Source organism: Salvelinus sp. IW2-2015, linkage group LG13 (genome assembly GCF_002910315.2).
Source record: "Salvelinus sp. IW2-2015 linkage group LG13, ASM291031v2, whole genome shotgun sequence".
Lineage (NCBI taxonomy): Eukaryota > Metazoa > Chordata > Actinopteri > Salmoniformes > Salmonidae > Salvelinus > Salvelinus sp. IW2-2015.
This window is the reverse complement of record NC_036853.1, coordinates 14,647,302-14,769,197: the sequence shown is the minus strand read 5'-3', so window position 1 is coordinate 14,769,197 and position 121,896 is coordinate 14,647,302. Positions and strand designations below refer to the sequence as shown.

Here is a 121,896-nt window from a genome sequence, read left to right as displayed (position 1 = left end):
GATTGCTGAACAACTAATCAAATGGCCACCCCACCTCCTTTGTTTTTACTCTGCTGCTACTCACTGTTTATTATCTATCCATAGTCAATTTGACAAATGGATAGATAATAATCCCCACCAGCTGCAACCTGTTCCATAATTAAGACCTCTACAAATACTCAGCCCTGCCACTTCCACGCTGCCGGATCATAATCTCTGCTCAGTCAGTCCACGTTCTAGCCGTTTGTTACTATTCAGATCCTGCTATCATGTTGTGCCTGTTTTCTTTGCCTGTTCTTTGCCTGAGCTGTTTTCCTCTCTGCTACAATTCTCTGACTCTGGTCCCTGTCTCCTGTCCCATGTCTTGTTATCCTGCTCCTCTGGTCCTGCTCCTCTGTCCTGGATTCTCCACTCTACTACTCCCTTGGATTCCCCTCCGGACCTGCTAACCCTGTCTCAACCACTCTCACTCCAGCCTCAGCCTCAGCCTCCGTTTCCAGCAACACACCCGAGCTTCCCCTGACCTGCACACCATCTCCCCCTGGGGTTCAATAAATACCTTGGTTACTTCATCCCAGTCTCCTCTTCTGAGTCTGCTCTTGGGTTCCTCTGTTCCACCCCGCATAACACTGAGGAACCATGCCAAATCATTTCAGTCTCCTGAGGGGGAATAGGCTTTGTCATGCCCTCTTCACGACTGTCTTGGTGTACTTGTACCATGATAGTTTGTTGTTGATGTGGACACCAAGGAACTTGAAGCTCTCAACCTGCTCCACTACAGCCCTGTCGATGTGAATGGGGGGCGTGCTCGGTCCTCCATTTCCTGTAGTCCACAATTATCTCCTTTGTCTTGATCACGTTGAGGGATATGTTTTTGTCCTGGCCCCACACAGCCAGGTCTCTGACCTTCTCTTTTCCGGCTGTCTCATCGTGGTCAGTGATCAGGCCTACCACTGTTGTGTCATTGGCAAATTTAATGATGGTGTTGGAGTCATGCCTGGCCATGCAGTCATGAGTGAACAGGGAGTACAGGAGGGGACTGAGCACACACCCCTGAGGGGCCTCCATGTTGAGGATCAGCGTGGAGGATGTGTCGTTACCAACCCTTACCACCTGGGAGTGGCCTGTCAGGAAGTCAAGGATCCAGTTGCAGAGGGAGGTGCTTAGTCCCAGGGTCCTTAGCTTAGTGATGAGCTTTGAGGGCACTATGGTGTTGAATGCTGAGCTGTAGTCAATAAATAGCATTCTCACATAGGGGTTCCTTTTGTCCAGGTGGGAAAGGGCAGTGTGGAGTGTGATTGAGATTGCATCATCTGTCGATTTATGCAAATTGGAGTGGGTCTCTGGGATAATGGTGTTGATGTGAGCCATGACCAGCCCTTCAAAACACTTCATGGCTACAGATGTGAGTGCTACCGGTCGGTAGTCATTTAGGCAGGTTACCTTAGTGTTAGTGGGCACAGGGACTATGGTAGTCTGCTTGAAACATGTTGGTATTACAGACTCAGTCAGGGACAGGTTGAAAATGTCAGTGAAGACACTTGCCAGTTGGTCAGCGCATACTCGGAGTACACGTCCTGGTAATCCGTCTGGCCCTGCGGCCTTGTGAATGTTGACCTGTTTAAAGGTCTTTCTCACATCGGCTACAGAGAGTGAGAATGCTTATAACAGAGCAACCTATAGGCCAATCGGTGCCATTCTTTTTGACCAAGTTACTCATAGCCTCTACTTTCTGTGTGCCAAAAGAGAAAAAAGTTTAACAATAGGTTTCACATTTCCCTGATTACAGTATGAAAGGGAATGCAAGGCACATACACAAATGTAAGAATTTTTACACTTCCATTTTCTTCTTAGATGATAAGTTCCCTATTTAGGGGATTTTGAATGGTTCTGGACCGGTTCCAGGGTCCAGTGCCTTGTGCTGGGCATACACTAGATGCCTTCTAAAATCTTATCTTGGACATGCTCACACTTCCCGATTTCCTTGTCCCAAATCTTTCATTCCATCCATCATCAACCCCAGGACGTGGGTGCCCACACTACACGATGATTCCCTAGTTGATCCTGCCCTGTGTTTCTTGGTTGTCGTAGGAAAAGAATGCTGACATTCAAACAGCTAGCTGCTTTATTAGTGTGCACATTATTATGTGCAGAAACATACAAAATATGGAGGTGCAGAATATGGACCCGCAAATGGTTGGACAGATGTGGACAATATGAACTTTCTATTCTACAGAGGGAATTGGAGGTAATATAACACTTTTTTAAAAAGTTATAGCCTATAGTTAGCATGCTAGATACTTGGCTTTATCAACAGGCTAGTTAACCATCTTGTCTACAGTATTTTACTCACAAACCCAATATTTATTCCATGTCTATGATGACATCCACTTTACTTACCAGGTTGCTGAAGGGCAGAGGGTATTTCATTCCAGCCTTTATCTTTTTGGTTCCTGTCATGGTGGGACACAGAGGTAATATTGAAAAGGCTGCTGCATTCTCTCCACAGCTCCACCAATCTGTCTTCCATCACATTGGTCCGTACGGTGCGTGTTGATGTTGCTTTCCTCTTCGCCCTCATTGTTTTGGGTCTCACATGCTGAATGCTCATTGGCTATTGGCAGTAGTCCTTGCCCAATTGCGTCGTAGCACTGCTCATACTACAAGATGAACGACCAACCCTTCTGACATGCCAGAAAATTATCGGGACAACCGACAAGGGTCTGGAGAAGAGAACAGCCATCATCGGTTTCGTCCTTTCCCAGCTCAAACTACGCGAGTCCCATTGCACTGCTCCTAGCCCAAGTTCATAGGATTTCACCCCGATCACGAAACTTTGTCTGGGATGACAAAAACGGTTCTAATTCATGGCAAAATCATGTAGTATATGCCCGGCATTATAGTCTGTCTGCTTTCCGTTACCACTTTGTCAGCAGAGCTCGCACCGTACATTTACATAGGGAGTGACGTGTCACATTTTCTGGCCTATCCAGATTTTTTTTTGTTTTCCTCTGCTTCGGAGCCACGGAGCCCAGCCTCATCTCGCTGTGATATTCATAGCTGGATTTAGAGCACTCAGCATGAAAAAAATACAAAATAATTTTGTAGAATTGCTCCCGAGTGGCACAGCGGTCTAAGGCACTGCATCTTAGTGCAAGAGACGTCACTACAGTCACTGGTTTGAATCCAGGCTGAAACACATCCGGCCGTGATTGGGAGTCCCATAGAGCAGCACACAATTGGCCCAGTGTTGTCCGGGGTAGGCCGTTATTGTAAATAAGAATTTGTTCTTAAAACCTCTACAGGATAGGTGGGTCCCTTGCGGGATGGTTGAGCTAACATAGGCTAATGTGATTCGCATGAGGTTGTATGTAACAAGAATATTTCCCAGGAAATAGACATATTTGATATTGGCAACAAGCTTACATTCTTGTTAATCTAACTGCTCTGTCCAATTTACAGTTGCTATTACAGTGAAATAATTACATGCTATTGTTTGAGGAGAGTGCACAGTTATGAACTTGAAAATATATTAATAAACCAATTTGGCACATTTGGGCAGTCTTGATACAGAATGTGGAACCAAAATGCAATGGTTCATTGGATCAGTCTAAAACGTTGTACGTACACTGCTGCCATCTAGTGGCCAAAATCGAAATTGTGCCTGGGCTGGCATAATACATTATGGCCTTTCTCTTGCATTTCAAAGATGATGGTACAAAAAAAACACAAAAAAAAACATGTTTTTTTCTTTGTATTGTCTTTTACCAGATCTAATGTGTTACATTCTCCTATATTACTTTAAAAAATTCAACAAACATCAAAGTGTTTCCTTTCAAATGGTATCAAGAATATGCATATCCTTCTTCAGGTCCATAACTACAGGCAGTTCGATTTGGGTATGTCATTTTAGGCGAGAAAAAAATAGAAAAAAAGGGGCGGATCCTTAAGAGGTTTTAACTGATTTTCCTAGTTAAATATAATAAATAAATAAAAACATTTAATCCAACCACTTTCTCTTGGTAACAGAGAGACGACATCACTTTGTGTGTAAAGCTGAAATTGTAATGAGCCTGCAGACATTCGAATGGTGTCTCTGCTCGAGAGGAAGGTTAGCAAAAGATGCTCTGTCGTCAGTTATGTGAAATATGGCCAAATTTGTACTGTCACTAAATATGATCATATTTATTTTACAGTTATAAGAAAGGTAAAATCTTAGATAAGTCGTTTTTAATTTGATTGTTACTATATTTAGAAAGCATTTCAGTCATTTCAAGCCCTATTCCCCCACTTTTGTTGAATAGGAATATATAAATTTTTATATTTTCATAATATTTGTACTATGTACTTGATCTTGTGTCCTCAAAAGTGAGTACACCTCAGCAATTTTTAACTATTTCTTTACCAGAAAAGTGAGTTCCAGACTTTTCTAGAACTATGCAGCATTACTAGTTATTGTTTATGGCCATCTCAAGAAAAAGTATTACTTTTAGGTATATCTATTTAGGCAGAAATCTACATTTTGCCATAACGTTCAATTACAGTATGAAAGGGAATGCAAGGCACATATACTATTTTAAGTATTTTTACACGTCCATTTGGGGTATGTTTCCTGAGCTACAGCTTAGCAACGTTGAGGCAAATAATGGGACAAAATGCTTCTCTGGCACACGCACTGGGACAGTGATGTAAGGGGTGCGTAACTGGTGGCAGGGAAGTCAGACACAGGAGAGCAGCACTAGGTAATAGCCGGAGCAGTTTAATTGCAAAACCAACGGCATAAATAAATAACTAACATGGGTACAAAACCCGACGTGCACCAGTAAACATGTGCACAAGCACTTACAACAAACAATTCCACACAAAGACATGGGGGGAACAGAGGGTTAAATACACAACAATAAATGAGGGAAATCAAAACCAGGTGTGTAGGAAAACAAGACAAAACAAATGGAAAATGAAAAGTGGATCGACGATGGCTAGAAGACCGGGTACGGTGACCGCCGAACGCCACCCGAACAAGGAGAGGAACCGACTTCGGTGGAAGTCGTGACAAGTGACAAATGTTGAAATGCTGTTAACAACAAAATAAAAATAATGTGACCTAGTGATTAATGGGCTTTCTTTTCACTAAGGTTTATCCATATTTTTACAACAAGTTATTTAAAAAAAAATATATATAAAAATCTAATTAGATGGAAGACTCAGAAAAGGAGTACATGTCACAAAGTGGTGAGTCAACATATCTACATACTTTCCTCCAACTTGGGATGGCCATCTCTACGTCATCCAAACTGTGACTTCTACTGTGTTGCTCCATGAACCAATCTGAACCCTCCCTCTTCTATCATTCCAATAAAATTATAGCTTCAGAGAGGATATTGTATCATAGGAGTAAAATGTGTGGGTGGAAAGACAGTGTTGAAGAGCCTTTGACTGCTGCATTGATGTACCTGACTGTAGCACTGATCAAAAGCATCCTTCAGTTTTTCCACCTTCTATAGGCAGTTTGGAGGAGAGAGAACAAAGAGATCCTCGGCTTCCTCCTGACAGGATCAACGGACCTCGAGGGCTAATCTTTCATACTTGAGACTTCAGAACCTTTTCAGTCCCACAGCCTACATCTTACCCCTTAGACCACATCCACATCTGGAAGTTGAGGTGAGTTTTTTAACCTTGTAAATAATGTTTCTCTGATATTCTTGCTGCCTATCATCCATTGGCAACTGATGACCTAGTCACTCTTACCAGATACACACAGAGCTGTATCAGTGGAATATAACCTTGCCTTTCCTCCTCTGATCATCTCAAAGGGTGGCCCATTTCTTTAATTTAACTTCTCTAGGATAGGGGGCAGCATTTTCACGTTTGGATGAAAAGCATATTGTTAGTATATTTGGATAGAAAACACTCTGAAGTTTCTAAAACTGTTTGAATCATGTCTGTGAGTATAACATAACTTAGTTAGCAGGCGAAACCCAGAGGACAAACCATTCAGAATTTTTTGTTGTTGTTGAGGTCACTCTCTTTTCAATGGATTTTCATTGGGAATACAGATTTCTAATTGACCTTCTTGCAGTTCCTACCGCTTCCACTGGATGTCAACAGTCTTTAGAAATTGTTTGAGGGTTTTTCCTTTGTGTAATGAAGAAGTACGGCCATTTTGAATCAGGGTCACTTGTTGTGTCCTGTTTTTAGAGGCGCATGACCAGAAGGCTAGCTACAGTTTTTTTTATCCTGTATTGAACACAGATCATCCCGTCTTCAATTTTATCGATTATTTACGTAAAAAAATACCTAAAGTTGTATTACAAAAGTAGTTTGAAATGTTTTGGCAARGTTTACAGGTAACTTTTGAGATATTTTGTAGTCAAGTTTCACAAGTTGGAACCAGTGTTTTTCTGGATCAAACGCGCCAAATAAATGGACATTTTGGATATATATCAACGGAATTAATCGAACAAAAGGACCATTTGTGATGTTTATGGGACATATTGGAGTGCCAACAACAGAAGCTTTTCAAAGGTAAGGCATGAATTATATTTTTATTTCTGTGTTTTGTGTCGCGCCTGCAGGGTTGAAATATGCTTCTCTCTCTTTGTTACTATGGTGCTAACTCAGATAATAGCATTGTTTGCTTTCGCCGAAAAGCCTATTTGAATTCTGACATGTTGGCTGGATTCACAACCAGTGTAGCTTTAATTTGGCATCTTTCATGTGTGATTTAATGAAAGTTTGATTTTTATAGTAATTTATTTGAATWTGGCGCTCTGCATTTTCTCTGGCTTTTGGCCRAGTGAGACARYAGCGTCCCGCCTAAACTCAGATTTTTGGATATAAATATGAACTTTACCGAACAAAACATACATGTATTGTGTAACATGAAGTCCTATGAGTGTCACCTGAAGGTTAGTGATTAATTTTATCTCTATTTCTGCTTTTTGTTACTCCTCGCTTTGGCTGGAGAAATGTCTGTGTTTTTCTGTGGCTATGTACTGACCTAACATAATCGTTTGGTGTGCTTTCGCCGTAAATCCTTTTTGAAATCAGACATGTTGGCTGGATTCACAACAAGTGTAGCTTTAATGTGGTGTCTTTCATGTGTGATTCCATGAAAGTTTGATTTTTATAGTAATTATTTTGAATTTAGCGCTCTGCATTTTTACTGGCTTTTGGCCAGGTGGGACGCTAACATCCCACATAAGTTAACAAGGCAAGTCAGTTAAGAACAAATTCTTATTTTCAATGATGGCCTAGGAACAGTGGGTTAACTGCCTTGTTCAGGGGCAGAACAACAGATTTTTACCTTGTCAGCTCGGGGGATTCGATCTTGCAACCTTACGGTTACTAGTCCAATTCTCTAACCACTAGGCTACCTGCCGCCCCATATAAGGTCAGTGTTTTGACTGTGCACACAAAAGGCCATGGTAGCGAGTGCAACAAAAGCTCTTTCCGAGTTGTAAGGAATAAATGAATGAAGAGCGAGGTTCCCGTCAGCCTGAAATGGGTATGTGTGATCGAGAACCATGGAGTTAATGATGAAGGCAGGCTTCAAAGTGATGTTAGAATCCATTATACCCTGACTTCCTTTTCTTCAACTGTCATTTCCACTTGAACCTGTGAGTATGAAATGGGGAAATTTAGATGAAAAAAGGAATATTGACTTGACAGCACTTATATGCATTGCCTGCATTGTATAAAATATGGAGATTTGGAACCCTGTCTTATTGAAATAAGTGCAGAAAGGCTCCTTCACTAACATGGGCATACACATGCGCGCACACACACATGCACTGCATCTACATAGACTTTACTACCATTTTCACTTTCACCTGTAGGATCTGTCTTTCCATCTTGTAGAAGTATTTCATGTTACCTCTGTGTCCAGGCGAAGACATTGCAATGCATGGTTTTAGCTGACGTTAATTGAAGAGATGGTCCCGTTTGGCTCAGTTGGTAGAGCATGGTGCTTGCAACGCCAAGGTTGTGGGTGTAATTCTCATGGGGGACCAGTATGGAGAAAATGTATGCACGCACTACTGTAAGTCACTTGGGATAGCAGTGTCTGCTAAATTATGTAAATGTCCCAGGTTGCATAAAGTTCTAGAAAAGCAGCATCGGTCTTAGTATTGCAGCTTCTACTTGATTTGTTTGCATAACATTTGTTTATCACTGACCAGTTGCCCATTCTGCTGTTGTCTCCCTGATACTTTGGGATTATGATGAACCTTTACTGATGAACTTGTTCCGGTAAACTCAACTTCAACAGTTGAAATTATTCACCATGCTCAGTGCATTGAATAGGTACGCTTTCAAGTGAAACATTTCTTCATTTTATGTACATCTGCCTTAAATGATGTTGATGTTTCCTGCAACATGGCACGGCATTCTATATCCCTGTGGGGGCTTTCTGCATAACTAATCAACAGCATTAGCATCTGGATGCACAGTTTGGCAGCTTTGATGTAGCAGGTGTGTCATTCATTACACCATGGGCGGATGTCCCCACATACAAACCTAAGCTTGTATGTGGGGCTAGAACAAAAAACACAACAATACATTTGGTTTTCAAGGGCATGGTTTTCACAACTTAGCATAGTCATAATCAATTTCATTACAGCAGAGAGTTGTGTTTTGATATACAGTACCAGTCAAAAGGTTGGACACAACTACTCATTCAAGGGTTTTTCCTTAGTTTTGACTATTTTCTACATTGTAGAATAATAGTGAAGACATCAAAACTATGAAATAACACATATGGAATCATGTAGTAACTAAAAAGTGTTAAAACAAATCAAAATGTATTTTATATTTGAGATTTTTCAAAGTAGCCACCCTTTGCCTTGATGACAGCTTTGCACACACTTGGCATTCTCTCAACCAGCTTCATGAGGTAGTCACCTGGAATGCATTTCAATTAACATGTGTGCCTTGTTAAAAGTTAATTTGTGGAATTTCTTTCCTTCTTAAGGTGTTGGAGCCAATCAGTTGTGTTGTGACAAGGTATGGGTGGTATACAGAAGATAGCCCTATTTGGTCTTTTCAAGAACATTGAACATTTCTTCAAGTACAGTCGCAAAAAACATCAAGAGGTATGATGAAACTGTCTCTCATGAGGACTGCCTGTCACGTTTCTGACCTTATTTCCTTTATTTTGCCTTTGTTTAGTATGGTCAGGGCGTGAGTTGGGGTGGGCATTCTATGTTATGTGTTTCTATGTTGGGTTCAATGTATTAGCCTGATATGGTTCTCAATTAGGGGCAGGTGTTTTACGTTTCCTCTGATTGAGAACCATATTAAGGTAGGCTGTTCTCACTGTTTGTTTGTGGGTGATTGTTCCTGTGTCAGTGTTTGTACCACACGGGACTGTTTCGTTTCGTTCGTTCGTTCGTGTGTTCCGTCCTGTTCGTGCGTTCATGTGTTTTGTTCTCAAGTTCAGGTCTGTTCACGTCGTTTGTTATTTTGTAGTTTGTTCAAGTGTTTTTCGTCTTCGTTTAAATAAACGTAATTATGTCTTTAAACTACGCTGCATATTGGTCCAATCCTTGCTCCTCTTCAGATGAGGAGAAAGACGAGCGTTACACTGCCACAAGAAAGGAAGACCTAGAGTTACTTCTGCTGCAGAGGATAAGTTAATTATAGTTAACTGCACCTCAGATTGCAGCTCAAATAAATGCTTCACAGTGTTCAAGTAACAGACACATCTCAACATCAACTGTTCAGAGGAGACTGTGTGAATCAGGCCTTCATGGTCGAATTGCTGCAAAGAAACCACTACTAAAGGACACCAATAATAAGAAGAGACTTGCTTGGGCCAAGAAACACGAGCAATGGACGTTACACTGGTGGAAATCTGTCCTTTGGTCTGATGAGTCCAAATTTGAGATTTTTGATTCCAACCACCGTGTCTTTGTGAGATGCAGATTAGGTGAACGGATGATCTCCGCATGTGTGGTTCCCACAGTGAAGCATGGAGGAGGAGGTGTGATGTTGTGGGGCTGCTTTGCTGGTGACACTGTCTGTGATTTATTTAGAATTCAATGCACACTTAACCAGCATGTCTACCACAGCATTCTGCAGTGATATTCCATCCCATCTGGTTTGCATTTAGTGGGACTATCATTTATTTTTCAACAGGACAATGACCGAAAACACACCTCCAGGCTGTGTAAGGGCTATTTGACCGAGAAGGAGAGTGATGGTGTTGTATCAGATGACCTGGCCTCCACAATCACCCATCCTCAACCCAATTGAGATGGTTTGGGATGAGTTGGACCGCAGAGTGAAGGAAAAGCAGCCAACAAGTGCTCAGCATATGTTGGAACTTCTTCAAGACTGTTGGAAAAGCATTCCTCATGAATCTGGTTGAGTAAATGACAAGAGTGTGCAAAGCTGTCATCAAGGCAAAGGGTGGCTACTTTGAAGAATCAAAAATATATTTAGATTTTTTTAAACACTTTTTTGGATACTACATAATTCCATATGTGTTATTTCATAGTTTTAAAGTCTTTACTATTGTTCTACAATGTAGAAAATAGTATAAATAAAGAAAAACCCTTGAATGAGTAGTTGTGTCCAAACTTTTGACCGGTACTGTATCAATGAAAGAGGTGAAGTATTTTATCTTGGCTATAATTCATGTTGACAAGTCAAATATAGTTTCTCAGATTCAATTTGAGTTCTGGCTATAGGGGAAATTGCATACATTTAGCATACATTTTTTCTGTGTTGAGTAGCACCTCAATTGGAGCTTGGGCCACGAACACCATATAATTTGAACACCTTTTTTACATCTGCAACCAAAGGACATTGCATTGCTGTTGGTTTGAGGGTAAGGTCAGGCTACATCTGAGCACAACAAAATCATTTATTTCCCCTCTGTAACTGACACGAAAGAAGTCCTCGAGCGGCGGTCAGAAGTGATTGTCCTCTAAACCAGAGATCATTACTGCAGAGAGGCTATTTGACTGAGACCAAATATCCATGACCGCAATCATACATGGAGCATTTATTTTATAAACAATTTATGAGAAAAAGCTTTCAAAAGAAAGACACTGTTACCTCCACATAGAATATTGTGACCGAGATTAGAGAGTAAATGTTCTCCTTAAGAATAAATGAAGGGTTTAGTCATGAAAGAATATGCAGCTCTTTTCATGTCAATACAGTATTCACAAGCTATAAATCACTGCTTAAACATGTGACTTTTTGATGTAGCACAAGTCCATTTTCAATAGTTAGACATGGAGAAAAAGAAAAAGATGTCAGAAAACAGTTTTGTATTTTCATCATCTTTCACCTAAAAAGCAGGCAATGAAAAACACTTAAATTAAGAGAAGTAAGAGATAAAGGATAATAAGGAGAAACAGGTTTATGCGGGGTGTTCTGTTCATGATGTGTTAAATGAAAAGCTGAGTCTATTAAGCAGATCAAAACAGCTGGTGGCCTACCACAGGGCAAGGACAAAATGCCTCTGCCAGTGTGGCGTTATATTACTGCATATAAAAACCCATCCGCTGTAGCAAAGTCAAATTATTATTACTACTCTCATACTTGGAATGGGAACTTTGAGGATAAATATTGTAATGTGTGGAGTGAGACTGACTGTAAGCACTACATTATACAGGTAATGTATTTTGGCTCCCTGGTGTTCTAGGTCAAATCAAATCAAATTGTATTAGTCACATGCGCCGAATACAACAGGTGTAGACCTTACAGTGAAATGCTTACTTACGAGCCCCTTTCCAGCAATGCAGTTTAAAAAAAATATGCATAAGAATAAGAGATAAAAGTAACAAGTAATTAAAGAGCAGCAGTAAAATAACAATAGCGAGACTATATACAGGGGGGTACTGAAACAGAGTCAATGTGCGGGGCACCGGTTAGTTGAGGTAGTATGTATATGTGGGTAGAGTTACTAAAGTGACTATGCATAGACGACAGCAGAGAGTAACAGTGGTGTAAAGGGGGGGGGGGGCAATGCAAATAGTCTGGGTAGCCACTTGACTAGATGTTCAGGAGTCTTATGGCTTGGGGGTAGAAGCTGTTTAGAAGCCACTTGGACCTAGACTTGGCGTTCCGGTACCGCTTGTCGTGCAGTAGCAGAGAGAACAGTCTATGACTAGGGTGGCTGGAGTCTTTGACATTTTTAGGGCCTTCCTCTGACACTGCCTGGTATAGAGGTCCTGGATCCAGGTCCAGGAAGATTGGCCCCAGTGATGTATTGGGCCGTACGCACTACCCTCTGTAGTGCCTTGCGGTCGGAGGCGGAGCAGTTGCCATACCCGGCAGTGATGTAACCAGTCAGGATGCTCTCGATGGTGCAGCTGTAGAACCTTTTGAGGATCTGAGGACCCATGCCAAATCTTTTCAGTCTCCAGAGGGGGAATAGGTTTTGTCGTGCCCTCTTCATGACTGTCTTAGTGTGCTTGGACCATGACAGTTTGTTGGTGATGTGGACACCAAGGAACTTGAAGCTCTCAACCTGCTCCACTGCAGCCCCTTCAATGAGAATGGGGGTGTGCTCGCTCCTCTTTTTCCTGTAGTCCACGATCATCTCCTTTATCTTGATCACGTTGAGGGAGAGGTTGTTGTCCTGGCACCACACAGTCAGGTCTCTGACCACCTCCCTATAGGGTGTCTCGTCGTTGTCGGTGATTAGGCCTACCACTGTTGTGTCATCAGCAAACTTAATGAAGGTGTTGGAGTCGTGCCTGGCCGTGCAGTCATGAGTGAACAGGGAGTACAGGAGTGGACTGAGCACGCACCCCTGAAGGGCCCCTGTGTTGAGGATCAGCATGGCGGATGTGTTGTTACCTACCCTTACCACCTGGGGTGGCCTGTCAGGAAGTCCAGGATCCAGTTGCAGAGGGAGGTGTTCAGTTCCAGGGTCCTTACCTTATTGATGAGCTTTGAGGGCACTATGGTGTTGAATGCTGAGCTGCAGTCAATGAATAGCATTCTCATATAGGGGTTCCTTTTGTCCAGGTGGGAAAGGGCAGTGTGGAGTGCAATAGAGATTGTATCATCTGTGGTTCTGTTGGGCCGGTATGAAATTTGGAGTGGGTCCATGGTTTCTGGGATGATGGTGTTGATGTGAGCTATGACCAGTCTTTCAAAGCATTTCATGGCTACAGATGTGAGTACTACGGGTCAGTAGTCATTTAGGCAGGTTCCCTTAGTGTTCTTTGGCAGAGACACTATGATGGTCTGCTTAAAACCTGTTGGTATTACAGACTCGGACAGGGAGAGGTTGAAATGTCAGTGAAGACACTTGCCAGTTGATCAGCGCATGGTCGCAGTATACGTCCTGGTAATCCGTCTGGCCCTCCGGCCTTGTGAATGTTGACCTGTTTAAAGGTCTTACTCACATCGGCTGCGGAGAGCGTGATCACACAGTCTTCCTATCACGGCTGTTGAAGGATGAGGACCAAGGTGCAGCGTTGTGAGCGTACATTTTACTTTATTTAAAAATGACGCCGACAAAAAACAATAAACCATACAAAACAAACCGTGAAGCTAAAGGCAATAGTGCCAACAAACAAAGACAACTTCCCACCAAGAACGGTGGGGAAAAAAGCTACCTAAGTATGGTTCCCAATCAGAGACAACGATATACAGCTGTCCCTAATTGAGAACCATACCCGGCCAAAACATAGCAATAGAAAATCATAGAAACACAAAACATAGAATGCCCACCCCAACTCACGCCCTGACCAAACCAAAATAGAGACATAAAAAGGATCTCTAAGGTCAGGGCGTGACACTTCCGAACAGCTGGTGCTCTTATTTATGTTTCAGTCTTATTTGCCTCGAAGCAAACATTGAAGTAGTTTAGCTCGTCTGGTAGGCTCATGTCACTGGGCAGCTCTCGGCTGTGCTTCACTTTGTAGTCTGTAATGGTTTGCAAGCCCTGCCACATCCGACGAGCGCCATAGACTGTGTATTACGATTTGATCTTAGTCCTGTATTAACGCTTTGCCAGTTTGATGGTTCGTCAGAGGGCAGAGTGGGATTTCTTGTAAGCTTCCTGGTTAGAGTCCCACTCCTTGGAAGCGGCAGCTCTAGCCTTTGGCTCAGTGCAGATGCTGCCTGTAATCCATGGCTTCTGGTTGGGGTATGTACGTACGGTCACTGTGGGGCTGACGTCATCGATGTACTTATTGATGAAGCCAATGATTGATGTGGTGTACTCCTCAATGCCATCGGAGGAATCCCGGAACATATTCCAGTCTGTGCTAGCAAAACAGCCCTGTAGCTTAGCAACTGCTTCATCTGACCACTTTTTTATTGATCTAGTCACTGGTGCTTCCTGCTTTAATTTTTGCTTGTAATCAGGGATCAAGAGGATAGAATTATGGTCAGATTTGCCAAATGGAGGGCAAGGGAGAGCTTTGTATGCATCTCTGTGTGTGGAGTATAGGTGGCCCAGAGTTCTTTTTCCTCTGGTTGCACATTTAACATGCTGATAGAAATTTGGTAAAATGGATTTAAGTTTCCCTGCATTAAAGTCCCCAGCAACTAGGAGCGCTGCCTCTGGGTGAACATTTTCTTGTTTGCTTATGGGGGAATACAGCTCATTCAATGCTGTCTTAGTGCCAGCCTCTGACTGTGGTGGTATGTAAACAGCTACGAAGAATACAGATGAAAACTCTCTCGGTAGGTAGTGTGGTCTACAGCTTATCATGAGATACTCTACCTCAGGCGAGCAATAACTCAAGACTTCCTTAGATATAGTGCACCAGCTGTTATTTACAGAATTATATAGTCCGCCGCCCCTTGTCTTACCAGACGCCGCTATTCTATCCTGCCTCTACATCGTATAACCAGACAGCTGTATGTTGATATTGTCGTCTCAGCCACGACCCCGTGAAACATAAGATGTTACAGTTTTTAATATCCCGTTGGTAGTTTAATCTTCCGCGTAACTTGTCGATTTTATTCTCCAAGGATTGCATGTTTGCTAGCAAAATGGAGGGACGTGGGGGTTTATTCGATCGCCTACGAATTCTCAGAAGGCAGCCAGACCTTCGCCCCCTCTTTCTCTTTCTCCGCCTCCTCTTCACGCAGATCATAGGGATTGGGGCCTATTCCCGAGGAAGCAGTGTATCCTTCGCATCGGGCACGTCAGAGTCGTGAAAGGAAAAAAAGGATTCTGCTAATCCGTGGTGAGTAATCGCAGTCCTGATGTTTAGAAGGTCATAAGAGACAGTAGCGACAACATTATGAACAAAATCAGTTTAAAAAAATAAGTTACAACCAACACAAATAAATGAACAAAAAACACAATCGACTGGGGGCATGTAAAATGTCTGCCTTATTCTCTAGCACCATCTTAGTTTAGGTAGAATGTCTTGACTTCTTTGTCCCCAAAGTGGCTTCATCCCTTCAAATCATGTTCCTCATCCTTGTTGATGTGAAATGACTGGATTGGTGACAGAAAATGGCAAAAGATTAAGGACAAGCTAGTAGGACATAATGTTGTTAGTTACATGGTCAAGTGATTGGGCGCTGGATATTTTGTGTACTGATACCACAAGAGGGCACTGTGTGACTTGAATCTCTCCCTCCCACCATACTACAATCTTCGCCTGGGTGATGAAAATCAAATGGATTAGTGGATACAGGATCAGAAGGGAACCCATTTCTTCTGTTTCTGTGAATCTATCCTCTTAACTCCACACATTCGTCTTTGTCCTGCCTTAAATAACTGTAAATATAAGAAAATATGCAGAGAGAGAGCGAGATAACAATCCACACAGTAAAATGACGATCACCATGATCAGATCAATATTTGCCCAAGTAACCTAAGAACAGAATTGTAATTTGGAGGCACTTAAAGTGGAACTGACAGCATTGTCTCTACTTTGCAGAAATGAAACAAACAGACAATCATAATATCAGTAAAAAATGTCAAATTCCCAGTTGATGCTACAAAACTACCTTTACAAGAGGTTTTAAAAATAGATTATATTTGACTCAACACTCCATGATGTAAACTAAAGCATTGTTGGCAGAATAGACGGATGCAGTTCAATGCATGATTTATATAATTCCCAAATACATTTCTTGGCAGTCCCAAAAATATTTCTATCAGGTTGTACATTACAGCTAGCCTGGTACATTGTTTGCTGCCTTCATTCAGGATGCATTGTTTCAGTTTCAGTATTTTGGACAAAAATGGAAAGTATTCAGACCCCTTAAATTTTTCCACATTTTGTTACATTACAGCCTTATTCTAAAATGGATGAAATTATATTTTTTTCTCATCAATCTACACACAATACACCATAATGTCAAAGCAAAAACAGGTTTTTAGACATTTTTGCGAATGTATAAAAAAAAATGTATATATACCTTATTTACATAAGTATTCAAAACCCTTTGCTATGAGACTTAAAATTGAGCTCAGGTGCATCCTATTTCCATTGATCATCCTTGAGGTATGAGGTATCTACAACTTGATTGGAGTCCACCTGTGGTAAATTCCATTGATTGGACATGATTTGGAAAGGCACACACCTGTCTATATAAAGGTCAAACAGTTGACAGTGCATGTCATAGCAAAAACCAAGCAATGAGGTCAAAGGAATTGTCTGTAGAGCTCCGAGACAGGATTGTGTCGAGGCACAGATCTGAGGAATGGTACCAGAAGACTGAAGGTCCCCAAGAAAACAGTGGCGTCTATCATTCTTAAATGGAAGAAGTTTGGTACCTCCAAGACTCTTCCTAGAGCTTGCCGCCCGGCCAAACTGAGAGACCAGGGGATAAAAGCCTAGGTCAGGGAGGTGACCAAGAACCAGCTGGTCACTTTGACAGAGCTCCAGAGAGTTCCACTGTGGAGATGGGAGAACCTTCCAGAAGGACAACCATCTCTGCAGCACTCCACCAATCAGGCCTTTATGGTAGAGTGGCCAGACGGAAGCCACTCCTCGGTAAAAGGCATATGACAGCCCACTTGGAGTTTGCCAAAAGGCACTTAAAGGACTCTCACACCATGAGAAACAAGATTCTCTGGTCTGATGAAACCAAGATTGAACTCTTTGGCCTGAATGCCAAGCGTCACGTCTGGAGGAAACCTGGCGCCATCCCTATGGTGAAGCATGGTGGTGGCAGCATCATGCTGTGGGGATGTTTTTCAGCGGCAGGGACTGGGAGACTAGTCGGGATTGAGGAAAAGATGAACAGAGCAAAGTACAGAGAGATCCTTGATGAAAACCTGCTCCAGACCTCAGACTGGGGCGAAGGTTCACCTTCCAACAGGACAACGACCCTTAGCACACAGCCAAGATAATGCAGGAGTAGCTTGGGGACAAGTGTCTGAATGTCCTTGAGTGTCCCAGCAAGAGCCCGGACTTGAAACCGATCGAACATCTCTGGAGAGACCTGAAAATAGCTGTGCAGCGATACTCCCCATCCAACCTGACAGAGCTTAAAAGGACCCGCAGAGAAGAATGGGAGAAACTACCCAAATATAGGTGTACCAAGCTTGTAGCGTCATACCCAAGAAAACTTGAGGCTGTAATTGCTGCCAAATTTGCAAACATTTCTTATAACCTGTTTTTGCTTTGTCATTATGGGGTATTGTGTGTAGATTGATGAGAATTTTTTTAAATCCATTTTAGATAAAGCCGTAACGTAACAAAATGTGGAAAATGTAAAGGGGTCTGATTATTTTTTTCGAATGCACTGTAACTGAGGCTGGGAATGTCAATACAATCAAACTACCAAGGGCAATGATCACAAGTCAGTCATAATGTGGCTAATAGACTAGTGTATTTATTTATGTAGCAAGCTAAAAACACAGAGCCTAATGTTAGCTAGCTAGCTAGCTGCTAGGAGGATGTCATGTCACTGGAGGAGTGGCTGACTTTTTCCCCTCATATTGGTTTTCGGTGGCTATACATGCAGGTGTCATTTGATTAGCTAGCAAGAACTTGAACAACTGTTATCCAGTTAGCATATCTCTTGCATTCGCAAATTCACTCTGGCTATCTACTCTGATTTCAAAGCACTCTTGTCTGAGTGTGCCAGAGCGCAGAATCACTAATGCATTTATGAACGCAACACCCGCTGAATATGACCGGTGTCAGTAAAAGTAGGCAAAAAAAGTAATAGCTAGTCACGAGTGCTCTTGATAACATGTAAACAGCCTAGCTAACCAGCTCTGCTAGGGCGAGTAAAATGCTCAGAGTGAGGTGTTCTCTCATTTGTGTCTTGAAGTAGCTAGCTAGCTAGCTAGAAAAATGTTGCCAGTTAGCTTGGGTACTTGGTTGAAGGCAAGCTGCAGAAGGCCGAGTAGGCTACAATACCCCATTGTTTATGAAACAGTTTGGGAGGGTTTATCTAATGTTCCTTCATTAGATTTTAGCTCATCCTGCTCTGCCTAGCATTAGTTGTTGATCTTGCTGTTGTCGATGTGCATAACTGAGGGAGAGAGAGCCTACCTTCCTACCTTTTCATGGTTGTTTGATCAATAGTTTGATCAATAGTTCCCAAATGTAAGAGAACTCCTGTGGTATTGACATATTTGCAGAAATCCATTCAGGTGTATTTTGTGGCTTTTGGCGAATGCATTCTAATGATCTAAAGTTTTTTGAAATGCCATATTCTTTCTGGGGGTGTATATGAACAGATTTTAATAAGATTTCATGTTGCTAAAATTTTGTCAGTTCCACTTTAACTCTGTGTATAAATCATAATCTTATTACTCCAGAGCACTGTCCTTTGATCGTGTCTTAGTTCATGCTCTACTTCCATGTACCCCACTTTCAGCTTGCGTTGTACTCTAACTCCTGATGCATGTGGGAAGATTACAGAGAGCTTTTCCACCTATTGTACTGCACAATGGATAATTCACACACACAAGTGCGTTCCTCGCTATTTTAACACCCTTGTTCTGGCTCTCTCTCCATTCTAGCTTTACTTTGATCCTCCAACATCAGTACTTTTATTTTGTTTGTGTATTTTTTAAAATTATTATTTACTATGTGGTTTTCATGCAGCCGGGCTATCCGCCAGGACTCATACCTTTCTTTTCTCCCCGTCTTACTCTGCCATCCCAGAGGCATAATGTACATTATTCTGGCATAGGCAGTATGCAAGTACTTCAATGGGTTTCAGGGGACTTTGTGGAGGTTGTTCAAAGAGTAATGCTTTGGAGTGTTTTTCATAGCACCCATTGTTCATTTTTCACCACACAGAGATACACCTATAAGATAATGTTCCAGGTTCATGACTATTTTATAATTGTATTATCAAACGTTAGCCCTTTTGTAAATGCTGCAATACAGACACTAGAGCAGATATATACAAAAAAGAAAGGTGTGTGTGTGTGTGTGTGTGTGTTTGTGTGTGTGTGTACATATGTTTATGTGTTTGTATCACTGATAAGACTGATGCTCTGCTCTGATGACGGTCTTTGAATTCTAAAGCTGCTTACATTAATTAGAAGGCTTACCATCTCCATAATTACCCTGCTCTTGCTAAACAAGCAGCTGAAAGGAATAGCAGTTGCTCAGGATAGTGGATCATCAAAAAAAACATCAATTTCTCACAATTTCTCATCCTGTTTTTCTGCATCCGTTCTATCTATATGACCTTTGCTAGAGAGCCATGGACAAGGTTACTCAGAGATACAGAGATGGTCTCAGAGGAAATGATAGGAGTCTTTAAAGGGCACATAGATTCACCCCTATAGTACAGCAGTTGAGCATTCATGTTTTCCACAAAGGTCAAGAAATCCCCAGCCTTTAGAGATTGAGTCATAACTCACTTGGCACAAACTGGTTGGAACAACGTTGTTTCAATGTAATTTCAATATAATGTGACATTGAATCTATGTTTGAAACACATTTGTATTTGAAAAAGTATTCAACCACTACTGTTTTCATATAATTCCACCAGCGTTGCAAACATTAAAATTAGGGTAAAACTTAACAAATATTACTTAACCTGTCTAACAGGTTAACATCAATCTAATTTCAACATAATCATCAACACTATGTACAGTGGGGAGAACAAGTATTTGATACACTGCCGATTTTGCCTATTGTCCTGTAGCCCATCCCAGCCTTGTGCAGGTCTACAATTTTATCCCTGATGTCCTTACACAGCTCTCTGGTCTTGGCCATTGTGGAGAGGTTGGAGTCTGTTTGATTGAGTGTGTGGACAGGTGTCTTTTATACAGGTAACGAGTTCAAACAGGTGCAGTTAATACAGGTAATGAGTGGAGAACAGGAGGGCTTCTTAAAGAAAAACTAACAGGTCTGTGAGAGCCGGAATTCTTACTGGTTGGTAGGTGATCAAATACTTATGTCATGCAATAAAATGCAAATGAATTACTTAAAAATCATACAATGTGATTTTCTGGATTTTTGTTTTAGATTCCGTCTCTCACAGTTGAAGTGTACCTATGATAAAAATTACAGACCTCTACATGCTTTGTAAGTAGGAAAACCTGCAAAATCGGCAGTGTATCAAATACTTGTTCTCCCCACTGTATATGTGAAAATTGCTTTGAAAATTCCATGTAGAATGGTTAAAAATCTCACGTAGAATCTACATGGAAAATGCAACACAATTCATGTTGTGTTGTAAATATGTTGAACATGCAACATCAGATAAACGTAACATTTTCAGCATATTTTAGATGTTGATATTTTTGCATATTCTCTCTGTTAAATCAATCTGTTTTTCATCCTATATTCAATATATTGGGTGATTGAAATTATGTTGAATTTCATATTTGTTTAGACATTTTATTTGACCTTGTTTCAATGTTGATAGTAAAATTGTATGTTTAAAACAAAGTCACACCATCAACCTAAAAGAATGCATACTTGTCTGAACAGTACCCCTCATATACCAGTAAGAGTCAATGTACTTCAGTGAGGACAAGCCTGCCATCCAGATGCTTATCTCTAAGCACACCATTTAGCTTCAGAAACAAACAGTGTTCATTTCTGCTGAGCTATTACGTCAACACGTATGGATACTGATCAGCTTCCATACTCATTTGCGTAGCTCCTCTACCTTAACACTGAATAGTTGAAAGTAACTCATCTAACTTGTTTAACACAAGATATGTGAAAGTACATTTGAAGTGAGGTTGAATTTTTGTGGTCTACATTCAATGTAGTAAATTGACATCTGATTTTCCCAAAGGACGCCATCATTTCAACATGTAGCTAGGTGTACTATCATTCATTCATGATTGATCTTCAGAAGTTTAGAAGTAGTTACCATTAATCCTATAAATAAACTTTTACCTTTGGATATTGTCTCTTATAAATATGTTATTCCTAATATATATGGATAAGACAATATTCACATGTAAATATGATGTTTTGTGATTTCCATTGCATGAGGTGTTGCCACTAGTGAAAAAGGTGTCTTGTCGATGTGTTCATGACGTCTTCTGACAGCTGCACCCGATTGACTTGATTGCCTTATTAGTATGAGTAGCCTATAATAATTAACACAGAACACAACCAATTGCAAGCTAATTAAGCCGTGTGGAGAAGAAGACAATCACTGACAATAATTTTGTCACCTATAATTGCAAATGGGACTTGGTTTGGTTGTTTGGACTACTGCAATTTAGCTATGGCTTATCATAAACAATGGAGTAAATTCCATGCAGATGTTTTAGCTCAGGCAGAGTCTAGAAATAATGTAACATCTGATATTTCTACTGAAACTAGTGTTGATAGTAATTTGATGTACACCTTCTCCCATGTTAAAACCAGTGATCGTACTGAAAGATTGTTTGATACTGATGAGATTGAGAGGTCGTCTGATAGTGTACTGCGTGTGAACCATGATCTTCTCAAACTGCAAGAAAGGGTGGTATGTGTAAAGCTGGCATCTTGGGCTAATGAAAACAACCTCACCAGGGGTGCATTAAGTGGTTTATTGGTAATTCTTAGAGAAGAGGGGCTTACTGTTTCAAAAGATGCATGCACACTTATGCATACACCCAGAGAGTACAACACTATTGAGAAATGTGAGGGTAATTATACATATTTTTGGTGTTGAGCAGGGTATGGTGAATGAAGACTTTGGTTGAGCAACCAGATTTCATCAACGATTTGAAAATCAATGTTGGTGTTCCTCTTTTCAAATCATCCATCTGCCAACTTTGACCTATTTTATGCAGTTTTAATTAGTTCCATTTGTTGCCTTATTCTCTAGAGAGGCAAAGCCAGTACCTGTGAATGATGTCCTGAGTTGAAAGTGCTCATGGTGCTCTCCCTCAACGTGATCAAGACAAAGGAGCTGATCGTGGACTAAAGGAAAACAGCCCAGTACATCACTGGGGCCAAGCTCCCTGCCATCCAGGACCTCTATACCAAGCAGTGTCAGAGGAAGGCCCTAAAAATTGTCAAAGACTCCAGCCACCCTAGTCATAGACTGTTCTTTCTGCTACTGCAGGGCAAGCGGTACCGGGGCGCCAAGTCTAGGTCCAAGAGGCTTCTAAACAGCTTCTACCCCCAAGCCATAAGACTCCTGAAAACCTAAACAAATGGCTACCCAGACTATTTGCATTAACTCCCCGCCCCCCCCCCCTTACACCGTTGCTACTCTCTGTTATCATCGATGCATAGTCACTTTTATAACTCTACCCACATGTACATATTACCTCAACTAACCGGTTCCCCCGCACATTGACTCTATATCTGTACCCCCCCCCCCCCTCCCTGTATATAGTCTCGCTATTGTTATTTTACTGCTGCTCTTTATTTACTTGTTACTTTTATTTCTTATTCTGATCCACTTTTTTTAACTGCATTGTTGGTTAGGGGCTCGTAAGTAAGCATTTCACTGTAAGGTCTTCACCTGTTGTATTCGGCTCATGTGACTAATACAAATTGATTTGAAGTTCCCCAAAAACAGTGGCATTCATCATTCTTAAATGGAAGAATTTGGAACCACCGAGACTCTTCCTAGAGCTGGCTGCCCGGCCAAACTGAACAATCGGGGGAGAAGGGCCTTGGTCAGGGAGGTGACCAAGAACCAGATGGTCACTCTGACTGAGCACCAGCATTCTCTGCAGCACTCCACCAATAAGGCATTTATGGTAGAGTGGTCAGACGTAAGCCACTCCCCAGTAAAAGGCACATGACAGCCCTCTTGGCGTTTGCCTAAAGGACTCTGACCATGAGAAACAAGATTCTCTGGTCTGATGAAACCAAGCTTGAACTCTTTGGCCTGAATGTCAAGCATCACGTCTGGAGGAAACCTGGCACCATCCTTACCGTAAAGCATGGTGGTGGCAGCATCATGCTGTGGGGATGTTTTTCAGCGGCAGGGACTGGGAGACTAGTCAGGATCGAGGGAAAAATGACCGGTGCAAAGTACAGAGATCCTTGACGAAAACCTGCTCAGGACCTCAGACTAGGGCAAAGGGTCACCTTCCAACAGGACAACGACCCTAAGCACACAGCCAAAACGACATAGGAGGGACTTCGGGACAAGTCTCTGTCTGTCCATGTGTGGTTCAGCCAGAGCCTGGACTTGAACCCAATCGAACATCTCTGGAAAGACCTGAAAATAGCTGTGCAGCGGCGCTCCCATCTTGCCTGACAGAGCCTGGGAGGATCTGCAGAGAAGATTGGGAGAAACTCCCCAAATACAAGTGTACCAAGCTTGTAGCGTCATACCCAAGAAGACTTGTGGCTGTATTCGCTGCCAAAGGTGCTTTAACAAAGTACACCCAGAAAATTAGGGGTTCAACAAGGGTTCTTCTGAGATCCTCAGAGTTCTTCGAAGAACCTTAGGGTTCCTGGCACTGAGAATCTTCCCCAAAAGGTTCTTCCAGGAACCACATAGGAGGTGGGGTTCATCGAAGAACCTCCTTAGTTGGTGGGGGTTCTTGCAGGAACCTAACTGCCCTACTGAAACATTTGGATTTTAATTTGAAAGGACAGCAGGTGCAGGCACTTAAATTGAGGAGACCTTTACATTTTTCAGTTAAGGTAAGGTCTGTCCCTTATGATCAAAATTGATATTATTTTGTGATGATACCATCTAGCTTTTTTTCTAAAAAAGAAAATGGACATAATTCAATGGAAATCAATCAACAAAGAGGTACGAATATGTACTATATGTTGAAGGCTAGCTGTATTGGGTGCAGATGGCTGAACTGCTCAATTTTGTGTCTGTCTGCAGGTATGCAGACAAGGATACATACAAGGGTATGTCAATTGGAATGTTATGCGGATCACATGTACCATCCTCCTCCCATTAAAAAAAAATATAGTTTTTACCCCTTTTTCATTGTATCCAATTGGTAGTTAGTCTTGTCTCATCGCTGCAATTCCCGTATGGACATGGGAGAGGCGAAACATAACCCAACCAAGCCGCACTGCTTCTTGACACAATGACCACTTAACCCGGAAGCCAGCCACACCAATATATCGGAGGAAACACCGTACACCTGGCGACCGTGTCAGCGTGCACTGCGCCCAGCCTGCCACAGGAGTCACTAGTGCTCGATGGGACAAGGACATCCCTGCCGGCCAAACCCTCCCCTAACCCGGACAAAGCTGGGCTAATTGTGTGCCGCGTCATGGGTCTCCCAGTTGCGGCCGGCTGTGACGGAGCGGCACAGCGACGCAGTGCCTTAAACCACTGCGCCACTTGGGATGCCCCTCCCTTACCTTTTCAATTAAAATCCCATAGGCCTCTACATTATGGACAAGGTATGTGTATGAAAACCATTATCAAAACAGTGTTTTTCATTCACATTTACCACAAAAACAAAGGTATGAATACAGTCGTGTGCATGTTTTGTTAGGATTCAGACTTCACCCTCCCTACACCTCTGAATATAAGAGGAAACATGTTCAATCACCATGCACTGCAAAATCATTCTGGCTATTGATACGGAGAACATCAACACGCCAAAGGATATACATTTACATTTAAGTCATTTAGCAGACGCTCTTATCCAGAGCGACTTACAAATTGGAAAGTTCATACATATTCATCACCACTGGTCCCCCCGTGGGGAATGAACCCACAACCCTGGCGTTGCAAGTGCCATGCTCTACCAACTGAGCCACACGGGACCTATACCCATTGGACTTGGGGCTCTGCTGGGAGTTTACCTCATATTTTGATTTGTTTATTCTACTTTGCCACTAAAATCATAATAGACACTGACAACCAAAATATTGTGTTATTGTTATTTGTATTAATCATAATAATAGGGGGATAGCTAAAAGGTCTTCAAAAGGTTCTTAGAGGATCCATTAAAAAAGGTTCTTCGAATAACTTGTAGGGGTTCCCCCACAGTTTAAATTTGAAGATTTTACCTTTTATTTTTAGTGTACTGAGTAAAGGGTCTGAATACTTATATACATTTCTTTTTTTTATATATATTTGTGACCCGATTCAGGAAACTAGGCGTATGTCGCAAGTCACAACTTTACAGGAGAGCCGTTTTGAAAAAAATATTATAATAATTAAAAAATGTTGGGGGGCAGAAATGCCTTCTCGAACATGTGAACTTTCAGGTGCCTTTAATAAACTGGTATGCCATCTAAATACGAATACAATTGTTCAATTATGAGCCTTGTTGGTTAAGCCACAGAAAAAGTCAGTAACCTTCCCACTAGCCATGATTGGCTGAGATAATGAGTGGGGTGGACATACCAAGAGATGAGAATGGATTGGTCTGCCATATAGAAGGCTTCTGTCTATTTGAGCTCGTCAGTCTGTCTTGGTAATCGTGTCGAACGTGGCTTTAAAAAAAAATATATATATTGCATAGTGGAACTGCATAAGTGTTGCTCTCCACTTTCTGGAGGATCAAGTTTTGAAATCAGTGGAATTAGAATATGATAGCTAAAGAGATGGAGAAAACACCTGTTTCCGGATTACATCTTCAAACTAAGGGCAACCGTGGTATATGGCATTCCTGATAGGGAGACACGTCCATCATGCATGATAGTCTAGCGTTGGCTAGCTATATTTTCAGATATTACACGTTTCTAATTTTGACAGGGGTTTCATTTCAAGCTAAAGTGTACTGTTAGCTAGCTAACGTTAGCTGGCTGGCTCCCTAGCTGATATTATTTGTATCCCAGAGCCATTTGCTTTTCTTGTTAGAGCCTAATGTTAGCTAGCTAACATTGAACCTGGCTGTTTATCTCCCAGCACTGTGGCATTGTTGGCACTGTTCATTGTTGTTTAACGAGCTAACGTTAGCTGGCTGGCTCGTTAGCTAACATTATGTGATGTGTGTACAACACCCATTGAATATGGTCGGTGTCAGTAAACGTCTGCAAAAATTTAAATTAAATTATTGCCAGCAGAGCTGGTTAGGCTGTTTTCATGTTATCCATAGGTAAGCAAATCATCGGCCAGAGCGTCAAGTGTGCACTCCGAGAGCAAAACAAGATGGGTGGGGCTAAAGCTTAAGAGGGTGTGAACGATGCTGAATGGTGTCGACAAAGAAGAGCTCTTCACCAGATACCAAAACATTCAAAGGCCGTTTTTCTAAGTGAGTTTACAAGTCGATCAACTTTAAAAGCAGAATTACTTTCCCATTGTTACTCAAATACAGTGTATGACATACCATTTTGTAGTTATGAGTCTCTACTTTTATCCAATGTAAAAAACACAATTTCACATTTTGCCACATAAGAACAAATCCAGGTGGTGAGTCACATTTTGCAAACATTTCTAAAAACCTGTTTTTGCTTTGTCATTATGGGGTATTGTGTAAAGGTTGATGAGAGAGAGAAAAACTACTTCATCCATTTTAGAATAAGGCTGTAACGTAACAAAATATGCAAAAAGTCTGAATACTTTCCGAGCCAGCACGTGGAGACTTGCAAGTTGATGTGATAAAGTCCAGACTGACAGACAGGAGAGAGGCCTGGCACTCAACATAAACATTTTACAGGACAACTTTTACTTGTATTGTCTTTATTATTGAATTGAATGCTATCAGTCAAGATGGGGAAGGAGGAAGCCTGTGTATTCTGCACTAGGATCAGGGAACTCCTATTGTATCCAGGACACTTCACAGGAAGGTATGACCACTGCTTTGTTTGCCAAGGTAGCCCCATTACCACCAGACAACATGCCGTTAGGCACAGTATCTGTATCGGCTGGGAATGACAATGAAAGATAAAAGGTTCACATTGTTATATTAGCAGAACACTGCTTCTATGGTATTATGTAAAGGATGTAAAGGATCTATCATGGACCTGTTACTACATTTGAAAGTTATCAAAACACTTAGTTTAGAATATCTACATAAATTCATCAATTGCATTCTTCTCATGTTACTCTGTAGGCTACTGACCTATTTAAAGCTTCCTCCGGCATCTCACCGTACATCTGCCTGTAGTTATTGAACTCAACCTGCAGGAAGTTTGTTTGTTGTGATTGAGTGGGGGGAAACAGAGAGCTACAAGCATTGTATGATGCTGCATTTGCCTATCTCCACTTAGGCTACTGCTAGTGGATTGAGCATAGTGCTCAACATTGCCTGTGAAAGTGGGTTAAAATAGCTAATATTCAAAAATCTTAAACAATAAGACATGATCACTTAAAGTAGGTAATCAAAAATATGAAGTAGATGTAACGAAGAATAACAGTTTTGGAATTGATAAATTAAGTTGGATCCAAGCCATTTTTTTTAGATGCAGGACTTATAGTGTTTGTGAAACATCAAAAGTTAAGTGTATTGTACATAAGAATACATCATGTTGGAATACTCAAAAGCTGATGCAAATAATTGCCAATTTTAAGTACAACTAACACAATATTTTTTTATAGTGCACTCTGCAGCGCTGCCTCCAGGGCATGATTCATGACAATAAATGCAAACCTGCAAATGAATGAGACCCCCCTTCACAGGTATGCTAGGCCTCACTCCAACGACCACGGGACCAGAAACAAGATAAGACTTGAGTTCCATATTATACAAAGGAACTTCAATGCAGTCCATCTCTATGCCTTGAACTAACACTAACCAGCTGCTGAAGTGTCAGGCATTGGCAAAACACCTTCCAAAATGAGGGACTGGGCTGCCCCAGTGTCCCGCAGTATCTTCACAGGCTGTTTAACAGCATCACCACTCTGCAGAGACACAATCCCGTCTGAAACAAAGGGGTTCATACAAATCTTATCCAAAATCTTGTTCAGAAGATAAACCAGTCCCAAACAGAGATGTAACACTTAAACTGCTGGGCCTCGCTAACCCCCCCGCCCCCCCCCCCCCTTACTACGCCAATGAGCAGCCATTTAGACTGCAACATTCTAGCTGTCTAATAATGTCACCACTTCCGCCGAAGTCGGCTCCTCTCCTTGTTCGGGCGGCGTTCGGGGATCGACGTCACCGGCATTCTAGCCATCGCCGCTCCATTTTTCATATATCCATTTGTCTTGTTTTGTTTCCATACACACCTGGTTTTCATTTCCCCTATCAATCTACTTGTATTTAACCCTCTGTTTCCCATCATGTTTTGTGTGTAATTGTTTCATGTTATTGTGCTGTTTTATTACGCACTTTACTTTTGTTATGTTCCGTGTTTTGAGCGCATTTGATTTACGTAGTGCTCTCGTTTTGGAACTAAAATAAAAGTGTGCCTGTTTACATCACGCTACTCTCCTGCACCTGACTTTGCCTCTTATACACCCGATGACAAATAAGTATATTTCATATGCTACCAAAACAATTATCCTTTGATTGCATTTATGAAGGTCTTGGATAACAGAATAGGAAGAGAAAAAAAATATTTAAAAGAACACAATAGCATTTTCATTAGTTTGTTACTGTAGGTCATCTGCCACATGCTCACCTGTGGAGTGCAAAGGAATAGTGGTTATTCTTGGAAAAATAGATATTTTGAAATGGAGTTCTCTTCAATTTTGTGCCGCGTCATCTCTTCAATTTTGAGAGTTATTTGGTAAAGGTAAGTGTTTTGGAAACCTCAGAATCTGCTCTTTCTGATACTATATAAAACATAGAAACGTCTTACCTGCATGTGACTGTAGGAGGATTTGAAAAAGTCTGTTTTTGGCACTTCGAGAAAGAAAATGACATGTCCTCTTAACTGCTTAAAACACACATTCTGTTTGTGATATCAAAATTCTAACAACACACGTGTGTTAAATGCACTTATTTAGGAAAAGTTAAGGACGGAAGAGGGCATGGCTGATTTATTAACATTTTTAATTCAGTCAATTTTAAATTCAGTCAAAATGACTGCCTCCCACAAGAATAACCAGCTTTTTCTAAAATATTTCTGTTCCAATTTATGACAGACAATATGGCCTTTCTCACAGCAGTAATGACAAACTGGCAGATACGAAGAATCAGCCCACCCCTTTCTTTGGGCACTGTGGAAAAAAGAGTGAAATCTTGTAGTCTTCTCTGGATTGCTTTTTGTGTAGAGATAACTACTTGGGGCCTTGATTGTGAAGGTAGTTTTACTATATGTGTCAACACAAATTAATCTGCAAGGACTGCAGCTTTCTCAGGAGTGAGATCCTTGTGCTTGTTAATGAAGGCCACTCTTGAACTGTTCGAGTAGCATGAGTGTCTTTAAACCCTCAAGGTCCTTGCGAAGAACACCACCAATCAAAAAGACATGGTTGTTCCCTTGTGTGTATGCCTCTGGACCTACTCCTAAGCCCGAAAAATAGCAGCTTCAACAATGTCATAATTTGAACTCTGTTCAAGAGATAAAGTGCCGTACACATTCTGAGCTTTTCCCACAAGAACACTTGAGGGGCAGTGACCAGATTTAGCGTCAACATTTTAGGGACGTGGCAATCCGCTCAAACAGATTATTTTTTATTTGAACCTTTATTTAACTAGGCAAGTCAGTTTAGAACAAATTCGTATTTACAATGACGGCCTACCCTGGCCAAACCTTAATCCAGATGACGCTGGTCCAATTGTGCGCCGCCCTATGGGACTCCCATTCACGGCCGGTTGTGATACAGCCTGGAATCAAACCAGGGTCTGTAGTGACACCTCTAGCACTGAGATGCAGTGCCTTATTCCCGAGTGACACAGCGGTCTAGAAGTCCAGCTCTTTTTTTGTTGAAAGACAGTACAAGGACATGTCAAACACTTTTGAGGGTGCAGGATTGCATGACTGGATCTGGAGTACTTCCAGATCTATCTCTTTGGCATGCTACCACCTCTTAATTGAATGGCATGGAATGCTTTTGTTCTTAGTGTTTGGCTGCATGTTCTTCTTGTTATAGTCTGTACTGAAACTCAAATTTCTGTTGCTCCAATTTTGCCTTTTGTTCTAACTCCTACAGTTGCATATCATAGCGGTTTACCCTACTACCGGTAGGACCCTCTTCATCAAACTCTCCCTCTGGGAGGACTTCCTTTTCATCAGTCTTTCTCTCCGGGACAATTTTCCTCTCCACCAAAGCAGCATCGAGCAGCTCTTTGACTTCTGATTTTGGATGGGCAGCTGTCATACTGATATCATAATGCTTTGTAATGATGATGATTAAATTCACCTTTGTCCATTCATCGAATATTTCCCAAGTAGGTTTTCCCCCAAATGCTTGCAATCAAAGTATTTTTTCCCCAAACTGATTTCACCCAATCTTATAAACCCTTATGTTGGTTGTCAGTGACAGATATAGCTTCAGAGTAGGTGATTAGAGCGACTACCATACTAATGGGAAATAGGATCCTGGACGAGCCCACATTTTGTTATGTTGTTACGTTGTGCCTACTGGGTGCGGGCCAAGCAACTCGAGTAAGGTCTTAAAAGACACCCACCATGGACACCCACTGAATTTTTCTTACAACATACAAAATAACAAATTAAAAGAAAAACCCACACTACCTTAGGATAGGGAGTACACCAGTGATGGACTAAAAGTTTTTGCATCAGGGTTTCTGGTCCTCCATAAATGTTCCATACATACAGCATAGAAAAAGGTTGTCATTACATGGATTTCAATGACTGTTAAATACTGATGAAAAAGCCCTTAAACGGAGTAGGAGCTGCTCAAGAATGCTTTCCATGTTTTTTTTGACAGTGTGCCACATTTTCATTGTTAATAGCAATTCTATCAATATAAATTGTCTGAACTGCCTAAAACATTTTGCCATCAAAAGTGATTTTAATGTGAAATGATTTCAGGCCAAAACTTAATTCGTCAAAATATTACATAAACAGTTGCATACATGAGTTTTATTGACTCATGTCAATAAAGAAAATATGGTCCGCCAAGCAAAAACCTGATAAAAATGCATTTATAAGAATGCTGTAATTACAGAAATGGTTTGCTCAGTGGGAAATGAATATCCAACTGGTCAGTGACAACTGTGTGGAGTTTGTGACAGCAAATATGTGAGCTTATTACAGTATTAGAGACAATATGTCCTGGGATTTCCGATGATCTTCTCTGTAGAAAAGGTCTCCAACCTTTTGTAGCATCAGAGCTAACATTTTAACATATCGCAAGCTACTCATTATTTTCTAACTTTCAAATAGGCACATTCTTCTTTTCTCCTCTCCCCTGAAACTCTTCCCCGGTCCCTAGTGTACAAGAGAAAGTAGTACACCATGTTTTCTGTCAATATACCTGGTAAGATAATGGTTATAAAATCAGTGATTTGTTTTTGCAAAATTCTGTTTTATGTTTTCTCAGTTTTATTTTTCCTAGTTTTAGATTTCTTAATTTTTTTACTCAAAATTACAATTGTTCATAAAGAAACAATGAAATTGGATGTTCTGAGTCCATGTCAGTGATTAAATCAAATACTTTTTAGGTCTGGAAGAAAACCAACACATTTTGATTTCTGAGAATAATTCCCCTTTAATTGGGCATCTGGCCCTTTAACAGGTCGATGTCGGCACCCCCGGGGAAATCGAATTAGCATAATAAAAAAATCCCCATAAAAATCAGTAAATTTAAGCTACAGATATCTGCATTGGATGCATTTCAATCCACCGCATCCAGAGCTAGAGTGATGTTTGTCAGACCATGAAACATCGCAAAAATCGTTCTTCTCACAAAATCGTCTGTAGCATCCAAATGGTTTGCCCTACAAACCCCTCTGGAAAGAGGAGACTCTCGCGAACATGATGGTCTGTGTTTTGCTCTACGACCCCCACAAGCGTCTTGGGACTCATCTGAAGTCGGTACACCCTATATGCCAACTTCTGTCTGTAGCGTCCGAACCATTTGGGCTACATACTAATATGACCCCTCTGTGTAAAGATGAGACTCTCACGAACATGTGCATGTGTTGTTTTGCTCTAGGACGCCCACAGGCCTTACAAGACTCATTTGAAGATTCCCTGGTACCAGTTTAAAAAGTTATGGAAGTACAGTAAACAGTTCATTGGGAAAATATTGACCCCTTGACTTTTTCTACATTTTGTTACATTACAGCGTTATTCTAACACACAATAACCCATAATGACCTAGCAAAAACAGTAAAATAAAATAAAAATAAAAATAATAAAATGAAATATTACATTTACATACCGTAAGTACTCTGACCTTTACTCAGTACTTTGTTGAAATACTTTGGCAGAGATTACAGCCTTGAGTCTTGTTGGGTATGACACTACAAGCTTGGCACGTGTCAAGTGACGCTTGGCATTCAGACCAAAGATTTCAATCTTGGTTTCATCAGACCAGATAATCTTGTTTCTCATGGTCTGAAAGTCTTTAGGTGCCTTTTGGCAAACTCCAAGAGGGCTGTCATGTGCCTTTTACTGAGGAGTGGCTTCTGTCTGGCCACTCTACCATAAAGGCCTGATTGGTGGAGTGCTGCAGAGATGGTTGTCCTTCTGGAAGGTTCTCCCATCTCCACAGAGGAACTCTGGAGCTCTGTCAGTGTGACCATCGGGTTCTTGGTCACCTCCCTTACCAAGGCCCCTTTCCCCTGATTGCTCAGCTCTAGGAAGAGTCTTGGTGGTTCCAAACTTCTTCCATTTAAGAATGATGGATGCCGCTGTGTTCTTGGGGACCTTCAATGCTTCAGAAATGTTTTGGTACGCTTCACCAGATATGGACAATTCCTTCGACCTCATAGCTAGGTTTTTGCTCTGATATGCGCATTCAACTGTGGGACCTTATATAGACAGTTGTGTGCCTTTCCAAATCATGTCCAATCAATTGAAAATACCACAAGTGGACTCCAATCAAGTTGTAGAAACATCTCAAGGATGATCAATGGAAACTGGATGCACCTGAGTTCAATTTCGAGTCTCATAGAGAAGAGTCTGAATACTCATGTAAATAATGTATTTCTATTTTTATTTTCATACATTTGCTACAATTTCTAAAACCCTTTTTTTGCTTTGTTATTATGCAGTATTGTGCTTAGATTTGTGAGGAAAATGTTTTATTTCATCCATTTCAGAATAAGGCTGTAATGTAACAAAATGTGGAAAAAATGGAAGGGGTCTGAATTCTTTCTGAATGCACTGTACATCAATTCAGCAATTGCATTCTTCTCATATTACTCTGTAGGCTACTGACCTATTCAAAACTTCTTCCGGCATCTGCCTATAGTTATTTAACTCAACCTTCAGGATGTGTGTTTGCTGTGATTGAGTGGGGGCAAGGTTCTGACAGATCAAAACCACACCCAAAAGCCAATGTGCGTTTGACTTCTGTTATTGGCTGCCAGACTTTCTTGAGGAGCAAGCCAAGAAACAAGGCCAAATCAGAAGGTGCAGTTCCCCTTTAAAACCTGTCCCTTGCTAATGTCACAGTCCCGTCATCCACTGGTAACACTGGTCTCCCAGCCAGCTTCCTGGCTATATTAAGATCTCCTTCTCAGATGATGTGACCAAGGTTTAATATCACATCTAGCTATCATACTGTACACATTCATTATTTATGCCTCCTTGAAATAACAGGTTATTGGTGAACAATAATGGTTTCCCTGCTGCTGCAGTTTAGCTATTCATTTCTATTTGAAACCTCTGACACTCTACAAACATCGCACATCCTCCTTTGACCTATATCTTGTCCTAAGGAGATTATTCTGCTGTGTCGATCAAGTAGATATATAAGGCCTTACATATTTTAACTGAGAAATCATTGGATGAAAACTCCCATTCATAGTTCCTATGGAGTTATGTATTGGAAGCTTACTTGGAAACCTGCTCTCAGGTAGGTTTTGTTTTGTTATCTCACGCTGCATGCTGTCAGTTGTGCCAAAGTCACAACATTTGTCTAATTCCTTGCCCATGCTGGATGGAGTAGTTAGTTCGGACGCACACTTCTGTTGGGACTCATGATGGACTTCCTGATGAAGCTACTGTCCAAGTACCGGTGGAAGCCAGTCGCCAATTCCTCTTCTCTCTACGCTCTTACTCCCACCCATGTGTGTCCTTCCTAGTCAGTGGGGGTCATTCCAAATGCTACCATCACCCCTCTTCCTTAGTCCTTCCTTAGTCCATCTCCTCCCATGTGTATGATACTTGTTGATGAAGGATGACGTCAGATGACAGCAGGTTGTCATGTGAGTGAGGAGAAAATACATATTTACCAGAAATGAGATGATGAATTCATGCATGCACCACTGGTATTCAAAATACTGCCTGCCTGACTTAACACCATTTGCATTCCACACATCTTTCAGCAACAACCACTACCCCTCTTCTCCTGTCTCCTTGTTACTTCTATCTTATTTTACATTCACTCTTCAAAGAGTTGAAACTCAATTCTGACACAAACGGGTTGTAGAATTTAACTATAATGTCTTATTTAAGCTGAATGCCTTGTGGATAACTTCAACCAATTTTCTCATTACAAAGTTGACATTTAAATCCAATTTCATCTGCAGCTTCTAAAGCATTCTATGTACTGTGTCTCATTAAACTATCCTAATGGCTTTTAGGAGTCAGCTGCAAATATACAGTACCTCAGAGAGAGAGAGCGAGAGAGAGAGATGCATTATTCTCTTGAATATATTGTACAACTTTTCTAGCAAATGGGACTGAATATGCCATTTACAAAATTGTATAATAGGCTCAAGCATCAAATAGCATCCATTATTGTGTTTAATAAGAATAAAATAAACAATGTTAAAATGTATTTCATTCTTGATCTTCTACTACATTAGAAAAATAAACTATATATGGCATTGCCAATTCTCATCCCAGATGAGCTACTGACCGAGTACAGAGTTATGTAGAGTGGGAGAGGGGGGCTCTTCCTGGGCAGTCAGAGAGCGCATTCACAGTCATTCTAATGGGAAACAGCATGTGGGCCTGATTAGTCTGTAGCTACAGGTCCACTCAAATCACATTTAGCTAAATCAGGGAGTGCTGATTGCTGTTTCTCACCCTGACAGGCAAACAAGGCTGCCAGGGGCCCCGGTTAACACAAGGTCACACATGATGCCGCAGGAGACAGACTAAGAACACTTCACTGGTAATTACTCATCTATATACCTCATTAACATTATGCTGAAAGCTGTATAATAATTGTTTGTATTCAGATTTGATATGAATTTAAATATTTTGCAATGTTAGAAAGAGCCCTCCCATTTTGTTAGAATACGTTCTGTTCTGTACAATATAGCCTACTTTATTTTTCAAATGACAATTCATTACACATACAGTATTTAATACAGCAGACACTGATTAAATTGACAATGCTATTCAGTTGTTTTCTGAAAATTCACTTTGTACCCTGTTCACTTGTCCTTCCTCTATGCCCTTGTATTGTCCATGTTTCACATTTGTTCAGAGTTTTTGTGATTGTTATATTGTGTCACTATGTAAGTGTGTAGTCTGTCCCTCTCTCCCCCTCATCGGCTGGCAGCCACATCTGGCACAGTAGACTTGCTGCGGCAGGTGCTGATTATTCGTCATCGCATTAGCGCTAGAGCAGTTCAATTAGTGAGCCGCTCTCCTCATTTCAATTAGCACTCAGGTGTGTAGCAGACAGTCATGGCTGAGACGCACTCAAACCATGTGGAAAATGCAGAACTCAGAGGGCCTCAGCGGAGACACAGACAGCCTGCATCAGTGCACAAAACAACACAAACAACCAAAACAACTCTAAGCATTCCTAAACATAATGTGTAAGGGAATCTTTTTTGGTCATGAGCAGAATTTAAATTAGATAGCAGCATTCCTTGATTAAATTGAGAAGTGAGGCAAGAGTGTCGTGAATGGGAGTAAATAAAACAGGGCTCTGTTTTGTTCAGTGGGAAGTATCTTTAGAGAGAGATAATAACCCTTACCTACTGACGGAGATTAATAAAGCATGAACACGAGCTGATTTGGACTGGGAGATTTACAAAAACAGCTGAAGTGCTGGAACAACAACTAACAGGTTGAAGTCACTTTTATGAATTTGAAGGAAGATAATAATGATGATGGTGATGGCGATGACCATAATGATGACAATAACAATACCTATGACAACAATGATGTCTTTTATTACCTTAGCTAACCTCTTCATTTCATACTTATCACACACCATCATCATTATTAGGAATCTCATCATCCATACTACTGACATAATATCTGTCAGATGTTCAATTTTGGGAGAGAGGAAACTTTCAGAGCAGAAGTTTTGCTGCAAAACAGAGGGATGATGTAGGCTGCTGGAAGCAGGCAGCTGTCAGTGGTTACCCTGGGGACTTCCAGTTTCAGCCTGAATATCTCAGCAGCAAGACAGGCAATGTGCTGCGGACGCCTCACCCAGAGCAGAGCAGAGCGAAGGGTGAACTGGCAGAGGGAGAGGTGCCTGGCAATAAGACACATCTATGCCAATTAAGAAGAAAGGGAGTGAGCCATGCTTGAAATTCACAACACGTCTCCCACAACTCCGTACTTTCTGAGGGCTCTGTGTACCTTAAAAACATTTGTTACCCACAAACCCCAAGGTATGCAAAATTATGCTGAGCTCTGCTCATTTGATCTGTTCTAATTGGGAATGGAGGCATCTTTAGCTGACATCCCAATTAGCATGTGAACATGTGGCTAAATTAAGGGCTCACTACACTGCAATAGAAATGTAAAGGCAATGGTCCTGCGTTGGCGGAGATTGCGTTCACTGTAAACACTGCATACGTCGGTTCAATCTGAAATGACCTTTCAATTTAAATCGCGCCCTAACGTTTAACTTCAGCGATACAGATTGAATCAAGCCCTAAATACCATTGAACAATGAGCGTATGGAGGTAATAAGTCAATGTCTTCCTCGGAATGCATTTAATGAGGTGATTTTCATTTAGGGAGATCCATTTTGAATTAAAATATTTTTCTTGTCTTTTCCTTCTAGTATACCGTTGCACTCTGTCTGTGTTCTCACCCAAATAGTTTTGTATGTCTCCCTCTATTCTTAATGATGTTGCTGAGTGACCCATTTCATACTGCACTAAAAGCCATCAGTTCCACTACGCAGGTATGTAATCAAATGAGCTTTTCTGTGCCCCCCGTAACTATTGATTCATGGAGCCTTAAACAGTGAGCTTGGTAACAACTCAACACACTGACATGAAATTAAATCAAATTTTATTAGTTACATGCACAGAATACAACATGAGTAGACCTTACAGTGAAATGCTTACTTACAAGCCCCTAACCAACAATGCAGTTAAAAAAATATGAATAAGAATAAGAAATAAGTAGTTAAAGAGCAGCAGTAAAATAACAATAGCGAGACCAGTACTGGTTAGTCAAGGTAATTGAGGTAATATGTACATGTGGTAGAGTTATTAAAGTGAATATGCACAGATAATAACAGAGAGTAGCAGTGGCATAAAAGAGAGGGGTGGGCAATGCAAATAGTCTGGGTAGCAATTTGATTAGATGTTCAAGAGTCTTATGGCTTGGTGGTAGAGCTGTTTAGAAGCCTCTTGGACCTAGACTTGGCGCTCCGGTACTTCTTGCAGTGCGGTAGCAGAGAGAACAGTCTATGACTAGGGTGGCTGAACTCTTTGACAATTTTTAGGGCATTCCTCTGACACCGCCTGGTATAGAGGTCCTGGATGGTAGGATCCTTGGCCCCAGTGATGTACTGGGCCGTACGCACTACCCTCTGTAGTGCCTTGCAGTCGGAGGCAGAGCAGTTGCCATACCAGACAGTGATGCAACCAGTCAGGGTGCTCTCGATGGTGCAGCTGTAGAACCTTTTTAGTATCATGCTGTCTCGTTATTGTTGGTGATCAGGCCTACCACTGTTGTGTCATCGGCAAACTTAATGATGGTGTTGGAGTCATGCCTGGCTGTGCAGTCATGAGTGAACAGGGACTACAGGAGGGAACTGAGCACACACCCCTGAGGGGCCCTTGTGTTGAGGATCAGCGTGGCGGATGTGTTGTTACCTACTCTTACCACCTGGGGGCGGCCCGTCAGGAGGTCCAGGATCCAGTTGCAGAGTGAGGTGTTTAGTCCCAGGGTCCTTAGCCTAGTGATGAGCTTTGAGGGCAATATGGTGTTGAACACTGAGCTGCAGTCAATGAATAGCATTCTCACATAGGTGTTCCTTTTGTCCAGGTGGGAAAGGGCAGTGTGGAGTGCAGGAGAGATTGCATCATCTGTGGATCTGTTAGGGCGGTATGCAAATTGGAGTGGGTCTAGGGTTTCTGGGATAATGGTGTTGATGTGAACCATGACCAGCCTTTCAAAGCACTTCATGGCTACAGATGTGAGTGCTACGGGTCGGTATTCATTGACCACCATAGTCCCTGTTCCCAAGAATATTAAGGTAACCTTAGGCAGGTTACCTTAATGTTCTTGGGAACAGGGACTATGGTGGTCTGCTTAAAACATGTTGGTATTACAGATTCGGACAGGGATAGGTTTAAAATGTCAATGAATACACTTGCCAGTTGGTCAGCGCTTGCTCGCAGTACACATCCTGGTAATCCATCTGGCCCTGCGACCTTGTGAATGTTGACCTGTTTAAAGGTCTTACTCACATCGGCTGCAGAGATCGTGATCATACAGTCGTCCGGAACAGCTGGTGCTCTCATGCATGTTTCAGTGTTTTTGCATATAAGTATTTTAGCTCGTCTGGTAGGCTCGTGTCACTGGGCAGCTCTCGGCTGTGCTTCCCTTTGTAGTCAACAATACCAGATCGATAAGAAAAAGAGACTCATCTGAAGAATATCATCTCAATATACATATCGCAATCTAACATAGGTCTCTAGCTGCAAATTTCATTAATGGAAGGAAAACTGAGGCACGATGTGAAATAAGCTTTCGAAAGCCATAGAGGAACTGTGGCGGGCTCCTGAAATAATTTGTTTAGTCAGATTGATATTTAATCAAACAAAGAAAAACTTAATTTTCAGGTGGCAGAGGATCAATTTGTAGATTGGCCAAGGACAAATTAAAGCATAATTTGATTAAACATCAAGTAGTGTATTGGACACAGTCTCAGTGCAATACCACAGTGACAGGAGACATAATGTAAGCATCCAATATATTTCTCAATCCATTACTGGGCTGTGAAAATAAGTCTGCCTATTTTTGCAAAGTGGTTTTTAGACAAGCAATACATTTCCAAACCTTTTATTTGACATTGAGATCAGCAAAGGAAAAATACTGTTATTACTGTATGTAATGGGAATGTTAGAATACAAACTTATTTTCAATTCAGTTTTGCTTTAGAATTTGCCTTTCAAAAGCATTTTGATGTACTGTGAAAGAATGAATTAGTGACCTGCTATGTTAAATGAACCACTGGATTAGATTTATGGAGAGCAATTAGATCAACTGTATTGTAGCCTACAAAAACGATCAATCAGAGTCCCTTTTTATTCCCATTCCCTATTCAATCTAAATGAGTTAAATGAAAAGGGGTGACTTACAATAGACACAAAGAGGGCTGTACATCTGTCAGATGAATGATGGGTTCTGAGACTACTACTTTCAAATCATCTAGTTCATAAACAAAAGGCTTTGTGATACAAGTGCTGTTTATTCATGATGTTTGATGATTCACCTGCTGATATTCTCACAGATGCTGAAAAGCCCTTAAAACAAATCCTGAGAAGTATCTGATTACATCTTTTTACTTATACTTTTGTTTGTGTGAGTTTTGGGGATTTTAGAGGGCTCCCACTGGGCACAAACTGTTTGAATCAACGTTGTTTCAGCATCATTTGTCAAGATATTGTGACCAGGAATCTAGGTGGAAAATACATTCGATTTTGAAAGTCATCAACTGTTGTTTTGAGAGTTAAATTTCAACTACAGGATTACGTCATCATGGTAACCAAATTTCAACATAGAACAAACCTTGTATAAAATGCGTTGAATTTGTACAAACAACAAAATATATTAAACTTTATATATCCACAATGAGGAAAAAAAACAATACGCTTGGCAGAACCTCCTACTGGAAAATGGATCTACAGTTGGAAGTCGGAAGTTACACCTTAGCCAAATACATTTAAACTCAGTTCTTCTGTCACGCCCTGGCGTTAGTATTATTTGTTTTCTTTATTATTTTAGTTAGGTCAGGGTGTGACATGGCGTATGTGTGTGTTTTGGGTGATTATATGGTATAGTTGGTTGTAGTGTATGGGTTTGTGTTGAGTGTATGTGTCTAGGTATGTCTATGGTTGAGTGTAGGTGTTTAGGAAAGTCTATGGTTGCCTGATTTGGTTCTCAATCAGAGACAGCTGGTTATTGTTGTCTCTGATTGGGAGCCATATTTAAGGTAGCCATAGGCTTTAGGTGTTTGTGGGTAATTGTCTATGTTGAACGTAAGTAGCTTGTGTGTGCACTTTCGTTTGTAGCTTCACGGTCGTTTGTTGTTTTGTATAGTTTGTTTAAGTGTTTCGTTTCGTGTTCATCTTCGTCGTTCTAATAAAAGAAGATGTATTCATATCCCGCTGCGCCTTGGTCCGTCTCTCCTCCACACGATCGTGACATCTTCACAATTCCTGACATTTAATCCAAGTAAAAATTCCCTGTCTTAGGTCAGTTAGGATCAACACAGAGAATTCATTATTTCAGATTTGATTTCTTTCATCACATTCCCAGAGGGTCAGAAGTTTACATACACTCAATTAGTATTTGGTAGCATTGCCTTTAAATTGTTTAACTTGGGTCAAACGTTTCGGGTAGCCTTCCACACTTCCCACAATAAGTTGGGTGAATTTTGGCCCATTCCTCCTGATAGAGCTGGTGTAATAGAGTCAGGTTTGTAGGCCTCCTTGCTCGCACACGCTTTTTCAGTTCTGCCCACAAATGTTCTATAGGATTGAGGTCAGAGCTTTGTGATGGCCACTCCAACACCTTGACTTTGTTGTCCTTAAGCCATTTTGCCACAACTTTGAAAGTATGCTTGGGGTCATTGTCCATTTGGAAGACCCATTTGCGACCAAGCTTTAACTTCCTGACAGATGTCTTGAGATGTTGCTTCAATATATCCACATAATTTCCCTCCCTCCCTCATGATGCATCCTATTTTGTGAAGTGCACCAGTCCCTCCTGCAGCAAAGCACCCAGCACAACATGATGCTGCCACCCCCGTGCTTCACGGTTGGGATGGTGTTCTTCGGCTGCAAGCCTCCCCCTTTTTCCTCCAAACATAACGATGGTCATTATGGCCAAACAGTTCTATTTTGTTTCATCAGACCAGAGGACATCAGACCAAAAAGTACGATCTTTGTCCCCATGTGCAGTTGCAAACCGTAGTCTGGCTTGTTTTACGGAGGATTTGGAGCAGTGGCTTCTTCCTTGCTGAGCCGCCTTTCAGGTTATGTCAATATAGGACTCGTTTTATTGTGGATATAGATACTTTTGTACCTGTTTCCTCCAGCATCTTCACAAGGTCCTGGGATTGATTTGCACTTTTCACACCAAAGTACGTTCATCTCTAGGAGACAGAACGCGTCTCCTTCCTGAGCAGTATGACGGCTGCGTGGTCCCATGGTGTTTATACTTGCATACTATTGTTTGTACAGATGAACGTGGTACCTTCAGGTGTTTGAAAATTGCTCCCAAGGATGAACCAGGCTTGTGGAGGTCTACAATTTTTTTTCTGGGGTCTTGGCTGATTTATTTTGATTTTCCCATGATGTCAAGCAAAGAGGCACTGAGTTTGAAGTTAGGCCTTGAAATACATCCACAGGTACACCTCCAATTGACTCAAATTATGTTAATTAGCCTATTAGAAGCTTCTAAAGCCATGACATAATTTTCTGGAATTTTCCAAACTGTTTAGAGGCACAGTATGTAAACTTCTGACCAACTGGATTTGTGATACAGTGAATTATAAGTGAAATAATCTGTCTCTAAACAATTGTTGGAAAAATTACTTGTGTCATGCACAAGATAGATGTCCGAACCGACTTGCCAAAACTATAGTTTGTTAACAAGAAATTTGTGGAGTGGTTGAAAAATTAGTTTTATTAATGACTCCAACTTAAGTGTATGTAAACTTCCGAATTCAACTGTATCTACAGCTACCCTTTGGTCTCCCATCCAGGTTTTTAAACAAGCCCAGCCCTACTTACCGTCAGAATGATTGTTGAGAGATCTCCACTTAACTAGAAAAACTGTTTCAATTAAAACCAGGATTAAACTAAAATAGACAGTACATACAGTATAGGCCTAGGGTTTCAAGATGGTTGATTTCAAATTGAGTGCTATTGAATTGTGTTTGGTTGTCAACATAACCAAATATCAACATTTGAAGGAGATGTATCTTCTAGTTGGATAGTTTCATCTGTGCCATTAAACTTAGTGCGACTTTAATTCCATTTTTTTTTTTACAAATTAATAATTTATATGTTAAATTTGTCTTCGTCTGAAACAAACATCGAATTTAAAGAATAGGACTAAATCAAAACAAATTTAAAGTGTGATTTCATTTAATTCTGTCCTATGCTTTAAGATTTTTGATTGAGATGGAGAGGTAAGTCCAACCAGCCTGGTGTCGTAGACTAGAAGTACCATTGTAAACGTAAATCTGGGACACTTAAATTAGTATGATATGTTACGTTTGGTTACATAAGACAGAAGGTTACTTAAGGCAAAAACGAAAGGATGGTGATTGGTTAGCTAACCCTAACCCTTTAGTCTAACTTTTTCACCCCCAAAAAATTATTTAACCTTTATTTAATTAGGTAAGTCAGTTTAAGAACAAATTGTTATTTACAATGACGGCCCACACCGGCAAAACCCTAACCAGGAAGACACTGGTTCGAATCCAAGCTGTATCACAACTGGCCATGATTGGTAGTCCCATAGGGCAGCACACAATTGGCCCAGTGTCGCCTGGGTTTGGCCGATGTAGCCCGTCATTGTAAATAAGAATTTATTTTTAAATTACTTGCTTAGTTAAATAAAGGTTAAATGAAATAAAAAATGTTATACCAAAAATATGATTTTTATTTTAGCAATGTTTTAAATAAAATGTTATCTAGAGTAAGAAATTGACAGCATATCAACAATTTCCTTTGGACAAGCCTGGAGAATGTATTTAAATCAAATCAAATAACATGTTATTGGTCACATACACATGGTTAGCAGATGTTACTGCAAGTGTAGCAAAATGCTTGTGCTTCTTGTTCTGACAGTGTAGTAAAATCTAACAGTAATCTAACAATTCCACAACTACCCAATACACACAAATCTAAGTAAAGGGATGGAATAAAAATATGTATATTTAAGTATATGGATGAGCGGCATAGGCAAGACGCAATAGATATAAAATACAGTATATACTGTACATATGAGATGAGTAATGCAAGATATGTAAGCATTATTAAAGTGGCATTATTAAAGTGTCTAGTGATCCATTTATTAAAGTGGCCAATGATTTCAAGTCTCTATGTAGGCAGCAGCCTCTCTGTGTTAGTGATGGCTGTTTAACAGTCTGATGGCCTTGAGATATAAGCTGTTTTTCAGTCTCTCTGTCCCAGCTTTGACGCACCTGTACTCACCTCGCCTTCTGGATTGTAACGGAGTGAACAGGCAGTGGCTCGGGTGGTTGTTGTCCTTGATGATCTTTTTGGCCTTCCTGTGACATCGGGTGCTGGAGGGCAGGTAGTTTGCCCCCGGTGATGCGTTGTGCAGACCGCACCACCCCTGGAGAACCTTGCGGATTGTGGGCGGTGCAGTTGCCGTGCCAGGCGGTGATACAGCCCAACAGGATGCTCTCGATTGTGCATCTGTAAAAGTTGGTGAGGGTTTTAGGTGACAAGACACATTTCTTTAGCCTCTTGAGGTTGAAGAGGCGCTGTTTCACCATCTTCACAACACTGTCTGTGTGGGTGGATCAGTTTGTCCGTGATGTGTATTGCGAGGAAATTAAAACTTTCCACCTTCACTACTGTCCCGTTGATGTGGAAAGGGGGGGTGCTCCCTCTGCTGTTTCCTGAAGTCCACGATAATTTATTTTGTTTTGTTAACATTGAGTGAGAGGTGGTTTTCCTGACACCATAGTCTGAGTGCCCTCACCTCCTCCATGTAGGTTGTCTAGTCGTTGTTGGAAATCAAGCCCACTACTGTTGTGTCATCCGCAAACTTGATGATTGAGCTGGAGGCGTGCATGGCCACGCAGTCATGGGTGAACAGGGAGTACAGGAGGGGGCTGAGCATGCACCCTTGTGGGGTCCCAGTGTTGAGGATCAGCGAAGTGGAGATGTTGTTTCCTACCTTCACCAACTGGGGGCGGCCCCTCTGGAAGTCCAGGACCCAATTGCACAGGGCAGGGTTGAGACCCAGGGCCTCAAGCTTAATGATGAGCTTGGAGGGTACTATGGTGTTGAATACTGAGCTGTAGTCAATGAACAGCATTCTTACATAGGTATTCCTCTTGTCCAGATGGGATAGGGCAGTGTGATGGTGATTGCATCATCTGTGGACTTATTGGAGTGATATGCAAATTGAAGTGGGTCTAGGGTGTAAGGTATGGTGGAGGTGATATTATCCTTGACTAGTCTCTCAAAGCACTTCATGATGACAGAAGTGAGTGCTACAGGGTGATAGTCATTTAGTTCAGTTATCTTTGCCTTCTTGGGTACAGGAACAATAGTGACCATCTTGAAGCATGTGGGGACAGCAGATTGGGATTGGGAGAGATTGAATATGTCCGTAAACACACCAGCCAGCTGGTCTGTGCATGCTCTGAGGACGCGGCTAGGGATGCGGTCTGGGCCGGTATCCTTGCGAGGGTTAACACGTTTAAATGTCTTACGTCGGTCACGGAGAAGGAGAGGGAGGGCCCGCAGTCATTGGTAGCAGGCGCGTTGGTGGCACTGTATTATCCTCAAAGCGGGCAATGGTGTTTAGTTTGTCTGGAAGCAAGACGTCGGTGTCCGTGACCTGGCTGGTTTTCTTTTTGTAGTCCATGATTGCCTGTGGACCCTGCCACACACATCTTGTGTCTGAGCCGTTGAATTGCGACTCCACTTTGTCCCTATACTGACATTTCGCTTGTTTGATTGCCTTGCGGAGGGAATAACTACACTGTTTGTATTCGGCCATATTCCCAGTCGTCTTTCCATGGTTAAATGCGGTGGTTCGCACTTTTGCGCGAATGCCGCCATCTATCCACAGTTTCTGGTTAGGGTAGGTTTTAATAGTCACTGTGGGTACAACATCTCCAGTGCAGTTCCTTATAAACCCACTCACCGAATCAGCATATGAATCAATATTATTTTTTGAGGCTGCCTGGAACATTTCCCAGTCCGCGTGATCAAAACAAAAGACACATTTTCATAAAGTTTTTTTTACATTTTACACTTTTTGAAAATACTAATATTAGTATTAAGACCAAGGTAACAACAAATCTCAAAATTGATAGGTAGATGCAAAAATGTAATTTCAGCCTGTGGTGCCTGGACTTCAAGCCAGACTAAGTCAATGGCACAGATGGTATTAAATCTTAACAACCAAACACAATTCAATATCTCTTCTGAAATACAATAAATATCCTATTAACTTGTCAATAACAAATTATATGTTGGATACACGTCTCCAACTCAACCAGTTAGAGCGGGATTAAGCTAGAGGCTCAGATGGAACTATCCAAGCAGTAAATACAGATCCATTAAATGTTGATATTTGGTTGCGTTGTCAACCAAACACAATTAATTTAATATAAGCTTTTTTATAAACTAATGTAAAATTCAACCTTAAAATTAGTAACACATCCATGGCCACATTTTGAGGTTGCTGTGACTATAAATGTATTATTATGTAATCATATAAAAAGAGCACGTTCAAATCAATCAATAAATACACATATTTAGCAGATGTTATTAAGGGTGTAGCGAAATGCTTGTGCAGAAGTATCTAACAATTCACAACAATACCCAAATATAAAAATAAAATAATGGAATTAAGAAATATGTCAGAGTGGATTTGACTAAAATACAGTATGATAAAATACAGTACATACAGTAGCTTGCGAAAGTATTCACACCTTTGGCATTTTTCCTATTTTGTTGCCTTGCAACCTGGAATTAAAATAGATTTTGGGGGAGTTTGTAACATTTGATTTCCACGACATGCCTATCACTTTGAAGACGCAAATTTTTTTTTATTGTGAAATGTTTTTTATTGAGCATGCATAACTATTCACCCACAAAGTCTATACTTTGTAGAGCCACCTTTTGCAGCAATAACAGCTGCAAGTCTCTTGGGATATGGCTCTATAAGCTTTCCACTGGGATTTTTGCCCATTCTTCAAGGCAAAACTGCTCCAGCTCCTTCAAGTTGGATCGGTTCCGCTGGTGTACAGCAATCTTTAAGTCATACCACAGATTCTCAATTGGATTGAGGTTTGGGCTTTGACTAGGCCATTCCAAGACATTTTAATGTTTCCATTTAAACCACTTGAGTGTTGCTTTAGCAGTATGCTTAGGGCCATTGTCCTGCTGGAAGGTGAACCTCCGTCCCAGTCTCAAATCTCTGGAAGACAGAAACAGGTTTCCCTCAAGAATTTCCCTGTATTTAGCGCCATCCATCATTCCTTCAATTATGACCAGTTTCAAAGTCGCTGCTGAGGAAAAACATCCCCACAGCATGATGCTGCCATCACCATGCTTCACTGTGGGGATGGTGTTCTCAGGGTGATGAGAGGTGTTGGGGTTGCGCCAGACATAACGTTTTCCTTGATGGTCAAAAAGCTCAATTTTAGTCTCATCTGACCAGAGTACCTTCTTCCATATGTTTGGGTAGTCTCCCATATGCCTTTTGGCGAACACCAAACGTGTTTGCTTATTTTTTTCTTTAAACAATGTTTTTTTCTGGCCACTCTTCTGGAAAGGCCAGCTCTGTGGAGTGTTTCGGCTTAAAGTGGTCCTATGGACAGATACTACAATCTCCGCTGTGGAGCTTTGCAGCTCCTCAGGGTTATCTTTGGTCTCTTTGTTGCCTCTCTGATTAATGCCCATGCCTGGTCCGTGAGTTTTGGTGGGCGCCTTCTTTTGGCAGGTTTGTTGTGGTGCCATATTCTTTCCATATTTTACTAATGGATTGAATGGTGCTCCGTGGGATGTTCAAAGTTTCAGTTTTTTTTTTTTATAACCCAAACCCTGATTTATACTTCTCCACAACTTTGTCCCTGACCTGTTTGGAGAGCTCCTTGGTCTTCATGGTGCCGCTTGCTTGGTGGTGCCCCTTGCTTAGTGGTGTTGCAGACTCTGGGGCCTTTCAGGACAGGTGTATATATACTGAGATCATGTGACAGATCATGTAAGACTTGCACACAGGGGGACACAGATTGCACAGATTGCACACAGGTGGACTTTATTTAACTAATTATATGACTTCTGAAGGTAATTGGTTGCACCAGATCTTATTTAGGGGCTTCATAAGCAAAGGGGGTGAATGCATATGCACAAAGCACTTTTTTGTTTTGTTTTCTTCAAATTTTTTGAAAGAAGTTCTTTTTTTCAATTCACTTTACCAGTTTGGGTTATTTTGTGTATGTCCATTACATGAAATCCAAATAAAAATCCATTTAAATTACAGGTTGTAATGCAACAAAATAGGAAAAACGCAAAGGGGATGAATACTTTTGCAAGGCACTGTACATATGAGATGAGTAAAGCAGTATGTAAACATTATTAAAGTGACTAGTGTTCCATTATTAAAGTGGCCAGTGATTCCATGTCTATGTATATAGGGCAGCAGCCTCTAAGGTGCAGGGTTGAGTAACCAGGTGGTAGCCGGCTAGTCAAGGCATAAATAGGTCGTCACAGGTCTGTGGAGATCTTCACAATTGCTGTAATAATCTGTGCAGAATCTCAAAGGCATCACTTACACCATGTACTTTTAATGTAATCTCAACTGTAATCCAGGTCATTTGGTTCTGCTATTAGATGAAGCACAATGATAACACAATCTGTTTTATAAATCCACAATATCTGGCATTGTATTCCCATTTGAACTTGGCTGTACTTTTAAATGATTGAAAGCAGAGTGATAACACATTGGAAATTCAACTAGCTTTTGTCTGTCTTATTGAGTGGAGGTTGCGATCTCATTGATAAACATCTCAACCAAATATTACCCAATTATCCATGTTGAAATGATGTGTACGTGTCCAGTGGGCTTCCTCGAAGGGATTCAGACAAGCAAGTGGACCTCAAACTAATAAGTCCTGAAACGTTCTTAAAAGAAGACACTCCAAAGGATCTCATTAGAATAAATCCATTTTATTTCCCTGCCTCTCTGGAGACAATTAGCCAACCCCCAAAGCCCTGTCTGTCTGCAAGTCAACCAGCGGCCAACCCCACAAGGCGGCCAACCCCACAAGGTGTTTTATTTATCTCCTCTCACTGCTCTCTTTACCAGCTCCTCCTCCTCTGCTCCTTCTCCATCTCTCTCTCTCTCTCTCTGTCTGTCTCTCGCTCGCTCTCTCTCTTTCCTTATAAGAACACTCATTTGTCTTCCTCACTCTCTTTAACTGGCATATTACTGACAAGGAGCTCTCCTGAGCAGCCCAGGATTACTCACTCTCAGACAGTCAGATAGGAGGAGAGAAAGAGAGAGAAAGGGGTAGGGACAATATGTGATTTTGTCTACATGAATTGCAGCCTATGTGATGTTGGTTGAATTTAGTGAGTAATGACAAGACATACTAGATATCATGCTTACAAATATGTCTCTCACTATAATAAATTATTGTCTGTTGAGATCACAGTTTCTCCTTTAATTAATAACAGGTGTACAATACACTGCCATGCATATCATCATAAATAATGTTGGAGATGTGTGACCAATAGATAGACATTTATATTAAATGAAACAGTGGATGCATAGTGTGCTTATTATGTCATTAATCATACAGTGGTGCAACATGGAATTAGGTGTGAGATGTATTATTATGGGATCATTATAATATATATTATATTATCTTTATATTATAAAGATAGTTCATCCTCATATATGATACATGCCGTACAGTTGTATTCAAGTGTTTTGGACATTTTGTATCAGATTTTTATTTTACCATAAAAAGTCTAATTGAAAACAAAAGTTTTGAAATAAGAATAATCATAATGGAATACAGCAATAGCATTAGCCTATGCTTTTGCTCCAAAGACTTTATGTTGAGGATAATGTGAAACCATGCTTTTTCATGTTGCCGTTCTGCGACATTAGTTCTCCAAGGATTTTAAATGTTATAATATTCAAATGTTGGATTTTTATTCAAAGTGCTGCTCCAAATTTGATTCTTCAAACCAGGACTACTGTATGACATGTGTTGCAGGTGGCTTTCTTTGATTGTAGCAGACTATAGTGATATTCAAATGCTTTGAGGGAGGACAATACATTATTCATGATAGCAACAAATAGACACTGTAACCATAGTCACACAGGAAAGGCTGCCTCTACCCCAAGAGTGAACCTCTACGCGTATGGGAATAATATTCACATAAAATAAACTTGTTCTGGGAGATGTGGTGGTTAGGTGTATAATGAGACATTCAGTTCACTGAAAGAACACTCTATCCATGCTTTATTCTTATGTAGATAGAGGGAGGTAGTGTCAGAGCCCCGAAAGAAACATTCTCTGAGCTGTACCACAGCCTCTGAAGCACTGGGGGAAACGCCCCCTCTAGATCAAAGTTACATTCAGAAGAGACTTGTCCCCTGATACACTTTGTACAGCCAAATCCAGACATCGAGCAGCTGCAGTCGGTTATGGCCCAGTGATGTACTGGGCCGTCCGCACCACCATCTGTAGTGCCTTGCGGTCGAGGGTGATGCAGTTACCATACCAAGCGCTGATGCAGCCAGTCAAGGTAGAAAAGGCGCTGTCGCGCATGGCCTCACAGTTGTGGGTGAACAGGGAGTACAAGAGGGGACTAAGCACACACCCCTGAGGGGCCCCTTGAGGGTCAGTGTGGCTGAGGTGTTGTTGTCTGACCTCAACACCTGGGAGAAAACCATCAGGATGTCCAGGATCCAGTTGCAGAGAGAGGTGTTCATTCCCAGGATCCCAAGCTTGGTGATGAGCTTGGATAAGACTGCGGTGTTGAACGCTGAGCTGTAGTCAATGAACATAATTCTCACCTAGGTATTCCTCTTGTCCAGGTGGGAGAGAGCAGTGTGAAGTGCAATTGAGATTGTGTCATCTGTGGATCTGTTGGGGCGGTATGCGTATTGGAGTGGGTCCAGTGTGGCTGGGAAGATGGTGTTGATGTGTGCCCTGACCTGTCTTTCAAAGCACTTTATGATTACAGATGTGATTGCTACGGGATGATAGTCATTTAGGCTAAGTTATAGTTCTTAGGAACAGGAACAACGGTGGTCAGCTTGAAACATGTTGGGATTACCGACTGGGACAAAGAAAGTTTGAAAATGTCAGTGAAGACACTTGCTAGCTAGTCTGCGCATGCTCTGAAAATGAGCCCTGGTATTCAGGTGTTAACTTGTTTAAAAGTCTTACTCACGTTGGCCACAGAGAGCGAGATCACACAGTCATCCAGAACAGCAGAGGCTCCCATGCATGGCTTAGTATTGCTTACCTCGAAGCAAGCGTAGAAGGCATTTTGTTAGTCTGGGAGGGCTGCATCACTGGGCAACTCACGGCTGTGTTTCCCTTTGTAATCCGTAATAGTCTCCAAGCCCTGCCACATCCGACGAGTATCGCAGATGCAGCCTGTAATCCATGGCTTTTGGTTTGGGTACCTACGTACACTCACTGTGGAGATGACATCCTGAATGCACTTATTGATGAAGCCATGACTGATGTTTTAAACTCCAAAATGCCATCAGATGAGTCCTGGTTTTAGCAGCTCTTGTGGTGCAGGAGACATGTTAATAGAAATAGGGTCAAATAGATTTGAGTCTCCCCGTAATAAAGTCTCCAGCTTCAAGGAACGCTGCCTCTGGGTGCATGGTTTCTTGTATGTTTACGGCCCGTACAGTTCGTTGAGTGCCAAAATGGTGTTGGCTTGTAGTGGGATGTAGACAGCGGTGTAATTTAAGATGAAAACTCTCTGGGTAGATAAAAGGGTCTGCAATTTACCATGAGGTTGTCTATGTCGGATGAGCAAAAGCTTGGGACCTCCTTCACCCTGGAAACCGCACAACAGTTGTTGCTTAGAAAAAGGCACACCCCTCCCACTTTTGTTTTTCCCGAGTCCATTGTCCGATCGGGATGAAGCAGGGAGAATTCGCCGAGCAGTATATCCATAGCATTAGTCAGCCAAGTCTCTGTAGCTCATAAAATATTACAGATTTTCAAGTCTCGTTGATAAGATACTCTCAAAAGGAGCTCGTCCATCTTATTCTCAAGTGACGGAACATTTGCCAATAAAATAGAGGAGTGACGGATGATTTCCTCTGCATCTTAATCTAACCAAGATGCCATCCCTTCTCCAGCATCCATGCTTGTGACACTTCTTTGGTAGTCTGAACAATGGAATAGGGTCCGATGTAAACAAGGAGTTCAGAACAAATAAGTCGAAGTTGAAATCGAGGCACGTAACTGTCGATCTGATTTCCAAAAGTGCTTGGCGGTCATAGGTGATAATAGTATGAACTTTCTGTATGACATTTTTTAAGATGAACACTAAAAAGTCACTAAATAACAAAGTCAGGCTGAATGTCATGAGACGCTGACTATGTCCGTCGGCACCATTTTGAATCTATATAAACTCAGCACCCTGTCTTTCAAAGATAATTTGTAAAAATCCAAATTACTTCAAAGATCTTCATTTTAAAGGGTTTAAACACTGTTTCCCATGCTTGTTCAATGAACCATAAACAATTAATGAACATGCACCTATGGAACGGTCATTAAGACACTAACAGCTTACAGACGGTAGGCAATTAAGGTCACAGTTATGAAAACTTAGGATGCTAAAGAGGCCTTTCTACTGACTCTGAAAAACACCAGAAGAAAGATGCCCAGGGTCCCTGCTCACCTACGTAAACGTGCCTTAGGCATGCTGCAAGGAGGCATGAGGACTGCAGATGTGGCAAGGGCAATAAATTGCAATGTCCGAGCTGTGAGATGCCTAAGACAGCGCTACAAGGAGACAGGACGGACAGCTGATCGTCCTTGCAGTGGCAGACCACGTGTAACAACACCTGCACAGGATCGGTACATCCGAACATCAAACCTGGGGACAGGTACAGGATGGCAACAACAACTGCCCGAGTTACACCAGGAACGCACAATCCCTCCATCAGTTCTCAGACTGTCCGCAACAGAATGAGAGAGGCTGGACTGAGGGCTTGTAGGCCTGTTGTAAGGCAGGTCCTCACCAGAAATCACCGGCAACAACCAACGTCACCTGTGGGTACAAACCCACCATTGCTGGACCAGACAGGACTGGCAAAAGTGCTCTTCACTGATGAGTCACGGTTTTGTCTCACCAGGGGTGATGGTCGGATTCGCGTTTATCGTCAAAGGAATGAGCGTTACACCGAGGCCTGTACTCTGGAGTGGGATCGATTTGGAGGTGGAGGGTCCGTCATGGTCTGGGGCGGTGTGTCACAGCATCATCGGACTGAGCTTGTTGTCATTGCAGGCAATCTCAATGCTGTGCGTTACAGGGAAGACATCCTCCTCCCTCACGTGGAACCTTTCCTGCAGGCTCATCCTGACATGACCCTCCAGCATGACAATGCCACCAGCCATACCACTAGTTCTGTGCATGATTTCCTGCAAGACAGGAATGTCAGTGTTCTGCCATGGCCAACGAAGAGCCCGGATGTCAATCCCATTGAGCACGTCTGGGACCTGTTGGATCGGAGGGTGAGGGCTAGGGCCATTCCCCCCAGAAATGTCCGGGAACTTGCAGGTGCCTTGGTGGAAGAGTGGGGTGACATCTCACAGCAAGAACTGGCAAATCTGGTGCAGTCCATGAGGAGGAGATGCACTGCAATACTTAATGCAGCTGGTGGCCACACCAGATACTGACTGTTACTTTTGATTTTGACCCCCCACCTTTGTTCAGGGACACATTATTCCATTTCTGTTAGTCACGTCTGTGGAACTTGTTCAGTTCATGTCTCAGTTGTTGAATCTTGTTATGTTCATACAAATATTTACATGTGTTAAGTTTGCTGAAAATAAACACAGTTGACAGTGAGAGGACGTTTCTTTTTTTGCTGAGTTTACGTACAGTCATTAGGGGATTAGCGGTAATGTATGTAGTACAGTAAAGGAGTTCATTGTACAGTAAAGAGGTTCATTGTAGAGTCCATACAAGTGGAGAGTGGCACACTATATCACACAGCTCAGTCCACACCTCTCCCTCTCTGACTTTTACACCCACTTTCACAAGTCATATTACTTCTCCTCTCCTACTCTGTATTCTGTGGGTGCTCAGCTGATGGGGTTAGCATGTGCTAACATGTACTCACTTTAAGGAGATAAAACATCTATTATGAGTGCAGTAACGTGGGTGCAATTATAGCTGTGCAGAATCAGCCCTATTCATCATGAGGCTCTGGTACTCTAGCAGTGCCATTAAAAACATGCCTGTAACCTTATTCATTAACTCACACATGATGTATACCCATGGAGGGAAGGAAGGTTTTAACACACTGTTCACATGTATAAATATATATCTCAAAACCTTTATTTAGTGACACTGCTAGTGCCTTGTCAGGACGGAGTGGTGGTGTGGAGAGGAGGAAGGGGTGAACGACAGAGTAAATAGGGTTGAGGGAGGGAGGATAGGAAAGGAGAGAGAAGTAGGCCTAGACATAAAGGTTGAAAAATGACATGCTATTTTGTGGAGAGACTAGAGAACGGCAGAGCATGCATGACCTACCTCATGGGAAATGTCTTATAATTTCTCATCAACATTTGTCTTCCTAGGACAAACACTGTTCATGCAGCAAAATAGAGATGGATTGTGGGTAATGGAAAGGTTGCTCTCATGGAAGTATGAATTCAGACGGAACGTTTCATTGTAGCTAATGTTTGACGTTAATTCAGTAAGGTAGTCTAAATTGATTTGGCGCAGAGAATGACACATCTCATATCAAATGTTATTATTTTCGCTAACCCATCTCCCACAAGGAACTGCAGATATATTAATTGCTTTTACAGAGGTGGTATCATACCTTTGGTTTTGGAGTATGATTTTATTTCGAACAGACATTCAATTTCAGTTGAATTAAAATATCCTTAGAGATGATAAATCTCGGAAGCTTAGAAAATAAATGTATCTAATTAGAAAATAGGAGATACTGTTATCATGCAACAGTGACGGGTAAAGGGCAAAATATATGAGCAAATCTCTACTGTATGAAGGCAATTTACAAATTAACTATAGATTATGTCAATCATTATTTATAAACAAATGAAATACATTATTACAGAATAGGGATCATGTCATATATGTAATTTCTGTTCTGCAACTTCCACTTATTTTTAGCACAATAAGTACATACTGTACCTCTTATAGGGAATCTTAACGAGGAAGAGTTGAATTAGTATGACCTTTTGTTCTTTATTCAATTAGTTTAAACAAAGTCAAAACAAATATTTCCAGAATGAACCAATCAAACTCCAGACTTCAATGACAATTTCCCTTGATTGTGCTTGCTCTATCTTCTCAGCTTATTTCAATAAATATAAAGCATAACATTGAGTAGAGATTTTTTGTTGTTGTTAGGCCTCTTCTACATCAATTAGTAAAACAAATACCAGGCCTCAAGCAGGACAAGCTAATCTCTCTCAGTGGTCTGGAAAGCTCTGTAGAACAATGACAATGAGCAAATCAATGGAAGTCTCTGTGACCAGGATTAGCACTCAATGTCAGAGGCAGGAAGTGAAAACCCTGGCATCTGAATAGACATATATTTCTGTCAAGGCATGCCTTTCCATCCTAGTTGCTACACTGTATTTGTGTCCCTCCATCTCTTTCAAAACGTAAGCAGAAAATGTCTGCATTTACACTGCAGCAAGGAAGGGCAATAAGGTTCAAAACTGTTTATATTTGGCTCGGTTGATTGTGGGCAAACCCTTAGTGTTTGTTACTACTACCCAATTTTTGGGAGTAGGCTGAGGTTTTCCCACATCAAGGTGCATGGGTGCTGAGGCTTTGATACAAGTTACAATACCAACTAATGAACCCTATGGACAACTGAATGGCAAAGAGGTGGATGGTGAAGGAGGTAAAAGTGATTACATTTTCTCCTCTCACAGCTCTGTACAGGCCTCTTGAGAATGCAGGATCCAGGACCAGGAAATGCAAAAACATGTTCAAGGAATGAAATGTGCTGTTGTCTTTTTATTTGCTTTTATTTGATAACTTGATTACAGAGAATAAGAATTTGGTAAAGAAAAACGAGAGCCCACTTTGTTATTTTTTAAATAGAGTTGCAGGTTGATGTTTATTGTCATGAATCTTGCCCAGGAGGCAGAATTGAGCAATTTCCGCTAGATGCCTCCAGGGCAAGATTCATGACAATATAACCAATCTGCAGAGTGGTAGTAGTAACAGCAAATAGTGAGTGAGTGAGTGAGTGAGTGAGTGAGTGAGTGAGTGAGTGAGTGAGTGAGTGAGTGAGTGAGTGAGTGAGTGAGTGAGTGAGTGAGTGAGTNTGAGTGAGTGAGTGAGTGAGTGAGTGAGTGAGTGAGTGAGTGAGTGAGTGAGTGAGTGAGTGAGTGAGTGAGTGAGTGAGTGAGTGAGTGAGTGAATGTTTAAGGTCAGTCAGTTTTATCCTCTTTGGTTGATAAAACATGGCAGTGTGGTATAAGCACTCTGAGAAACAACCACTCACAGTCTCTATAATGGTCCTGCTCTGATTTATAACTCTCACTGAATATTCATGTCTGATTTAACAGTCTTAATATAAGACATTGGAGATCAGATGTCATCAACCACATGGCCATCAATCTACTGCATTCTTATAGACCTGCCATGCTTAAAAAACCTAATACAGTTTTTCAACAGATTATTGCATGTCTTTGGATCATCAAACATGACTTATGGTACATTATATGAAAGAGGATTTCCTTTGAGTGGATTATTGAGCGCTATGGAGGAGGTGGTTGTGCTGATATGGCACTATTCCATACTAGCATGTTCTGTAGAAAGTACTGTCGAGGATGAATTGTTTTTTATATATATTGCAGTATTCTAAGAATGTCTCTTAAAAAATGTGATGGATCATGGGTAACCTACTAAAGCCATTTTCAGAAAGCATAAACCTTCCATAAAGAGTTAGTTTCCTTTACTGTATGTGCAGCACATGATTTTGTTGTTGGATCAGTGACAAAGGTAATTGTTTCTGAATTTCTAATTGGATGGAAGGTAAGGTGTCATTTCAAGCAGGTTTTGTTGATTCCACAACTAACACCTTTGAGTGGTACGGTAAATACAGTAGGAACCAATTACCCCTAACCTCACTGATTGTGCAGATTGGCTTCTAATTAGCATGTCATAAGCAAATAAAAAAACATCACTGTTCATAATTACAGGGCCTTCATAAAGTATTAAGTACTACCTGCCCTCCAGGACACCTACATCACCCGATGTCACAGGAAGCCCATTAAGATCATCAAGGACAACAACCATCCGAGCCACTGCCTGTTCACCACGCTATCATCCAGAAGGCGAGGTCAGTACAGGTGCATCAAAGCAGGGACCGAGAGACTGAAAAATAGCTTCTATCTCAAGGCATCATGATGTTAGCCACCACTAACATTGAGTGGCTGCTGCCAACATACTGACTCAACTCCAGCCACTTTAACAATGTAAACCTTTGGGGGGGAGGGGGGGGGGGGGTACTGTCACGTTCTGATCTTAGTTCCTTTGTTATGTCTTTATTTTAGTTTGGTCAGGGCGTGAGTTGGGGTGGGCATTCTATGTTGTTTTTCTATGTTTTGTTCTGTTGGTAGATTTCTATGTGTTGGGCCTAGTATGTTCTCAATCAGAGGCAGGTGTCAGTCGTTGTCTCTGATTGGGAGCCATATTTAGGTAGCCTGTTTTTCATTGTGTTCTGTGGGTGATTATTTTCTATTCTGTGTTTTTGTTTCACCGTACAGGAGTGTTCGTTTGTCGTTTTATTGTTTTGTTCAGTGTTCATTATTTCGTATTAAAACAATATGGACACTTACCACGCTGCGCATTGGTCCTCCTCTTCTTCCAACCACGACAAGCGTTACACAGGGATTTTTTTTGTTGTTTATTTATTATTTTTTTACTGGTGACGTCGAGTCCAAGGGTGGCTGCAGAAGCAACCAGGGATGCCTCAGCTGGCATGACAGGTTCTCAAGCTTCGGTTGGCTCGTCAGGCTTCCATGCCTCAGCTGGCTCATCGGGATCCCATGCCTCAGCTGGCTCTAGAGGGTTCCCGCACTCAGCTGGCTCTACAGTTCCCCGCACCTCAGCTGGCTCTACAGGTTCCCGAGCCTCAACTGGCTCTACAGGTTCCCGCGCCTCAGCTGGCTCTACAGGTTCCCGCGCCTCAGCTGGCTCTACAGGTTCCCGTGCCTCAGCTGGCTCTACAGGTTCCCGTGTCCTTTTGCCATTTTGCCACAACTTCGGAAGTATGCTTGGGGTCATTGTCCATTTGGAAGACTCATTTGCGACCAAGCTTTAACTTCCTGACTGATGTCTTGAGATGTTGCTTCAATATATCCACATAATTTTCCTTCCTCATGAAGCCATCTATTTTGTGAAGTGCACCAGTCCCTCCTGCAGCAAAGCACCCCCACAACATGATGCTGCCGCCCCCATGCTTCACGGTTGGAATGGTGTTCTTCGGCCTGCAAGCATCCCCCTTTTTCCTCCAAACATAACGATGGTCATTATGGCCAAACAGTTCTATTTTTGTTTCATCAGACCAGAGGACATTTCTCTAAAAAGTACGATCTTTGTCCCCATGTGCAGTTGCAAACCGTAGTCTGGCTTTTCTATGGCGGTTTTGGAGCAGTGGCTTCTTCCTTGCTGAGCGGCCTTTCAGGTTATGTTGATATAGGAGTCGTTTTACTGTGGATATAGACACTTTTGTACGTGTTTCCTCCAGCATCTTCACAAGGTCCTTTGCTGTTCTGGGATTGATCTGGACTTTTCGCACCAAAGTAAGTTAATCTCTAGGAGACAGAATGCGTCTCCTTTCTGAGCGGTATGACGGCTGTGTGGTCCCATGGTGTTTATACTTGCAAACTATTGTTTGTACAGATGAACGTGGTACCTTCAGACATTTGGAAATTGCTCCCAATGATGAACCAGACTTGTGGAGGTCTACACATTTTGCTGAGGTCTTGGCTAATTTTTTTAGATTTTCCCATGATGTCAAGCAAAGAGGCACTGAGTTTGAAGGTAGGCCTTGTAATAAATCCACAGGTACACCTCCAATTGACTCAAATGATGTCAATTAGCCTATCAGAAACTTCTAATTTTCTGGAATTTTCCAAGCTGTTTAAAGGCAGTCAACTTAGTTTATGTGAACTTCTGACCCACTGGAATTGTGATACAGTGACTTATAAGTGAAATAATCTGTCTGTTAAAACAATTGTTAGAAGAATTACTTGTCATGCACAAAATAGATGTCCTAACCGACTTGCCAAAACTATAGTTTGTTAACAAGAAATGTATGGCGTGGTTGAAAAACTAGTTTTAATGACTCCAACCTAGTGTATGTAAACTTCCGACTTCAACTGTATATTCTATTTGCCCTCCCTGTACTTGCTTTTCGACTCCCTGTGTACACTTTACAATCCATAATATAAAAGTATTGTTTTAAACATGTTTTTAGTTAATGCAGTGTTTACATTTATTTTGTTTGCAGACATTGGAGTAAATATGGAGTTCTTACATGTGTCACGAATACTACCGAAGGTGACTCCCCTTCCCGTTGGGTGGCGCTCGGCGGTCGTCGTCGCCGGTCTACTAGCTGCCACCGATCCCTTTTTCCTTTTCGTTTATGTCTGTCTAATTGTTTTCACCTGGTTCTTGTTGGGGTTTTGGGAGGTGTACTATTTAGGTTAGTTTCGCCCGCTAGTGTTTGTGCGGGCTTATTGTGTGTTCATGTTACGTCGGGAGTGGATTATTTGATTGTGGGTTTTTCGCTGTCCAGTTTATTTTAAACAGTGGTCTGTGGGTTGTGTTTGCGCCTGTGTTTTGGCGTCACCCCTTTTGTACCTGTTCCTGTTTTCCCTGTGGACATTAAAGCGTTTTGTTCCCGTAAAACTTTTGCTCTCTCTGCGCCTGACTCTACACCCATCATTCACCTGACGTTACAACATCTGAAACTGCAAATCACATTTTCACTTTGGAATTGGAAGTAAAAAATCACATGTAGAAATCACATTTGCAGTTTCATATGTGAAACACTTTCACCTGTGAAAAGCTTACTTTCACATGTGGAATTTCACATTCACACTGCAAATTAGATTTTAATATTATGTTTTTCACATGTGAACGTGACATTTTCACATGTGGAGCTTTCTTAAATGTGAAAATGTGAAAATGTGGAGTTGACATATGAATTCTAAATTCAATACATGTGTGAAATTTAAGCTCAACATGTGAAAACAGCTATTTCACATGTGAAACTGCAAATGTAACATGTTTTTTGTTGTAAGGGCTCACCCCACTGATCTATCAGTCAAAGGCGTTACCTAGGAAATTCCAGCTCTCTATCACTTATTTGAACAAAAACAACACCCATGTGTCTCTTTTTAAAGAAAATACATTAAAAGGGAGATATTGGTGAGCGACATTATTAAACATTTTCTGTGCTCCTTGTCTGTGCATGGAGTCTACAGCGCAGGGGAAAGTAAAGGATAGGCAGAAAATGCAAATCATTCAGAGGAAGAGTGGGGGAATATGGAATTGGTAGAACGAGTGAAAAAAAAATGTGCCCCCAGGCTATCTTTGAGTTACAGTTCTTCCCTTCCTGTTCTCTGCCTTGAAACTCTCATATCTACCTGCGCAGAGAGAGTGCACCGGGGAATATGAGCTGGGAGACATTAAATTGACCTTGGGGTGGAACTTTGAACGCTCAGATACCAGCCTCTCGTGGGCAGCTTATTTTGTTCTGATTGGTTGAAGATGCACCTATTGGGTTTATATCGCTAATGAATACTGAATCACCGTTCAGCTATCCCACAACCCCAACCACCTGTGACCGCTTTAGACTTGTCAAGGTTAGGTTTATCAGATAGAAAGCTGGGACAGAACAGGAGGAGGAAGTGTGCTGAGACATAAAGAGAGAAACACAGACTGGGACAAAGAGATAAATGAAGACGGAATCGTTCAGTACGGGTTGGGAACAGTCTGCGGATGGATGGTTAAATGGGACAGGAGAATGTACAGTATTACTATTTGAAATAGAGAGTGGTATCAGAGGTTAATACTCCTTCAAAGCAGATATTGATTGAGCTGCTTTATTTGCAACAAATACAAATTGAGCTGCTGTAGGATACCAGACCAACATGTCCTGAAGAACCCCCACTCTGCACGGTCAACAACAAGCCCCCAAGGTGGGGACCATCTATGGACTAAGATACAGTACCAGTAAACAAATGTAATTTCAATGAATCACGTGGAAAAGCAGCCTGTCTTAATCTATTAGAATGTATGATTCAATGCTAACTTAAAAGAGTCTATTGACATCTGTGCGTCAATCAAATTAACATAATACACAAATCCCCATCAAAATCCGCCAGTTTAAGCTAGAGATATCAGCCTTTTGCATCTACGGTAGAAAGTGTCAGCGCTACGGTGCTGTTTGTCAGACCAGGAGGCATCCCGAAAATAGGTATTCTCACAAAAACGTACTTTTGGCTGGAATTTCCATTAAAAAGCTCTAAAATAAATTTTATGTCATTATTTCTTAATGCATTTAAGAAATAATCTAACTGAAATTGAAAACCATAATTATTTTTTAATAATCGTACTGAAACCGAACTGACCTCAAAAAGCACTAATCACTCAGCACTAGTGGTCTGACGAAGTGTTTCTCTGTTCTGCCATATTTTCTGACTTCTTGGACTTTTGGTGCAGGTTGTTCTGTGTTGCTCCTCTCCAGCAGCAGCCTGAGCCCCGTGACACAGATGTATAGGTAGCTACAGGCCCAGGTAGATGGATTGCCCTGCTGAGACCACAGGAGAAGGACAGAAGAGAGAGATAAAGACTCCCATATCACTGTGCTACTACAGCCTCCACAGCCCCCAGGAGTCAACAGAACATGGGAGCCAGAATACTGTCTGTCTGTCTGAGTGGGGTGAAGTCAGACCTCTGCCAGAGAAGGGTTTCAGGTATTTGTCTCATTCCAGGCACTGTTCCATGGTATTGTGTTTCTTTAAGGGTGAAGTTTTCAGACACTTTAAAAGTTAGCTTATGAAAATACAATTATTGTTAACTGTTGGGTAAGGGAAAAGGTGTGGCCTACAATATAGAGAGCGTAGCTGTCTATTCAGCACCACCATAAGTCCTAAGTAATCAGCACCTTGGACAGCGCCCAACTCTTTGCTTTCATGTTTCTTGACAACTAAATCAAATATCAACCAAAATCGGATTTTGATCGAACGTTTATGCCCGGTAAGTAGTCTCTATCCACTCTTTGGAATGCATCAAGCTCTCAAAAACTGATGACATTGCTAATAGCCCGCAGTAGATAAGAATTACAGCAACAGTGTTGCCTTGTGCTCATAATTTACAATGATAAAACCTATAATGACATGTCCAGCACAAAGGCAGACAAATCAGTGACAGAGAGACTAACATGGAATATTAATCTGAAGCCACATATAAGAACAAAAAGCAGCATCTCCTTTCCATAATTATGTTTTAAGTGGTTCTCATGCTTTATATACTGAGGAAAAGAGTGAATATCAAAAGTGAAGGCCTACAATGGTTATAGCCCATAAACGACATTTTAATAACTTTTATTCAAGGCAAAATTAACACCCTCGGGGAATATTGATAAAGACTGGCCTCAGATCTGTTGGGACTGGCCTCAGATTTTACTCTGTGCTCCTGTCCTTGAAGAGAGACCGATGAGTTCAGATACAGTACGCAGAAGTGTCAAGGTTGGTCTGGGGGAAATTCTCTGTCCTTACATGAAGTAAAATTATTTAGTTGAGGCAAGTCAAGCTTGTACCTGATACATATTTCAGTAAAAAGCATCATCTTTGTAGGGCCAATATTTTAAGAAGACTGCAATGTTTTCTTTTGAAAAAGGTGACTTTCCCTCCAGACAACCTTTTTTTTCATCAATGAAATATTAATGTTAAAATATGACGTATATGTGTTTATAGTCCTGAGGTTTCAAAGCCATACAGCATGACATTTCCATTTCCTAAAGATGTGGAGAGGTAGATATGATACTATGTAACTTACTGTATCTGACCAAATAGGAATTAGCAGACTGAGGACTGTTTGCACATACAGCAAGTGCTCCTTGGAAAGCAATGTGATCTCATTTACCGCAGACATTACTAATAAGGCACGTTTTTTATATATATATATATATATATATTTAAAATGTATGGCCTGAGATGGGGACTTTTGAAAACGTATGCATTTTTACTAAAGGTGATTATGTCAAATGTATAAGATGTTTAGATTCACAACAGTAATGGCACTTGCATTCTTAATCCACCAATAACAAAGCAGTGTTTGGTGATTGATGTCTTTGCCCATGATCCACATGATATCCTGTGCATTATTATCAATTTCATTAAAATCTGAGAGTTTACTTTGCCAAACTAAATGACGTGCCATGCCATAAAAATAGATAATTAATATTTCAGGAAATGACGGCAAACGTGCCACGGTGCCATCCTATGAAATATATATATGATGTCACATAAAAGAAAAGAGATGTAAAAAAAGACAACATTTCTGTGCACCACAACAAATGAAGACAGCTTCTGAACAATCATTAGCTTCATGACATGCACCACCATTCAACTATGAGGTCTTACTCAGTTCTGTTTACTACATCTGTCACAAATCACACACTTCTGCAAAGTGTAGAGGGAGTACCAACTCAACCAGTCTAAAACAAAAGTACCCAGCCAGTACAATGAGTTGTAACCACCCATCGTGGCATTATTGACTTAAATGGGGATGCCAGTTCTACTCATTCTAGGTCTGTGCTTGTAATGATGTCATTGCAACCAGCTTTGGCCTCTGGGTAATCCCAGTTTTCTTCAGTCTATTGGAATCCAGTGACACTGATGATGAGGAAGCTGTTTAATGAGGTTAACACAGTGTTGTGTGACCCCGATTGATGGAGTGAAATTTAAATCAGAGCAAAACACACAACAAAGCAGCTGGTTGAACACCTCCCTCCAATCAATAACACACCAATCAATAGTTGGTTCGATGATACTGTGCTGAGAGCAATGCTGACCCAACAGCATGGGATTTTAGACTGTCTAAAACAAGGATGGGACAGGGGATCATCTCAGACCATCTAAAATAAACAATCACTCTCTCTCTCTCTCTCTCTCTCTCTCTGAGAAGACTAATACAAGGCCTCATTGTTTTACACTTGACTAGAGGAAATAGGGGATGATGTGTAACGGTGGATATTAGCCAGATAACGGCCAAAGACAACATCTGCTGTGGGCCAATAGTAAAGGTTACCCATTCCTACTGTATCTTCCTTCTTCAGTGGAATACTAATTTACTTGGCCCTTTTCTCTTAAGTATGAAGTTGATTCTATTCACCCTCGACAGAAAAGGGCAACAGAGAGCATGAACATCCATCTACCACAGCGAGAGCTCTTCATGCGCTCAATGAAAATATTGCTTCATTTAGATTTAATGACTTGTGTCTTCTCTTTGCAGCCGATGGCACGGCCCCGTCTCAGTTACAATAACAATAATGGACTGCTTTTATAGGCCGCCCTTCACGTCCAAAAAGCTGGAGAGCTCTTTACCCACTACGTAAAGGAACGAGTGCAAATAAATCTCAGAGCTCATGAAATAAGTTTAATGATCCAATGAGGTACGGGAAGGAAGGGGGTGGGCAACAGTGCCCTTCAAAGTCAACTGATACAATAAAAAGGTTACACAACTGCTATGCAGTGAAACAAGCGTTAAAGTAAAACTCTGCTCAAAAACAATATTTTGGTATTTTTTTCATTAGTCCGCTGTTGATAAAGTCCCAAAAATGTTTGCATGTCAGCAGTCAAGTTTTCAAGATATTGGACTTTCAAGAAGCAAGGTGTCACTGGCCATATCATCATGGTGATGCAAAATGCATCATATGACATAAAATAATTAACCTAGCCTATACCCCCCCCCCCCCCCAGTCTAGCCTAGAGAAAGTCAGTTTGTAGTTGTAACCTTGTCCCCATTGTCACATACAGGTAAGTGAGAAACAACAACAACGTATTTGTAACGGCTTTCCTCCATCTCTTCATCCGAAGAGGAGTAGCAAGGATTGGACCAAAGTGCAGCGCGGCTAGTGTTCAACATGTTTAATAAAGAACAAGTGAAACACTACAAACAACATACAAAATAACAAAATGTGCAAAAACCGAGACAGACCTATCTGGTGCAGACAATCACAGAGACAGGAAACAAACACCCACAAAATCCCAACACAAAACAAGCCTCCTATATATGATTCTCAATCAGGGACAACGATTACCATCTGCCTCTGATTGAGAACCATATTAGGCTGGACATAGAAACAGACAAACTAGACACACAACATAGAATTCCCACCCAGCTCACGTCCTGACCAACTAAACACATACAAAACAACAGAAAACAGGTCAGGAACGTGACAGTATTAGATCCCAATTCCTGTTTCTCATTTTAGTAATTTAGCAGACGCTCTTATCCAAGTAGTTAGTGCGTACATTTTCATACGTTTTTTCTCTCCATACTGGTCCCCCATGGGAATCTAACTCACAACCCTGGCACTGCAAGCGCCATGCTCTACCAACTGAGCTACACAAGAATTCAATACACCTGGGGAGACAGAAGAGAGTTCATAGCCCCTAATCACGTGCCTCCTCAATTCTTTATGACAGATGGTGTTTTCTGCTGTCACACTAGAGTTCCCCTGAACACAACCCAACACTCACTGGCTGTCAACAACACAGTCTGTGTACCTCACCCTTCTTCACGTATCCCCTTGGTCTTCAGCAGAAAGACACAGTAAGGTGAGTGAACGTTGAGGTGACAGGATCAATAGCTCTAGCTCTCAGACAGACGATGAGCAACAAGATGCACGTAACACAGGTCACTCAGCTATCCTACTCAAGTACTAACCCCACTTATTATAAACCCTGAACTTGTATAGAACAGGACTCAAAGAACGATTAATCGAAAACTCAAGTGATTAAGATTGAATAGTTGGAAAACTGTTTCATACCAATTCAATACTTGCCACCCACCCACTAGGCAAAGACATTTGAGCAATAAAATATTGAAATAACGTTTCATACTGCATGTTTTGTTGGCGGGATTAAAGTAATTTCTTGCACAGTAATAAAAAAATAAAACAACACTATCTGTCTGGTATCTGTCTGGTAAGAGATATAGTAAAATGGCTCCTGGTTTAGCGGTCTACCTTAATGAACAGCCTAACTGGGGAGTAAATGAGCATTATCACAGTGGTACAATGCACTTAGGCCGTAGGGTGTGACTGAATAGCTCATCAGATGGAGAGTGACTGATTTTGGGCTGGATTTGAAAGCTCTATAGCTAAAGAGGGACCAGTTAGGACGGGTATGCCTCTATCCATTTGCCCAAATCGGCAGACTATAACAAGCCATTTATGTATATATAGTAACAAAAGTCTACTTCCATGAGCCACTAGGTGTGATCCATCATACCAACACACTGTGCATCTTTTCTTTATCTTTTTCAAAGTCATCACTTCCTCTCTCTCTTCTGTTTCTCTGACAGCAGCTTCAGTTGCTAACCCCAGAGAGCTCTGCCTCATCATCATCATGGCCATTAGGAATCCATTCCCCTCCGCATCCCAGCAGGGAGATGTCATGGACCATGTAATGTTACAAGGAAGCAGAGACACATCACTAACATTGGAGTGGAGCCTACCCTCACTGTGTGACTCTCTAAAACACAGGTTCAGACCACCTTGCATGACACAATTAAAACCAGATAACTCTTTACCCTTGTTTAATTTGTAACAGTTGTCGTGGAAATTACCACTAAGGACTCCAAGTCAAAGTTAAATTAACATATCTTTATTATCATGGCCAGAGAGGTTACAAGAAACGTAATACTCAAAGTACAAGTCTGTCAGAAGCTCTGAAGGGATGCTCTCCCTTCAGCACTCTTTATACTCATGCACAAACTAGGCGTCTCTGCTCTCAGGGTGCAATAAGCTGATCATGACCTTGCACACATAGTTTCTAGACGTTGGACAAAAGTATCAATGTGTTCCTTTCTTTCTGTTCTTCTTCTATCAGTCTCTTCTATGAGAGCAAAGTCACAGAACATCCTAACACAATAACAAGAAACAACACGCTAAATGTAATCACGCATTTGCGGAGACACAGAAGACACAAACATTTCCACTACACAGTTCTACCTGCACGGGGTATAGCTATAATATGTACAATAGTTATTTGATACCTGAAACACACTATGCACGCACACACAGACTCACGCACGCACACACAAGCTCTTTTTACCTCCTTTCTGGTTGGCATCTGCTCATGTCTGCTCATTCGTGTCAAAGTGGCCACTGAAGCCATGTGAGTGATGAGCCTAAACACAGACAATGTCAGGCTATGATTCCTATATCCTAGTTGGCATGGAGAACACAGCAGACATGCCAGAGTAATGGCTAGGGACACATGATGGAGCTCGCCACTGATCCACTGCATCTGGAGAAAAATGAACTTCTGTGGGCGCTAATGAGTCTGTTTTGCAAGATTCCCCGAGTCATTTATGAAACACATCCATATTCATTACAGGGAGACTTTTTTGTCTGTCAATGTTTATATTTTCTGGAGACAAACATGAGTAACTTATGCCTTTAGATCTGTAAAGCAGGGATAAAGTAGGTGTCGTCTGCTGTAACGCAATAAATCAACACAGATTCCACAGAGACAAACTCTGACAGTTAGCCGGTTACATCATCAAAGTGTTATGGATCTCTGACCTTTACTGCATAGTGTGTAAACTGTACTAGCATTTCATGTACTTCCTTAAAAGTACAGTATTTGCAGAATATTATCAATTCAAATTCTCTCATACTGTAACTTTGGCCCCCTAGGCCCATACTAGTTAGCATTTCAAATCATTGAAAACACTGTCCACAGTATTCATAATTTAGTACTGCATCCAATAGAGACTTAGATTCATGTTGGGACCATATTCTGAATCAAACTGGCATTTTATCTCATGCAGTATATTTCATTACTCATTACAGGGGGAAGTTTAAGGTTCTGCAGATTCATTAGTTGACAGATTGTAATTCATCTTGGATGATATTCTCCAAGGCTTGACTTTAATAAATCTGCTTTCCACCACACAGAGGCTGAATCCAATACTTATGGGGCATTCAAGTACCCATTGGAAGTGGAAAACTTCCTAATAAGGAAGTCTTAAAGTGGAACTGACAGCGTTTATATAAGGCCACAAGGCGAGACCCAGATGGTTTGAGTCTTGATATTTATTAAACAATCCAAAAGGGGTAGGCAAGAGAATGGTCATGGATAGGCAAAAGGTCAAAACCAGTTCAGAGTCCAGGAGGTACAGAGTGGCAGGCAGGCTCAAGGTCAGGACAGGCAGAAAGGTCAGGCAGGTGAGTACGGAGTCCAGAAAACAGGCAAGGGTCAAAAACCGGGAGGACTAGCAAAAGAGAATAAAAGCAGGATTACAGGAAAACTGCTATATACACCAGGGATAATAAGCGACACCTGGAGGGGGTGGAGACAATCACAAGGACAGGTGAAACAGATCAGGGTGTGACAGTTTTAGCAACATTACATTTTATTCAAATCTGTTCATTTACACCCCAGGAAGAATATGACACCCCCTTTTTTTCTGACAAGCAATCACTTAGATATGGTAGTTTTCATGTTTTCATAAATTCATAGAATGTTTAGGGATGCATTTGTGAAAATTCTATAGCAACAGAGTGGGAAATTAGATGTCTTGTCCAGGACCGTGTCCACACAGACCGGTGCACCATAGCCAATCATAGCTACAGTAGACCTATATGCAAATAAGCCATTCTCCACACAGGCCTGCCATCATACACTTTGAACTGGACTGTGATTACAGGCAGTAGCAACAGCGTGACTTTAGATCATTAGAACGAATTCGCCCAAAAATACACTTGAATGGATTTCTGCAAATATATAAAGTCCTCTTACAAATGGGAACTTCACAGTCCTATTGATCAAACAACCATGAAAATGTATGCCATCTCTCCCTCGGTTGTCTATGCACATCAATAACACAAAGTTAAACAACTAATGTTAGCCAGAACGAGATGAACTAAAATATAGCGACTGAACATTAGATAAACCCTCTTAAACTTGTTTTAGCTAGTTGGCTGTCACAATTGCTCTGATAAACGATGGGTAATAGTAACCTGCTCGTCCTTCTGCAGCTTGCCTGCCAGTTCAAGCTTGACCCAACCCATGTTTTGACAACTGGAACTTGCCTGCCCACCCATTTGATAGATAACAAATACATTTGATTGACAACTAATAGATGTGAATAACAGCCATTAAAATCCCGCATGGCTAGCTAGCTAGCAAAGTGATTCACTAACCAAATGACACCTGCATCTCTACAGTAGCTTGTCGTGGTAATTTCCTGTATTACTAAATGATGAGAGTTATAAACCACACACAAGTCAGAGTTATACTTAAATTCATCTTTAATTCATATGAGCTTCACCATAGCCCTTTGACTCTCAGATCAATTCAGTGTCTATAAATGAATTCTGAGAGTGCTTACAAAATAATTCTAGTATCTTTTATAGCCAAGATACACCCCTCTCAACTCACATGACGAACCACAGATCTCAGGAACTTCACAAAGGGCCTTTTACTTRAGAGAGGAGTATCCCATAGCCAGATASYATTAGCTATAAATTATYGTTCAGTTYGGTCTCTAAGACRAGGTTCTAATCTCGTTCTTGGTACTTCATAGTRCCAAAACATTACCTCATCCAATGGCATATATCAATTGTCAACTTTAGATACACCCATCTCAAATACACCCCCTCTTCTCCCCACTCCTGGACAAGCTCACTGAGGGGAGTGACTTGTGCACAGACATTGTGGAGCCAAGAGATAATTGGTTCCCCCTTAATCATCCCTTCACATGGTTTAACAGATACATTCACATATGAAGACATTGTTCTATTCTGTTCACATATGAAGACAATGTTCCATTCTGACCTCTTCCTTTCTGATATTCTGCATATTACCAGATATGTAAAAGACAAGCCTGACCTCTCCCCTCTCTGGGCCGCAAGTGACTGAGCCCTAGCTGAGAAGGGAAAAGTGCAACTGTCAACAGTATAGTCCAAAATGAGACATTCTAATGACAAGTATCTCACATAAGCATATTATGTAAATAAAACATCTTATTTATCTATGTTACCTAACTAATTTTGATTCAGCTACGACAAGCTGTAGCTACCGAAAACGATAAGAGGAGGAGGAGTCGGTCACTCCTCCAATTAGATGACATCCTCCCAGCAGCTTGCTAGCTAGCTAACGTTAGGCTCCGGGTTTTTAGATGCTACATAAATAGATACGCTAGCCCAGGGGTGTCGTACTCAATCACGGCAATATTGAAAAAACAAAAGATTTGCGGCCCAGACATAGCGTATTTGTTTTTACCCCCCAAAAATTCCACTGCTCCCCAAAATGGCCATTGTTTTATTTTACATAATTTTTCTTTAGAATGTCCACTTATATACATAGGATACTGTGTATAGCATTTTAACATATTATAACAAAAGATAAAAAGTATTTGTCTAGCCTTTGCTGCTATGCTTGCGTAATATGCTGCGCCCCTAATCAAAAAGTATTTAATAACTCCAAATATCAAAAAGCGTAGCTATAGTTTAAACTGAAAACATGTTTTTCATTTCTTTGAATGCAGCATTGCTGTATGGTGCACTCAAAATGTATTGTAGTTGAGTAACCAGCCGAGACTACTGCTCAAATTTCGCTGTAATAGGCCTACATGTTTCTCCTTTGCATGGTGTTTTGTGGCAGGTTTTGTTTTTTGGTTATTCATTGTCAAGCTTAAAAACTGAAGCCAGACTGCAACATTTTAGTAGTCTAGCTAGGACTGTGGCATGTATATGCACACCTTCCCTCCGCTGCGTGCTGTAAACGGGACACACGAAAGCAGTGCAATTGAAGTTTAATTCACCAATGCGAGCGTATCAGGCTGTAATTTCATAAAGTAGATGGCTCAACTGTTGACTCATTTATACTGGCTTGTGTCTCCTATTCAGCCCCTCTGGCCTTGTGTTTGAAACATGTGCACTAGCCTATTAGACACGTTATGACTGACTTGTGATCATTGCCCTTGCTAGTTTTATTGTATTGACATTCCCAGCCTTAGTTTCAGTCACTCGTTTTTTTCAAAATATTGAGTCAATGAAACTGAAACACTGCACCTCAAATGGGTGGAGGCAGCAAACAATGTACCAGGCCAGCTGTGATTTACAACCTGATACCAATCTTTTTTGACAACCAAGAAATATATTGGTGAATAATATGAATCATGCGTTGAACTGCATTCATCTATTCTACCAAAAATGTACGGCATGGTATTTTGAGTAAAATAGAACCTCATGCCTCCCCAAACCCTCCCTAACCCGGACGACGCTAGGCCAATTGTGCGTCGCCCCACGGACCTCCCAGCCGGCTGCGACAGAGCCTGGGCGCGAACCCAGAGTCTCTGGTGGCGCAGCTAGCGCTGCGATGCAGTGCCCTAGACCACTGCGCCACCAGAGACTCTGGGTTCGCGCCCAGGCTCTGTGTCGCAGCCGGCAGAGGCCGGGAGGTCCGTGGGGCGACGCACAATTGGCCTAGCGTCGTCCGGGTTAGGGAGGTTTGGCTGGTAGGGATATACTTGTCTCATCGTGCTCCAGCGACTCCTGTGGCGGGCCGGGCGCAGTGCGCGCTAACCGAGGGGGCCAGGTGCACGGTGTTTCCTCTGACACATGGTGCGGCTGGCTTCCGGGTTGGAGGCGCGCTGTGTTAAATAAATTGGTTGGGTTGTGCTTCGGAGGACGCATGGCTTTCGACCTTCGTCTCTCCCGAGCCCGTACGGGAGTTGTAGCGATGAGACAAGATAGTAATTACTAGCGATTGGGGAGAAAAGGGGGTAAAATGTAAATAAATAAATAAATAGAACCTCATTTTAAAACCTCTTATGAATGTGGTTTTGAAGTGTAAACTGGGAATCTTATATTTTTGACTGATATTATGACTGTCTGTTTGTTTCATGATTGTGTTCAAGTGCTTTTGAAGTCGGAACAATTCTTATACCAATAAGATTTTAGCTAGCTAAAGAAGCTAGCTAGAGTTGGTTGTAATAAAGTTAGCTAGCTTGCTTAACATTGACAATATGGTCAGAAGAGCTAAATTATCCACTTTGAAAAATGTGTCATTGTTAAAAGCTGATTTGTCGGCAACTCTGTAACAACATTTTATCCGCTTCCCCACTGTTCACTTCAAGCGAAACTTTCCAGTCAGAACTCCGAACTTCCGATAACTCCGACAGCATGAACACGCCAGAAACTAATCTTTCTGAGCAAATGTCCCAGTGACACCATAGCATGAATTAGATGATCTCTGTTTGGATTCGGAACATGTACACTTTAATGGTGATGTTGAGATAGTTTGATCTCTTCACTCACTTCACACAAAGTAAAACAAGCTCCACAGGAAATATTGACAGGTGTGCAGAAAGGAGGATCATCATTAAAATCCAATCACATCAATAACTTGAACAGAAAATAATGAAATATTAAATTATTCAGGTTTCCATCCTCTAAGAGCCAAAAAGGCATTAGTGTCCTCTAAATGATCAATGAGAACATTTTCATTTAAGGAACACGCTGGGAATGAACGTTTTATGAGAGTTGGCTCCGATGATTCCTCCTAATGATATCGTGTTCAGGCTTAGAGATCCTATGAAGCGATAGCTGTGTTGAATGTGTAGAGTTACTGATCAAGTTTTAGTCCTGAACGACTCCAAAGTGGAAACGGGTGGAGAAAACTTTTCCCACTCAAGTCTATTACAAAGTACATTTGAATGTTATGCTCTGGAGAGATTGACTAATGAATGAAACCTTTTCATCTATAAATAAAATAAAATGTTATTGGTCACATACACATGGTTAGCAGATGTTATTGCGAGTGTAGCGAAATGCTTGTATAAAACCTGCAAAGGAATTACTCTTGTTGAAGCTTTACTACAGATTTTTCTATTGTCTTGAATCATCACACAATGTAAAAGTATTTCAAAAGCACTGGATATTTTCTCACAGGAGATCAAATATATCCTATTTAGTACAAAGCCAGTTGACAGTATTGACAGGAATATAGCAGTCTGTGTCGGTTACAGTGTAATGCGTAATGGTGATAGTGTAATGGTGATCTCAGAGCAATGGATCCCTTCCACGGTCATGGAAAACAGCACACACTGTAGCCTACATTAGATTGTCACATTAGCCCTCATAACGAGTTCCAAAACATGACCCCAACACAACGCCTTCTGTAATCATTTGCTGATGTTCAGTACGATGATCCCACAGATAAAAACCAACTGCCATATCACAGTTTGGTACCATGTGCTTTTCTGTTGTTGATATTGTTGTTGTTCTAGTTAGCACTCTACTTATTTGGGCTCCCGAGTGACACAGCAGTCTAAGGCACTGCATCTCACTGCTAGAGGTGTCACTACAGACCCTGGTTCGATTCCAGGCTGTATCACAACCGGCCGTGATTGGGAGTCCCATAGGGCGGCGCACAATTGGCCAGCGTCGTCCAGATAAGGGTTTGGCTGGGTAGGCCGTCATTGTAAATAAGAATTTGTTCTTAACTGACTTGCCTAGTTAAATAAATACTTTTGAATATCAGACTGAGTAAATGTCGTGGGTAATACATTTTGGACAACGTAGTTGGAATGGAATTAACAGCCTAAAGCACTCTACTTTCTACAAATGTTATGTCAAGTTGAAGCTTTTTATTGATTCAGTGCAGGTTTGAGTGCACAAAGAGGCTCAACAAAGTTTGTAACCAAATAAAAAGGCCTGGGAAGATGTTGTTAAAGAAACAATGGTGCTCATCTCATATATATTTTCTAAAGTTCATTAAGGCTGACTATCTATGGCCTAGTCTGTTTGATGCTAACACAGTAAGAACCAGTTCACAGTAACAGTATGTGCATATCTCTGACATATTCCTCATGATGATTAAGTATACCGTGAAATGATAACTAATGGTATGATGAATCCTTTTGAAATTCATGGAAGCACTATACCAGGAAATCAACAAAACAATAAAAAAATAGCAACATCATCGACCAAGGCAGGTCACACAAAGTCATGTGGGTATCTATGCATAATAAGGATCTCTGTTGATGAAGGTTGCATGACGGAGACTGCACTTGATGATCAATGATGACTACTGATTTGTTAATAAAAACCTCCGCGGGATCAGTATCCGTAAACCGGGACGGTTGTTTCTCAATATGCGATAATGTGACTAGGATGACCTTGTAAACAACAGTCAATTCCGGGACATAGACATGTCTTATATGGGCAGAAAGCTTAAATTCTTGTTAATCTAACTGCAGTGTCAAAATTACAGTAGCTATTACAAAAAAAACACGCTATTGTTTGAGGATAGGTCACAACAACAAAAAACACTTTTATCATGGCAACTGGTTTAATACATTCACCACTGAAGGTAAATAATGTACTTACATTCAGTAATCTTGCTCTGATTTGTCATCCTGAGAGTCCCAGAGATAAAATGTAGTGTACAGTAGTTTTGTTTGAAAAAAATATATTTTTATGTTCAGATGTAGGAACTGGGTTCTACAGTTTGACCACACCTCTCTTGCATTTCAAAGATGATGGAACATATTGGAACATACAATCTTTTACCAGGTCTAATGTGTTATATTCTCCTACATTAATTTCACATTTCCACAAACTTCAAAGTGTTTCCTTTCAAATGGTATTAAGAATATGCATATCCTTGCTTCAGGTTCTGTGCTAAAAGCAGTTAGATTTGGGTATGTCATTTAAAGCGAAAATTGAAATAAAGGGTCCGAACCTTAAGAGGCACCTTATAATCAGGGAGGAAATAAACAAGCGATTCATCAAAGGCATAAAAACGAGGGAATATCTCATTCTCAGTCAATTTGAATGACAGCTTTTGGAAACCTCAAATGAGCCCTTGACATAACCCCCCCAGCACTCTTTTCAAATGTGCTTAAGATAAATGAATTCATGCAAATACTTGGCTAATGTTATTAGCTCAGAGTACATATTGTCCAAGAGAGAAATGAGATGGTTTAATGCAGGTCATCTGTAAGTGACAGTATTACATTTTTATTGTTTTCTCAAAATCCCAATTGAAATAGTTGTTTCCTAAATACATTGAAGCATGCACACTTTGGTAATGATAAACATTTTGCTTTAATGTTGACAGTTTAGAGATACAATGTACACTATATATACAAAAGTATGTGGACACCCCTTCAAATTAGTGGATTCGGATATTTCACCCACACCCATTGCTGACAGGTGTATAAACTCGAGCACACAGCCATGGAGATGCCACTTTTCCAAAAAGTGAGTTTGTAAAATTTCTGCCCTGCTAGAACTGACCCGGGCAACTGTAAGTGCTGTTATCGTGAAGTGGAAACATCTAGGAGCAACAACGGCTCAGCCGTGAAGTGGTAGGCCACACAAACTCACAGAATGACACCGCCGAGAACGGGATGTGTCCTCGGTTGCATCACACACTACAGAGTTCCAAACTGCCTCTGGAAGAAAAGTCAGCACAATAACTGTTCATTGGGAGTTTCATGAAATGGGTTTCCATGTCCGAGCAGCTGCACACAAGCCTAAGATCACCATGCACAATGCCAAGCGTTGGCTGGAATGGTGTAAAGCTCGCCACCATTCAACTCTGGAACAGTGTAAACTCGTTCTCTGGGGTGATGAATCGCGCTTCACCATCTACAGTCGTGGCCAAAAGCTTTGAGAATGACACAAATATTAATTTTCACAAAGTCTGCTACCTCAGTTTGTATGATGGCAATTTGCATATACTCCAGAATGTTATGAAGAGTGATCAGATGAATTGCAATTAATTGCAAAGTCCCTCTTTGCCATGAAAATGAACTGAATCCCCAAAAAACATTTCCACTGCATTTCAGCCCTGCCACAAAAGGACCAGCTGACATCATGTCAGTGATTCTCTCGTTAACACAGGTGTGAGTGTTGATGAGGACAAGGCTAGAGATCACTCTGGCATGCTGATTGAGTTCGAATAACAGACTGGAAACTTCAAAAGGAGGGTGGTGCTTGGAATCATTGTTCTTCCTCTGTCAACCATGGTTACCTGCAAGGAAACACGTGCCGTCATCATTGCTTTGCACAAAAAGGGCTTCACAGGCAAGGATATTGCTGCCAGTAAGATTGCACCTAAATCAACCATTTATCGGATCATCAAGAACTTCAAGGAGAGCGGTTCATTTGTTGTGAAGAAGGCTTCACGGCGCCCAAGAAAGTCCAGCAAGTGCCAGGACTGTCTCCTAAAGTTGATTCAGCTGCAGGATCGGGGCACCACCACTACAGAGCTTGCTCAGGAATGGCAGCAGGCAGGTGTGAGTGCATCTGCATGCACAGTGAGACTTTTGGAGGATGGCCTGGTGTCAAGAAGGGCAGCAAAGAAGTCACTTCTCTCCAGGAAAAACATCAGGGACAGACTGATATTCTGCAAAAAGGTACAGGGATTGGACTGCTGAGGACTGGGGTAAAGTCATTTTCTCTGATGAATCCCCTTTCCGATTGTTTGGGGCATCTGGAAAAAAGCTTGTCCGGAGAAGACAAGGTGAGCGCTACCATCAGTCCTGTGTCATGCCAACAGTAATGCATCCTGAGACCATTCATGTGTGGGGTTGCTTCTCAGCCAAGGGAGTGGGCTCACTCACAATTTTGCCTAAGAACACAGCCATGAATAAAGAATGCTACCAACACACCCTCTGAGAGCAACTTCTCCCAACCATCCAGGAACAGTTTGGTGACGAACAATGCCTTTTCTAGCATGACGGAGCACCTTGCCATAAGGCAAAAGTGATAACTAAGTGGCTCGGGGAACAAAACATCGATATTTTGGGTCCATGGCCAGGAAACTCCCCAGACCTTAATCCCATTGAGAACTTGTGGTCAATCCTCAAGAGGCGGGTGGACAAACAAAAACCCACAAATTCTGACAAACTCCAAGGATTGATTATGCAAGAATGGGCTGCCATCAGTCAGGATGTGGCCCAGAAGTTAATTGATAGCATGCCAGGGCGGATTGCAGAGGTCTTGAAAAAGAAGGGTCAACACTGCAAATATTGACTCTTTGCATCAACTTCATGTAATTGTCAATAAAAGCTTTTGACACTTATGAAATGCTTGTAATTATACTTCAGCATTCCATAGTAACATCTCACAAAAAATATCTAAAGACACTGAGGCAGCAGACTTTGTGAAAATGTATATTTGTTTCATTCTCAAAACTTTTGGCCACGACTGTAGTAGTCCGACGGACGAATCTTGGTTTGGCGGATGCCAAGAGATCTCTACCTGGCCCAATGCATAGTGCGAACTAGGAATAATGGAGGAAAAATGGTCTGGGGCTGTTTTTCATGGTTCGGGCTAGGCCCCTTAGTTCCAGTGAAGGGAAATCTTAATGCTACAGCATACAATGGCATTCTAGACGATTCTGTGCTTTCAACTTTGTGGCAACAGTTTGGGGAAGGCCCTTTCATGTTTCAGAATGACAATTCCCCCATGCACAAAGCGAGGTCCATACAGAAATGGTTTGTCGAGATCGGTGTGGAAGAACTTGACTGGCCTGCACAGAGCCCTGATCTCAACCCCATCGAACACCTTTGGGATGAATTGGAATGTCGACTGCGAGCCAGGCCTAATTGCCCAACAGCAGTGCCCAACCTCACTAATGCTCTTGTGGCTGAATAAAAGCAAGAACCCACAGCATCCAACATCTAGTGGAAAGCCTTCCCAGAAGAGTGGAGGCTGTTATAGCAGCAAATTCCATATTAATGCCCATGATTTTGGAGTGAAATGTTCAACAAGCAGGTGTCCACATACACAACATGACAAAGTATCTGTTGTTCATCCAGTGATTTACAGAGCTTCCAATTGCATTTGAATTCTTTCTTTTATCCTTGCATCTGCAAAAAAAATTGTGCATGGCCCGCAAAGAAAAAGTACTCATGGTCTAGTCATTGTTTGTACGAATCAGGTACTCCTATAGTGAAAGTCACCAAAAGTGGTGTGAACACTTTTTTAGGCAAAAGCAACATCTTTGAGTTGCACCTCTTCTGCTGCTTTTCTGGCAGTATAAAGTGAGTCATGTTGCAGCCTCAACCTTCCGCTCATTAAACTAAAACTGGTCATCCATCAAAGTGCTGCTGCTACTTTTTGAATGAACCAGCCAGCACTGCAGATAACTCAGCTCACAGAACACGTTTTATCACAAAGTAAGTCTCAAACCTTGGCATCTAAACGTTTAACTGTACTGAGTTGCGGATGTATCTGAGTGTTGTGATGTTGTCTTTTAGACTATTTCACCCATCCTAATGAAAGAAATACAAGAATGCCATGTCAATATTATCATAGATTCCTATCCAGAATATTTTTGTTGTCTGTAAATTATATTTTAACTTATTATATGATTGGACAGTGTTGATTTGAGAAATAGGCCCAAAGCATAGTGTTAGGGAGAGCAGAGGTAGAGAAAATGTGAGAGGGAGTGTAACGTTCGTTCTCCTCCTCGTCTGAGGAGGAGCAAGGATCGGACCAATATGCAGCGAGGTATGAAGACATAATGATTTATTTAAAGAAAGACGAACACGAAAAAACTCTTAACAAACTACAAAACAATAAACGACGTAAACAGACCTGAACATGAGAACTTACAGACAACGAAGAACGCACGAACAGGAACAAACTCACAAACGAAACAGTCCCGTGTGGCATAAACACTAACACAGGAACAATCACCCACAAACAAACAGTGTGAACAGCCTACCTTAATATGGTTCTCAATCAGAGGAAACGTAAAACACCTGCCCCTGATTGAGAACCATATCAGGCTAATTGAAAAGAACCCAACATAGAAACACATAACATAGAATACCCACCCAGCTCACGTCCTGACCATACTAAACAAAGACAAAATAAAGGAAATAAGGTCAGGAACGTGACAGGGAGCAGGAATTTGCCAGAGAGAAGAGAAAAAGAGAGACAGAAGGAATAAATGAAAATTGCTTCATCCCTGCCATCATGATCATTACCAATCTCTCTCTCCTTCCTGACCACATACACATTCTTCTAGAGCGATACTTTATATACTGCAGTTAAAAAGGATGCTCCAAAAATGCCTCGAGGTCACAGGACATCTGTGTGTGTATTCAATAGCACCACATCTCACAGCAGTGACTTCAACAGCCAACTAAGACCAAGCGCTCTACATTCCTAGAGTGGTCACAGCATTCCTCTGGCTCTTTGATGGTCGAATGTGGAATTATTCTATCATGTCTGCTCTATAGCTGTGTCTAGGCCATTATACTGAAAGGGTATTTTTCAATTTCTCTCATCTTCTCTCACATTCTGTCCACCATGTGAAGCATTCAATGTACAGTGTCTTGCTGCTGTCATGAGTCATTCTTCTCTGTTTCAATATGACAATAGAGTTGAAATTGAAGAGTTTGATGGCCCACCAAAAATGTGACATGTAGGATTCCTTAATAAAAGTATATTTATTCACCTTATGCATGCTCAAAGCAGCATTCTACAATAATAAATATTGGTAAGAAATACAACAGCGAATGTGGCTATTATATTTTGGGAGCAAAAGACTTACCCACTAATATTGTCTTGCAAAGGAAGTAAGAGATAATTATCTTGAAAATGTAGATAATGATCTGTGGAGGGTGATCTTTGTAGGGGGACAGTAGCCCCCTGGGTCTTCATTAGAAGAAGAGATATCTCACCCCAGCCTGGACCCACCTCATTTTTATTCCAAATGAATAAATGTCAGCTTCAAGTAAGAGGGAGATACCTGAGTTTATTGGGATTTAATTCCAGAAGTGGCTGGTCCAGCATAGGAGGAATGTGTGAGTGAGTAGAGCCGACCCAGTTAGTATGGTGATTGTCAATGGAAACATAGTGGTGAGTGCCATCCTTAAAATAATTTAAAGCTCTACACATGCTCTCAGTTAAATATTAAAAAGCCCTGGGACCATGGGGCAAAACATTACCAGTATGCCATTCATAATGAGGTTTTGTTCTGAGAAGAAAACTGAGGGAGCAAGATACAGAATGACAACCTGACAACTGATCATCCCCCAACATCAAACATCAGCATGGCGTAACTGACTGCTTGAGAAGGCATGTCTGCATTAGGCAACTCTAGGTACTCAGCCAAAGACTCATCAGTGCATAAACCCTGCAGGTTTGCGGTTGCCAGTGACAACCAATATTTAAATTGTGCTCCTCAAGTCAGCTTGAGTGATGAGGGCCTCTTTGCCTGAGTGCACCCATATCATAACATCCAAATGTAACATCCAAATGTACAGAGTTAAATCACTTCCTTTGATGTTAAGCATCATCATGCTATGAACACTGTCTGTGACCGTGTGTGGTCCTAGGATAGCAGGTTTTTAGCTGGCCTTAGCCTCAGGCAACCACACACTAAAGTAAGCCTGTGACAGGAGCACGCTTAGCTTGTTAAGGTAAAAACTCGTATCTTCACTCCAGGGATTGACATGACGTCATTTTTCCATTTTCATGGCTCGCAGTGAGCTCTGCTAAACAGTGAGCTCTGCTAAACAGTGAGCTCTACTAAACAGTGAGCTCTACTAAACAGTGAGCTCTACTAAACAGTGAGCTCTGCTAAACAGTGAGCTCTGCTGCATCATGGGAATGACTCACATAGCTGTCTACTAGGGAGCATACAAAACTCAACAACAAAATAAACTGTAAAGGGTGAGGAAGCTCAGTAGAAGACAAGAAGGGTTGGCTGATCATGGAAAGCACATACTTAAGAGGAGTGTTCCTCTTATTTACATCAGCCCTTCGCACTCTTTAATAACCAACTGCATACTCGAGAATGCAGTCCCATGTCGGGTAATTAAATAGATTCAAACAGGAAAAAGAAAATCCCCCCCAAAAATCTCCCCATAAAGCTTTTGTCTCAGTATAGTTCCTCCCTCTCATGCACCATCTCTCAGAGCTCCCAACAGTTTCAGGATGTTAATAATGAGCGACAGCACAATTTGATTTTCACATTGGCAGAGAGAGAGGCAGAGAGAGAGAGGCAGAGAGAAAGAGAGAGAGAGAGAAAGAGAGAGAATTTCTACTGAAATACCCATCACTGAAACTGCAGTTAACTGCCGAAGGTCGACACCATCCTTTAGTACAAATATTAACACACAGCGTCTGATGAAAGACTCCTCCTCAGCCCTGTAGAGTAACAAAAAAACATATCACAAAACCTTTTATTTTGTTTCTGCCTCTTGGGGTTAATTTTGTCAGAGTTCAACAAGCTTCATCGCCCAGTGCCCTGAACCATAATATCTCTTGAAAGATAATAAAGAAGATAAAAGATTTTCTTCTCAGTGGCTGGTTTCCATGGTGACATGGACAGGAATCCAGTCTCTGTCTGGTCTCTGGTACTGAGCAATATCAACATGTGCTGTACATTTAAGTCTTGTTTGAACACATATTGCGATTCTATTCGTTATCCATTACAGAAAAAACACATGATTTCAGATGTAGAAAATCACGATTTCACATGGATTTTACATTTCAAGGTCTCACTTGAAGTGGAAATAGAGTACAATTATAAACAAGCATGATGTGTATAAACTAGTCTACTATTACACAGTTCGCAAAGTTACTATTTTCTTTTACGGGGACACCAGGTTACGGAATAAAATAACGGGGACTGTAAAATATCTGAACAGTATGAAGTTGATATGCACACACACACACTCAATTATACACACGGACGCACACACACACACACTTGATCGCCTTCCTCTTTCTCTCTATTTTGCTCTCTATTGTCAATAACTTTTTATAATTAAATATGTATTTTGTTTGTCTCTTTTGTATGTCTTTGTCTACTTGTCTATTTATGTTTACAACAAGCAATGGGAAGATGTCAGAACAGGAACGTTGGGGAATAACATATTGTACGGGAGACATTTGTACTATAGTGATGCCGTCTCTATAGAAATGCAGTGTCTCTTTCATAATCATGTGGAACGTCAATTACTAGGGAAATGCTGGGATGTGTTTTTCTACGAATATGTTTAATGCAACTATGATGTTGATACTTTATGATTACAATGATCATTTTGAATATTAAGGCCACACTGACTTCATGTTACACACACTCAACCATGCAAATTGTCTGGGTTATTGTCTATTTAGACGTCACACATTATAGTCTTACTCTTATTCAGACATCCTACACACTTTCACTAAATCACATCCAATCACACACATCAACCTACTCAGATTTACTACACACATAATATCCTGACAAAATCTTCTAACATCTGTGGCATTGGCTCAGGCAAACAGGCAATGGAATAAAAAACAAAAAGTGAACAAAAAGAACATGAAAACACCAGTTGCTTTGTGCATATTGCTAGAACCTGTTTCTTGAATTCTAAACATCAAACATTTGAAATCTGTTGTAATGTAATGTAAGTGTTGAGCGGCTTCACTGCGGGTAGATTGTATGTTTTAAAATTCAATAATAAAACATACGAATACAAAACATATTTAGTTTTACACATTTTTGTTTTACCACCACCTCTCTTTTTTGGTTTAATATTCCAATAAGCATGTTGAAATGTGAAATTTAAAATTGGGGTATTACCCAAATTACCCCCCAAGTTACAGTGTGGGTGCCTAATGTCCTGTATATGAACCTTTTGATGAGCAGGAAAATGAGAATCTCAGCTATTTATTTATTCTCCATGCAGACCTGAGCCTTTGAATTCCGGCTTGAAAACTCACCTTGCCACCAGGGTAAAATGCAATTTGCATACTGAGCAGGTGCGCCTAATGGCTGGCAGTGCTCAAAATGGTGGGATAGGTAAACAGATGCTGACACGAACACTGCAAAGTTAAAGACAATCAGAGGAGCAGAGGGAAAGATACAGAGAGCCTGTTGAAGTCCATTTGTGCCTCCTTCCTTCTCTTTTGCTTGTCTCCCTACTAACAGGCATGGGTAATGAGCTCAGTTCACTTATCCCTCTGGCCAGATTGCTTAATCTAGTATTGATGTAACTATTAAAGCCTGTGTTGTTACCTCTCTGTCTTCACACAAAATGACTTCTGATCTCAGGAAGTTAATGAACTCACATTCTATCTGATTGGTTGCTGTGAGTTTGACTGGTTTTTTCAAGTCAAGTGTCAATATAGTCTGCTCCAACAGAGTTCTAAATCATTTAGGCAGTCATGGTGCTACCTTGGCATGCTTAAAGGCTTAGAGCGTCAGACACAAGCAACTCATTTTATTTAGGAGTAGCATACTCAGTTACCTAGTAGGAGCTAATGATAAACAGGACTACTAGAGCTATGCTCAGACCTGTGCCTGTACTTCACAGAATATTATTTACAGTAAATTTGAGGAAGTGCTCTGTGATAGCACTAGCACCATTTGTGACGACAGACACACTCCTTGTCTTGCTTCAGAAAACATTCAATTTCATGTCTAAATAGACCATAGATATACATGGACATTATGGCTGATGGAGTCAGCTACAGTAAATGGAGGATCGTGAGGACTCCTAGGGAGGTGGATAAAGTAGGGAGCAAATTGAGAAAGGCATATTAGAGGAAGGGAGCGTCAGACAACGACTGTCTTGGAGTCTGTCACATCACAGTGTAGATGAAAACATTTAGGAGACCAGGGAGAAACAGTGTGACTCACGCATAGCATACTGAGAGTTACTGTACTTCCACTCAGATACACTGGTAAATTACTTTTTTATTTATTTATTATACATGAGGTGCAATACAGTATGTTAAAGAATCAAATTACACAGGTAGTGAATAGATTTCAATTGTGTTGCGGAATTGAAGGAAGTTGCCCGACATTGTGTGAAGGATAGCAGAGAATTCTCAACACCAGAACAGCTTTTTACCGTATTATTGCTGTCTGTTCAACTACATGATGGAGATTGACTGAAGTAGACTGAAGTCATGGCCTGATATCAAATCAAATCAAATTGTATTTGTCACATGCGCCGAATAAAACAAAATCCTCAACTTTTCTACAGCAAAAAAGGAAATGAAAGAGATGACCAACATCATTAGGAATTTGAGGTATGTACACCTCCAATGTCACACACAGAGAGAGGGGACACTATCAAAGAAAGACTGACAACAGCTTCCTTGAATGTCTGCTTTTTTCTATACACAGCAATGCTCTAAACATAGACGCTGAGGCTTTGAGGGAAAATAAACAATAGCTTTCAGGAAAGAGAGATGAGACAAGCCACTGCTAAAGTCAGATAGGAGGACAAATGGGTGATGGTTAAAGTCTTTGTTCCTTGCTAAGCTCAAAATGTGTAAAAGCTCTTTGTCTGGGCGATGCCATTTTTCCTAAAAGATGGGCAAGAACGTCATAACGTGTTATTTTCTATTTCTGTTGTCAAAAGAATTTCCTTATTTCTCCAAGAGAATACTGCTGTTTCCTGTGAATATCCTCACCCCCCACAATGTGACCTCGACTCTGATACACACGAAGCAGCATGCTTCATCCTCTGGACAAAATGGCATGGTGGGAGGGGGTTGAGGTTAGTTTCCAATCACAGTTTATATTCTCAAACATACGAGACAGTGAAAATTCTCAATTTACCTTTTACTCTAGTTCAATGTAAAATCTGTTGAAATGGTAAATGTTTTAGTTTCGTTGTGTGGGGGTTTTCTATATTGCTTGAGCTCAACATACTGTATGTACATGGTACTGCATTTGCCCCATAGCAATGTCAGGAGGAGAACATCACACAGAATAAAACAAGCAGCCATATAAACAAAGCAATTTGATGCTATGGAGCACACTTGAGTGCGTCTGGCGACAACTAACAGCCAGCCAGCCATATTTCACAATATCATGAGACACAATCCAGTGGATTTACAATGAACTTACTCACACAGTAAAGCAAAAAATAATGCACCCTTCATGTTCTGAGCAATAGCACACTGCACTAGAATAGCATAGATCTTCTACATGCAATATAAAAGTGACATAAGGAAAACCAAAACAAAGCAAAACACTAAACAATAAAGCAAAATCAGAACTTATGCTAAAATATTGATTACATATACAATTCAACTGTATGAGCCAATGAATATTTCCATTTCCATTTCTGTTCAATTTCCCAATGAGGGGATTTTACCCAAGGGCATCAGAGGCACACTAAGCCAATTACAGTGGCTAGCTAGCCCTTAGCTTCCCGCAACCCCTAGTGACTTCACTGTGTCGTTCAGCTCAATGCTCAGTCAGGCTGTCTGTCTGTCTGCTGCAGGACCCTGAGTTATGACGGTACAGTGGCAATGGCAGCTCTTGTAAAATGTCTCTCTCTTTCCCTCTACTTCTCTGTCCTACCTCTGTCCTGATATTAAACAAGAGATTGTTATTGTTGCCAATTATGGTAGCATTCTATGGGAGAGAGGAGCTTTAAACGCCAGTCAGATATACAATGACAGCACATTCTACTATCGTTTCTCTTGAGGTTGACAGACACTGTATAATTTCTCAGCCCAAACTCAATTTCAACATAACTATTTCATAAATTATGAACATATGAAAACGGTCATAATATTTCAATAAGACAAACATTTAACTGACCTTACAGTTATTATGATATAAACCTAATGGATATATATATTTATATATATATATATTTTTTATTACTAGTGAGTGAGAAATATCTGAGTGGGGGGGGCATTTTTGTATGAAATACAGCTGAATACATACACTTACTGTGCAATGAGCCTGCTTGAGCACTCAAAGCTCTATATCAAATGTCCGGTGCCACGTGTCATGAGGAATGTGAAGTGAAATTTGACTATAAGGTTGACAAGTAGCCTTGGGGAGGTGTATGGAAGAATGGTCAACATTGATGATGATGATGATGATGATGATGATGATGATGATGATGATGATAGCAATGATAATGATAATTTAATTTATAAACCACTTAGAAAACATTCTAAAACGATTGACTAGAAACTCCAGAATGACTTACTTCAATGAGTATTCTGCTCAAATGCTGTAGGCACCAATTAGCCACAGTAAAACATATCGGGAGAAATTAATTAAACATATTACTTAAAGTTAATAAATATGTAATGGTAGTGAAGAGCAATTCTTAACACAGAATTAAACCAATGTCCTCTAAGCCCAGTCTTCTATGCACAGGAGGCCTATTTCTGTGTAAAAAGGGGCCACAGCCTACCTCCATAAAGCTGTGGAATAGAGGAGATAAAATATACATGATAATTTCTCCACAAAAGTCCAACATCTGCACCACTGGGTCTTCCTTCCAGGGCTTTTAGTCTTCTATAACACTGGGAAGGAGCGTTTCTACCATCTCCAGGAATTTCGGTATGGAGTGCAAAACGTATTGCACTATTAAATCACTGTCGGGCCACGGCTACTGAATAATGCAAAGCATCACTGGAAAGGATCGAGGAGCTATGTGGCGCAGTTTCCTGAATTCCCAACTCCCTCTCTGGGGATTTCATCTCTGGGGATAATCTTCCCCTCTCCTCCTCCTCTCTCTCTCTCTCTGCACGACATTGCACCTAATTTTATGACATATTAAAGTGGTCCTTTTGTCTTTTTATGTATTTTTGTCTAGGAAAATGATTTTCCTACATATACTCATCTATTTTCTTAGCTCCTTGCTAAAGGTACCTACTCCTGCTGTGTATGTGACCTATAATTATGCTTCACAAATCATGATTATTTTTAAGGAAGTCCATTAACCCTTTTAAGCAGGAGACTTCAGCAACAGGCACAATGTCATACATATCATATAAAGACCATTGGAGCATGTGTTCATATTATTGGCCCATTCTGAAAGGGCTTTACATGTTCTTTTTATAGTATACTCATCTGCTCACAACAACCCACAGGGCAGAAACTGATTGAATCAACGTTGTTTCAACTTAATTTGACAACGTATTGTGACTCGGAATCTACATGGAAAATACATCAGATTTGAAAAAAGTGACCAACGTAATGTGTTGTTTTGAGGGTCAAATTTCAACCACAGGATTATGTCATCATGGCAGCCAAATTTCAACGTCGAAAAACCTTGTATAAAATATGTTGAATTTGTACCATTAAAACAACATCAGATCTCAACTTTATATCCACTAGATCCTAATGGGGAGTGGATGTATCTACAGCTACCCTTTGGTCTCCCATCCAGGGATTTAGCCAGCCCTGCTTAGCTATTACCAATGTGCAATCATGAGAATGATTGTTGAGAGATCTCCACTTAACATGAAATAGAATCACTGTTGCTGTATAGAAGCCATTCTGAAAGGTAGGTTTAACAGAGCAAATGAAATGTGATACTCATAATCAATGTTGCTATTTAGGCCTGTATAGCATTTACAAAGTCAACAGCTTTTGCTTAAATTCAACCCAGAATCAAACAAAAAATAGACAACACAATAGGCCTAGGGTTTCAAGCTCTGGTTGATTTCAAATGTAATGATATTTAGTGATATTGAATTCTGTTTGGTTGTCAACGCAACCAAATATCAACATTTGAAGGAGATCTTCTGCTTGGATAGTTCCATCTGTGCCACTAACTTAGTCTGGCTTTAATTGTACTGTAGTTTGTCTACAAAATAATAGATGTGTTGGATTCACGTCTCCATCTCAACCAAAAATCAAAGTTAAAGAATTTAATGAAATCAAATCAAACTTTATGCATTTAAGGTTTGATTTGATTTAGTCCTGTTCTAAATAAACTTACATTTTTGGTTGAGATGGAGAAGTGAATCAAACACATAAATTATTAACTATTCATTTGTAGACCAACTGGAATTAGGAAGGGGTGGCAGGTACTGTAGCCTAGTGGTTAGAGCATTGGGCCAGTAACGGAAAGGTTGCTGGATCGAGCTGACAAGGTAAAAATCTGTCGTTCTGCCCCTGAACAAGGCAGTTAACCCACTGTCCCCAGGTATGCTGTCATTGTAAGTAAGAATTTGTTCATAACTGACTTGCCTAGTTAATTAAAGGTTACATTTTAAAAAATCTAAAATTCCAGAGTCGGTGTCACAGATGGAACTATCAAGCAGAAGATACATCTCTTACAAATGTTCATATTTGGTTGCGTTGACAACCAAACAAAATTAAATATAACTTTGAAATACAATAAATAGCCTATTAACTTGTTGAGAAGATAAAAAATGATATGTTGGATTCAAGTCTCCAACTCAACCAAAAATAAAAGTTAACGAATGGGATTAAGCCAGTGGCTCAGATGGAAATATACAAGCAGTAGATACATCTCCTTTAAATGTTGATATTTGCATGCATTATCAACCAAACACAATTCAATATGACTTTTGTAATACAGTAAATAGCCTAAAGTTAAGGCTATCTTACAAACTACTGTAGCATTCAAGATTAACATTAAATAAAGGTGAAATAAATAAAATAAATACTTTTAAAAAATGAGTATCACATCCATGGCCACATTGAGTTTACTGTAACTATACATTTCTTCTTATGTAATCATACAAAACGTGCATGTTCAAGATAGCATGCATGCATAGGCCGTCGCAGGTCTGTGGAGATCTTCACAATTGCTATATTAATAAGCACAGTGATAACACACTAACATGTTTGTCACGCCCTGACCTTAGTTATCTTTGTTTTCTTTATTATTCTGGTTAGGTCAGGGTGTGACGAGGGTGGTATGTGTGTTTTGGCTTGTCTAGGGTTTTTTGTATATCTATGGGGTTTTGGTATTGTCTAGGTAAATGTAGGTCTATGGTGGCCTGAATTGGTTCCCAATCAGAGACAGCTGTTTATCGTTGTCTCTGATTGGGGATCCTATTTAGGTTGCCATTTCCATTTTGGTTTTGTGGGTTATTGTCTATGTGATGTTGCATGTCTGCACTCGTTATTATTAGCTTCACGTTCATTTTGTTAGTTTGTTTAGTGTTCTTCGTGTTCTTTCTTTATTAAAAGGAAGATGTATTCAAATCACGCTGCGCCTTGGTCTCCTCTATCCGACGAACGTGACAATGTTGCATAAATAATATCTGACATTGCATTACCATTTTAACTTTTCTGTGCCTTTAAATGGTTGAAAGTGCATTGATAGACATTTGGGTGAAAACTAAACCAAAGTCAGACATAATTTTTCCATTAGAATTTAGTTGTGCTTTTACTGTAGAGGGTCGAAAGCATAGTAATAACACATTGGGAATTCAACTAACTTTGGGCTGTCTTTGTGAATGGGTGAATATAGGTTGTAATCATCTCATTGATTGTCTCGACCAAATATTACCCAATTATCCACGTTGATATGATGCAGTGTGCCCAGTGGAAACTCTCAGTTACTCCACACACCTGGACACCCTCTGTCACCCTCAATTCCAGAGCACCACTGAAACATGAATTACTGTGCTGCAGTTGTCGGACCCAATGTGAAATGCATGGAGATTTCTAATTGCATGTTGGAATATTTTGTATATATCGAAGAACATTTCATATTTACTTTGATTCAGTTTCAGGGGTCCTCAGAGATAAAGCTGATTGATTCATTCTAGCTGCAGACATGACTTTCTTCTACTGCTCCTCTTTCCAGGGAGATCTTATTAGTTCACATTCTAGGAATGACAGCACATAGGAAGACTCAGGGTTGCGTCTACTAGATTTCATGTTCCACGGTTCTGCTGCTTCATTTATATAATTTGTTCATGTTTCTGCTCCGGATCCAAGTGAGCTCGAGTGTAAAAAAAGTAAACAACGCCCAGAACAAGTACATTTAATGGATGGGTAATTCAAACGCAATGTGTCAGATGGACACTTCATGGGTAAACAGAAGCTAATGGCGCATTAACGTAGACTCACCCACTGTGCCAAAATATGTCTTGATTCTGCCTCTCTGTCTCTCCACACCACAACGTTATTCTGTGAGTTGAGTGAACTTAAAAAAGGACAATAATTTGAGCTAATGTGTAAAAGTTTGTTTACTCAACAAACTCTGCTCATAGTGAGCTGAATTTGAACAAGCTTGTTGAGTAAATAGTTAGGTAATGGACAACTGAAAAGTCCTTTTGGATGAAAATAATTCTCAAGGATGTGTCCATCAGTCCATCTCCCTCATTACTTGAACTCACTCTCTGGTTCCTGTTACTGGTAATTACTTTACAAGTATTGATTGTAAAATTAAAAGACAGTAATAAACAGTTGCAATTAAATAGTAATAGCGATGGATTTGTTAATAAACCGTGTGTACTACTAGAATTCCTCCTGGGGGTTCTAAGGACAGGTTAAAGAAACAACCATTTGACACCTTGAATGTTGTTTTACAAGTGGTGACGTAGTTCATGTATAATGGCTCCTTCACCGGAAAATAATAAGCCTGCATTTTCATCTGAGGTTATTAAAGTTTGCATATCAATTCAAATTAAATTGATTTGCTCCACAGAAACTAATTGACAATGGGCGTAGTTGCAGAAATGCAATTACGGTGAAGTGTAACCTCTCTCGGTGGTCCTGACGCTGGAGATTCCATGTGAAATATAACCATGTTGATTAATAATAATAATTGATTGGACTTATATAGCACTTTTCATAGTAAGTGGAAAGCTCACATCATTCACCACCAATATGTAGCACCCACCCACTTAGGTGATGCACAGCAACCAATTTGGACCAGACGGAGAGATGATGAGTGACATACGCCAGGTTGGGAATTTTGCCAGTATATTTAATGACCACATTGAGTCAGGACACCTGATTAACATCCCACCCAAAAGACGGCAGCCTACACAGGGTGATGTCTCCATCACTGCCCTGGGCAATTGATCTTAAGACCAGAGGGAAGAATGTCCCCAAATTGCCCTCCAACAAATTGCCCTGCTTCCAGCAGCATCTGGTCTCCCATCCAGGGACTTACCATGAACAACCCTGGTTAGCTTCAGAGACAAGCCAGCAGTGGGATGCAGGGTGGCATGTTAATGTTGGTGAGTAGGGCAGATATCCCAGCACGCTGTCCTTTATACAGGCGAGTCACTAGAAATACAGGAAATCAAGTTGATATTTTAATGGGATTAGAGGTGTAGGATCTTAATTTGAGCCAGTTTGCTACGGCAGGAAAATAATCCCGCAGCAACAGGAAATTTGAAATGATTATATGGACTATCATTAAAACCCCTACGGTCTATGTCCGCGCCCCTGTGGAATTCGAATTAGCATATTACAAAAATTCCCATAAAAACCCATCAGTTTAAGCTAGAGATATAATTTTTTTTGCATCAAAATCAACCGCATCTGCCTATGTAACACTTCCGCATCTAGGATGAAAGGTGACAGAGCTAGAGCGGTGTTTGTCAGACCATGAGACATCCCAAAAAGCGATCTTCTCACAAAATCGTCTGTAGCGTCTGAACAGATTGGCCTACAAACTGTGACCTCTCTATGGAAAGATGAGACTCCCACGGACACGTGCATGTCGGTTGTTTTGCTCTAGGACGCCCACAGGCCTCACAAGATTTGTCTGAAGGTAATAGCAGTAAGGCCAAATACATTTTTTCATCAAATAATATTTGTATATATGTTTTTTTGTTACTTCAAGGGGTCTTAAAATTCCAAATAAAATAGCAAAATGATCTTTGGCATGATATTCTTAAAACAACTCTATAGCTTAGTAGAACCCGCCTCCCCTGGCGTAGACAGGGTTAAGACTGTTTAGTGGCAAAAAAGGGGCTACACAAATATATACAGTACCAGTCAAAAGTTTGGACACACCTACTCATTCAAGGGTTTTTCTTTATTTTTACTATTTTCTACATAGTAGAATAATAGTGAAGACATCAAAACTATAAAATAACACATATGGAATCATGTAGTAACTAAAAAACAATTCAAAATATATTTCAGATTTTAGACTGTTCAAAGTAGACACCCTTTGCCTTGATGACAGCTTTGAAAAATTGATTGAGTAGGTGTGTACAAACTTTTGACTGGTACTGTATGTTTCCTGGTCTTTCTTATATGGCTCAGATATAGGACAGACACTTCAAAACAAACGTCTTTTTGACTATCTGTTGTTCCATGTACTGAATCTGTTATTCAATGTGTTTGTATGGGCCAAAAATTATTTTTCATTAAATATTTATTTGATAAAAAATCCTTGGTATGACCTTCTTCAAACAATTCCATATGGCTTAGTAATTCGTTTTGTTATATTTCAGTCTTCTGTGATGTGTAAAGTGTAATATTATGATGCAAACTCTAAATTGAATACATTTAAACTCTATATCTTACGTCTTCTTTTTTTATTTTTTAAGCCCATAACCATGTGTGTGAGCTGTATACATTTTTTCAAAGTACATTTGTTTAAGACTACCAAGAATCACTCTGTGTGACCCTGATTTAGCCCACTGCAGTAAAATGTTAATTGAGGTGAGATCATGCCAGCCTGATGTATTTGGTTTAGTATGTTCCAAAAGGTTTTAGTTCAGAATTATATATTATATATAATTATATATTATTGGAACAATGGATAAGCTTTGACAGTTGGTAAAATGTTGTTTGCATCCTGTGTCTTTGTGCTGTTGTTGAAGACACAGAAACATTCAGTCCCATATGAGACAGAGAATATTCCAAACTTGAAATCCTGCCTCTGTTTGTTAAACAGTAAATCAGGCAACATTATATTATACAAGATTACCTCTGTGGGTCCTTGCACTCTCATTCCATCCCCCTCATTCCACAAATGTGTGATATGAAACTTCAAATAATGTGATTTTCTTATTGCACTTGGCCATTGTTTATTACCATATGTTGGATATTGAAGTGTAAAGTCATTTCAGGACCTCTATCTCTCCCACACACTTTATGCTGAGGGTGTCAGCATCAGCTATACTTCACTGAGGGGTTTATTGAAACATAAAAGGCAGAAGTTGTATTCTAACTTCTGAACTTAATGTTTTGTAAGTGCATGTTACACAGGCTTGAATTTTCAACTGCATTCCCTCTGTTTATTTGTTCTCTACAATGTATTATCTCAAGCAGACTGTAGACAATCTTTTAAATAATCCATGGACCAGTTTGATTGATGTCTTTATTGAGTGCATTTTAATACAATATTTATTCTCAGAAAGTTACAACTACAAACTCTGACATACTCATCACAATAAACACATTTGTAACTGTACAATGACACATACACAAATGAAAAAGATCCTTCCTGGTTGTGTCAAATCTTATTTACAGTGGGATGAATACGTGTGTCTGTTGTCATGCTACGATGCTGTTGCTGTCCAGTCTCAGTCCAGAGACATGGCTGGTGAAAACAGCCATTGGCGAGATTTCCTTGAAAGTGAAAAGGGGACATTTCACCATGGTGCACTATGAAAATGTAGGGAAAAGCTGATATTGATCCAAGCTATCTACTTTCTTTGGCACGCTGGAAATCCAACATTCCTCAAAATGTAGATACACACTACATGCAATTTTGAAAACAGAAAAAAAAAATCGGAGAAAAACGTTCTCACAAGACCGTACAAAGCGTCAAAGACTGCAATATCCTGGGAGACTTGTTAGTTTAAGGGGTAGCAGTATAGGACAGCAAGGGAGTGAAAGCCAGAGTTAGGGTTTGGGCTGGCAAGTTTCGTATCTGCTGGTGGATCACAAAGTGGCACAATAACAAGGGGAGGTGAAGTCAATGTGATCTAAACAGTCTAGAACTTCAGCTCTATCATCATAAAGTGTACGTCCAGTTTAATAAGGAATGAGTCCACTTATAAGAATCTCCAAGTTTGCCTCAATGAGTCTGGGAGTGTCTGCATTTGCTGTTGGACCTTGATTTTTAACGAGACTGAATTACAGAAAGGCACTTTGAATGCAGAACACAGATTAGAGACCTCACAATGTTTTCACATGGTGTGCGAGTTATCCAACTTCTCCCGGCTTTCATCTTCACTTGGTAAGAGAGCAAAATAACACTTTTTCCAATTCTACCAGTCTATTACCCGAGTCAGTGGAGTGAAGCTGAACACGCATCTCCAACAGCTAACACATTTATATTATAAAAAGGAAAACTTTAATAGGGCCAGCAACATGTTATGTGTCCTCACATAATGAACAGTCTAATTTAGAAAGACTTAAAAATCCATAATAACACTTTTCTTCAAACAAAGTCTGATAGTTCTCTGTTTGACTGCGAGTGATACAGTACTCTCTGTATTCTGTGATAGTGTTTTTGTAACACTTAATAACCTGATGGGCCCTGACATACAACACAGTCTGCTCTGGTCAATAATAACGTTCTGTTGCCACCAATAACTGTAACCGTGAGGGGTTACCATGACACTGCTGAAGACGGCTCCTACTGTGATAGTAATGAGAGAGACAATGATTTGTAATGGAGATGGCACTTACTCTGTGCATAGCTTCACATGCTGTCTAAGACCTGCTGAGCAAATATGCACACACATGAACAGTAGATACATTTTAAATGGTATTGTGTTAGAAGGCTCAAACTTGTTACCCTGTAATCCGTCATATTTGAGCTGGGTAATTCATTTGATGCTTCATGGGTCCCTGTGAGAACACAGCCACCCACTTCAAGCTATTAACCTGCACTGTTTCAAAAGCCACCCCCCGTCATGACCACACACCATTATGAGCTGATCGCAAACAGATCATTGACTTACAACATGCTTTTTATACATTCTTTAAAACCTGTTAAATGTAATGTCAAAATGTACATTTCCGGCTAAATAGACATATCCAAAAGTAACTATTTATCATGAGAGGGCCATAAACAATACCTAGTAATGCTTATACTGCCAGAATTATTAACATGTCACCTTGCTGATAAAATGTTTATAAATTGCTGAGATGTAGTCACTTTTGAGGACACAAGCTCAGGTACACAGTACAAACATGATACAAATATAAAAATGTGACAAATCAGATATTATTGTTTTTCATATTCAACAAAGGTGGGGGGCTTGAAATTATATTTAAAAAAAATAGTAACAATCAAATTATAAATGACTTACTATAATATTTCACCTTTCTTATAACTGTCAAATAGAATTGGCACCATTTCATATAACTGACAACACGTCTTTTTCTGCCCAGCATGCTCTGAGCGACGGACATACGCCATTCAAATGCCTGCTTACACATTACAACTTAAGATATAAAGCGGCAATCAGCAGTTGAAACAATAACAAAGTTTACTCCCTGCCCCTGTTTTGGTGAAAAGCTTAGGGTTGGGGCTGGAGAAATGCAACCACTCTTAAATTCATATTAGACAGAGCTATGGATGCAAGTACTGACCATCCATGATATCAAAATTATAGTTTTAACTATGTTTTTTGACTATCGTGTTTGTGTTCATTTACTTTTTTTGTTGTTGCAAACAATGGAGTTAAACAAGCTTATATTTTGTGTTTTGATGGGGTACGGCAGTTGAACTAAGCTCATGAGGCATTCAGAATTTATATTCTTCAACAGTCAATGGGTATATATAATTAATTTATAAGTCCAAAAATGGATGTAGTAACTGTAGATAGCCTCTAAAAGCACAAAGTGATTTCGTCCCTTTGTGACCAAGAAAAAGTGTTCTTGTTTGAATTCTACAAAAAAGTTGTCTATTTTGTCATGTTGAAAGCTCTAAATCCATCTGAGAACATCACAGAGAGATGGGTCTCCCGTTTCATATGCTGTATTGTTAGAGTTGCGAGATTCACAGACAGAAGAAATCAATCCTTTGTCTGGATAGGCCGGAAAATGTTAGGTGCCGCTCCCTATGCAAATGAGGTGTCAGATTTCACATCTCAGATGAGAGCAGAGAGCTGCATGTGAAGCAGGACAAGCCGAGCGCTCACGGAGTGCACAGCAATTGATGTTGCTCTGTTCACAGAGTACTCTGTACACAAAAATGTCGGTCGGAACCAGTCCAGAACCGCTCAAAGTCCCCTAAATAAGGGACTTAATGTTTAAGATTATCTTGCCTCGAGTGGCCCAGAATCAACACAGCATGGTCAACACAGAACCTCAAGCTGGGAAAGCTGTTCTGTTGTCAGGTTTGAAAAGCTGCCGAAAATGGTAAATAAAGTTCTAGGGTGGTGGAAACACAAAGCACTTGAGACAGTCAATACAATTTTTAAATGTCATATAACCTTCACTGCACCTGTAACAGTTATTTATTTACCCTCGGTCTTCGATGCACAACACTAGATGCTTTCTGACTCTTGCAGGTGTATGGGTTCAATGTCAATGTGGTCTCTGAAAGTCTAAAACATTACAAAGAGATATCTTGTATGTATATTTAAACAGTGTATCCTTTATACAGAATCAGTCACGTCAGTCTTTACCCCAGTGATCTGCCTCCTATTGAGAAGAACTTTCAAGTGCCTTCATAGAAAATGACTATAAGAATCCTAAACTATTCAGGTGAAACTACACTAGTTGTGATGTTGCCAAAAATGCAAGCAGAAAAATAATATCCATATAGTATTTACAAATCATCTTCAATATGAAGATTCATTTAAATAAGTCATTCATCTATTTTATTTTAATATATACAGTACCAGTCAAAAGTTTGGACACACCTACTCATTCAATAATTATTTAAAAATATATTTTTTTTACATTGTAGAATAACAGTGAAGTCATCAAAACTATGAATTAACACATATGGAATCATGTAGTAACCATTTTTTTTTTAAACAAATCAAATTATATTTTATATTTGAAATTCTTCAAAGTAGCTACCATTTGCCTTGATGACAGCTTTGCACACTCTTGGCATTCTCTCAACAGTTTCACCTGGTATGCTTTTCCAACCGTCTTGAAGGAGTTCCCACATATGCTGAACACTTGTTGGCTGCTTTTCCTTCACTCTGCGGTCCAACTCATTCCAAAATGTCTCAATTGGGTTGAGGTCAGGTGATTGTGGAGGCCAGGTCATCTGATGCAGCAATACATCACTGACCTTCTTGGTCAAATTGCCCTTACAGGTGTGTTGGGTCATTGTCCTGTTGAAAAACAAATGATAGTTCCACTAAGCACAAACCAGATGGGATGGCGTATCGCTGCGGAATGCTGTGGTAGCCATGTTGGTTAAGTGTGCCTTGAATTCTAAATAAATCACTGACAGTGTCAGCAGAAAAGCACCCCCACACCATCACACCTCCTCCTCCATGTTTCACAGTTGGAACCACACATGCGGAGATAATCTGTTCACCTACTCTGCATCTCACAAAGACATGGTGGTTGGAACCAAAAATCTCAAAATGGGACTCATCAGACCAAAGGACAGATTTCCACCGGTCTAATGTCCATTGCTCGTGTTACTTGACGCAAGCAAGTCTCTTCTTCTTATTGGTGTCATTTAGTAGTGGTTTCTTTGCAGCAATTTGACAATGAAGGCCTGATTCACGCAGTCTTCTCTGAACAGTTGATGTTAAGATGTGTCTGTTACTTGAACTCAGTTAAGCATTTATTTGGGCTACAATCTGACGTGCAGTTAACTCTAGTTAACTTATCCTCTGCAGCAGAGGTAACTCTGGGTCTTCCTTTCCTGTGGCGGTCCTCATGAGAGCCAGTTTCATCATAGCACTTGATGGTTTTTGAGACAGCACTTGAAGAAACATTCAAAATTCTTGACATTTTCCGGATTGACTGACCTTCATGTCTTAAAGTAATGATGGACTGTTGTTTCTCTTTGCTTATTTGAGCTGTTCTTGCCATAATATGTACTTGATCTTTTACCAAATAGGGCTATCTTCTGTATACCTTGTCACAACACAACTGATTGGGTTAGACGCATTAAGAAGGAAAGAAATTCCACAAATGAACTTTTAACAAGGCACACCTGTTCATTGAAATGCATTCCAAATACATGCACAACCTCATGAAGCTGGTTGAAAGAATGCCAATCGTTTGCAAAGCTGTCATCAAGGCAAAGGGTGTCTACTTTGAAGAGTCTAAAATCAAAAATATATTTTGATTTGTTTAACACTTTTTTGGTTACTACATGATTCCATATGTGTTATTTTATAGTTTTGATGTCTTCACTATTATTCAACAATGTAGACAATAGTAAAAATAAAGAAAAACCCTTGAATGAGTAGGTGTGTCCAAACCTTTGACTGGTTCTGTACCCTTTTGTTTGTTTTTCCAATCTGGGTGACACTGTTTGATGTTGTCCTTTGGCCAAGTCAACCCATTGATCCTCATAAATTAGCACCGTTTTTTTTAAATATATTTTATTTTAGCATTTTATGACGATCTGTCACAGCAAGCAAACAGACACCCTTGCTCTTCTGCTTGCTCTCTTCTTCAGCAAAAAAGAAGACAACTTTATAGACTACCTTAACTGAACCATTGAAGTTGTCCTGAGGCAGAATTTTATCTTCTACCCCTTTGTATCTTCAGTAAACTCTCTTTACCTGTTGAGAGTGTGTGTTGAGAGTGTGTGTTGGGAGCGTGCATGCTGTTATGTATGTGCCATATGGTCGTTCTTTAAATCAGGTTAGTGTCTCCACCCTGGTGTATTCTTTAGGGTCATCAGGAGCTTTCCTATGGGCTCCCTGGTGGGTTGTCTCTGGGTGGTGGTGGCGCACCCTGTGGTCAGGCCATGGAGCTGGGGGACTGGGCCATCTGGTCCCTCATAGACTGGACACTGCTCAGGATCTTCTTCTGATGGCCGACCAGGGTCACTCCTATCCTCAACAGGTCTCTGACAAACAAGAGGAACAAATAAAATAAAATGTTATTTGTCACATGCGGCGAATACAACAGGTGTTGACCTTACCGTGAAATGCTTACTTACAAGCCCTTAACCAACAATGCAGTTTTAAGGAAATATAGTTAAGAAAATAATTACTAAATAAACTAAAGTAAAACAAGTAACACAATAAAATAACAATAATGATGCTATATACGGTGGGTACCGGTACCGAGTCAATGTACGGGGGTATAGGTTCGTCGAGAACAGTGTCAACAACAAGGCTGAGGGATGGAGGTGTTCACAGTACAGCACCTCATGTCTGTGAGTTTGCTCTTGGATGGAATTATTGGGCTATGGATATTGTGGATGTACAAATACATGCACAAACATTACCACACCATGCACAAAGACAATAGTATAATCATTTCTGCTTGAGGCAGAGCAGAGAGAAACATATAGAGCCTGTTTCCAGCGCAGTATACAATGTGCCAGATATACTCCCTGCTAGAGATAAGCACAATATCTGCTCACTGTTCCCATTCATATGGTAATATAGTTTTCTATTTACAATGGTAAGCGCAGAATGGACATAATTAGTTGAGAGCTGCTGGGGATTGTTGCTGACTTGTACAGTAGCCGTCAAAGGAACATCTATTTGATCAATCTGAACAACCAAAGGAAAGGCGATCCTTTGTCCTTCTAAAAAACCTTTTTAGTTGTGCCACTCTATCAAATCAAAGTGATTAGTAAGACGGAGAGACCTTGCCGATGTAGATCGGTCCACAGCTCAGAATGCCTGGTGGATTTGAAGTATGACAGGCCTGATCTCCTATGGACGTTTACTGAGGGATTATTCCTGTCTGAGCCAGAAGCATGATTTCCATTATTCTGACATCTGAGACAACTTTTTGAAGGTGGATGTGTGACTGCAATGGCCTGCCTTGCTGGTTGGCTGTCTCAATGAACCTGATTGAAAATGTATTCCAGCCTGCCCCATTACGCTACATCTACAAGAGTGCAAATCTAATTATAGGGGGATAATACTTCTGAGACCTTCTGTAATCTGTGACAAATGTGTGTGTGTGTATGTGTTGTGTGTGTGTGTGTGTGTGTGTGTGTGTGTGTGTGTGTGTGTGTGTGTGTGTGTGTGTGTGTGTGTGTGTGTGTGTGTGTGTGGTGTGTGTGTGTGTGTGTGTGTGTGGTGTGTGGTGTGTGTTGTGTGGTGTGTGGTGTGTGTGTGTTGTGGTGTCAAACTGCTGAGTGTAACATTCTTCCAGAGTAATTTTGGGAACCATCTGCCTATTCAAGGGCTGACCAAATGTTGTATTGCTACAGTGAATAGTGATAGGAGGGTTTTGCTGTTTGGTACTGTTTGGCACTGTATCTCCTGAGACTCCTGATAAGATGGAAAATTAGGTGGGTGAGATATGATGACGTTGGGCCTCAGAACTTACTCTGAGCTGATCTGAGCCACCAGGGGTAGGGAGGTGAAGCCAGAGCCCAGGAAAGTGTCTCTGTACTGCCCCATCTTGATGGCACCTAGCCAGTCCTCCACAGAGGTGAAGGTGGTGAAGTCTGGAATGGAGCGGTCTAGCAGGGGCTGAGAAGGCCTGTTGAGAAAAAGAGGAGAGAAGAGAGGGATGAAACAGTGAAGTGATGTGAAAGAGGGGTGAAAAGGAGACGGGGTACATAAAAAGGAGAAACCTTGCAAAAGTTGATCAGTAATATACAGTAGTCTATGTGCTCGGAATGTGCACTATGAGTACTGTTACGAGTCAAGGCAGTTCTTGCAGACGTACACTGCAGTGATGGTGGCCACAGCTTTGAGGCTGATAGGGTTGCGGATCATCTTGTCCAGTGTGTTGACGATGTCAGTGAATTTGGGCCGGGCGTTTCTGTCTTTCTGCCAGCAGTCCAGCATCAGCTGGTGTAGTGCTGTGGGGCAGTCCATGGGAGGGGGCAGACGGTAGTCTTGCTCTATGGCATTGATCACCTGCATGAGGAGGAGAGGAGAAAGAGATAGCACATTACAGGAAGAAAACAGAGAGGGACATAGTAGACCCCACTGGGAGACTGAGGATCACACTAACAGCATAGACTAAATGGATGGACAAAGGTGTTGGTTTGGCAGCAAAACATGAAATAAGAAAAAAACGAATCCAGCATGGAAAATGGTCATATTGGTTTTGAAAAGCTTGGTATAACGTTCCATGGAAGAGTTCATAACCAATTGACAAAGGTTTTTGATGCGCTGTATGTTTCCAGACACCTGCAACTGAACTGCTTCCAGATTGGAGGTTTCAGAACACCGGAACAGAGCAGTGGAATCCAACTTTAATAGGATTTCATTGGCACAGTTCCAATTATACCATCATATCCAACTTAAGCTTCTCACCAGCTTGTCACTGCTTGGCCCTGTATAAGACCAAGCTTTGTGGTTGTGTAAACACTGGCTACATAGAGAGGAAAAATACACCAAAAACAATGTGTAAAGCTTTGCATAACTACGCAGAAATGTGCACTCTTAGTAACCCTGGGATTTTCACTCTACCTCCAAATCTGTCAATCAAACGTTACAGTAACATCGCATTTGATTAATCTATTTTCTCTATCAATACAATCCTCAGCAGATTTTCCCTGGTCTCTGTGTAGCAGCTGAACTTTAGGCAGAACAATGGAAACCGCAGTTGATAATTGTTTTAAAAAACGGGATGTCTGAAGGGATTTTGATATATGCCCATTCCCTGATTCCCCTTTTATCAGAGAGAGGGTGGTCTCTACAGACAGCCGTCAATCACCACACCATAAAAGAACAGAAAGCTTTGCCATAGCGACCGGCAGCAGCCAGCTTCCTTGCAGGGGCTGGGGTCTGATTGCTTGTAAAACAGAAAAAAAGGAGAGAGTGAGAATTTAATGAACTGCAGCTATATACCCAGAGCTGGGTCTTTGTTAAGAAATCTTCCCCCGCCCCCTGACTATTCAACCTTGATTGCAGGAGAGTGGCAGGCAAGAGAGTTACTGTCTAGGGATTCACTATAGGAGATCTCGTTAGTGGCTGGGGCAGGACTATTGTAAACCGGGAGCCGTGCTGTCAACAATAATCTTCTTTACCTACAATTGTCCAGTATCTCTAGGTGGGTTACTTCAAGGACTTACAGAGCGCTGTGCTGATGGACACAGCAGTGCCGCTACACAGGGTCTGAATGACAACTGCACAGAACTAGAGAGCTTGGCAGACAGGGAGATCCACAACAATTCTGCAGTGTAATATTTGCTATGGAGATTTGAGGAGACCAGTCCCAGCTAGCACATAATGTTCTGAGAACCATATGTTTCTTAGAAATTGGTGAGAGCGTGGTTATCCTATGGTTATTTTGCATACAACCTTCCCACAACTTGTTGAGAATGGTACAGGATAGTTGCTTGGCTTTGGAACATTCTCAGCACACTAACAAACTTGACAAAAAAACATTACTTTCTTGGTATTTCATTCATTACATTTTCACTTTAGCATGAAATGCGTTCCCAGAGTAAACTGCCTGCTACTCTGTCCCAGATGCTAACATATGCATAGTATTAGTAATATTGGATAAAAAACACTCTGGAGTTTCTAAAACTGTTTGAATGATGTCTGTGAGTATAACAGAACTCATATGGCAGGCGAAAACCTGAGAAAAATCCAACCAGGAAGTGGGAAATCTGAGGTTTGTAGTTTTTCAAAGCTTGGCCTACCGAATACACAGTGTCTATGGGGTTAAGTTGCACTTCCTAAGGCTTCCACTAGATGTCAACCGTCTTTAGAAACTTGTTTCAGGCTTCTGCTATAAAGGAGGGGCTCATGAGACCTGTTTGAGTCAGTGGTCTGGCAGAGTGTCTCAGGCTCGTGATGCGCGCTCCCGACAGAGTTACCTCTCGTTCCAGTGCTTTTCTAAAGACAATGGAATTTTCAAGTTGGAACATTATTGATGATTTATGTTAAAAACATCCTAAAGATTGATTCCATACATCGTTTGATATGTTTCTACGACCTGTAACGGAACTTTTCTAGTTTTTGTCTGGACCTAGTGCTCACGAAGATGGATTACTGGGCTGAACACGCTAACAACTAGTGGCTATTTGGACATAAATTATGGACTTTATGGAACTTTATGGAACAAATCAGTCATTTATTGTCGAACTGGGATTCCTGGGAGTGCATTCTGATGAAGATCATCAAAGGTAAGTGAATATTTATCATGTTATTTATAACTTCTGTTGACTCCAACATGGCGGAAATTTCTTTGGCTGGATTGGGCTCTGAGCGCCGTACTCAGATTATGCTTTTTCCGTAAAGTGTTTTTGAAATCTGACACAGCGGTTGCATTAAGGAGAAGTCTATCTTTAATTCTGTGAATAACACTTGTATCTTTTATCGATGTTTATTGTGAGTATTTCTGGGATTTCTGTGGCTATCTGCAAGATCACCGGATGTTTTGGAATCAAAACATTACTGCACGTAACGCGCCAATGTAAACTGAGATTTTTTTATATAAATATGCACATTATCGAACAAAACATACATGTATTGTGTAACATGATGTCCTATGAGTGTCATCTGATGAAGATCATCAAAGATTAGTGATTCATTTTATCTATATTTCTGCTTTTTGTGACTCCTATCTTTGGCTGGAATGGCTGTGTGGTTTTTTGACGATGGGTAGATTAACAAGATGATTATCTTTCATTTGCTGTATTGGACTTGTTAATGTGTGAAAGTTACATATTTCAAAAAAAAAAATTTGAATTTCCCGCGCTGCCTTTTCAGCGGAATGTTGTCGAGGGGTTCCGCTAGCGGCACGCCTGCGCTAGAAAGGTTAATAGAATGCTTCCTAAAAGTTCAAACATGGTTACATTTCATTTGCATTTTGGTAATGTACTAGGAATGTTCTCCAACTGGTTTGAGATGGGAATGTTCTCAAATAGTTCAGAGAACATTAAGAAACATGGTCTTCTGTGGAAATGTCAATACTTCAGCATAACATTTCCTACAGGTTTCCTCATGGTTCAATTTAAAGACATGTTCTCAAATTGTTTCAAGAACGTTAATAAAACTTTCAATAAAAACCACAAAAAAACTTCAGTAACGTTCAGAGAATGTCATAATAATGTTAATTCGGTTCTCAGCATCAACAAAAATCTCTTAATCCTATATCTTGTTAAGTGTGTTCTTAATGAGTGCTTGTTTCCTTTGAAATGGGGTCTGGTTAACTAGACTAAATAAACAGCTTCGTATGCGTAAAAAAACATAGCATGGTAGGTCCATCCTGGTGGCGTATTGAATTTATTCCATGGATATACAAACGGAGATTCAGTGAAAATAAAAAATCTCATTGATTTATCAAGACCAGTTCCCATGCTTGTCTCAGAGCTGTCACGCCCTGACCGTAGGGAGCTTTTTATGTCTCTATTTTGGTTTGGTCAGGGTGTGATTTGGTTGGGCATTCTATGTTCATTTTCTATATTTTGTATTTCTTTGTGTTTGGCCGGGTGTGGTTCTCAATCAGAGGCAGCTGTCTATCGTTGTCTCTGATTGAGAACCATACTTAGGTAGCTTTTTCCCACATGGTTTTTGTGGGTAGTTCTTTTCTGTTTAGTATTTTGCACCTGACAGGACTGTTTCGGTTATTCTCTTTGTTATTTTGTTCTTAGTGTTCAGTTTCAATAAAAAGCATGAACACTTACCACGCTGCGCTTTGGACCGATTCCTGGTCTTCATCCGAAGACCGTTACAAGAGCAGCGCGAAACGGTGCGAAAATAGTTGTAGCCTATTGCCTCAAATCCTATTGCTTCTAACTTCAATATGCTCTTTAAATAAATAAGACCTACCCCACTTTTAACAGCACATTACTCAACACTAGTGAGACTCATGTCGCCTACAGGAGACCTACAGTATATAATATTCAACAATGTTAATAATTACATATAGAGGATTGGAGCATATTTCTGTAATTCAGTGATATTTATTCCCATCGTAAATCGTTATGAATCCATAAATAAACAAACATCGGCATTTTGAAAGAGTATTTTATCATTATGTTATTAACGAAAGCACAAAGATGCCATTATTAGTTACATTGTTTTAGTTTGAACGTGCAGACTGGCACTAAGAACAGAACAGCGGAAACGTTTCCCTAGTCAGTGCCATTATTAGGGTGATGCCCCTTAAAGTGTTGCCTTCCCCCTCCTCCCTTCCCCATGGACTAGGTCGGTCTTCTATGCGCGGCTCTGCGGCCCATCCCGTGCCCCCTGCCCTCGTGCCCTGAACCTCGCACGCTTTCAGTGGATACAGCTGGAGAACTGCAAGGCAATCCCATTGTGCGCCACTCGGGAGCCATGAACAATATGACCAATATATATTGTCCTGCTAATAACAGTGTTAATAATAAATATGTGAGAATATCCAACTGGCTTTTATATAATTCTAAATTAATAATAATAATAATCGCTTTGTTTAAAAAATATATATATTTTGGAGATGATTTTGTTTTCAAATAATGTAAAATGAACGAGAAAAAGACCATTCTTGAACGTGGGGTGAGACATTGTTACTAATTTGTAAATAAACCAGCTTGTTATTTAGAATTAATTATTTCTGTTTTTAGAGGGAGAGAAACCAAAAACCTGCCCAGTTGAGGGCAGCACAGGTATTGAATCTGTAGCAACACAGCTTGCACTGCTATGCAGTGTCTAAGACTGTTGCGCCACTCAGGCGCTGTATAACTGGTTTGTTAACACTGTGAGTAAATCCCGCAACATAATCGCAAAACTTTTGGTGGAGCAACCACTGTAGAATAAAATATTAAATGTTCGAGTCTCACTGATGCCATGTTACAATAAAAAATAAATGTGTTTGCATGATTAATGCCTAAGGAAATACATTTACTGGACAAAAATATAAACACAACATGTAAAGTGTTGGTCCTGTGTTACATGAGCTGAAATAAAAAATCCCAGAAATGTTCCATACGCACAAAAAACGTATTTCTCTCAAATATTGAGCACAATTTTTGTATATATCACTCTTAGTGAGCATTTCTCATTTGCCAAGATAATCAGGTGTGGAATATCAAGAAGTTGATTAAACAGGATGATCATTAAACAGATGCACCTTGTGCTGGGGACAATAAAAGGCCACTTTAAAATGTGCAGTTTTTTCACACAATGCCACAAATGTATCAAGTTTTGAGGGAATGGGCAAATGGCATGCTGCAGGAATGTCCACCAGGGCAGTTTCCAGAGAATTTGATGTTCATTTCTCTACCATAACCTGCCTCCAACATTGTTCTAGAGAATTTGGCAGTATATCCAACCTAATTCTCCTAACCTGCTATGTTAATTCTCCTAACCTGCTGTTTAAATTGTCCTAATCCTGCTACAAAAAGGACATTTTGAGAAAAGCTGTATCCCTTCCAGACAAAACCTAGTGTTGGTGAGGAGTTCATTAGAATAATAGTCCATTTTTACATTTACAAGTGCATTCCACATTTTGTTACATTACAGCCTTAATCTAAAATGGATGAAATCATTTTTTCCCTCATCAATCTACACGCAACACCCCATAATGATAAAACAGGTTTCTGGAAATGTTTGCAAATTTATAAAACAGAAAAAACTGAAATATTACATATACATAAGTATTCAGACCCTTTACTCAGTACTTTGGCAGTGATTACATCCTCAAGTCTTCTTGGGCAGGACGCTACAAGCTTGGCACACATGTATTTGGGAAGTTTCTCCCATTCTTCTCTTCAAATCTTCTGAAGCTATGTCAGGTTGGATGGGGAATGTAGCTCCACAGCTATTTTCAGGTCTCTCCGGAGATTTTAGATTGGGTTCAAGTTCGGGCTCTGGCTGGGCCACTCAGTACTCTCTGCTCCAATCATCTTTCCCTTGATCCTGACTAGTCTCCCAGTCCCTGAAAAACATCCCCACAGCATGATGCTGCCACCACCATGCTTCACCCTAGGGATGGTGCCAGGTTTCCTCCAGGCATGACACTTGGAATTCAGACCAGAGTTCAATCTTGGTTTCATCAGACCAGAGAATCTTGTTTCTCATGGTCTGAGAGTCCTTTAGGTGCCTTTTGGCAAACTCCAAGTGGGCTGTCATGTGCCTTTTACTGAGGAGTGGCGTCCATCTGGCCACTCTACCATAAAAGCCTGATTGGTGGAGTGCTGCAGAGATGGATGTCCTTCTCCCATCTCCACAAAGAGCTCTGGAGCTCTGTCAGAGTGACCGTTGGGTTCTTGGTCACCTCCATGACCAAGGTCCTCGATTGCTCCGTTTGGCCAGGTGGCCAGCTCTAGGAAGAGTCTTGGTGATTCCAAACTTCTTCCATTTAAGAACGATGGAGGCCACTGTGTTCTTTGGGATGCTGCAGAGATTTTTCGGTACTCTTCCCCAAATCTGTGCCTAGGCACAATCCTATCTAAGAGCTCTACGGACAATTCCTTCGACCTCATGGCTTGGTTTTTGCTCTGACATGGACTGTCAACTGTGGGACCTTATATAGACAGGTGTGTGTCTTTCCAAATCATGTCCAATCGATTGAAGTTGTAGAAACATCTCAAGGATGATCAATGGAAACAAGGTGCACCTGAGCTCAATTTCAAGTCTCATAGCAAAGGGTCTGAATACTTATGCAAAAATGTCTATGGGGTATTATGTGTAGATTGATGAGGATTATTTTTTTGAAATCCATTTTAGAATAAGGCTGTAAGGTAAAAACATTTGGAAAAGGGGAAGGGGTCTGAATACTTTGCGAATGCACTGTACATGTATATTTAGTTCATTAAGCAGACGCTCTTATTACACCATAGTGCCATAACACTTCTGATAACAATGCAGGGAGAAAGGGGGCCACAAAATGGTGAACCGCTATAAAAAATGGTATAGAAAAGTATTTTGTATTTTGAAAAGTATCTTGTTACAAAATACATTGGAGTTTTATTCAGCCCAGTGTCATACAAATGACAAAGTACTCAGAGGTAATTAAAATACATATTCCAAATACACAGAAATACTGCCCATCTCTGATCATAGTATTCTCCATTTTTAATAGGGTCACATATCTGTTGTTACTGAAAGGACAGGAAGTTGTATAATACTCACGTCCTGGTTGCTCATGTCCCAGTACGGCCGCTCGCCAAATGACATCACCTCCCACATGACGATGCCGTAGCTCCACACGTCACTGGCTGAGGTGAACTTCCTGTAGGCAATAGCCTCAGGGGCTGTCCACCTCACCGGGATCTTCCCTCCCTGAGAGAGAAGAGAAGAGAAGTGAGAGATTGTTTTAGATTTACATTTTGTGTCTCTTTACACTGGCTGGTTTGACATGATATTTGACAGCTTGCTGCTTTTTAAAGCCAAGGCCAAGTTGTCATAGCCAAAGACAAATTAGATTCATATCTGTGAGCTTCCTCTTGCAAATACACTTCATGATCAAGAACAGAGCTTTTGTCACGACTTCGACCGAGGCAGGCTCTCCTTCCCGTTCGGGTGGCGTTCGGCGGACGTCGTCACCGGCCTATTAGCTGCCACTGATCCTTTTCTCCCCCTCCCTATGTGTTTATTGGGTTCACCTGTTTTGTATTAGGGTTAATTAGTTGGGCTTATTAGTCAGCCGGCCCGCACGTTTCTTTGTGCGGGATTGTTTGTTTGTAAGTAGTGGTGTTGGTTTTGTGCTACGTGTTTACTGGACTGTGTTCGTTTCCCCCCGTGTCTGGGGTTGGTTAAGAAGTACACCCAGTGTGTTAGTAGGGTGGCCTAGTTTGTCCGTGTTCATTAAAGAACATTTGTATTTGCACCTGCTGTTTCCTGCGCTTTGACTTCACACTCCGACACCCAGGCCTTACAGAATCCCGCACCAGAAAATGGAGTCAGCAGGAGCAGCGGCCAACCCTCTCCCATCGATGGAGGAACGGGTGCTCCATCATACCACTGTTCTCCACCGTATTGGATCAGCGATGGATTCGATGATGGAGCGAATGGACCGATGGGAGAGGAGTGGTCTCCTCTCTMCACCTTCGGCTCCTCCAGCCCAGGACTCTCCATCCCKCGGCTCCAGCGCTCTCCGTCTGACACTCCCGAGGGATTATGATGGATCGGCGGCGGGGTGCCAGGGGTTCCTACTCCAACTGGAACTGTACCTTGCCACTGTAAGACCCACTCCCTCGGGAGCGGAGAGGGTGAGTGTCCTCGTCTCCTGCCTCACGGGTCGTGCTCTGGAGTGGGCAAACGCAGTCTGGAATGGCCCAGACTCGGCGAAGGAGCATTACCCAGAGTTCACCCGCCGTTTTCGGGCCGTATTTGACCATCCTCCAGAGGGCCGAGCGGCGGGAGAACGACTGTTCCACCTTAGGCAGGAGAAGAGGAGCGCCCAGGATTACGCGCTGGAGTTCCGGACCCTGGCTGCAGGATCTGGGTGGAACGACAGGGCCCTTATTGATCACTACCGGTGTAGTCTCCGGGAGGACGTCCGCAGGGAGCTAGCATGTCGGGACACCGCTCTTTCCCTGGATGAGCTGATTGACATGTCCATCCGTCTGGACAATCTGCTGGCTGCCTGCGGGCGTTCTTAGAGGGTCCTGTACGTTCCACCACCCAGCCCCTCCGCTCCTATTCCGATGGAGTTGGGAGGGGCTGTGCCGAGGTGTACTGGAGGAGGAGGCTCTCCCTGCACCAGCTGTGGTCGGAGAGGACACACGGCCGATCGGTGCTGGGGGGGTCTGTCTGGGAGTAGAGATGGCAGGCGGAACGCTTCTTGATCACCCCAGGTGAGTCAGCACCAAACTCACCCAGAACCCCCTGTTAGTCACATGTTTGTCTTGATTTTTTTTGCCTTAAATTTTTCCCCTCTTCCCAGCATAGGGCGCTAGTCGATTCAGGCGCAGCTGGGAACTTTATGGATCGCGGACTCGCTCTTAGGTTAAGGGTTCCGCTTGTGCCGATAGATTCTCCCTTTCCCGTGGACCACTGTCCCCCTGGACATGGTGACGCAGGGGAATCATAAGGAGCGTATCAGCTTTTATATTATTGATTCGCCTGCATTTCCAGTGGTGCTAGGGATTCCCTGGCTGGCCCGGCACAATCCTAAAATTTCGTGGAGACAGGGGGTTCTCCAGGGGTGGTCAAAGGAGTGTTCTGGAAGGTGTTTGGGAGTTTCCATCGGTGCCACGTCGGTGGAAAGTCCAGACCAGGGTTCCACGGTGTGCATTCCCCCCGAGTATGCCGATTTGGCAATCGCTTTCAGTAAAAAGAAAGCGACTAAATTACCACCTCATCGACCGGGAAGGGATTGTGCGATAGATCTCCAGGTAGACGCTGCGCTTCCCAAGAGTCACGTGTACCCATTGTCCCAAGAGGAGACGGTGGCTATGGAGACATATGTCACTGAGTCTCTGGGACAGGGGTACATTCGGTCCTCCATCTCACCCGCCTCCTCGAGTTTCTTTTTTGTGAAGAAAAAGGAGGGAGGTTTGCGTCCGTGTATTGATTATAGAGGTCTAAATGCCATCACCGCGGGGTTTAGTTACCCACTACCTCTCATTGCTACGGCAATGGAATCATTTCACGGAGCGGAGTTCTTCACAAAATAACTTCCGGCGCCGAAAAGAGATGGCCGCCTCGCTTCGCGTTCCTTGGAAAATATGCAGTATTTTGTTTTTTCATGTGTTATTTCTTACATCGGTACCCCAGGTAATCTTAGGTTTCATTACATACAGTCGGGAGGAACTACTGAATATACGATTAACGTCAACTCATCATCGGTGTCCTACAGGAATATGACTTTCCCGAAACGGATCCAGTGTTTTGCCTTCCACCCAATACAATGGATCTGATCCCAGCCGGCGACCCTGTGCGACGCCGAAAAGGGGAAACGAGGCGGTCTCGTGGCAGGCTTCGAGACGGGCACATCGCGCTCCACTCCTAGCATACTACTCGCCAATGTCCAGTCTCTTGACAATAAGGTTGACGAAATCCGAGCACGGGTAGCATTCCAGAGAGACATCAGGGATTGCAACGTGCTCGCTTCACGGAAACATGGCTAACTCAAGAGACGCTAACGGAGTCGGTGCAGCCAGCTGGTTTCTTCATGCATCGCGCCGACAGAAACAAACATCTTTCCGGTAAGAAGAGGGGCGGGGGGGTATGCCTTATGATTAACGAGACGTGTGTGATCATCATAACAACACACAGGAACTCAAGTCATTCTGTTCACTGATCTAGAACTCCTCACAATCAAATGTCGACCGCATTATCTACCAAGGGAATTCTCTTCAATCATAATCACAGCCGTATATATTCCCCCCCAAGCAGACACATCGATGGCCCTGAACGAACTTTATCTGACTCTTTGTAAACTGGACCAACACCCTGAGGCTGCATTCATCGTAGCTGGGGATTTTAACAAGGCTAATCTAAAAACAAAACTCCCTAAATTCTCTAGCATATCGATTGTGCTACCAGGGCTGGAAAAACCCTAGATCATTGTTATACTAATTTCCGCGACGCATATAAGGCCCTCCCCCGCCCCCTTCGGAAAAGCTGACCACGACTCCATTTTGTTGATTCCAGCCTACAAACAGAAACTCAAACAACAAGCTCCCGCGCTCAGGTCTGTTCAACGCTGGTCCGACCAATCTGAATCCACGCTTCAAGACTGCTTCGATCACGCGGATTGGAATATGTTCCGCATTGCGTCCAACAACAATATTGACGAATATGCTGATTCGGTGAGCGAGTTCATTAGGAAGTGCATTGACGATGTGTACCCAGCAACGATTAAAACATTCCCAACCAGAAACCGTGGATTGACGGCAGCATTCGCGTGAAACTGAAAGCGCGAACCACTGCTTTTAACCAGGGCAAGGTGACCGGAAGCATGACCGAATACAAACAGTGTAGCTATTCTCTCCGCAAGGCAATCAAACAGGCTAAGTCCCAGTACAGAGACAAAATCGAGTCGCAATTCAACAGCTCAGACACAAGAGGTATGTGGCAGGGTCTACAGTCAATACGGATTACAAAAGAAAACCAGCCCCGTCGCGGACCAGGATGTCTTGCTCCCAGACAGGCTAAACAACTTTTTTGCCCGCTTTGAGGACAATACAGTGCCACTGACACGGCCCCTACCAAAACCTGCGGGCTCTCCTTCACTGCAGCCGAGGTGAGTAAAACATTTAAACGTGTTAACCCTCGCAAGGCTGCGGCCAGACGGCATTCCCAGCCGCGTCCTCAGAGCATGCGCAGACCAGCTGGCTGGTGTGTTTACGGACATATTCAATCAATCCTTATCCAGTCTGCTGTTCCCACATGCTTCAAGAGGGCCACCATTGTTCCTGTTCCAAGAAAGCTAAGGTAACTGAGCTAAACGCTAACCGCCGCCCCGCACTCACTTCCGTCATCATGAAGTGCTTTGAGAGACTAGTCAAGGACCATATCACCTCCACCCTACCGGACACCTAGACCCACTCCAATTTGCTTACCGACCCAATAGGTCCACAGACGACGCAATCGCAACCACACTGCACACTGCCCTAACCCATCTGGACAAGAGGAATACCATGTGAGAATGCTGTTCATCGATTACAGCTCAGCATTTAACACATAGTACCTCCAAACTCGTCATCAAGCTCGAGACCTGGGTCTCGACCCCGCCTGTGCAACTGGGTCCTGGACTTCCTGACGGGCCGCCCCCAGGTGGTGAGGGTAGGTAACAACATCTCCACCCGCTGATCCTCAACACTGGGGCCCCACAAGGGTGCGTTCTGAGCCCTCTCCTGTACTCCCTGTTCACCCACGACTGCGTGGCCATGCACGCCTCCAACTCAATCATCAAGTTTGCGGATGACACTACAGTGGTAGGCTTGATTACCAACAACGACGAGACGGCCTACAGGGAGGAGGTGAGGGCCTCGGAGTGTGGTGTCAGGAAAATAACTCACACTCAACGTCAACAAAACAAAGGAGATGATTGTGGACTTCAGGAAACAGCAGAGGGAGCACCCCCTATCCACATCGATGGGTCAGTAGTGGAGAAGGTGGAAAGTTTTAAGTTCCTCGGTGTACACATCACGGACAAACTGAATTGGTCCACCACACAGACAGCGTTGTGAAGAAGGCGCAGCAGCGCTCTTCAACCTCAGGAGGCTGAAGAAATTCGGCTTGTCACCAAAAGCACTCACAAACTTCTACAGATGCACAATCGAGAGCATCCTGTCGGGCTGTATCACCGCCTGGTACGGCAACTGCTCCGCCACAACCGTAAGGCTCTCCAGAGGTAGTGAGGTCTGCAGAACGCATCACCGGGGGCAAACTACCTGCCCTCCAGGACACCTACACCACCCGATGTCACAGGAAGGCCATAAAGATCATCAAGGACAACAACCACCCAAGCCACTGCCTGTTCCACCCGCTATCATCCAGAAGGCGAGGTCAGTACAGGTGCATCAAAGCAGGGACCGAGAGACTGAAAAACAGCTTCTATCTCAAGGCCATCAGACTGTTAAACAGCCACCACTAACATTTAGCGGCCGCTGCAACATACTGACTCACCTCAGCCACTTTAAAAATGGGAATTGATGGAAATTATGTAAAATGTACCACTAGCCACTTTAAACAATGCCACTTAATATAATGTTTACATACCCTACATTACCATCTCATATGTATATACTGTACTCTATATCATCTACTGCATCTTGCCATCTTTATGTAATACATGTACCACTAGCCACTTTAAACTATGCCACTTTATGTTTACATACTACAGTACTCATCTCATATGTATATACGTACTCTATACCATCTACTGCATTTGCCATGCGTTCTGTACCACCACTCATTCATATATCTTTATGTACATATTCTTTATCCCTTTACACTTGTGTGGTGTATAAGGTAGTAGTTGTGGAATTGTTAGGTTAGATTACTTGTTGGTTATTACTGCATTGTCGAACTAGAAGCACAAGCATTTCGCTACACTCGCATTAACATCTGCTAACCATGTGTATGTGACTAATAAAATTTGATTTTGATTTGAAAATTGGATCTCAGGAGCGCGTATAGTCTGGTGCGTATTCGGAAAGGAGACGAGTGGAAAACCGCATTTAGTACCACATCGGGCCACTATGAGTACTGCGTCATGCATATGGGTTAAAGAATGCTCCAGCCGTTTTTCAATTCCTTTGTAGACGATATTCTCAGGGACCTGCACGGGCAGGGAGTGGTTGTTTATATCGATGACATTCTGATCTACTCAGCCACTCACGCCGCGCATGTGTCTCTGGTGCGCAAGGTGCTTGGTAGACTGCTGGAGCATGACCTATATGTCAAGGCTGAGAAGTGTGTGTTCTCCAAACGAGCCGTCTCTTTTCTGGGTTATCGCATTTCCACCTCGGCGTGTGGTAGGGAGTGACCGCATTAAGGCCGTGGCGTAATTGGCCGACTCCGACCACGGTAAAAGAGGTGCAGCGGTTTTTGGGTTTTGCCAACTACTACCGGAGGTTTATCCGGGTTTTGGCCAGGTAGCAGCTCCCATTACCTCACTGCTGAAGGGGGGTCCGGTGCGGTTGCAGTGGTCAGCAAAAGCGGACGGAGCTTTCAACAGGTTGAAGGCGCGCTGTTCACGGATGCGCCCGTGTTGGCGCATCCGGATCCCTCTCTAGCATTCATAGTGGAGGTGGACGCGTCCGAGGCTGGGGTAGGTGCCGTGCTATCACAGCGCTCTGGTACGCCACCAAAACTCCACCCCTGTGCTTTCTTCTTCAAGAAACTCAGCCCAGCGGAGCGTAACTATGATGTGGGGGACCGGGAGTTGTTAGCAGTGGTCAGTGCCCTGAAGGTGTGGAGACACTGGCTTGAGGGGGCTAAGCACCCTTTTCTCATCTGGACCGACCACCAGAATCTGGAGTATATTCGGGCAGCTAGGAGACTGAACCCACGTCAAGCAAGGTGGGCCATGTTCTTTACCCGATTCTAGTTCACATTAACGTATAGACCGGGCTCCCAGAACGTAAAGGCGGATGCACTGTCCCGTTTTTACGACTCGGACGATCGGCCCACCGAACCCACTCCCATCCTTCCCGCCTCAAGGCTGATAGCACCAGTGGTGTGGGAAGTGGACTCGGACATCGAGCGGGCGTTACGGGCGGAACCCGCTCCTCCTCWGTGTCCGGTGGGGCGGAAGTACGTGCCGCTTGGTGTTCGGGACAAATTGATTCGGTGGGCTCAYGTTCTACCCTCCTCGGGTCACCCTGGGGTGAAGAGGACAGTGGGGAGCCTTCGGGGGAGGTATTGGTGGCCTACCTTGGCGAGAGACGTTAGAGTTTATGTTTCCTCCTGTTCGGTATGCGCCCAGAGTAAGGCTCCTAGGCACCTTCCTAGAGGGAAGTTACAACCCCTCCCCGTTCCACAACGGCCTTGGTCGCACCTGTCCGTAGATTTTCTGACCGATCTTCCCCCGTCTCAGGGGAACACTACGGTACTGGTGAATGTGGATCGGTTCTCGAAGTCCTGTCGTCTCCTCCCGTTGCCCGGTATTCCTACAGCCCTACAGACTGCGGAGGCATTATTCACCCACGTCTTCCGGCACTACGGGGTGCCGGAGGACATCGTTTCTGATCGGGGCCCCCAATTCACGTCCCGAGTATGGAGGGCGTTCATGGAGCGTTTGGGGGTCTCGGTCAGCCTGACCTCCGGGTATCACTCTGAGAGTAATGGGCAGGTGGAGAGAGTGAACCAGGAGGTGGGTAGGTTTCTGCGGTCGTATTGCCAGGACCGGCCAGGGGAGTGGGCGAGATACATTCCCTGGGCCGAAATGGCCCAGAACTCACTACGCCACTCCTCTACTAACGTGTCCCCCTTTCAGTGTGTATTGGGGTACCAGCCGGTYCTGGCACCATGGCATCCGAGCCAGACCGAGGCTCCTGCGGTGGAGGAATGGGTGCAGCGYTCCAAGGAGACATGGAGGGCCGTCCAGGAATCYCTHYAACAAGCTAGTGGACGGCAGAAGAGGAGCGCTGACCGCCACCGCAGTGAGGCCCCCGTGTTTGTACCGGGGGACAGGGTCTGGCTCTCGACCCGAAACCTGCCCCTCCGCTTGCCCTGCCGGAAGCTGGGTCCGCAGTGTCTAGGGCCCTTCAAAGTCCAGAGGAGAATAAACGAGGTGTGTTATCGATTACAACTCTCTTCCTATTATCGTATGTGTCGTTTCATGTGTCTCTCCTCAGGCCGGTGGTAGCTGGTCCCCTGCAGGACGGTGAGGTGCCGGAGGTCCCTCCTCCCCCTCTGGACATCGAGGGGTCCCCGGCGTACACGATACGGGCCATTCTGGACTCGAGACGCCGGGTGAGGTGCCTGCAGTACCTCGTGGACTGGGAGGGGTACGGTCCGGAGGAGAGGTGCTGGGTACCGGTGGGGGACATTTTGGATCCGTCTATGCTGAGGGATTTCCATCGCCTCCATCCGGATCGCCCTGCACCTCGTCCTCCGGGTCGACCTCGAGGCCGGTGTCGGTGCGCTGCGGGAGCCGCGCGTCAGAGGGGGGGTACTGTCACGACTTCGACCGAGGCAGGCTCTCCTTCCCGTTCGGGTGGTGTTCGGCGGTCGTCGTCACCGGCCTATTAGCTGCCACTGATCCTTTTCTCCCCCTCCCTATGTGTTTATTGGGTTCACCTGTTTTGTATTAGGGTTAATTAGTTGGGCTTATTAGTCAGCCGGCCCGCACGTTTCTTTGTGCGGGATTGTTTGTTTGTAAGTAGTGGTGTTGGTTTTGTGCTACGTGTTTACTGGACTGTGTTCGTTTCCCCCGTGTCTGGGGTTGGTTAAGAAGTACACCCAGTGTGTTAGTAGGGTGGCCTAGTTTGTCCGTGTTCATTAAAGAACATTTGTATTTGCACCTGCTGTTTCCTGCGCTTTGACTTCACACTCCGACACCCAGGCCTTACAGCTTTGCTGAAATCACCCCACCAATCACAGAGTATTTAAGCAAAACCTACAATTTCCATATTAAAAACATATGCAGCTGACTTAAAACAAAACCCTTTATATATCATTTTAAATATTCTATTGGAAAACATATGTTTAAAATGATATGCTGACTGCAGGGATCTGTTGATGTATTTAGAAATAAAGATGAGTGGTACATCTGTAATGACTGAGTGTACCAACAACACTGGCTTACCATGCAGTTCTTTTGATAAACATTGATGAACGATGTTCACTTCATAAACCCCATCATGCATACAGCACACCCTGGAGGGATTTCTCTATACAATTCCTGGAGGAGTGTACAGCACCAATTGGACTGAATGTGTACACTTTTGGATAAGCCTGATTTCAAAGGAACTGAGGGCTTACACAGCCCTCCCGATCTAGCTACATGATCTACGGGGATACTTTTGATGAGTGTGCGCTGTCAGTGAAGTGCTGGATCCTAGCTATTGGAGACATCTGGAACTGGTTGGATTAAAGACCTCTGTAAACTCTGTCTGGAGTTCTGGCCAGAAAGTCATGAAGCACAAGGTCTGTTCTAATTGTTCTGGGCAGAGTGTCTTGGGTTGAAAAGCCTGTGATGTGAATGCAGGACTGAGAGAAAATCCCCACTGAGTGATGAGCAGGGAAACCTCCATAAGTAATATTCACATGCCAACAACAGCTAAGTGGATCTGATGCTAACAAGTCAGTTGTTGACTCAAGAATAACAGAATACTCAGGATCCATTTTACAAGGAAGATTTTTGATGTGGAATGTATTCAATGTGGCAACAGCCAACATGAGAGTAATCATTGTTCAGAAGCATGCCTTGAATCAGACTCTCAGTTCTTAGTTCTTGTTCATTTCATTTACAGCAGCTTTGAGCCACTTTCCAATGCATGTTCTTTGGCCCCCCGGAGGCGAGCTCAGATGTCTCTTCCACAACAGAAGAAAGGAATGCTACAGCATAAAAAAATACTACAAATCCCAGCATTTCCTGCTGAATTTGTAATGGTTGGCTAGATTGAGGCTGCATTGCAGATCCCCAATAATTAACCATGTGGGAGGTTTGGAATAAAGCGAATTGTTGAAATGCAGAGGCAAACAAAAGGCTTGGCGCACACTGTATGTACATAACGAATAGTCAACATTCTCTCTCTCAATAAAAACTGTGAGAAGAGAGAATTCCCTCAGAGAAACAATGAAACTATGAAAACTTAAAAGTGGGTGACAGTATTTAAATGAATGACAATAATTATTGATGATGTATTTGAGTCTTCTTTTTGAGGGGTATGCTACCTACATACAACAATACAGAAACAACATATCCTGTATCTCTGTATCTCTAGCCCAAAAACAGGCAAAACTCTCTACCTCTCCTCTGTCTCCCCCTGTCTCTTATACACATCTAGATGTGTATAAGAGACAGCTCATATATCTGCCACAGAAAATCATAAAATAGTAATGTGAAGCCTAACCAAATGACTTAGTTTTTCCAATCTTCAAGGATAAATTAGACTATTAATATGGCAGAGGGGTGATGAAAAATGCATTTCATGCCAGCCGGCAATTTGGTTTATGATCCCATTGGGTGAAGAGAATGGCACTTATTCTGTAAAAAAAAAATCTAGGGGTATCGCATTTCCCATCACACGTTCTTGTTTTATAGCACAGTTAAACCCAAATCAATATGGCCTTATCATTGGGCCATTTCTGCAAAGCAGGCGTTTCTCCTCTGTCTCCAGTGACTTTCATCCCATTTTAAAGCTTAGTGGTTTCACACTGTCCAAACCATGAGTACATTTATCTATATGGCAGGAAGAAATCCAGTATCAATGGGCATTTAGAGAACAGTACAAATGATATTGATATTCTCTGGAAGAATAGTTTGTGGAGAGATACGAGTAGCTATAGTATAAACATTACGTGTACCTCCCTAACATAAAGTACTCCCATGCTTCCTGCTTAACTCATGCTCTATGACTTATTTAGGGTTAAGTGCCTTGCTCAAGGGCACAACGACAGAGTTTTCACTTAGTCGGCTCAGGGATTCAAACCAGTAATCTTTTGGTTACTGGCCCAACCACTAGGCTACCTGCCGTCTCATGTCAGACGTTGAAGTCAGATACTGTACCAGGGACAAGGAGCTTAGCTTTGATAGAGTTAATTTAACTTATCATCTTTGGACTCCTGAATGGGCTGAACATAAACTAATAGATATCTCCTTGATAGCTTGTTATGAACAGCTTTGTGCATCTACATTCTTCTGTCTCAACTTTCTCGCTCCCCATGATGAGTGTGACATTTACGAAGGCCTAAAAGTCAATGAAGATACTCACACTCCAAAACTGCCCTTCAAGAGTGAATCTTCCCAAAGCCAGCCATCATATTAGGTTTGTTATAATATGTGTATGATATGCGATACAACCATTAATCAGTTAGATTGTATCTGTAGTGAGATTCATCAGCAAAATCAAACATACTTTTCATTGAGTAACCTTACTCCCAAAGGCTTGCAGTCAGAAATTAAAAGACTGTGGTTGGAATAAATTGTTTGCCTCTGCAATGGCTGTTTTTTAAAACAGGTTAAGAAATCCTTAAGAGTTTATTGACACACCCGTGTGTCAATCTAAGTAACATAATAAAAAAATCCCCGGGCCTACCGAGTGGCGCAGCGATCTAAGGTACTGCATCGCAGTGCTAGAGGCGTCACCACAGACCTGGGTTCAATCCCAGGCTGTATCAAAACCGGCTGTGATCTGGAGTCCCATAGAGCAGAGCATAATTGGCCCAGCGTCGTGCGGGTTAGGGGAGGCTTTGGCCGGGGGGGGGGGGCTTTACTTGGCTCATCGCACTCTAGCGACACCTTGTGGCGGGCCAGGCACCTGCAGACTGACCCTGTTTTCAGTTGAACGGTGTTTCCTCCGACACATTGATGCGGCTGGCTTCGGGTTAAGCAGGCGGGTGTTAAGAAGCGTGGTTTGGCGGGTCATGTTTCAGAGGACGCATGACTCGACCTTCACCTCACTAGTGCGTTGGGGAGTTGCAGTGATGAGACAAGATCAAAACTGGGCAGAAAATAATAATAAAATCCCCATCAATATCCGTCAGTTTAAGCTGCATCTCAATACATATTTAAAAATCCCTTTCAGAGCCAACCAACTAGAGAGCTTGAATAAAAAGGGAAAACAAACAAAGAAATCAATAGTGTTGTTCAGCAGGGCAGTCTGAGGTGCACAGGGCAGTCTGAGGTGCACAGGGCAGTCTGAGGTGGACAGGGCAGTCTGAGGTGCACAGGGCAGTCTGAGGTGCACAGGGCAGTCTGAGGTGCACAGGGCAGTCTGAGGTGCACAGGGCAGAGCTCGTTAGGTGAAAAGGGCAACCCCAGCCCAGAGAGCCCTGTTTCCCATTTCAAACAGCAGCGGAGCAGCTCAGCTCTTGTAATGGAAACAGCTCGCCTGTTGGCCATGTGCATTTCTCATGCTGAGCTGGGATATGATGAGATACTGAAGCACTGGAGCTCCCGCTGACATTTATGTTATTTTAACAGGGAGTCCCATTGAGATCAATGTGATCAAGCGCTCTTTCACAAGGGAGCCCTGCACACAAGTTACATAATACAATAGAATGCAAATATACAAAATTACAAACACACCAAGAAAAACAATCACATTCCTCAGCAAAGAGGTCCTTAATCAACATTTTGAATGGCCTGAGAGGCACCAATACATTCAGATGTAGTGCATTGTTTCCCAACTCAAGTCATCCAGTCCCTCCATCAGCACACATTTTTATTGTAGCCTTTGACAAGCACACCTGATTAAACTTGCCAACTAATCATCAAGCCCTCAGTGAGTTGAATCAGGTGTTTTTGTCTGGGCTACAACATAAATGTGTGCTGTTGGACCGGAGTCCATCCCTGAGATTGGGTATGGTAACTCGTACGTCTAAAGGTTATTAATTATTATGTTTAAGTTATTTTTTATTCATTTCTAGACTTTCCTTCCTTTACTTTCCTTCCTTTACTTTCCTTCCTTTACTTTCCTTCCTTTACTTTCCTTTCTTTACTTTCCTTTCTTTACTTTCCTTCCTTTACATATGACAATTTCATCCTAACAAATAATCGAAATACAAATGTTGCATACTGTACATGGGAGGGCTGCAACGAAATTTGAAGAACAATAAATAAACAGGTAATTAATATTATGAAATGGTAAAGGTGGAGTCATGAATAAATTGGCAGCAATTTCTCATGTACACAATTTGTATAAAAAGACATACAGTATTATTCATTGGTATTTCGATTTTGTATCAATAATTGAGTATCAATACCCATGGTTAATTACATAATATAAATAAGACTTTCCCCCGTTTTCATTCACTCCAAGACAGTAACTTCAAACCTAGCTCATTTTCTTCTTCATATTCCTTTAGCTTTACATTTGTTATATTTTTTTCAAATTTGACAGTAACGAATTATGTTAGGTACAGTTAGGTACAGTTTTCCAAACGAAACACAGCTCATAGGAGAGAAAGCAGATTCAACTGGACAGGGATGGTTGTACTTCATCTCACTATCTCCCTCCATTTCTTGTCATTGGGAAAGCATTAGACAGATGATGGAGATTCTATGGTGTATGGGTCAATCAGACAACCATGTCATCAGCATCTTAATAATGTGGAGTGGCCCTCATCTCACGCTAGTCAGCCTGCGACAAATAGAGTTGAGCAGAGACAGTGGAGCAGGGGATGGGGAAGACCAGGAGTGACTGAGAGAGTTTTAATTAGCAGGCGGCAAACAGAGCACAGACATCACCCTCCAGCCTCCCCTCAGCCTCCCTCAGTCATCCACCCAGAACCACAGGGTCAGCCCTCTGGGCCAACCATGACAGGATCAACACACACTCCCTCTCTGCCATAATCACCCACACAGTCCCATACCCATTAACTATACACACACCGACAGACACTAACGTTTTCTAGGCGAGGAAATTCAAAACAGGGAATCTATAATATAGAGTACAACTCAATAGTGTCTCATGAAACACAAATTAAATTCAACTACTCTCTGATTAGATCTACAATGCATCTTTATAGGCAAGACAGTGTAGCCTAGCAGAGATCTTAGATGACACTAGCAGGGTTGTCTATCACAACGCTCCTGCAAGCAGCAATCAATAATTTGCTATCATCTATAAATCTATAAATGTGTGAGAATGTGTGTCTTTGCATCGGCAGGCATGGGTTGTTATTTCATTCATAATGCCAGTGTCGGAGTTCTACATTG

At 41.7% G+C, this 121,896-nt stretch overlaps 1 protein-coding gene and 1 long non-coding RNA gene across 2 annotated transcripts in view; one reads left to right on the top strand and one right to left on the bottom strand.

Annotated features, from left to right (window-relative positions):
* Positions 1-5,389: 5,389 nt before the first annotated feature.
* LOC111971681 (uncharacterized) lies at positions 5,390-59,532 on the top strand. The gene is made up of 4 exons (XR_002878295.2): positions 5,390-5,640; positions 35,303-35,382; positions 56,839-56,978; positions 59,154-59,532. It is a non-coding gene; the product is annotated as an uncharacterized lncRNA (long non-coding RNA).
* A 33,422-nt stretch (positions 59,533-92,954) lies between these two features.
* Positions 92,955-121,896, bottom strand: part of LOC111971844 (ephrin type-B receptor 1) — a 170,218-nt gene continuing 141,276 nt past the window's right edge. The window contains exons 13-16 of the mRNA XM_070446360.1: positions 107,742-107,891; positions 100,390-100,583; positions 100,045-100,200; positions 92,955-98,599 (exon numbers count right to left, since the gene is read on the bottom strand). Coding sequence (XP_070302461.1) covers positions 98,491-98,599; positions 100,045-100,200; positions 100,390-100,583; positions 107,742-107,891 — 609 coding nt within the window. The 3' untranslated portion in view covers positions 92,955-98,490. The remainder of the gene's footprint in view (positions 98,600-100,044; positions 100,201-100,389; positions 100,584-107,741; positions 107,892-121,896) is intronic.